General features: G+C 38.1%; 3 protein-coding genes across 3 annotated transcripts; 2 read left to right on the plus strand and 1 right to left on the minus strand.

Moving 5' to 3' along the window:
• Positions 1 to 2,777: 2,777 nt before the first annotated feature.
• Positions 2,778 to 109,246, plus strand: LOC140139163 (NLR family CARD domain-containing protein 4-like). The gene is made up of 8 exons (XM_072160946.1): positions 2,778 to 2,971; positions 4,287 to 4,435; positions 4,922 to 5,200; positions 6,475 to 6,822; positions 7,098 to 7,150; positions 8,348 to 8,381; positions 106,090 to 107,529; positions 107,622 to 109,246. Exons 2-8 carry the CDS (start codon positions 4,384 to 4,386, stop codon positions 108,638 to 108,640), a joined length of 3,225 nt encoding a protein of 1,074 aa, XP_072017047.1. The 5' UTR covers positions 2,778 to 2,971; positions 4,287 to 4,383; the 3' UTR covers positions 108,641 to 109,246.
• Positions 11,872 to 27,019, minus strand: LOC140145998 (uncharacterized). Its single transcript, XM_072167734.1, has 4 exons — positions 26,936 to 27,019; positions 22,075 to 22,340; positions 19,546 to 19,692; positions 11,872 to 13,913 (listed from the first exon to the last, which is right to left on the minus strand). Exons 1-4 carry the CDS (start codon positions 26,976 to 26,978, stop codon positions 13,056 to 13,058), a joined length of 1,314 nt encoding a protein of 437 aa, XP_072023835.1. The 5' UTR covers positions 26,979 to 27,019; the 3' UTR covers positions 11,872 to 13,055.
• Positions 109,247 to 118,589: 9,343 nt separating the features above from the next.
• Positions 118,590 to 120,419, plus strand: LOC140139171 (uncharacterized). The gene has a single exon (XM_072160952.1). The coding sequence runs from the start codon at positions 118,590 to 118,592 to the stop codon at positions 120,417 to 120,419; it is 1,830 nt and encodes a 609-aa protein (XP_072017053.1).
• Positions 120,420 to 122,690: the final 2,271 nt, after the last annotated feature.

The following is a 122,690-nucleotide window of genomic DNA, read 5'->3' on the forward strand; positions in this document are numbered from 1 at the left end:
TTTTACTCCATCTTGTCTGTTATTGATATGAAGGAGGAAGAGGTGAGGCCCCAAAACCGTGCCTTGTTGAGTTTCGCTGAGAACAGGTACCCGCTCGGAGGATTTTCCATTTACGACGAACCTTTAAAATCTTTTTGTGAGGAAGGAGGAAACCAGTTCTTGGTCGTAGAGCGAACAGTAAAAGTCTAATTTGATGAGCAGTCTATGATGGGGAATGACGTCAAAAGCTTTGGAAAAGTCGAGGATACCCATGGCTGTAGTAAGTTCGTCGTCTAGGTGCTTGGTAAGGTCGTTAGTTGTCGTCAAGATAAGTTGAGACTCGCATGATCTCGTCTTACGAAAGGCATGCTGTTTGTCGGATGTTGTCAGATGTTCCACATGGAAAGATGTCTCATCAGGTTACTGTCGACGATGTGTTCCAGCAATTTGCAACAGGTATATAGATGTGAGCGAAACTGGTATGTAGTTTGCCGGGTCTGTGGTGGCGCCTTTCTTGTAGATTGGCGTAATAATATTTGCTTTTCTCCAGTCTAACGGTAAGTCCCCTGTGTCTAGTGACTGCTGAAACAAGTGCTGAAGTACTGGTGCCAGTTCAACTACTGCCATTTTCAGAGCCTATCGTTATCATCCAATCAGATCGCCAGTGTGAGAGGAACATGCGAATTAAGGCAAAGTGTTTAAGCACATTAGACAGTATAACATTAATTTTTTGTACATGAGAAGCGACAAATGATCGTGTGGCATCAATTTCAGATGATTCAAAGGCTAAGACACCGATGCTAATGTGTCGTGACCATTGAGATATCCGTGTTTTTAACAGTCCAGAAGGATATTAAACAAATTTGGCTTGTGCTGTCCTCTTCAAAATTTTGGGCATTTTTGCGAGGGGTCAATCAAGGTCAAACAGGGGTCATTATTGTATCATTTATTGATCCTTGGTGAGTTTTGTGTCCTCGTCCGTTGGATTCACCATTACCCACTTTTTCGCGTAACGTTAGTTTGATAATTATGATTCAAGTGTGCCAATTGGTTATAACGGTGACGTCACACATTCACGTACCACGTCCACTTGCAAAAATCTAATCCATCCTGACTATTTCTTCTGAGAGGTTTGCATGTAGTAGCATAGGGGTGCACAACATGTTACTTCAAACCGACCGTTCACCCTTCTGTTCTTTTGGTTATTTTAAGTTGATCCAAATTCTGGGTCCAAATCAACCAATGGTGTGTTGGGGTGTGTTTGGAAGACGATACCAAAACGATATGAAGAACAGTTATTTTGATACAGCCTGTAATAATGATAATATAAGTGTAACATTAGGTTTAGCCGAATGTACACTTTTTTACAAAACTGATTTAAAACGAGTTGTTTCTATGATCAAATTTAACGTAGAACACGCATCCGTCAACATTTTTGACCTCCGCTAGTTTTAAGGTAAAGTGTCAAAATAATGTATGTCCACACAATCATAAGCCTATTGGAATTGTAATCTCTGATGCAATTTCGGACTTCCGTGAATAAACAACTCACAAACGCTGACGCATCATACTCATATCTTACAAGAATCAAGAGAATCAACTTTACGTTTTGGCGTTTGGAATATGGATGAATTTAGGAGAATAAATTTCTCGCAAACAAAATAATTATTTTAGCATGTATAAAATCATTTTCTTTTAATTTATTTTATGGTGTTACTGACTTGACATTTAGTATGGAATATTTCTTCACGAAGTGCCAAGACTTGAAACCTGAAAGGGTCTGCATATAAACCGTACGGATTAAATATATTTAACGGGGTGTGTCAGGAGAGAGTGTCAAATAGTTTTGGATAGAAAATGAACTTTTCATGAGTCTTCATTATAGCGCCCATAATGTAGTGAATTAGCCTAAAACGGGGGATTTAAGGAGACTGAATTTGAGTTGTTGTTTTTTTTTTTGGGGGGGGGGGGATATCTGAATTTCGGAACATTGTTATGATATTATCAAATTGATTGAAATTGGGGTGATATGTACTGAACCTAAATACCAATAAGTGTTGATCAGAATTGAAATGCACCCTGAAATGTACCAGTTTTGAATGTGGGAGGAGCTTTTGAAAAAGAAAAAAAAGCTCTTCAAAGTGGTACATACTCAGAAAGTTTGATTCAAATTTACAGACTTATGACACACGGTATATTTTATAAAAAACATTAATGGAAACTAAATTTTAACCTTATGAATAAACTCACCATAAAAAAACACAATTCTAAATTTGATATATTTTATGTTGTTGTTGAGTATGGCCCGAAGCGCAGACTACGCTAACAATGACGATGTCAATTGTAGTAAAGCAGTGAACTTGAAAAACAAATTCTGCCTAGTTTTAGACTTGCTTGGATTTAACGCCCTATAGTGCCACCGTGAAAGCAAACTACTAACCTCTTAAAACATATTATCACGCGGCATTATATATCGTATCTATATCTTAACTATGCTAGATATTTCATTATACATTCGTGTTAAAAGCATTTATAAAAAAATTTCAAGCCATAATTCTTCTTCTTTAATACTCATTTTCAAGCAACTGTTGGTGCTTAACGGCCTTTATAAACCACTTTCCACAACGCGGAAACGGGACCAGTTGACTGGTTTGCTCGTCACATGTGTCAAAATAAATTGTCGCGTTTTGGTTCGAGGCTTTGACGGTGTAAATTCTGGCAACACTAGTTCTGCAATTATTGCATGTGGTGGACTGTACGAGGCAGTACACATTTTGTAAAGCATATTGTACAGCAATTCACAGCAATTATATGAAAATATTTTCAGTATTAACCCAACAGAGTGTGGTCCAACAATCCAGTGCTTATTCCGGAGAGTACATTAAGTACTTACTTTGGTACTCATTAAATGACGATTATTTCATTCATTGTATCTACGTCCTGTTTAATAGCCATGTAGTGTATGCCGTGTAGATAGGAAGTTCAATATCAGGTGAGTAAAGGTTAAATAAATATAGTACACAACATAATCCAAGATTATATTCAATAATATCAATTAGATAAAGAGCCTCACCACAGTAGACTTAAAGGAAGTGGCCGTTTTTGGTTTTAATAAGTTATGAATATTTTGATATTGACATTTATTAGTTTTATTTAGGAAAAATTGGAAACTTAACAAAGACAAACTGCATCTCAAAAGCCTTAACCCGTATTGATGAATTTCTCGTGACCCCATATTCTGAATTATTCGTGTAACATTTCGTGTCTTTAACTCTTCAAAACAGGTGAATAAGATTGCATTTAATGCTGGACTATATATCCTGTTCTATTTGCAATGTATAGCTATGATAATCTTTTATCCAGTTACACCTTAATAAGTATTAACATTCTCGATATGATTTTAATACTATGACACCATAATTTGTTTTCGGGGTGACAATATCTGAGAGGCAGTATTCTTGATTGTTGCATAAAGTTTGTAAACTTTTGCCATGAAGTGGAATTTGTTGTTGTTGTTTTGACGGAGGAAGGGCAAATGGCCAAACCTTTATTGTGCCGCATCATTTGAGACCAATAATAATGTATTAATTATATTATGTTCCTATTTCACCCAAAAGGCGAGTCAAAGAAACTTTACTCTTTTCGAAACCTCCGAAATTCAATACTTGCCTGTTGCTGGGATAACCTTTTCATCGATGTGTTCATGTTTCATTCATCTGCTTCTAACCTTGATTATAATTACAATTGGTATAGAGTTACATGAAAAAAACATACACAAGACACAAGGTTAGTTCACAAACACTTTACACGAACTGGAGAAAAACAAAAGGCATCATCTGTTGATGCAAAAAATTTCTTCGCAAAGCCTTTTCGGGCCCCCCTTTTGAGATCTCAAAAAATTTCCCCTTCCCCCCCCCCCCCTATAGAAAACCATATAAACTCAATTTTGCCAGGCAAATTTGTGGTCATTTTTTCAGGGCCCCCCTTAGGAGAGTCAACAATTTTCAGGGCCCCTTTCTGCATCAGCCCCCCCCCCCCCATAACAAGTGTTTGTGAACGGTCCCTTACACACCCGAAGTGTTTCATATGGCCATCAAGGTACCTAACACACCATTTTCATGTAAATGGTTTACGATTTGTTACCCCTTCTGTTATACCAAATCTTATCTTTTGAAAAATTAATCAACAAAATTACATTTCGTCTATTTTGGCTTAAATAGCGTCTCACGTTATTTTCATGATATATGCATAATTATGGGACAAACAATTACATGTATGTTTATATCCAGTGCGTATCTTTTGTTTAGGACATCTCTTGACTAAACGTGAAGTAACATTTCTATTCGTGACGCTAGACCAAACCTTAGAGCTCTTCTTTCGGCATCACAGGGGATAAAGTCTACCATGGCATCCGCGCAAGCCTCACAAGACAACAAGGAGCAGCAAACAATGCCTGGTAATTATTTGGGATTTATATTAACTGATATATTAGAATGAATTATGTCTGATGAGATTCCCCCGGGTCAGATTCATGTCCAGTGGCGGCACTACGTGGGAAGGGTGACAATTGTCTTGCCCCAAGTAAGAACTGTTTGCAGCAATTTTGAGCAAAATATGTTGATATTGCCACCTGAAATTTACTCCCACCCTAAATTCCTCACGTCACCACTGTTCATGCATAGATTCATCATTATAATACATTTATAATATATTGCAATGGACTTGACAGTATCTGATAACCTCATCTTAATATTTCGTGAGTTCTGACAAATATATTATTTTTAATAATAATTGTTTAGAGTAATGGTTCATTTCAACACATTCGCTGCTAAAAAGCTGAATTGATGTGTAATTTATGTTTAACCAAATCATACTATACGACATATAACCTATCACGGCAAATGACCACGAATTAACTAAGACTTTAAAATGCTTTAAACAGGTGAACATGAACTGGAACACCAGATTGAAGTCAACGAACAAGAAGTGTTGAATGCTACGGCATCTGCCAACAATGACAGTGTCATGCAACAGAAGGCTGATGTCAGAGAACAGAGATCAATGGATGGAGAAAGCGTATGTACCCCATCATCCGTCCATGGCAACAACGTCAATGTGGTAGAACAGCAGACTAACGTCAACGAACAGCATTTAGTAAGAGGAGACAGCTATCAAGCGCAGACTATGGTGTTTAACATCGGTGAACAGAGAAAAGATAAAGGTATGCGTACATTTGACTAACGTTCTTCTTTCTCTCATATCCGTGTCTCTTTCAGGCATTGGCGCAGAAGTATAGGTACTATATTCTGGGTGGGGAACCAAATAGCATGGCTATCACGGATGAATAGATATCATATTCCATTTACATACAATGTCACATTTTTTTTTGTATTATCATTTATTCACCCTGGGAACGGCATTGGTAGTTTTCCTTTCTTATCTGTATTTTATAAAACATATCAATAAACGTCCTTCTCAGTTCTGATATTTTATAATTTTTTACTCTTTTGTGTTACATCGCAATTGTGAGTTATACTATGCAGGAGGGAAAGAAGGGATAATTGTAAATCGAGCCTGGAGTATATATCCATTGGCAGACTCAATTCTTTTAAGTTTTTCAATCGCTAAATACATATTTTCATAATCAGATTGGTCTACTGAATCTTTTTCCTTGCAATCCCAGCAAACACAAAACGTTTTCGACGTCATTCGCAAAAGGTTATAAAAGGTTGTCAGAAAACGTTTAAATGTCGGGTTATATAAAGGGTATATTAAGAGTATAAAACGTTTTCATAATCTTAAAAAATATTTTTGATAATCTACTGCTCAGCAAACAAAAATGTTTGACAGAAAACGTTTAAATGTCGGGTTATATAAAGGGTATAAAAACGTTTTAATAACATTCTAAAAACATTCTCGAAAACTTGATACAAAACATTCTAAACAGAATGTTATTTTGTGGTTGAAAAAATATTTTGCGAAAAATGTTTGCCCAAAATATTTTCAATAACGTTTTAAAAACGTTTTCATTACCTTTATATAACCCGACATTTAAATGTTATTAAAAGGTTTTAAAAAAACATTTTAAGAACATTTCTGTGTTTGCTGGGTTCAAATATTTTCACATAATGTTATTTAAGTATTGACACAATATTTGGCAAAAATGTTTGCAAAAATAGTTTACAATAACATTTTTTGAAAACATTTGAATATATTGTTGTAGTGTGTTTTCATACAAAACGTTTTAAAACGTTATCATGACCTTTATATAACCCGATATTTTAATGTTATTAAAACGTTTTTACCTAAACCAAAAGCCAAAATATAACTTATTTAAAACGTTTTTAAAACGTTTTTGTGTTTGCTGGGATGTTATACTTGCAATGAAATTTGTATTGAATTTGTATTGAATTGTTAGAAACTAAAGTTGTATTGGCAACAACGTGGGCTTAGTATTCACATTGTGAAAATGTTCAACACAACTAACTTCTACAGGTAAATCTGAAACGGCACACCTCCCGGCATTTACACAATTAGGCAACAGCCTAGTCGTAGCGGAACAGCAGTCTGATGTCACCAGACAAACAGAAAGGAATAGAGACGACCATACTTTGACAGCATCTATCGATGAGAACAACGTTAGTGTTATCCAACAGAAGTCTGACCTCAGAGAAAAGAGATTAATGGGTGGAGACCGCTTATATGCCCCGTCATCTATCCGTGGTAACAAAGTCAGTGTGGTAGAACAACAGACTCAAATCAACGAACAGCAAGTAGTGGGAGGAGACAACTATCAGGCGCAGACTATAGTTTTTAACATCGGTAACCAGAGAAATAATGAAGGTATGCGTATATTTTGACTGATTTCCTTGTTGCTCTATTATTCATTTAAAATTACCTTTCTCTTCTTTATTTATAATAAATAATGTCATAATATGTTGAAAATTCTTCTGACGCTACGAACAGTTCGCCAATATTAGCTCAACTATTCCTCAATAAAGTAGTTGCCTTAAAACTCTGACTTACCCTCTCTGAGGTGTACTAGACAGGCCAGTGAATCTCTTTTATGTATTGCATTATATTTATCTTGTGACTTTTATTTCTTCTTCAATTTTCAGAAGTAATTGGAGCTGCGATTTCAGGAGCTGCTGGACCATACATACAACAGGAGGTAGGTGGAGTTAAGTTTTGTTGTCCTAATCAACTTCATGGTATATGTAATACATTATTTCCACTCCCTTTGCTAGTTTATCGCACAAGTATATTTTGCTTTTGCCTTATCGAAATTATTTGAGCGACTTTCCCGATCTCGTAATCCGATTGAACGCCAGTTGGATCAATTCAAATTCACTCTGCTGTGACTGATTATTAATTGATTAAAGAGAACAGTCGAGTAGATGCCTTTTGTTCTTCTCCAGTTCGTGTAAAGTTGAGTATGAATAACATTTTCTTGTTCAAGTTGATGCCAAATATGCTGAGAGGTCAAAAATTACAGGTGTGTTACCTTGAGTAAAAAAGAGCCAGGTCACAAGAATTCAGAAAAAAATATATAGTTTAACCTACCTATGACAAATCAGTCTGGAGTTAATAGCAAAAAGGTCAAAGGTTAAAATGTGGGCTCCATAAGGGTCAAGCACGTCTCAATGTGCTTTTTTGTTATAATAATGCAGCTAAAGAATAGTTTTCACTACGTACGACATTTCGTTACCTAGGTAACGCGGCAAAATTCGTCAACATCAATTGGACTCAACGGGCAGTAACACCTTTTGGTGTATTACAATGGTAACGAAACATCTTAGTTAGTGCAAACTATTTCTTTGCTGAATGATCATAACAATACAAACATGTTGAGAACATTTTCATCAAAGTTTGGTAACCTTTCTTTGTTAGACCTATGGAGTCTAAATTTCAACCTTATACCTTTTCGCCAATAACTCCAGACTGATTGGCTGCAGGTAGGGCCACCTTATTATGTTCTAAATCAGTGTAATATTGGGTATATTTTGCAATATAGGTTCTATCAAAATCCACTTGTTTGAGTTTTTGACCCTTGTGTAAACGTTGACCCTGAATTTCTCAGAATGTTCAAAGGAACCTACTGGGCACCTATTTCACCCATTATATACATTATTCAATAAGTATACATCAGATGCCAATATTAAAACAAATCACGTTAGTCCTACTCAACTTTACGCTAATAAGCGTGTTCTCTCTGACTAAAATTATTAGCGTACGAAAATAGCATTCTCTCAAGTATTGTAAGTACGGCCAAATCTAGACCAAATATTCCAGAATAATGTTGCAAACAAATAAACAAGAATATGAACATGTTATTATGATAAGTTTTTTATTCTATTGTTCTTTCCAGTTGCATCATTATCACCATAATTGTAGAATACGTGGTAAGTTGTTGCTTCTATTATTTGTAATCTTGTTACTTCTGTATTTGTAATCTTGAACAAAATAACAATGCTAAAAAAATGAAGTGACATCTTAATTTGTACGTATTTGTATTTTCTCTGCGGTATTAGGGGGGCGAGTTAGCGCAGCGGTAATTCCCTCGCTTTGCACCACTGAGGTCCCGGGTTCAAGCCCCGGCGCGACCCAAGGACTTGTGTGCACTTGGTTTATCCCGATTCCATGCTCGCTCTCGCAGGTTTTCTCCGGGATCTCCGGTTTCCTCCTGTATCGCAAAAATCGGTGATTAGTTGTTTGGTTATCAAAAACTTCCTTCACCCAATGGAATTTGGGGAGATGCACAGATAATTGGTGGATGTTACAATCTAAATGTGGATATGTGTGTGCCGTTCGGCAGCAACCTAGTTGATGCGATCTGATTGTAATGATTTACCATTGCAGCGAAATTACAGCCCTTTGAGTCCTCTAAGATCTGGAGAAAGGCGCTTTATAAATCCAAATTTAATTAATTAATAATTAGGTTAGGATACTGCCACCAGCGAAATGCGAACTTGCTTTACAACAATATTCGAGGTGAAAAGAGAATAGCACAAATTCCTTTTAATGCAAATTCATTATCAAAATGCACAATATATTGTCAACTTAGATTAAAATATTCTGGGTCACTCACATAACAAACTTATAACAATTTAAATGTATAACGAAAACTTGAATTATACATTTATTGTACAGCTTGCTTCGTACATCATATAGTCACATATGCTGTGAGCTGTTGTTAAGCCTAATAATAATATTAAACATAGGTCAAATTGTGGGTTTTTTTTTTTTATTAAATAGACTTCAATCTTCAGCAATTCAAGCAGCAACTGATTGATCTATATGAACGTGAAACAGGACGCATACTGCTTCTTCCTTGGAATGAAGAATTCCATGACGCGAGGTGTGTTGATGACATCTATGTGGATCTAGAATTGGAAGAAGGGGAAGAATGAAAAGAAATCTACAAAGAAATGAAGAACTTGTAGAACTTAAGACACCGAAAGATAAGTTAGCAAAACGTATTGTAATAAAAGGTTTGCCTGGTAGTGGTAAAAGTTGTCTTATTTCAAAACTTGCTCACGATTGGTCAAAACAAGAGAGTGAGTCATCCCTCAATAGATTTGAGCTTGTATTTCTCTTAAGGTTGAGTGATTTTCAAAAGGGACACACCTTACTCGATATGATATGTAAACAATTTCTTGGTCCAGTGCCGTTGGGATTGAAAAGTTACATCCTCAACAATCAAGATAAAGTCCTCATTTGTCTAGACGGGTGGGACGAAACAGATTTAAAACTTGATTCAAGACAAGTAAAAACAGAAACAACAGACATACTGATAGAGCAGATTCTTGTTAACCAAGCATTGAGTAATACTTGCGTTATTGTAACTACTCGACCACACAAACCGTTAGGGCCTGTACAGTCACTCCATTACCTAACAGTTGATGTAAAAGGGTTTTCACCAGGCAAAATTGTCATGTATGTCAACAAATTCTTCTCTGGTCATCCAAATGTAGATGACTTAATACAAGGCTTGATACGAGAGTTGATGAAGGCGTCTAATCTCAGAGCCTTGTCTAAAATACCAATAGTTCTCATGTTAATCTGTACACTGTGGGAAGATCAAAAACATTTCCCCGACACTCTCTCGCTTCTGTACAAAGAGTTTATTGATACAATCTGGATTAGGTTTTGCCATAAATATCACACCGATCAGATCCAACATTCGGAGTATCTCAACTTATTGTACAACTTAGGAAGGGTAGCTTTAGATGGCCTTATGTCAAGTAAGAGCAAAGACCAAGATACGCTTGAATTTCCAGAGGAAGCTTTCGGTAGCATATGCAAATTGGGATTAAAGGTAGGCCTCATTTCAAGACAGAGGTGGAAATTTAGGGCGACAGAGAAGATTTCTGTTTCGTTTTTACACAAATCTATACAAGAATTCTGTGCAGGGGAATATCTCAGTGCGTTATTTAAAGAAGACCCACAGGCTTTTTATGCGATACTGAATCAATTTGATAGTTGGGAACTTATACGGGAAAAATTTGAGATCCTTAGATTCTGCTGTGGTGTTTCTCAACAATCCAATGAATCGCCCACTGCGATTGCGGTAGTCAGACATGCAATTGACATTTATAACATGAAAAGTGATCAATCGATTCGTATCTATGTTGGTACCAACAGAGATACAGATATATGCCTTTTACTTACATTACTTTATGAGGGTCAATTTGAGTCAGACGCGGGTGCTTTTACCTTATTCGACAAAACTATTTTCTCACGTATTTCATGCAAACGAATATTAGTATCTTGTATTCACCTACAAGCACTACGTGAATTTAACTTTTTCATTCAATCTGTAGTAGGGCGATCACGAGGTGATAATATCACGGACATCAGATTTTCTCGCGTTAATATTGACTCCTTGGATCTGATGTCAGAAACACTCAAATATATGCCAAACATAGAGCTCCTTGGCATATTTGGTAGGTCTAGTTCTGATTATGTGCACGGCTGTGAGGAGAGCCAAACCAATCTAGGCAAAAGATTAGGCAAGCTAACCAAGCTGACAGAATTCTGATAAAATGATGATGATTTGGGTGGAGTTCTCTTGTATGTTTCCAAATGTTTAGCAAAGGTTTTGAAAATAAGGTTCACAACAAAGAAAGTACCCGGGGGGGGGGTCACTCGACTTTGGAAGTCACGTGCGGACACAGGTTTGAAACTAGGGGTCTTTCGTTGAAAGCCTAGACACCAAAAACGGGGGGTCTTTCCATGGGCGTAGCCAGCTTTCTTGGGGGGGGGGGGCAAAAAATATTTCAGGGGCACAGCTGAAAAAACATTGCAGTTGTATAAAGGGTATAAAAACGTTTTAATAACATTCCAAAAACATTTGTGAAAACTTGGTACAAATCATTCTAAACAGAATGTTATTTTGGGGTTGAAAAAATTTTTGCAAAAAATGTTTGCCCAAAATATTTTAAATTACGTTTTATAATGTTTTCACGACCTTTATATAATCCGACATTTAAATGTTATTAAAACGTTTTGTAAAAAACATTTTAAGAATATTTCTGTGTTTGCTAGGTGCAAATATTTTAACATAATGTTATTTTTAGTGTTGACAAAATATCAAAACTGCTAGTGCTGGGTACCAAACTTTTTGATACAGCTTGTATAGTAATTTGTTCTAATTTCCATGCAAAAGGAGCCAGTTGTTTCATCCTTAAAACAAATACACCATAATTTTCAATTACGTGCAGATAGATAAGACCTTGGTAAGATAAGCATGTTAATTGTATGTCACTATCACTATCTTGATAAGATGCATACCATGCTGCAGCGTATAAACAAGGACAACTTTACAACATACATTTGTACATTCATTGAATGACTTTGAAACTTTGGGTACAAAAACAAATACTCTGCAAGTTAGGTCAAATTTTGCACTATGATTGTTTATTTGAGGTTATTGGACTATGCAATTGAGATTAGGCTATTGTAGTTCATAGTGTTGGTCACCGTCTACCGGGTTCTAAGAGGCGGTAAACTGGTCCATTAATTTTGTATTTTAAACAAAGAATATAGGCCTACGCACAAGATTTTATCCCGTGCATATCAGAAAACAGTAATAAAATCAAATCCAAGCAAATTGTGGTTTTATTTTTAAACTGGGCATACTTTTAGCAAAACAATTGCGAAGTAAATCTAGCAAGAGAGCTCAATAGTGAAATTACGCTAGTTGTGTGTTGCGTAATGCATGACTGGTGCACGCTTATGTGACTTTACAGAAAATTTATCAGGGGTGTAGTACCACCTTAAGTTTCTCCTTTATTATCTTAATTACTAATTAATTACTTTATTTTCGTCTTTGGAACTTGGCACAATTTAAGACAATATTCAGTATTCAAAACCTATGTACCAAATATAACCAAAAATCATAATACATCACTATGTGATGAGCCCTACCATTTTACAAGATACACATTTACAATGTACATAAAAACATAATGAAGGCTTAATAGCAAGCCCAGTTGAATGAATTAACATATAGTGCACAAAAAATAAAAATGATCCAAGCCACGAGGAAAATAAATGACAAGAACTGAAATACCCCTTTTCTACGGTAGACAATTTTCTTTAATTTGACACCTTTATTGTGTAAGACCAGTATAAAAGTGATGACAAAGTTATCAGCTGAGAATCAATCATAAAATAAGAGTCCCAAAGTTGAGGGTCTCAAGTGAAAGAAAATTGCCTATTTTAGATTTTTGACTTGTACTGTAATTTTCACAACAGAGTCTCTCAAATGATGTGGATCCTTTTTATTTTGGTGCACTGTATAATGAGACCAATCCTCACTAAATGTGAGTAAGTCACTAAACTTATTTCTCAATTATGACCATATTTTTTTGTTCAGAATGTAAGTTTTGACATGCTAGGGTTTATTTAGTAAGGCTAAGACCCTGGTATTTTTATGGGTAAATCGTTTGTTTTCTATTGAATTCTGACATGTTCAATAATAAGGTAAATCCGGGGGTAAATATCTCATTCTTGCCTTGCAACTTCATCATGTTTTTTTCTAGTCTCATATGCCAACATGCTTGAGTAGGCAACTACAATATATTGCTTATTATATGGAACATTTCATGCATTCCAACTGCATTGTTCCATAGTATGAGATCTGATTCAGATATCTCATATGAGAAGTTGCCTTGATTTTGCCTTTTTTCAATTTTGATCAGTTTAAAGCCATCTACAACAACAACAAGGCCCAGTATGAGATCCTGGTTATAGCCCAATGACGACAAACAGGACTGAATACACTGTTCTGCGTTTTTTCTCAAGTATGTTGTAAGAGCGCATGGGCCAAATTTCCGGGTTGTGGATAACTCGCACACAAGTTTGACATGTGATTCCTCTCTTAACGGTTGAGGAACTGGATCTAGATCCTGGACATCTTGGGTCTGAACCACCATTAAGTCTGGCCTGTGGGACTCAAAGTAATGGTGATGTTTATCGCTCTTCACAATATAATCACCAGGATTATCAATCACAGAACGGTCATTATTTGGCAGATTTCCATTTATACCTACCATATCTTCATAAAGAGGGTCAACAGCTGTATTTTCACGAACTGGTGATCTAGATTTAGATCTAGACCTATGAGCGCAATCAGCCTTTCTTAGCGCTACCCTATATGCAAGTGGTGTCCTTACTCTAGCTCTTCCCTCCGTATCGACTGCTCTTCGTGGTATCCATACACTAAACTGTGCACAACCCCCTCCGATCGATACATTTATGGAGGTGTTTGATGGGGAAGGAACAACAGTTTGTACTGCTCCAGGCGTTGTCACTTTGATGTTGGGGAAGAGAAATTCAAGCAAACTTTCAACAGCACCTGGACCGATTGAAGTAAAATCATCACAGACAGCTTCTATCCACTTGTGAATTGCAGGATGAATATTTTGAAGCTGCAATGAAAATAATAATAAGAGAAATGGGGGTTGAAAGAATATACCATGTGTCCAAGAAAGAAGTAGTCAACAGAAGATTCATGGTTTGTATTACTTCAAAACAAGGATGGATATCAAGTGAAACATACGTTTGAACATCACTTGAGGGCCGTATTCTTAAACATGTAACACTAATCACTAATTTAATTGCACTTTAAACGCCCGCTAAAATAAACGCAATTCTCAAAGCATGGTCAACTATAAATGTTGTTTACATTTTACTGCACATCGCTAAACGGGCCTAAAATGCCGCTCAAGTTAGACTAGGTCTGGGGGCAGTTTAAATCGTGTTTAACTTCACATTTTCATTGAGTGCATGATGGAATTTTGGGAAAAAATATAAGCATAAAGAAGCTCCACACTTTTTGCTGAACCGTGAAATGGTATCAGCCTATATGAGTGACGTTACTAGCTTACTAACTCACTAACCATTTGGTCTGAAATGGACATATCTCTAAATGCCACAAAGGTATGACCCCATGATTGGTGTCATATGAAAGAGGAAAACATAAAGAAAATGATAAAAATATTTCCAAACGTCAGAGGTCATCCAGGGGTCAAAACAGGTCATTTTAACCAAAAATGCTCCGATTGAGCTTAAATTTAAATGCAATTATCCTTATGACATTCTAAACATGTTTAAAACATTTCAAAATTTATTTAAGGTCATTAAGGGGTCATAAAGGGGCCAAAGGTCAAGGTTTTCAAAATGCGCCAATTGAGCTGAAATTTAAATACAATGATCCTTAATATGACATTCTAAACATTTAAAAAATATTTAAAATTCATTTAAGGTCACTAAGGGGTCAAAGGTCAAGTTTTTCAAAATGCTCCAATTGAGCTGAAATTTATATGCAATGATCCTTATGGGGGCACTGAACAGTAGCCTACCGCGACCAGAAGTGTAACGTCTGTATAGTAGGGGAAGGTGGGGCATAACGGACCCCCGGGACAAAACGGAACCACAGGGCAAAATAGACCTTGGCAATACTGCCGTCAATGCAAATTATATTGAGGAACAGAAGTATGGCCACGCGAATTTACAATAAAAATTTGATATGAAACAATCCACTGACATCCGAGCAAGATCGAGTCAAAAAATTTACTACCCGTCTGATGTAAGATATGTAGATGTTTTTAAAATGTGCTGAAATTTTACTTCATTAATATCAGATTCCCAAATAATTGTGTATATTTTAAATACGAAGGTACTAGCTTTGAGCTGTATGTACTGTATGGCCTATATGCTACAATGTATTATGCATTCAACATATTTCTAAAAAATCGGGTATGGGGCATAACGGAACCCCTAGGTGTGTGGCATAACGGAACAGGGTTCTGTTTTGCCCCGGGCGTTTTGCCCCACAGATGGGTTCCATTTTCCCCAATTGGACATAACACGTCTTCACTAACAAGGAAATGTATGACATCATTGTAGGGTGTTATGTTAAAGCTGAGATGTTCTTGTTGCCCATGGATGTGAAAAAAATCACTTGAATTTTGTTTCGTGATGTGTAAGATATCCCACAATGCAATGCGTCAAGAACCTGATTTTGAGAGGTGAAATGCTTACAAAATACGGGTTGAGTCCTTTGTGTTGGCGTTGCCCGGAGGATTTAAACCATAGCGAGGTCTGGGCGACCAATCACAAGCCAGATCCATTAAAAGATGCATTACATCATGACCAATTTTAGTTAGGCCAGAAATTGGCCTAACTCTCCATAGAGTCCCGTGTTTAAAATGTTAACCGCAAGTCAAAGTCAGTAGTCCACTTGGGAAGCTAACAAACAGAGGGAGTACGGTGACTGAAAAGATCAGTTGTGAAAATCTATCAATTGTGCACACATTAATTAAATCAGAGTTTTAAGCTTAAAGACAATATACAGAATATGCACAATGGGCAAGTGGACTACGGAGTAGTCTACATGCTAACTTGGAAGTTACATTGTGAAAGACTATGCTCAACAGTTTACAGGTCATATCAGGGAGGGCTTCCCTGGTCATATCAACAGTCTCAACCTGCACATTAAGTTCAATGATCCTAAAAAAGAGGGTACTCTACAATTCTTGGACACTTCAGTAAAGCGGAAAGTGGACAGTAGTCTTAATATTAGTGTGTACAGGAAACCTACAGTACACACCCCGACTAACACCCTAGCATTTGACTCTCACCACCCTCGAACACAAACTTAGTATGATTCAAACCCTGTTCCAATGTGTGAAATCCCTTTCTTTCATGATAGGCGGTCTGTGTTGACTTTGAAAGAATATGCCCCTTTTCCGCATTTTTTTATTTTATTTTTGAAAACGCATAGTTACCAGCGCTTGTGCAGAGTGAGGGGGATGAGTTATCCTTTTACCATTTACTTTAGGTCATGCACCGTGAATAGAGGTATAGGAAAGGGTGGAGGCGTTACATATTTTCCAATCTTTTAATACATTTTTTGCTGTAATAATAGAATGGAGAAAGGCATTGAGCTGATTTATATCTCATTGTCTAGCTAAATCTGAGGAAAGTTTGACATACTAATTGTACTTTTCTAGATATTGTAATTTGAATGATGCAATGTCGGGGATGGAGGCTCCTACGTCAGCGCAAGCATGTGTTAAAGTATAGGGAATATTGATTTTTAGTGCCTCTTGAATATATTTTTTTCTGTATCTTCATATTATAACCCAGCAAGGTATTGAGATGGATTATGTACCATTTTGTTGGTATGTTTATGTCTAGCTTAAAATGTGACCAGAATATAGTTAAAGCTGGGTTGATTTGTTGCAAGTGTGCTGCGTTTTGTGTCCTACCTTTGATGGTTTCCCTATACGTTAATATACTAAGCGTGCATTTATACTCTGAAATGTTCTGAATATCATGTCTTTTGAGGGAATGACCCTACTTCTGTCAAGTTTACAATAAAAAGGAAATTGGAATTCAAATATGCCATTGGTTTTTGTGTAGGGGATGGAGGAAAAATTTTTTGATTGATTTAAAAGTCCTAAAAAATATTAAAATTATGTAAAATTTTTGAACACCCTGTATCTCAGTTAGGCAACGTAACTCGTTAAATTGCAAGTTTGCTTTTTTTTAAAGCCATTAATGTTCTTAGCACACCTAAAAAGGTATTAAAAGAAAGTTTTCATGGTAGTAAATAAAAGAAGAACAACATTTTGTACGTTTTGAACCAAAATTTAAATTTCCCACCCTACATGTATATATATGAAATTTGCAGCACCCTGTATATCAACTTACAAGTTGTAAAATTTGTCTTCCTTACATTTTCAGCTTTACAATGATATAACGTGTGCAATAAGTTTGTTCCACCCCTCCCAAAAAGCATTAATAATGTGTTTAAAATGAAACTCACACAATGCATTTCAAGGCTATTTGTTATGTTGTTACATTAGTAGAAATGTAAAAGGGGTACTACACCCCTGTGGTAAATTTGTGACTATTTTTGCATTTTTCTCAAAAATAATACCACACTGGTAACAAAAGTTATATATGTGCCCATCCACCACAAACTGGTAAAGTCGGCATTTACCATTTTGAGATACAATCAAAAACAATATATGGATTTCTTTGTAAAATAAATACGAAATTTGACCTTTGATGAACCATAACTTCACTTCCAGATGTCAGATGAAGCTGGTTGAGGTGTCATTCTAAAGCTGAAAGTACATTGTTACAAAATCTGCAATAAACAGAAAATGGTCTAGAGCCGACTTTACTATCACTTTGTGGTGGATGATCACATATATTATTACTACACTAAAATTTCAGTGACTCAAGACAAGCGGTTCAGTATATAATGATCGTAAATGAGGTACATCCTAGCGGTACCTTATTTCATATATCATAAATAACGAACCGCATGTCTTGGGTCACTGAAATTCATAGTAATTGGTTTCCTTGCCACTATGATATGTATGTGTTACCTCTGTGTTATTAGTTTTTGAGAAAAATGCCAAAATAAACACAAATTTATCGAGGGGTGTAGTACCCCCTTAAACAAATTTATTTGTAGTCATAGTATCCTTGATGGTCAATCACCATGATCACCTCCAAACCATGCTTGCCCCAGTTACTGTCCACTAATAAATGGCACAAGAAGTTCCTCATTCTTGTCTAGACTTTGCCATAGGCCCTACACTCTGGACTCTATCTCTAAGTTGTGTTATTATTTTGCAATAAGGAGTTTCAAAAACATTTCTTTTAGAATAGGCCACAATATTTCTCTATTGGGTTAAGACCTTTCTTCCCCCATTCTATAGCAATGTCCGATTTCTTTGGACGCCATCTTGAAATTCTCTAAGGTTTGTGGTTCTTTAAATTCCTCAAGACACACGTCTGTCCACACTTCAAGCAATATTATAACATTTTCAAACAAAATAGATTAGCATTTCTTTGCCATAAAATGTTAGCTTTTACTGTCAGATATATCCCTTTTATTTTTGAGCCGAACAACTACGGCAAAGCAAAGAAAATTGGAATTTACTACCAGCGCACATGTCGCCAATACGTACCACTCCTTCGGTCATGTTGTGGTACGACCCTTTGTTGTGTATATCACCGTCCCGCACGCCGTGACGTACTGTGTGTTATGAACATAGTGTATGCGTTCGACTAATAATTCCATCGTAATAATAAAGCGCTGAATCAGCCTTTAATTCAAAATCACGGATTTTGACAAAACTACAACACTTAGAGTCTTGATTTTTGCAGGGTATATTGGTTTAATAAAGTACAATTTAATCGTGTAAAAAAGGAATTTTAAAAATTCAGTGAGGGCGTCTTCCTCAGCAAATGTTATAATATGGCTTTAAGAAAATTAAAATGGCTGGAGAAATTTTACAGCGTGTATGCCTTATTCATATAGCAAGTAATCTTGAGGGCAAAAGCTGATGGCACTCTAACTATAGTGATAATATCATTATATGCTTTGGGCAAACCGGACATAAGGGTGGAACGAACTTTTTGCACACCGTATATATGATTTTGTAGGTTTCTGACAAACCTTAGGTGACTTGCAACCATTTTTGTTTGAAACCATGATTATATTTTTAATTTTAAGCATGTAACGTGTTTTGCCCTCAATTCATAGCACATGACCTTTAGACAAATCATCCTAGATCCTTACGGATTGCGTGTACAAATAGTTGTATAATTAAAGACAGAGATAAAAACAATTTATCGCGTCTGATGTCGCTGTCAATTACGATCCTTGATTGGTTTACACAGGTTAATTAGCGCGTAAAGGAAGACCGATCTATCTGGTGCTGATCGGAGAAAAGGAATAGCAGCAAATGGCGAAAAAGTCCATACTTTTACAAGGCAAAAAGCAGCTTTTCTAGGCATTGTGGACATGGTGCCTTCACCAAAGAAAGTTTCCTACTATAAATACCTAACTTTTGAGATGGTTTGCATGTCAAAAGGTGCAAAATTAACAATAAGACGCCCGCTTATAAATCCGCGTTCAGCAAGTCATCATCACGACACTTGTAAACAAACCGTGCTCGAGTTTGATTGACATGTGATGTGACGTCAGACGCGATAAATTGTCTTTAAATCTTTGTCTTTCATTTATAGGCCTACCATTATATCAGCTATGACCTGATCTGCCTTATAAATTGCTGTTTTACGGCGGGTATTCCATCTGCCACACTGATAAGCTTCATGCAAGGTATTAAAACCCACATTTCCAGGATTGTTAGGTTGAGGTTGAGGTTGAGGAGGAATCATCTGGAAATTTAAAAACAAAATTTGCATAAATTAAGACTTCAGTCAGTGGTTCAGAGAGCAAACAAATTACTAATGCATGACACTGCTAGGGAGGTCTTCTGCAAAGGGGATAGATTTATGTCATAGAAGTGAGAGAACAATAGAAGGAGAAGTACAAAAGACAAGCACATAATTTGCATTAAAAGAGGAATATGTTTGCATGATAAAAGTGCATTGCGATAGAAACTCAAAACAAGAAAAATATTCACCAATGGTTGAACATGTTTGCTATACAGCTATCTTTATAGTAAATGTCAGGAGTGTTACACAGAATTAATTAATTGGCAATAATTAAAATTTCTGAAGAACTACCAGTCTGTTGGTGTTCTTTTAGCCCTTTAAAAAATATATTCCTGAAGCCAAACTGCTGCATTCATGATGTAAAGACCTTCATATTCACCCACCAAGTTTCATGCCCATATGACCGTTTTTAGTAATTTGACCTCAGATGACCCCGGATGACCCCAAAATGACCTTCCAAAATTTGGCTCTAAATGTTGACTGTAGGCTACCCACCAAGTTCCATCCATGCCCATAGGACAGTTTTTAGTAATTTGACCTCAGATTACCCCCGGGTGACCCCGAAATGACCTTCCGAAAATTTGACTAGGTACGATCAGTACGAAAAGTCCAAAGCGATTTTCAATGTATTTTCTAAAATTAAAAGAACCACTTTCTAGCGGGAATTTTCGTAATAAGTTACAGAGCTGAAGTTATAAAAGGGTTGGAAGACTACAATATTATGACATAAACAAGAATATGTTCTTTTGAACTTTTTTCTACAGCTTGTTCCTTTAAGTACCAACATGTGCAGACTACATGTACATGGTGCGAAAAATAAAATATGTTCCAAAAATCACTTGTCGCCAGCTCATTGCAAGGTTAAGATGACAGTAACAATCTATTTCTGTCTGTTTTAGTAAAATTAACATTTGGGCCAAACTTGGAAAAAATGAAACTTGCATGATATCAAAACTGTTTTTTCTTTATACAGCGGGTTGAAAAGAGAAATCCTGTCTCGTCAGGAGTGATACATCAGAATTCAACTTGATACATCATACACCAACGTGGCAATATTCATAGATTACTTTTTATTTTATAAATGTGCATTGCGATAGAAACTCAGCTATTATAGTAAATGTCACGAGTGTTACACAGAATTAATTAATTGGCAATAATTAAAATTTCTGAAGAACTACCAGTCTGTTGGTGTTCTTTTAGCCCTTAAAATATATTCCTGAAGCCAAACTGCCGCATTCATGATGTAAAGAAATATTATATGTACATAAAAACATGGTTTTCAAGATTTTTACAAAATGTTACACTCCTGACGATCAATTGTAAGTATTTTAGGCTCAACAATAAAATTGGAACTTATGTAGTTCAATTTTTTGGGCACCTCTGTTTGAGATAGCCAGACTAAGTAGATAGTGTCACCAAAAAAATACAAAAACTTCTGTAGAAAATGTGATTTGCAAATTTATATATTTGAGGCTATACAGTTACAGTACTGGACGTAGCAAAGTGTAAGGAGTGTAACAAAAACATGCAAGCTAGGCTCAAAAAATAAAATTGAATGTAAGTCACTAAATTCTGTGCCTTTTTGAGAGGGCCATAGATGTTGTCAACAAAAAATACAAAGAATGTTTTAGAAAATGTAGTTTATAAAATATTTGGGGCCATGTACTATACAGTGTCAGGAGTGTTACACAATAGCATTACTTTGATGGATCCTTACATGTACATCAATCGTGGGAATTTAAGGGGTCCAAATGCAAGTGCTCTTTGAGGGGCATTTTCTTCTTAATTTAATCAGTTGTGACCCTCATTGGTGAATGTTATCACTCACTAGCTGTGTCTGAAATGCTATGCCTAACAAGATAGATTTCTGAATTTCGTTGGGATTTCAGGGAGTGGGTTAAAATCAGCACTTCGTACTGTTCAATCTAATTATTTTTGACTTTGAAGGACCCATTATAATGTCACAGTGCACTTATAGGTCCTAAATATTCAGAATGGATTAACTATGTGCTAATGTCTATGAGCAACTCAAAAGAGAAATTGCAGCAATGCTAGACCACAGGCAGAATTTCAGGGCCTCCTAAAGTGGTTCAGCCACATATATGGCACTTAAAATCAGCAATTTTAGACCCCTGATAACAACAGGTATGAATTTCTAGTCTTTTGTATCTGAAAGAATGTGGTCTAAATAAAGGGGGGGGGCCTGGCATTTGCAATCAAAAGGGTCACTTGCATATCATGTGCTCAGATCTGTTCTTACATTTTTTAATTAATCTATTTTTTGGCTCTGACCTATTGGAAAAATGTTATGAGGTTACTCACACGTGCCAGAATGGCTCTTTTAACATCAGTTGTAATATTGGTGAACTCTACCCAGCTTTGAGGTACTGCAAAATTCTGGAGACCTTGACCATCAAGAGGTATCATCCTGTGGAGAGTCTGGATTTGGAATTGGCCTGCAGGGTCATCAGGCTCAGGTGGATCATTTGTTGGACGGTCTTCCCAGTCAACAGGTATAAATTGGTCGGTAGGTAGAAGTGCATTGACAACGCCATAGTCCACTTTTTGGAAGGCCACGCAAGATATCTCTGCAAATAGATTGACCATCAATAAATGTATGATTTTTGGTTTTTTAAATCAATAAGGTGGAACTGTGCCCACCCAGAACCTTCAAACTTGGTATTCTGGGTTACTTTTTGCTGCAGATTTCAAATATTTAACTGGAAAAAGTATAGCTTGCTCCATTTTAAAGTTATAGTGGCCAAAAATGGCTCTACATTCCATCTGGACCACTTTTTGTGAGGCCGTATAAGTCAAAAAGTAAAAATAATTTTATTATAATATTAGTGGTGGGTTAAAGAATGATGATGCTTCAAATTTCTTAGTTAACCAGCTTATTTGATGCAGTATGATCTCCTGAGCATTTTTTTTTTTTTTTTTGGCCAAAAAATTAAGTGGTTAAGTGGTCTAATCTAGGACTAGTGTGTCTCGTACAGGCCTAAAGCATTGCTATCTAAATGATAATATTCATCTTTCAGTAGCTTGATTACCTAAAAATCACTAAATAACACTTCTTCAGATTGTTTGTCCTTGTCTTCTTTACTGATGCAGTCAATCATAAGAAATTTATAAATACCCCTGTTTGGAAAACAATCCACGTAAGAATCAAATATGCAAACCTATATTCTGAATAAAATAATTCTGCTGCAACAATTACCCCCCCCCATCATAAACTATTTCCTAACAAATGGTAGCCTGATGCTGTCAATCATAAGAAATAAAAGCTGTTTTACAACAATCCTTAAGGATAAAATATTATGTAAACCTATATTCTGAATAAAATAATTTTGCTCCACATGATCTAACATTTCCTAACAATAGTATTAGTAACTGAAATGGTAACCTGAGCTTTATTCCTTTTTATTTGAAACCTATCCTCTTACATCCCATGCAAACGATTTTACACCTTTCTTTAATTGCTATCTATGCTAATATTACATTATTGTTTTAAAGAAAAAAAGTATCCAAACGGTTACATTGCAGCACATTACATGAAAGCTCCATTGGGCACCCCATTCCTTTTTTAAAGGAATTTTTATTTAAAACTCACTTGGTGTCCCTTTTCCCTCCACTCCTTCAAAGTTGTACTTTCCTTACCAAAACCAGTGCTGTCTCTATTATTGACCCCGAAGTCGGGGGTCAATAGAGACACCAAAATTTTATTTAAAAAATATATACCCCATACATATATTCAATTTTTTATTTGGTGGGTTAAAGGCATATATGGGTGGACATAATATGCCCTCAAAAGTTTGGCTCATGCGGCTACAGGGAACAAGAGCACCACTGGTGCTGTAGCTCATTTGTTATGGGTTATGGTCAGGAATACCATGCATAGCTATGTATAGCCATGCATCTCTATGTATAGCCATGCATAGCTATGTATAGCCATGCATAGCTATGTATAGCCATGCATAGTTAAGTATCTAGCCATGCATAGCTATGTATAGCCATGGATAGCTATGTATAGCCATGGATAGCTATGTATGGCCATGTATAGCCATATGTAAAAATGTCATAGCCATGTATAGCCATGTATAGCTATGTATACAGGGCTGCCAACTTTGAAAAACACATTTCAGTATTCTCAAACCTCAAAATCACCATAGTGCTGTGATCAAGCAGAAATCAGCATTTTGAAAATATACTTACGGTTCTCAAGATATTTCTTTATTCAAGGTATTTATTTATTTGTACCTTTTGCTTGTCGAGTATCCTTTGATTTTATTTTGTTTAATACAGTTTTGTTTGTATATTTAATGTCTTGGATGCACCATCGGATAGATGAGTGCCACTGATGTAAAAAGCAATTTCCAAATAAAAACTTGAAACTTAAAACTACAACAATTTCATGGTAAATGCCATGCATAGCCATGCATAGTTATGTATAGCCATGCATAGCTATGTATGGCCATGCATACTATGTATAGCTATGCATAGCTATGTATAGCCATGGATAGCTATGTATGGCCATACATGTATAGCCATACATAGCTATGTATAGCCATAATGTAACCATGTCATAGCCATGTATAGCCATGTATAGCTATGTATAGGCCCCCTACAGGGCTGCCAACTTTGAAAAACACATTTCAGTATTCCCAAACCTCAAAATCACCATAGTGCTGTGATCAAGCACAAATCAGCATTTTGAAAATATACTTAGGCCTACGGTTCTCAAGATATTTATTTATTCAAGGCATTTATTTGCACGTGTACCTTTTACTTGTCAAGTATCCTTTGATTTTATTTTGTTTAATACAGTTTCGTTTGTATATATTTTAAAATGTCTTGGATGCACCATCGGATACCCAATGACCCCCTTTTTTAAATGATGCTTTGTACCTGATAGGCCCCTACTTCGCGACGCCGGTAGGCACATACCCGTCACTTCTAAAGTGTGTCCCTCACCCCCCCCGGGACTATATGATAATAGATAGTGGCCAGCACATTTATAAAGGACTGATTACTCACAATCTTCACTCTTAAACTGTGTTTTTCTGAATGTGCTGATCATGTTGATTGCTAGTCGGAAACTCCTGCGAAGCTAGCTATGGACATGGCATCTTACCTACTCCATTCTATAACAGTCTGCCTAGTGCCTTGTGTGTTTTCTCTTCAATCATTTTGTTGAATGTAATTTTATGAATCAAATAAAAAAGATAGAAAGTGACTTCACATAAGTTATGTGTCATTTTATTTATAATAAAGAAGTTATTAAATTAATAAAGTAAGACAATTTATTTATCTATACATTGTAAGTGCATGTCAAATGGGGTACATTGTTCAATACTATAGGCCTACATGAATAAATTATGCCCATATTATAGCTAGGCCCTAAAAACTTTATTTTGTATCGGATTTTTCCTGTTGAAAAGACAAAACTGATGTTTATGATAGCAACCATTTCATCAATAACATTTTGAGTCATTTTTATCCATAAAACGACACAGGATATGACAGATAACTACTTTCACATCAATAGGGTCCATATGATCACAGGTTGTTGAGAATCTGTGATATGATGAAGATTTTGATCCTATAGCTCTGTTATCAACATGATATCACGCTGTTCAGTGGTCAAGGAGTAAGGACCCCGGTCAAGGACACTGATATGACATCATAGGTGATGTAATTTTCTTCTGCTGACCATATGATGCTGTATATTAACTATTATATAGTCTATTATTGTTACATTTAGGCCTATACCTAGAACTTTTAAAGTCATAATTAGTTCAAACATAACTTTGGTAATACTCGCTCGTTTTCATTCGTTGAAACGGCAAAACATACTTACTTTTCCTTACAAATCGAATAACAATAATTTTAAAACATTCCACCTCAGAGAGGGGTTGTCACCCATATCCTGATATACCAGGCACTGAAAAAGTGCTACTCACCTTGAGTAAATGTTTACATAACTAATTGGGTTTAGTGACTGGGTAGATGTGTGATAAATGAGTGAGATGTTTGTTCTTAGTCATTAGTCAGGGTTGTTAACCAACAATTTGGTAGCCCAAATTGGGAGAATTTCAGAAGTAAGGGCCTACACAGCACGAGCCCAATTGGTGCTTTATCTATTGACTTGCAGAATGTAAGGCACAGCAACACTGAAAAGCAAACATTGTAGCCGCACTGAAACAGTAAAGTTCAACATCTCTTTTACAAATTCGCACGATCAAGGAGTTTGTACAGTGTTTGTAATATGAAAAGCACCACAAACAGTCTGCATAGGAGCTATTCCCTGAAATTTGGTCAAACTTTTCGTAAGAAAATGCTCCAAAAATGATACTTTCTGTCCGAATTTTCTTAGCTAAATAAGTAACAATCATGAACGATCATGCAAAGATCACCGCCTCAAATTACCAGATCCATTGCTCAAACGATGTAGCAAGAGAAAGAAAAAAACATACAGAAAAATGGATCATGCCTAGAGTTCATTGCGTTACGCAATGAGCTAAAAAACTACAATCTAGAGAGTGCCAAAACTGTCCCTATTCACCTCATTCTACGGTACATATTGGTGACGTTTATGTCATTTTTCAGTGTGTAATATTTTTTTGTACCTAGTTCATGACATACGAGCTGTTACGCATCCCCCTGCTGAAATTTCATCATTTCTTATTATCAAATCTTTAGAAGTTACTGATAAATAACAACATCTCAACTCTCAAGCTTAAATTTCACTTGTGCATAGTACCCAGTTGAAAATATGTAGAGATGCTTCCATTGAATTACATGTCGTCAGCCTGCTACGCTAATTGCCTTTAGAAGTCATTTTTACATGTTTCTCATTTGCAATTTAGATTTGCTGAGTACCGGTAATAAATAATAATTAATCAAATTTACAGCCGCATTCTTCATAAAACGTGTAGAATACCGTACATCAAAAGATTATTCATAATCATAATCATATTTACTTATTTTACCATTTTTACCGGTAATTTACCGTAATCTACCGGTAATTTTAAACCGCCATTTTTAATTTACCAGTAAATTAACAACACTGGGTTTGAAGTTCTTCAAGTGCACTTAACTAGCAAGAACCAGACTCCAATAGCCCTTCTCCTTCTTTCCTAAAACTAGGTAAAATAGTTGTAATTGTAGTACCGGGTACACTTACCACCATACGAGATATGTCGTAATTCATTTGGCATACAATCCATAGGTCCAACTCCAAAGCATGCAATCCTGCCATCAGGCCTGTCAAAAATCATACAAACAAAATAATAAGCTACATATAGGTACAGGTTTATACAGCGGTTTGGCACTTAATTTAAGAATAGCACTCATCAACAAAACTATGAAATTATAATAGTTGATAGTTTGAAAAGTTTTGACTCAATTTTTTTTTCGCCCCTTCCGGAACGTTAAAAAATTGTCTTAAAATGTATCGGGACGGAATTTTACATCACATCTAGAGTAATACTAATAGACTGTGTGTGCATCAGATCTGGGACTTTAGTGCATAGAGCCGTGTTTGCTAGACAATACATGCAGGGTTGGACTTTTGACTGGTCAAAACCTGTTTTGTCCACGAAGCGGTTAAAACCAGGTTTAAACCGGTCAAAACCGGACCAAACTGGTCAAAAGTTGATGTATCATAACATAAAGGCGGTTACCCGTAGACCTATTTGGCGGTTCTCGGCTGGGCGCGATTACCTGGCTGATGGTAACTGTACCCACCAAGTTTCATGCCCATATGACAGTATTTACTAATTTGACTTCAGCTGACCCCTGGATGACCTTGGACGACCCTGAAATGACCTTCCAAAAATTTGGCTCTTTATGTTGACTGTACCCGCCAAGTTTCATGCCCATATGAGTTTTTAGTAATTTGACCTCGGATGACCCTGGGTGACCCTGGATGACCCCAAAATGACCTTCAAAAATGTGGCTCTAAATGTTGACTGTACCCACCAAGTTTCATGCCCATATGACAGTTTTAGTAATTTGACCTCGGATGACCCCAAAATGTCCTTCAAAAAATTTGACTCTGAATGTTGACTGTACCCACCAAGTTTCATGCCCATACGATAGTTCCTTAAGTTATTTGCCCTCAGACGACCCCTGGGTGACCCTGGATGACCCCAAAATGACCTTCAAAAATTTGGCTCTAAATGTTGACTGTACCCACCAAGTTTCATGCCCAATTGTCCGTTTTTAATAATTTGACCTCGGATGACCCCAAAATGACCTTCAAAAAATGTGGCTCTAAATGTTGACTGTAGGCCTACCCACCAAGTTTTATACCTGTACGACCGTTTTTGCTAATTTGACCTCAGATGACCCCAATTCCCAAAGTCACCCAGGTGTCAGCTGAGGTCAAATTACTACTGTCCTGGGCATGAAACTTCACTGGAACTCACTTCCCTACTCAGTAACCACCATAGAAGACACCAAGCAATTTAAAACAGCCGTCATAAGCCACCTCAACCAACAAGACTAGTAAATTTCATGCGCACACCTCATCCTGCGTGTATGACTCCACCAGGAGTGTTATGCAGTATACATTTTAACTAACAAATGCAGGGCGCATGCGCGAGCCGGGAAGTTCAAGCTTGCTGTAGGCTCGGTCCCTACATTATGTACACACATACTCACCGTATATGACACGTTTGCAACGCCCCGACTCAGGTGTCAATTTGTGGATTAAATTAAATAAAATTAAATATCTTTTTTTCTATATGTCCGTTTCTCCGTCTCCCGGGGAATTGACTTGAAAACACTATGAGGATTACTCAGTTAATTTTGAGGACAAAATCGTGAAATTGGTGGTGTGCGGGAATTTTGTTTATATGGCCAAGTTTTAGGCCAAAAAATATGATTTTTTCTAAATTTTTTTTTGACCGAAAATTCGACCCTTTCTCGCTTATCTAATGAATTTTCAACTTCTTTTTTGACATATGTGGTAGATACGACTTTGGTGTTTATATTCCCTGAAGTAATTGTTGTAATTTTGCTTAGTTTTATAAAAAGAAGTGATTTTCTGCATGGAGTTGTTTTTTAAATATTCGGCTTTGTTTACGTTTCAAAACCAAAACTGAATTTCCCGGCTCGCGCATGCGCCGTGCGTTTGTTACTAGTTAAAGTTAGTTCACCACGTAAACTTATGGCTCAAAATTCGGACCGCTCGCCAATAAGTTTACTGCTTTCTGTGTTTTGAAATTTGTTGACGTTTTAACGATCCCCGATTCCCGGTCGCTTATTTTAGCTGTGTCACGTCACATGCATGACGCTGGTGGGTACCAACCAAACTTCAGGAAAGAAAAAAACTCGATCCCCGATAACGATGTGATATGGGACTTACATTGGATTACACAGAGATATTTCTTGCCAAAATTTGACCATTTCTAGGCAAGTTGGCCCTACTTTGTCTGCGTTATATGAAAAAGGACAGTCTTAAGTAAGCATAAGTGCAACGGAGCCAGAGCCAAAATTCCCGTTTGTGGCGGGACGGAATTTTGATAGACCTTTTAAATTGTAGTTCTGTGACTGTTTATTTTATGGATTCTTCATGTTCTTAATATAAACAAGTAAGTTACAGACTACATTCACACGCAAGAAAAATAGTCCAAAGAATCAACATGTTGCCACGGTAACACAAATTCATCGATGTGGCGGGACGGAATGATAAACTTCATGTATTTGTGAACACAGTACATTTGTTGAATTTTTATCAAAAGTACTGGGATAAAACATTTGTTTCTAACATTGGTATTAACTTCAACTATCCTTCTTTTGTTATGGAAGGAATTATAAAATTCACCCCCCTCTTTATAGTACACTCATTCATTTTTAAGAGCCAGTCTCCCTTATTATGTACATGAATAAGGGGGTTGTGATACAAAAAAAAATAGAATTGTCTCTAAAAAATAATTTTGGTACATATAAGCACCAACAACTCACATGTAAAATATGAGCGTGCACAGCGCCCTCGTTCAGCTTTAAAAAATTCTTGAAATTTCAGCCTCTCTAAGCCTTACTTGCAAATGGTAAACTTTGGAGGTGCATAACATTGTGCGCCATCATCATCCCAACCTGCATTTTGCATTTTTTTTAAGTACCAAATGGTTACATTACAAAAACCAAGAAAAAAAATTGGGATCTTGATGGCGCACAAAATCAGCAAATCCAGTGATTTGATGAAAAGCGCCCTCGTGCAAACTTTAAAGCATTATAATGGGCTGCGCCATCAAGATCCCAAGTCCGAACAAGTTTGAAATTAAAGACCTCCATGGCAAGTTTCATTTTTCAGCAAAAATTTTTTGGGATTTCGTTGGCGCACCGAGTTAACAGAGGTCAAAGGTCAAAATGTCCTATTTTCGCACATATTTGCATGCCTGTATTATCGCGCGCCAACGTCACCTGAGTCTCCGAATAGCATTTCATCAAAGAAGAGGTAATTCTCTGCAAGAACTGAAAAAATTAGCTTGGGATCTCTTGATCTTCATATTTTTCTGATTTTTTGAAAATGGACTTAGCCTCATTTTGGAGGTCAATTTGACCTCTTTCCCACTCGAACAATGACGCGCAGCACAATGTGGGCTTTTTACTGCATCGCAAAAAGATGCGCCAACTTACGAAAAAATCAGGATTTTTGACCAAAAATGAGCATTTTTTTACATTTTTTTCAGAAAAAAGTAATAAATCGATATTTGTGAGTAAGGATGTGTGCTTGATTAATTTTGCAAGTGGTCAAATGTCACAAAAAACAACAACTTGCCCATATACAGCGAAGATCAATTTTTTTGATTTTTTTTCCTTCATGGAATGTAATACCCCAAATGCGGGGTAACTTTGGTTAGGCCATTTTAACCCCTACAAAATTATTAAAAATCTTTTTCAACTTCAAGGTGTAGAAGGAATCCTAATGTCATAAAAAGAGATAATTAGAAATACAATTGGTTTTGTTTGGAAGCAATGGTTTAAAAACTCTGAAAAGTACCCAAAGTTACCCCATTTTACGGTACTCATTTCTTTAAGGCCCCCTATTTATTTGTTTATTTATTTATTTATTTGTTTGTTTATTTGTTTGTTTATATATTTATTTAACAATTGATTGTATAAATGTATTTATTTATCAATTAATGATTTTTTATCTATTGATTTCTTTATTTAATCGTTTTCATTTAATAAGTTACGGTAATTGATAACGGCTGCTTGCTTGCTTTTTTATTTATTTATTTATTTATTTATTTTAATATTTATTTATTTATTTATTTATTTATTTATTTATCAATTAATGAATTTTTTTATCTATTTATTTATTTCTTCATTTGTTTCATTCTTTCTTCTTATTTATTTACTTAATTTATAGGGCCTAGGCCTATATTTATGTATATATTTATTCATTTGTTTCTTATTTATTTATTTATTTATTTATTTATTTATTTATTTATTTATTTATTTATCAATTAATCATTTATTTATTTATCAATTAATGAATTATTTTATTATTAATTTATTTCTATATTTATTTATTTGATTAGATAAGTTTGTTGATTTGTTTATAACTTTATTGTTAATAGGCCTATGTTTGTTTGTTTATCTTTTCGTTAATTATATTATTTATTTGTTTGTTTATAAGGTTGTTTATTTGTTTGTTTACTTGTTTGTTTACTTGTTTGTTTACTTGTTTATTTATTTGTTTGTTTACTTGTTTGTTTGTTTTTGTTTGTTTGTTTGTTTACTTGTTTGTTTGTTTACTTGTTTTGTTTGTTTGTTTGTTTACTTGTTTGTTTACTTGTGTTTGTTTACTTGTGTTTGTTTACTTGTCAGAACTCTTGCCCCCCAGTAAAAACCAAAATTATGAACATTTCCACTTTTTGCGCGGCAATTTTGCACAAAATTTGTTTATTTTGCCCCCCCCCCCCCTGAAATTAACTTTGCCATCTCAATGCCCCCCCCGAAAAAATAATGCCTGGAAAAAGGAGGAGGCCTTTTTTATTTGTTTTCCTGAGAGGTAGGCCTACCGGTACCGGTAAGACCCCTCTAATTATCACAAAACCTTCCAAAAATGTTTCTTGTAGGCCTATATTAGCTAGGCTATAGAAAGCATCTCAACTTCCTAGACATAGGCCTATGTTTTGAAAAGTTAGCCTATAACTGAATAAAAAAAAAAATAAAAATATAGGCCTAGTATAAATTGAAGAAACCTCAAAAAAGAAAGCCAGAGGAGACGTAAAACATGTTTATTTATTTACTTATTTTTTAAATTTATTTAGCCTAATAATTCCCACGTCCAAAATTGAGAATTGCAAATTATTTAATTAGGCCTATTTGATCTTTATTTGACATTTTCTCAAAATGACATAGGCCTATTAATTTGCTACTCTTTTTTTTACTTCTTAACTGTGATACTGAAACCCCTGCATTTTAAATATCAATGTATATAAAGATCAACCATAAATCGCAATAATTATAGGCCCTATCTGCAGTGCCAAAATGTAGGCCTACCGTTGATATTGGGATGTGACCACTCGTTTCAAAAAAAGAAAATAATAAGTAATTAATTAATAATTATAGGCCTAGGGGCCTACCTAATTGAGTCACATCATCGTGCCTTTTTAAAAAATCTTACAGGGCCCAAGCTAGGCATATGCATACATGTATAACCAACTCACGGCCAGGTCTGCTCACGGCATTATGATAGTTGATTTACATAAAGCATTAATATTTCTATGGATAGGGGCCCATCATAAAGTAACAGTTTATTTTTCATGCTTTTAGCACACTTGTAGGCTACATACCGAGTTAGACAAGTGATCTCAAGCACGGCAAATATACGTTCTCGCCTGGTCAATACATCATGAATACACGCAAAGTCTTGAACACAGACTATAGTACTCGCACATGCGCAAAGCGTGTGAGGATTTAGGGGAGTAGGTCGAGATTCAGTTTATTGCTCTGTCAACGCAAAAGTTCTCAGTAAAAATTAGCGTTGGGCGATAATCAATACTCGATTAAATGTAATTCCAATGCATTGTCTATGGGATACACACTAAGGGGCTGTCCAATAATTATGAGCCCTGGGGGAGGGTAAAATTGAGGGGGGAAGCAATTTTTGGCAAGCCGAGAGGGGGGGCAAGCAATTTTGGGCACACATTCTTGGGGCGCCTTTAAAATAAAACGCTCTGCAAAGGCTTAGGAAAACCGTACGGAAATGCTTAAATTTATGCAAATTTTCCTCCTCGCTGCGCTCGCAACATGTAGGCTAGGCCTATTATAGGCCGGGCCTATAGGCCTATAGACCATTTAAAGTTTGCAAATTGGGATCCAAAAAAATTGGCATGTGCAAGAGGGGGCAAAGTTGGCGGGCTCAGAGGGGGGAGGCGATTTTGACAGGCCGAGGGGGGGGCAATCGATTTTTGGCGAGCCGAGCCGTTTGCAAATTTACCCCGGGGCTCATAATTATTGCACAGCGGGTGACAGCCCCTTAGCGGCGCACCGTACACACATGACAAAACAAAATTTTGTCAAACAACAGCACGTATGGTTCTAAAATTTTAAGTGTGTATTTGTTATAGTGTATTCATTACAATTAGGTCAAAATCTCAATTTTGAAAATGTTACTTTGAATAACAAATAACAGTGACCAATCAATCACATTCAAAGCGTTTTACAAACTATTTGCCTAGGGATTTGAATTTTTTTGTAACTTCACAACCTATCGTAGGCCTATAGGATGTTTCAGACATCCGAGCTTTTCAGGTGTCCTTAAGTGGTAATTTTCGATCCCAATCAAAGAAATTACAAATATTTTACAAAATATTTTACAAAAACCATTATATTATGCATTACGAAAGATTTGAAACTACATGTAGGCTAGTCAATAATGTATTGATTTTGTTTATTAATTTCAACACAAAAATTGTGTTAAGAGTGTTTTAAACTTAAACTGACAACAGACAGAGTCAGCTGATCATTAATTTTTATTTGTTTTAATATCTTCTGTTAAGCAGTGTGGAAACAAAGGAACGAAAAGATATGCGAAGTTTTAAATTGACAACTTTGTTTACTGACTAAAGCGAAAGCTGTAAACTTGTTACAAAGTAACATCCCCGGGGTCAATAGGCCTACATCTTGTTGATTAAAGTGATATTTTCTACTGGTTTTATTATCACCTGTGTTGTTTGTGTTAAGATTCGTAATCCCATGCAGAGTAAGTATAAGTTTGTTAATGTGGCACAGCCATACGTACCCCCACCACCACCACACCCTCCTTCACCCATGGATAATAATTAGGCCTATTGTGGATCATTGTTTCATTGGTAGTTTTGAACATCGGCAATCGATACAAAAGCTGGTATCGCCCATCCCTATTTTAAATACTACACACAGACGAGTGTCACGTGACTGTTCTGTTTGGCCAAGGAAGATCGACGGTTACGCACGAAGTGCTGGTTTGGCTAGTAGATGACTAGTGGCAAATGGTGGTCATACATAGACCACAAACCCCCGGCACAAACCTATAGCTGGGGCACAGATTTGACCAATATAACCTAATTTTAGAGGCAAAGTCCCCATTGCCACACACACAAAATGGTCATTTTAAAACTGCAGCCAACGAGCTAATAGTTGAGACTTAGGACTGATATTTGATTTTCTTACAGGAAACATTCATATTGTCCCACTGCATTAATTTTATTCCTAAGTCTCGATGTTTTCAATGTTAAATAGGCCCTAATACATGTAGGATGAAAACATCAGATATTTGCACACAATCCCAATGCAAAGTATGGTCAATTTGCCACATGTGTACAAAAACCAGACATAGGCCTACCAAGGTCAGAAACCCCATTGGGCCATGGGAATGTCTTTAAACATCCTCTGGCTGGGGCACGTCAAGTGTTTTGGAGGTATCTAACCCCTGCAAAATCTATAATAAATTACTGAGTTGCAAAACTTTTCGTGATAAAAACTCGAACGGTGGTGATGCAACTGCAAATTTCACTTTTGCAAACCTAATCATATCATTCACCGAGTTACGCTGCATAGGCCTATTCACCTCATTTTTTTTCAATCTTAGTAGGCCTAAGTCTAAAAATGAGAAAAAATAGCTTTAAAAAATATCCAGGGACCTCAAAATAGTGAGCGTCAACTCAGTTACTATGTCCACCTAACAACTACATCGCGTCAAACAAAAAATCTTGCGTCTTCGCGTATCAACACGCCGCGTCAAACAAAAAAACGCAACTAGGCTATCATTTAGTTCGCGTCATACTAGGGACAGATAAGAGGCAGAGCGGATAAGGGGAAGAGGGATGTGAGCTAAAGGGGGAACAGTGAAAGAACGGGAGGATAGGGGACAACGGGGGGGTAACAAAGAAGAAGTTGATATGATGAATTAAATGAAACGACTGATTAATCGGTAAAAATTGTTTTCAATAAATAGCCCATTCCCTAAAATATATGAGTTATTATTTTATAAAGTTATCATCGAAGAATGTTTCGTGATCCTAGCATCCTCTTTTTACATGTTTTATGACATTTTTCAGTACATATCCACGAAAAAAGCATATTCCCAAAATTTCAGTTGATTCTTTTTGCGTTTGCGAGTTATGCATGATTATGTGTATTACACTGCTCCATAGACAATACGTTGTAATTTCGTTCTGGTGCACCAGAACGAAATTCAAATTTCACGATATCTTTGCTAAACGAATTAATCTACAAGAAATATTTTGTACATAAACATTATGTAGCCAGAGTATTCCAGTCATCCAGTGATATAAAAATCTCAACTTTTTTTGAGAAAAGTGGGGGGATGAGGCTGTGGATCACGAAATGCCCTTTTAATGCATGGTCCGGGTGCATGGCATATTGTAGACTACCCCGTAGTCCACTTGCGCATTCTGCATACTCTGGATATTGTATTTAAGCTTAAAACTCTGATTTAATTAATGTGTGCACAATTGATAGATTTTCACATCTGATCTTTTCAGTCACCCTACACCCTCTGTTTGTTAGCTCCCCAAGTTTAACCTGGAATTTCGCGATTAAGGGCCGGGGTTTGAACGTTTGGACAGTATTTATTGTGGGACATTAGAGCACCTCAGACATATCGAATTGCATTCTGAATACGAAGAATGTCATTCTGATATCAAATAATTTTGATTTTTTGAAATTCGCAATTTAATACACATTTTATGGCAAATCATTAATTTATTTTAACAGTAGGCTACTTGAAGTAAACTTTATAAATCTGATGATTTATACTTAAAGTGTATGTAGGTGGGATAAAAAGCCGACGATCAATACATGAGTCTGCCCCCCCGCCCGAAAAAAAACAATGAAAAAACAACAACACACACACCCCCACACCCCGCATCAAATTTCGCTCCCTCATGAAAGTTGCTTTTCCTCCCTCCCCCTAACTCTGAAAAAGTGCCACTGCCAGGGACGCGGGCGTAGCAAGGGGGGGGCAGGCAAAGTGGAAGAAGTCCATGGGCCCCGAGGGTTCGGGAGCCCCGAGCACAAAAGGGAAAATAAGTAAGTGCATAGCTAGAGGCCGAGGAGATAAAGTTAATTTAAGTGTGTTTTAGTAGGATTTAAATTATGTTCTATTCGTTAGTGTTAATGACCTCGTATGGATCAGGTCCATTTATGCACAGGCCCTATAAAATATGTCCACAGTATCATTTGTCCTCATAAAACAACCGCTAGACCGAAAATAACGAGCACAGCAAATCGTGTTTTGCAGTGGCGGGTCCAGAGCAGTCAGAGAGGGGGGGGGGGCCCAATTTTCAAAATCAAATGTAAGTAATGGCCATCCCGGAGCGCTTACACGACGCAGGGGGGTGTCTTAGGGGGATGTTCCCCCTCAGAAGTTTGGAAATTTTTCAAAATGACCGTCCAATTGAAACCGTTATTTGGTGCAACAATTTTTATACTATCTATCATTCCTTTTTAAAACAAAAAAGGGGCCCGATCTCAATTTGTAACATGTATAGGCCTAAGACTTGAGATTCGCAAAGCATGCATGGATCGATGTTGAATTGAAGTCAGCACGGAGTCCTTCTTAAGCTCTCTTAATAGGCCTACTGACTTTGGTGACAAAATGTGACGGGCCGTACATATCGGCGGGCCCGCCGTATTTTTCATACGTTTTTGGGCAGAGGACCCGCCTTCAAGCAAAACTTAATCACAGACCTAGGACCTATATAGATTGACCCGACTGCGATTTAGGCATGGGCCTACTATACGTGCAATTTAACCCTTTTCCTTCTCATTTTCTCCCTTTCTCTTCTTTTTTCCCCTTTCTTCCTCTTTCTCTTCTTTTCTCTCCTTTCCTTTTTTTTTTTTTTGGGAGAAGGGGCCGCCCCCCTGAATCCGCGCCTGGTGTTTTGCACTACTTAGTACTTAGACTTATCATGCTTATAATACGGTCATTCCGTTGGTTAAAATAGCAAACTATCCAATACTCTTCCGTCATTATCAGATTATGCTATCTTCAGTAGATAGCATTATCAGATTATGCTATCTTCAGTAGATAGCACAATGGGATCATGCTATCTTTAATAGATAGCACAATGGGATTATGCTTTCTTCAACAGATAGCACAATTGGATTATGCTATATTCAGTAGATAGCGTGATCACAGTATGCTATCTTCAGTATATATAGATATCATGATCAGATTATGATATTTGAAAGGTTAAATGTTAGGCCCTACTTTTCCTTCAGTGTATAGGCTATGTAAAGTTGAAATTGGTATTGGGTTACTCCGCAAACGTGGTATAAAAAAATAATAAAAGATCCAGATGCTAGGTTAAAACTCACACAATATCGTTTTATCTTGAGCGCATATCAACAGTTACGCGTAACAACTTGTTTGTAGAATATTTTAAAAATATCAGCAAGTGCGTACGCTATTCAATTATAAAAGGCAAAAAAGCAAATCGTCCGAACATATTTTGTCCATTATTGTAGCTCCAACACCAATGGACCAGCCCTGCCAGTTGTTGGAATTTCTAGTGCACAGCTAGAGTCCGAGGAGATAGAGTTAATTTAAGTGTGAGTAGGATTTAAATTATGTTCTATTCGTTAGTGTTAATGACCTCGTATGGATCAGGTCCATTTATGCACAGGCCCTATAAAATATGTCCACAGTATCATTTGTCCTCATACATGTCATAAAACAACCGCTAGACCGAAAATAACGAGCACAGCAAATCGTGTTTTGCAGTGGCGGATCCAGAGCAGTCAGAAGGGGGGGGGCAATTTTCAAAAACAAAGGAAAGGCCATCCCGTAATGGCCCCCCCGGAGCACTTGCACGACGCAGGGGGTATGTTAGGGGGATGTTCCCCCTCAGAAGTTTGAAAATTTTTCAAAATGACCGTCCAATTGAAACCGTTATTTGGTGCAACATTTATCATTGCTTTTTAAAACAAAAGGGGCCCGATCTCAATTTGTAACATGAATAGGCCTAAGACTTGAGATTCGCAAAGCATGCATGGATCGATGTTGAATTGAAGTCAGCACGGAGTCCTTCTTAAGCTATCTTAATAGGCCTACTGACTTTGGTGACAAAATGTGACGGGCCGTACATATCGGCGGACCCGCCGTATTTTTCATATGTTTTTGGGCAGAGGACCCGCCTTCAAGCAAAACTTAATCACAGACCTAGGGCCTATATAGATTGACCCGACTGCGATTTAGGCATGGGCCTACTATACGTGCAATTTAACCCTTTCCCTTCTCATTTTCTCCCTTTCTCTTCTTTTTTCCCCTTTTTTCCTTTCTCTTCTTTTTTCTTTTTTCCCCTTTCTTCTTTTCTCTCCTTTCCTTTTTTTTTTGGGAGAAGGGGCCGCCCCCCTGAATCCGCGCTTGGTGTTTTGCACTACTTAGACTTATCATGCTTATAATACGGTCATTCCGTTGGTTAAAATAGCAAACTATCCAATACTCTTCGGTCATTATCAGATTATGCTATCTTCAGTAGATAGCATTATCAGATTATGCTATCTTCAGTAGATAGCACAATGGGATCATGCTATCTTTAATAGATAGCACATTGGGATTATGCTTTCTTCAACAGATAGCACAATTGGACTATGCTATATTCAGTAGATAGCGTGATCACAGTATGCTATCTTCAGTATAGATATCATGATCGGATTATGATATTTTCAAAGGTTAAATGTTAGGCCCTACTTTTCCTTCAGTGTATAGGCTATGTAAAGTTGAAATTGATATTGGGTTACTCCGCAAACGTGGAATAAAAAAAAAAAAAAGATCCAGATGCTAGGTTAACACTCACACAATATCGTTTTATCTTGAGCGCGTATAGTTACGCGTAATAACTTGTTTGTAGAATATTTTAAAAATATCAGCAAGTGCGTACGCTATTCAATTATAAAAGGCAAAAAGCAAATCGTCCGAACATATTGTGTCCATTATTGTAGCTCCAACACCAATGGACCAGCCCTGCCAGTTGTTGGAATTTCTAGTGCAAAGCTAGAGTCCGAGGATATAGAGTTAATTTAAGTGTGATTTAGTAGGATTTAAATTATGTTCTATTCGTTAGTGTTAATGACCTCGTATGGATCAGGTCCATTTATGCACAGGCCCTATAAAATATGTCCACAGTATAATTTGTCCTCATAAAACAACCGCTAGACCGAAAATAACGAGCACCGCAAATCGTGTTTTGCAGTGGCGGATCCAGAGCAGTCAGAAGGGGGGGCGGCAATTTTCAAAATCAAATGTAAGTAATGGTCATCCCGGAGCGCTTGCACGACGCAGGGGGGTGTCTTAGGGGACGGACACTTGTTTGTATGTACGCAGGGAGTGTATTAAGGGATGTTCCCCTCAGAAGTTTGGAAATTCTTCAAAATGACAGTCCAATTGAAACCGTTATTTGGTGCAACATTTGTATACTATATATCATTACTTTTAAAACAAAAAGGGCCCGATCTCAATTTGTAACATTTATAGGCCTAAGACTTGAGATTCGCAAAGCATGCATGGATCGATGTTGAATTGAAGTCAGCACGGAGTCCTTCTTAAGCTGTCTTAATAGGCCTACTGACTTTGGTGACAAAATGTGACGGGTTGTACATATCGGCGGGACCCGCCGTATTTTTCATATGTTTTTGGGCAGAGGAACCGCCTTCAAGCAAAACTTAATCACAAACCTAGGGCCTATATAGATTGACCCGAATGCGATTTAGGCATGGGCCTGCTATACGTGCAATTTAACCATTTCCCTTCTCATTTTCTCCCTTTCTCTTCTTTTTTCCCCTTTTTTCCTCTTTTCTCTTCTTTTCTCTCCTTTTCTCTTTTTTTTTTGGGAGAAGGGGCCGCCCCCCTGAATCCGCGCCTGGTGTTTTGCACTACTTAGACTTATCATGCTTATAATACGGTCATTCCGTTGGTTAAAATAGCAAACTATCCAATACTCTTCCGTCATTATCAGATTATGCTATCTTCAGTAGATAGCATTATCAGATTATGCTATCTTCAGTAGATAGCACAATGGGATCATGCTATCTTTAATAGATAGCACATTGGGATTATGCTTTCTTCAACAGATAGCACAATTGGATTATGCTATATTCAGTAGATAGCGTGATCACAGTATGCTATCTTCAGTATAGATATCATGATCAGATTATGATATTTTCAAAGGTAAAATGTTAGGCCCTACTTTTCCTGCAGTGTATAGGTTATGTAAAGTTGAAATTGGTATTGGGTTACTGAAACGTGGTATAAAAAAATAATAAAAGATCCAGATGCTAGGTTAACACTCACACAATATCGTTGTATCTTGAACGCGTATCAACAGTTACGCATAACAACTTGTTTGTAGAATATTTTAAAAATATCAGCAAGTGCGTACGCTATTCAATTATAAAAGGCAAAAAAGCAAATCGTCCGAACATATCTTGTCCATTATTGTAGCTCCAACACCAATGGACCAGCCCTGCCAGTTGTTGGAATTTCTAGTGCAAAGCTAGAGTCCGAGGATATAGAGTTAATTTAAGTGTGATTTAGTAGGATTTAAATTATGTTCTATTCGTTAGTGTTAATGACCTCGTATGGATCAGGTCCATTTATGCACAGGCCCTATAAAATATGTCCACAGTATCATTTGTCCTCATAAAACAACCGCTAGACCGAAAATAACGAGCACAGCAAATCGTGTTTTGCAGTGGCGGATTCAGAGCAGTCATAAGGGGGGGGGGGGGGCAATTTTCAAAATCAAATGTAAGTAATGGCCATCCCGGAGCGCTTGCACGACGCAGGGGGTGTCTTAGGGGGACGGACACTTGTTTGTATGTACGTAGGGGGTGTATTAGGGGGATGTTCCCCCTCAGAAGTTTGAAAAATTTTCAAAATGACCGTCCAATTGAAACCGTTATTTGGTGCAACATTTTTATACTATATATCATTGCTTTTTAAAACAAAAAAGGGCCCGATCTCAATTTGTAACATTTATAGGCCTAAGACTTGAGATTCGCAAAGCATGCATGGATCGATGTTGAATTGAAGTCAGCACGGAGTCCTTCTTAAGCTATCTTAATAGGCCTACTGACTTTGGTGACAAAATGTGACGGGCCGTACATATCGGCGGACCCGCCGTATTTTTCATATGTTGTTGGGCAGAGAACCCGCCTTCAAGCAAAACTTAATCACAGACCTAGGGCCTATATAGATTGACCCGACTGCGATTTAGGCATGGGCCTGCTATACGTGCAATTTAACCCTTTCCCTTCTCATTTTCTCCCTTTCTCTTCTTTTTTCCCCTTTTTCCCTCTTCTTTTCTCTCCTTTCCTTCTTTTTTTTTTTTTTTTTTGGGAGAAGGGCCGCCCCCTGAATCCGCGCCTGGTGTTTTGCACTACTTAGACTTATCATGCTTATAATACGGTCATTCCGTTGGTTAAAATAGCAAACTATCCAATACTCTTCCGTCATTATCAGATTATGCTATCTTCAGTAGATAGCATTATCAGATTATTCTATCTTCAGTAGATAGCACAATGGGATCATGCTATCTTTAATAGATAGTACAATGGGATTATGCTTTCTTCAACAGATAGCACAATTGGATTATGCTATATTCAGTAGATAGCGTGATCACAGTATGCTATCTTCAGTATAGATATCATGATCAGATTATGATATTTTCAAAGGTAAAATGTTAGGCCCTACTTTTCCTGCAGTGTATAGGCTATGTAAAGTTGAAATTGGTATTGGATTACTCCGTAAACGTGGTATAAAAATAATAATAAAAGATCCAGATGCTAGGTTAACACTCACACAATATCGTTGTATCTTGAGCGAGTATCAACAGTTACGCATATCAACTTGTTTGTAGAATATTTTAAAATATCAGCAAGTGCGTACGCTATTCAATTATAAAAGGCAAAAAAGCAAATCGTCCGAACATATTTTGTCCATTATTGTAGCTCCAACACCAATGGACCAGCCCTGCCAGTTGTTGGAATTTCTAGTGCAAAGCTAGAGTCCGAGGATATAGAGTTAATTTAAGTGTGATTTAGTAGGATTTAAATTATGTTCTATTCGTTAGTAAGTAAGTAAGTAAGTAACACGGCATTTATAATGCGCCTAATGCCAGAGGATACAAAGCGCAGAAAAACACAGAAAACAAAACAAAACAAACAAAAGCAACATCATGAGAAAAGGTATGTTTTCAGAAGGGATTTGAACCCTGTGACAGTTTGGGCACTGCGGATATTTAGGGGGATTGAATTCCATTTGTAAGGAGCAACCACTGAAAAGGCCCTGTTAGTGTTAATGACCTCGTATGGATCAGGTCCATTTATGCACAGGCCCTATAAAATATGTCCACAGTATCATTTGTCCTCATAAAACAACCGCTAGACCGAAAATAACGAGCACAGCAAATCGTGTTTTGCAGTGGCGGATCCAGAGCAGTCAGAAGGGGGGGGGGCAATTTTCAAAATCAAATGTAAGTAATGGCCATCCCGGAGCGCTTGCACGACGCAGGGGGTGTCTTAGGGGGACGGACACTTGTTTGTATGTACGCAGGGGGTGTATTAGGGGGATGTTCCCCCTCAGAAGTTTGAATTTTTTTCAAAATGACAGTCCAATTGAAACCGTTATTTGGTGCAACATTTTTATACTATCTATCATTCCTTTTTAAAACAAAAAAGGGCCCGATCTCAATTTGTAACATTTATAGGCCTAAGACTTGAGATTCGCAAAGCATGCATGGATCGATGTTGAATTGAAGTCAGCACGGAGTCCTTCTTAAGCTGTCTTAATAGGCCTACTGACTTTGGTGACAAAATGTGACGGGCCGTACATATCGGCGGGCCCGCCGTATTTTTCATATGTTTTTGGGCAGAGGACCCGCCTTCAAGCATAACTTAATCACAAACCTAGGGCCTATATAGATTGACCCGAATGCGATTTAGGCATGGGCCTGCTATACGTGCAATTTAGCCCCTTCCCTTCTCATTTTCTCCCTTTCTCTTCTTTTTTCCCATTTCTTCCTCTTTCTCTTTTTTTCTCTCCTTTCCTTTTTTTTTTTTTTGGGAGAAGGGCCGCCCCCTGAATCCGCGCCTGGTGTTTTGCACTACTTATACTTATCATGCTTATAATACGGTCATTCCGTTGGTTAAAATAGCAAACTATCCAATACTCTTCCGTCATTATCAGATTATGCTATCTTCAGTAGATAGCATTATCAGATTATTCTATCTTCAGTAGATAGCACAATGGGATCATGCTATCTTTAATAGATAGCACAATGGGATTATGCTTTCTTCAACAGATAGCACAATTGGATTTTGCTATATTCAGTAGATAGCGTGATCACAGTATGATATCTTCAGTATAGATATCATGATCAGATTATGATATTTTCAAAGGTAAAATGTTAGGCCCTACTTTTCCTGCAGTGTATAGGCTATGTAAAGTTGAAATTGGTATTGGGTTACTCCGTAAACGTGGTATAAAAAAATAATAAAAGATCCAGATGCTAGGTTAACAATCACACAATATCGTTGTATCTTGAGCGCGTATCAACAGTTACGCATATCAACTTGTTTGTAGAATATTTTAAAAATATCAGCAAGTGCGTACGCTATTCAATTATAAAAGGCAAAAAAGCAAATCGTCCGAACATATTTTGTCCATTGTTGTAGCTCCAACACCAATGGACCAGCCCTGCCAGTTGTTGGAATTTCTAGTGCAAAGCTAGAGTCCGAGGATATAGAGTTAATTTAAGTGTGATTTAGTAGGATTTAAATTATGTTCTATTCGTTAGTGTTAATGACCTCGTATGGATCAGGTCCATTTATGCACAGGCCCTATAAAATATGTCCACAGTATCATTTGTCCTCATAAAACAACCGCTAGACCGAAAATAACGAGCACAGCAAATCGTGTTTTGCAGTGGCGGATCCAGAGCAGTCAGAAGGGGGGGGGGGCAATTTTCGAAATCAAATGTAAGTAATGGCCATCCCGGAGCGCTTGCACGACGCAGGGGGTGTCTTAAGGGGACGGACACTTGTGTGTATGTACGCAGGGGGTGTATTAGGGGGATGTTCCCCCTCAGAAGTTTGAAAAAATTTCAAAATGACCGCCAATTGAAACCGTTATTTGGTGCAACATTTTTATACTATATATCATTACTTTTTAAAACAAAAAAGGGCCCGATCTCAATTTGTAACATTTATAGGCCTAAGACTTGAGATTCGCAAAGCATGCATGGATCGATGTTGAATTGAAGTCAGCACGGAGTCCTTCTTAAGCTGTCTTAATAGGCCTACTGACTTTGGTGACAAAATGTGACGGGCCGTACATATCGGCGGGCCCGCCGTATTTTTCATATGTTTTTGGGCAGAGGACCCGCCTTCAAGCAAAACATAATCACAGACCTAGGGCCTATATAGATTGACCTGACTGCGATTTAGGCATGAGCCTACTTAACGTGCAATTTAACCCTTTCCCTTCTCATTTTCTCCCTTTCTCTTCTTTTTTCCCCCTTTTTCCTCTTTCTCTTCTTTTCTCTCCTTTCCTTTTTTTTTGGGAGAAGGGGCCGCCCCCCCCCCCTGAATCCGCGCCTGGTGTTTTGCACTACTTAGACTTATCATGCTTATAATACGGTCATTCCGTTGGTTAAAATAGGAAACTATCCAATACTCTTCCGTCATTATCAGATTATGCTATCTTCAGTAGATAGCATTATCAGATTATTCTATCTTCAGTAGATAGCACAATGGGATCATGCTATCTTTAATAGATAGCACAATGGGATTATGCTTTCTTCAACAGATAGCACAATTGGATTATGCTATATTCAGTAGATAGCGTGATCACAGTATGCTATCTTCAGTATAGATATCATGATCAGATTATGATATTTTCAAAGGTAAAATGTTAGGCCCTACTTTTCCTGCAGTGTATAGGCTATGTAAAGTTGAAATTGGTATTGGATTACTCCGTAAACGTGGTATAAAAAAATAATAATAAAAGATCCAGATGCTAGGTTAACACTCACACAATATCGTTGTATCTTGAGCGCGTATCAACAGTTACGCATATCAACTTGTTTGTAGAATATTTTAAAAATATCAGCAAGTGCGTACGCTATTCAATTATAAAAGTCAAAAAAGCAAATCGTCCGAACATATTTTGTCCATTATTGTACCTCCAACACCAATGGACCAGCCCTGCCAGTTGTTGGAATTTCTAGTGCATAGCTAGAGTCCGAGGAGATAGAGTTAATTTAAGTGTGAGTAGGATTTAAATTATGTTCTATTGTTGACCTCGTATGGATCAGGTCCATTTATGCACAGGCCCTATAAAATATGTCCATAAAACAACCGCTAGACCGAAAATAACGAGCACAGCCAATCGTGTTTTGCAGTGGCGGATCCAGAGCAGTCAGAAGGGGGGGGGGCAATTTTCAAAATCAAATGTAAGTAATGGCCATCCCGGAGCGCTTGCACGACGCAGCTGGGGGTGTCTTAGGGGGACGGACACTTGTTTGTATGTACGCAGGGGGTGTATTAGGGGATGTTCCGCCTCAGAAGTTTGAAAATATTTCAAAATGTTATTTGGTGCAACATTTTTTATACTATATATCATTGCTTTTTAAAACAAAAAAGGGCGCGATCTCAATTTGTAACATTTATAGGCCTAAGACTTGAGATTCGCAAAGCATGCATGGCTATGTAAAGTTGAAATTGATATTGGGTTACTCCGCAAACGTGGTACAAAAAAATAATAAAAGATCCAGATGCTAGGTTAAAACTCACACAATATCGTTTTATCTTGAGCGCGTATAACAGTTACGCGTAATAACTTGTTTGTAGAATATTTTAAAATATCAGCAAGTGCGTACGCTATTCAATTATAAAAGGCAAAAAAGCAAATCGTCCGAACATATTTTGTCCATTATTGTAGCTCCAACACCAATGGACCAGCCCTGCCAGTTGTTGGAATTTCTAGTGCATAGCTAGAGTCCGAGGAGATAGAGTTAATTTAAGTGTGATTTAGTAGGATTTAAATTATGTTCTATTCGTTAGTGTTAATGACCTCGTATGGATCAGGTCCATTTATGCACAGGCCCTATAAAATATGTCCACAGTATCATTTGTCCTCATAAAACAACCGCTAGACCGAAAATAACGAGCACAGCAAATCGTGTTTTGCAGTGGCGGATCCAGAGCAGTCAGAAGGGGGGGCAATTTTCAAAATCAAATGTAAGTAATGGCCATCCCGGAGCGCTTGCACGACGCAGGGGTGTCTTAGGGGACGGACACTTGTTTGTATGTACGCAGGGGGTGTATTAGGGGATGTTCCCCTCAGAAGTTTGAAATTTTTCAAAATGACCGTCCAATTGAAACCGTTATTTGGTGCAACATTTGTATACTATATATCATTGATTTTTAAAACAAAAAAGGGCCCGATCTCAATTTGTAACATTTATAGGCCTAAGACTTGAGATTCGCAAAGCATGCATGGATCGATGTTGAATTGAAGTCAGCACGGAGTCCTTCTTAAGCTGTCTTAATAGGCGTACTGACTTTGATGACAAAATGTGACGGGCCGTACATATCGGCGGACCCGCGGTATTTTTCATATGTTTTTGGGCAGAGGACCCGCCTTCAAGCAAAACTTAATCACAGACCTAGGGCCTATATAGATTGACCCGACTGCGATTGAGGCATGGGCCTACTATACGTGCAATTTAACCCTTTCCCTTCTCATTTTCTCCCCATTCTCTTCTTTTTCCCCTTTTTCCTCTTTCTCTTCTCTTCTCTCCTTTCCTCTTTTTTTTGGGAGAAGGGGCCGCCCCCCCTGAATCCGCGCATGGTGTTTTGCACTACTTAGACTTATCATGCTTATAATACGGTCATTCCGTTGGTTAAGATAGCAAACTATCCAATACTCTTCCGTCATTATCAGATTATGCTATCTTCAGTAGATAGCATTATCAGATTATGCTATCTTCAGTAGATAGCACAATGGGATCATGCTATCTTTAATAGATAGCACAATGGGATTATGCTTTCTTCAACAGATAGCACAATAACTTGGATTATGCTATATTCAGTAGATAGCGTGATCACAGTATGCTATGATCACGCTATCTTCAGTATAGATATCAGATCAGATTATGATATTTTCAAAGGTAAAATGTTAGGCCCTACTTTTCCTTCAGTGTATAGGCTATGTAAAGTTGAAATTGGTATTGGGTTACTCCGTAAACGTGTTATAAAAAAATAATAAAAGATCCAGATGCTAGGTTAAAACTCACACAATATCGTTGTATCTTGAGCGCGTATCAACAGTTACGCGTAACAACTTGTTTGTAGAATATTTTAAAAATATCAGCAAGTGCGTACGCTATTCAATTATAAAAGGCAAAAAAGCAAATCGTCCGAACATATTTTGTCCATTATTGTAGCTCCAACACCAATGGACCAGCCCCGCCAGTTGTTGGAATTTCTAGTGCATCGCTAGAGTCCGAAGAGATTGAGTTAATTTAAGTGTGATTTAGTAGGATTTAAATTATGTTCTATTCGTTAGTGTTAATGACCTCGTATGGATCAGGTCCATTTATGGACAGGCCCTATAAAATATGTCCACAGTATCATTTGTCCTCATAAAACAACCGCTAGACCGAAAATAACGAGCACCGCAAATCGTGTTTTGCAGTGGCGGATCCAGAGCAGTCAGAAGGGGGGGGGGGCAATTTTCAAAATCAAATGTAAGTAATGGCCATCCCGGAGCGCTTGCACGACGCAGCTGGGCGGCCCTGATTTGGTAAAACGATCTAACTTGAAATTTGGACATTTTGAGATAAATCCATATCTTGGGTAATGTGAGGGTGCTCTTTCCATTGGTGACATCCTAAAATCACCACCATGCTTCATTTTGAAGATAGCAGAACCTATCTTGACACTTTTTTGTCACTTTCCGTGTATTTAATATGGTAAAATGACCTATCTCAAAGTTAGATCATTTTACCGCATTAGCTAAGACCCTAGGGAGCGCCAGACAAAGCCTAACACATTAATGATAACACGGCAAAACAACCTATCTCAAGATAGATCATTTTACCAAATAAATGAGTCTCGCTATGTTTATTTTTGTTACGAGGTAAAACAATGTAAAAGAATCTAACTCCCTAAAAATGGTTGTTATTTCAAAATTACTCAACCAAATTAGCCAAATGTTTGCAAATAAAAAGATTTTTATATTTTCTAAGATATTAGATGTATTTGATAATTTATTTTATTCAAAAAGAAAAACGTCAAGTGTTCAAACTTAAAAGCTCTTTTTCTCAAAACAGCGATTTTCAAGTTAGGTCATTTTACCAAATCAGGGCCGTGGGGGTGTAGTGGGACGGACACTTGTTTGTATGTACGCAGGGTGTGTATTAGGGGGATGTTCCCCCTCAGAAGTTTGAAAATATTTCAAAATGACCGTCCAATTGAAACCGTTATTTGGTGCAACATTTTTATACTATATATCATTGCTTTTTAGAACAAAAAAGGGCGCGATCTCAATTTGTAACATTTATAGGCCTAAGACTTGAGATTCGCAAAGCATGCATGGATCGATGTTGAATTGAAGTCAGCACGGAGTCCTTCTTAAGCTATCTTAATAGGCCTACTGACTTTGGTGACAAAATGTGACGGGCCGTACATATCGGCGGGTCCGCCGTATTTTTCATATGTTTTTGGGCAGAGGACCCGCCTTCAAGCAAAACTTAATCACAGACCTAGGGCCTATATAGATTGACCCGACTGCGATTTAGGCATGAGCCTACTATACGCGCAATTTAACCCTTTCCCTGCTTACTTTCTCCCTTTCTCTTCTTTTTTCCCCTTTTTTCCTTTCTCTTCTTTTTTCCCCTTACCTCTTTTCTCTCCTTTCCTTTTTTGGGAGAAGGGGCCGCCCCCCCTGAATCCGCGGCTGATGTTTTGCACTACTTAGACTGATCATGCTTATAATACGGTCATTCCGTTGGTTAAAATAGCAAACTATCCAATACTCTTCCGCCATTATCAGATTATGCTATCTTCAGTAGATAGCATTATCTTCAGTAGATAGCATTATCAGATTATGCTATCTTCAGTAGATAGCATTATCAGATTATGCTATCTTCAGTAGATAGCACAATGGGATCATGCTATCTTTAATATATAGCACATTGGGATTATGCTTTCTTCAACAGATAGCACAATTGGATTATGGTATATTCAGTAGATAGCGTGATCACAGTATGCTATCTTCAGTATAGATATCATGATCAGATTATGATATTTTCAAAGGTTAATTGTTAGGCCCTACTTTTCCTTCAGTGTATAGTCTATGTAAAGTTGAAATTGATATTGGGTTACTCCGCAAACGTGGTATAAAAAAATAATAAAAGATCCAGATGCTAGGTTAAAACTCACACAATATCGTTGTATCTTGAGCGCGTATCAACAGTTACGCGTAACAACTTGTTTGTAGAATATTTTAAAAATATCAGCAAGTGCGTACGCTATTCAATTTTAAAAGGCAAAAAAGCAAATCGTCCGAACATATTTTGTCCATTATTGTAGCTCCAACACCAATGGACCAGCCCTGCCAGGTGTTGGAATTTCTAGTGCATAGCTAGAGTCCGAGGAGATAGAGTTAATTTAAGTGCGATTTAGTAGGATTTAAATTATGTTCTATTCGTTAGTGTTAATGACCTCGTATGGATCAGGTCCATTTATGGACAGGCCCTATAAAATATGTCCACAGTATCATTTGTCCTCATAAAACAACCGCTAGACCGAAAATAACGAGCACCGCAAATCGTGTTTTGCAGTGGCGGATCCAGAGCAGTCAGAAGGGGGGGCAATTTTCAAAATCAAATGTAAGTAATGGCCATCCCGGAGCGCTTGCACGACGCAGCTGGGGGTGTAGTGGGACGGACACTTGTTTGTATGTACGCAGGGTGTGTATTAGGGGGATGTTCTCCCTCAGAAGTTTGAAAATATTTCAAAATGACCGTCCAATTGAAACCGTTATTTGGTGCAACATTTTTTATACTATATATCATTGCTTTTTAAAACAAAAAAGGGCGCGATCTCAATTTGTAACATTTATAGGCCTAAGACTTGAGATTCGCAAAGCATGCATGGATCGATGTTGAATTGAAGTCAGCACGGAGTCCTTCTTAAGCTATCTTAATAGGCCTACTGACTTTGGTGACAAAATGTGACGGGCCGTACATATCGGCGGGCCCGCCGTATTTTTCATATGTTTTTGGGCAGAGGACCCGCCTTCAAGCAAAACTTAATCACAGACCTAGGGCCTATATAGATTGACCCGACTGCGATTTAGGCATGAGCCTACTATACGCGCAATTTAACCCTTTCCCTTCTTACTTTCTCCCTTTCTCTTCTTTTTCCCCTTTTTCCTTTCTCTTCTTTTTTCCCTTACCTCTTTTCTCTCCTTTCCTTTTTGGGGAGAAGGGCCGCCCCCCTGAATCCGCGCCTGATGTTTTGCACTACTTAGACTGATCATGCTTATAATACGGTCATTCCGTTGGTTAAAATAGCAAACTATCCAATACTCTTCCGCCATTATCAGATTATGCTATCTTCAGTAGATAGCATTATCTTCAGTAGATAGCATTATCAGATTATGCTATCTTCAGTAGATAGCATTATCAGATTATGCTATCTTCAGTAGATAGCACAATGGGATCATGCTATCTTTAATATATAGCACATTGGGATTATGCTTTCTTCAACAGATAGCACAATTGGATTATGGTATATTCAGTAGATAGCGTGATCACAGTATGCTATCTTCAGTATAGATATCATGATCAGATTATGATATTTTCAAAGGTTAAATGTTAGGCCCTACTTTTCCTTCAGTGTATAGTCTATGTAAAGTTGAAATTGATATTGGGTTACTCCGCAAACGTGGTATAAAAAAATAATAAAAGATCCAGATGCTAGGTTAAACTCACACAATATCGTTTTATCTTGAGCGCGTATATCAGTTACGCGGAATAACTGGTTTGTAGAATATTTTTAAAATATCAGCAAGTGCGTACGCTATTCAATTATAAAAGGCAAAAAAGCAAATCGTCCGAACATATTTTGTCCATTATTGTAGCTCCAACACCAATGGACCAGCCCCGCCAGTTGTTGGAATTTCTAGTGCATCGCTAGAGTCCGAAGAGATTGAGTTAATTTAAGTGTGATTTAAATTATGTTCTATTCGTTAGTGTTAATGACCTCATATGGATCAGGTCCATTTATGCACAGGCCCTATAAAATATGTCCACAGTATCATTTGTCCTCATAAAACAACCGCTAGACCGAAAATAACGAGCACAGCAAATCGTGTTTTGCAGTGGCGGATCCAGAGCAGTCAGAAGGGGGGGCAATTTTCAAAATCAAATGTAAGTAATGGCCATCCCGGAGCGCTTGCACGACGCAGGGGTGTCTTAGGGGACGGACACTTGTTTGTATGTACGCAGGGAGTGTATTAGGGGGATGTTCCCCCTCAGAAGTTTGAAAATTTTTCAAAATGACCGTCCAATTGAAACCGTTATTTGGTGCAACATTTTTATACTATATATCATTGCTTTTTAAAAAAAAAAAAAGGGCCCGATCTCAATTTGTAACATTTATAGGCCTAAGACTTGAGATTCGCAAAGCATGCATGGATCGATGTTGAATTGAAGTCAGCACGGAGTCCTTCTTAAGCTGTCTTAATAGGCCTACTGGCTTTGGTGACAAAATGTGACGGGCCGTACATATCGGCGGTACCGCCGTCTTTTTCATATGTTTTTGGGCAGAGGACCCGCCTTCAAGCAAAACTTAATCACCGACCTAGGGCCTATATAGATTGACCCGACTGCGATTTAGGCATGGGCCTGCTATACGTGCAAATTAACCCTTTCCTTCTCATTTTCTCCCTTTCTCTTTTTTTTTTCCTTTTTCCTCTTTCTTCTTTTTCTCCTTTCCTTTTTTTTTTGGGAGAAGGCCGCCCCCCCTGAATCCGCGCCTGGTGTTTTGCACTACTTAGACTTATCATGCTTATAATACGGTCATTCCATTGGTTAAAATAGCAAACTATCCAATACTCTTCCGTCATTATCAGATTATGCTATCTTCAGTAGATAGCATTATCAGATTATTCTATCTTCAGTAGATAGCACAATGGGATCATGCTATCTTTAATAGATAGCACAATGGGATTATGCTTTCTTCAACAGATAGCACAATTGGATTATGCTATATTCAGTAGATAGCGTGATCACAGTATGCTATCTTCAGTATAGATATCATGATCAGATTATGATATTTTCAAAGGTAAAATGTTAGGCCCTACTTTTCCTGCAGTGTATAGGCTATGTAAAGTTGAAATTGGTATTGGATTACTCCGTAAACGTGGTATAAAAAAAAATAATAATAAAAGATCCAGATGCTAGGTTAACACTCACACAATATCGTTGTATCTTGAGCGCGTATCAACAGTTACGCATATCAACTTGTTTGTAGAATATTTTAAAAATATCAGCAAGTGCGTACGCTATTCAATTATAAAAGACAAAAAAGCAAATCGTCCGAACATATTTTGTCCATTATTGTAGCTCCAACACCAATGGACCAGCCCTGCCAGTTGTTGGAATTTCTAGTGCAAAGCTATAGTCCGAGGATATAGAGTTAATTTAACGCGGCTGTGTACTCTAGCCATTGTTTCTTTCTCAAAATTGAGTTTTTATGATATGTTTGTACCTTGTTATGTTTTTTATAAATACAAGGAATGAAAATCCAGATTTGTAAACTCCAACTGCAATATTTTAAGGATTTTATTTCACTATTCCACTCGTGTTTGAAATTGAAAAGGAAAGAAAATCTTTGTTGTACCAGCAAGGTACACGCGCGCAACAACTCATCGCGTTGCGTATCGCGCAATTTGTTAACGCACAAATACGCGACGCATACGCGACGCTTATCTGCATGCGCGGCGCATCTTATGGAAACACCACGGAAGCACTGATTTCACAAAAACCTAGTGGTCAAATGGCTTCGTTTTAGCTGATAAAATGTGGGTTTTTTCAAGTTCTTTCCCCCGATTTAGATATCAAGTTATGAATGGATTTCGCTCAAACTTCTCAAGGGGCTGTGGATTTACCCGATGTTCACGTAATATAAGTTTCAAAACGAAAACTGTCGCATTCTCCTGTGAGATTCGATGAAAGTGCAAAATGTGACCACTTTAAACTTCAACGGCCATTATTTCAATGTTCATTTTCTCGGTAAAATGACGATTTAGGTACACGATAACTCAGTAAATACAGCATCTATAGGTAAGCAAATATGATCATCGTAAAAAGCATGATCGACTCAAGAAACGGTTTTCTCATTTTTTTATATTTTGGTCTATTTCCGATTTTGGGCATCATTTTGTGCAAATAGGCGTTTTTGAATTTTAAAAAGTTCATTTTGATGCCTTATATGGTCAATATCTCAAAAAATACGGCCAATAACAAAAAAAAAAAAAAACCGTTTTTGGAATGGAGCCTCAAGATTGAGCTAAAACAAAATAAAATATTTTGGAAAGAGTGTTTTTTGTTATGATGTACCTAACAAATATTGCCAAAAACTCACTTTTTGTGATTTTCTTCAAAATTGTTGTTTTTACCCCAAATCTGTATTTATATTAAGATTTATTGATGTCTTGCCTTCATAAAATGTATACTTTTATATGTTTTGCGCGAATAATTACAAAGTTATTGCACTTTTACTACATGCATGTCTGAGAGTACACAGCCACCTTAAGTGTGATTTAGTAGGATTTAAATTATGTTCTATTCGTTAGTGTTAATGACCTCGTATGGATCAGGTCCATTTATGCACAGGCCCTATAAAATATGTCCACAGTATCATTTGTCCTCATAAAACAACCGCTAGACCGAAAATAACGAGCACAGCAAATCGTGTTTTGCAGTGGCGGATCCAGAGCAGTCAGAAGGGGGGGGCAATTTTCAAAATCAAATGTAAGTAATGGCCATCCCGGAGCGCTTGCACGACGCAGGGGGTGTCTTAGGGGGACGGACACTTGTTTGTATGTACGCAGGGGTGTATTAGGGGGATGTTCCCCCTCAGAAGTTTGAAAATTTTTCAAAATGACCGTCCAATTGAAACCGTTATTTGGTGCAACATTTTTATACTATATATCATTGCTTTTTAAAACAAAAAAGGGCCCGATCTCAATTTGTAACATTTATAGGCCTAAGACTTGAGATTCGCAAAGCATGCATGGATCGATGTTGAATTGAAGTCAGCACGGAGTCCTTCTTAAGCTGTCTTAATAGGCCTACTGACGTTGGTGACAAAATGTGACGGGCCGTACATATCGGCGGGCCCGCCGTATTTTTCATATGTTTTTGGGCAGAGGACCCGCCTTCAAGCAAAACTTAATCACATACCTAGGGCCTATATAGATTGACCTGACTGCGATTTAGGCATGGGCCTGCTATACGTGCAAATTAACCCTTTCCTTCTCATTTTCTCCTTTCTCTTCTTTTTTCCCCTTTCTTCTTTTCTCTCCTTTCCTTTTTTTGGGAGAAGGGCCGCCCCCCTGAATCCGCGCCTGGTGTTTTGCACTACTTAGACTTATCATGCTTATAATACGGTCATTCCGTTGGTTAAAATAGCAAACTATCCAATACTCTTCCGTCATTATCAGATTATGCTATCTTCAGTAGATAGCATTATCAGATTATTCTATCTTCAGTAGATAGCACAATGGGATCATGCTATCTTTAATAGATAGCACAATGGGATTATGCTTTCTTCAACAGATAGCACAATTGGATTATGCTATATTCAGTAGATAGCGTGATCACAGTATGCTATCTTCAGTATAGATATCATGATCAGATTATGATATTTTCAAAGGTAAAATGTTAGGCCCTACTTTTCCTGCAGTGTATAGGCTATGTAAAGTTGAAATTGGTATTGGATTACTCCGTAAACGTGGTATAAAAAATAATAATAAAAGATCCAGATGCTAGGTTAACACTCACACAATATCGTTGTATCTTGAGCGCGTATCAACAGTTACGCATATCAACTTGTTTGTAGAATATTTTAAAAATATCAGCAAGTGCGTACGCTATTCAATTATAAAAGGCAAAAAAGCAAATCGTCCGAACATATTTTGTCCATTATTGTAGCTCCAACACCAATGGACCAGCCCTGCCAGTTGTTGGAATTTCTAGTGCAAAGCTATAGTCCGAGGATATAGAGTTAATTTAAGTGTGATTTAGTAGGATTTAAATTATGTTCTATTCGTTAGTGTTAATGACCTCGTATGGATCAGGTCCATTTATGCACAGGCCCTATAAAATATGTCCACAGTATCATTTGTCCTCATAAAACAACCGCTAGACCGAAAATAACGAGCACAGCAAATCGTGTTTTGCAGTGGCGGATCCAGAGCAGTCAGAAGGGGGGGCAATTTTCAAAATCAAATGTAAGTAATGGCCATCCCGGAGCGCTTGCACGACGCAGGGGGTGTCTTAGGGGGACGGACACTTGTTTGTATGTACGCAGGGGGTGTATTAGGGGGATGTTCCCCCTCAGAAGTTTGAAATTTTTCAAAATGACCGTCCAATTGAAACCGTTATTTGGTGCAACATTTTTATACTATATATCATTGCTTTTTAAAACAAAAAAGGGCCCGATCTCAATTTGTAACATTTATAGGCCTAAGACTTGAGATTCGCAAAGCATGCATGGATCGATGTTGAATTGAAGTCAGCACGGAGTCCTTCTTAAGCTGTCTTAATAGGCCTACTGACTTTGGTGACAAAATGTGACGGGCCGTACATATCGGCGGGCCCGCCGTATTTTTTCATATGTTTTTGGGCAGAGGACCCGCCTTCAAGCAAAACATAATCACAGACCTAGGGCCTATATAGATTGACCCGACTGCGATTTAGGCATGAGCCTACTATACGTGCAATTTAACCCTTTCCCTTCTCATTTTCTCCCTTTCTCTTCTTTTTTCCCCTTTTTTCCTCTTTCTCTTCTTTACTCTCCTTTCCTTTTTTTGGGAGAAGGGCCCCCCCCCCTGAATCCGCGCCTGGTGTTTTGCACTACTTAGACTTATCATGCTTATAATACGGTCATTCCGTTGGTTAAAATAGCAAACTATCCAATACTCTTCCGTCATTATCAGATTATGCTATCTTCAGTAGATAGCATTATCAGATCATTCTATCTTCAGTAGATAGCACAATGGGATCATGCTATCTTTAATAGATAGCACAATGGGATTATGCTTTCTTCAACAGATAGCACAATTGGATTATGCTATATTCAGTTGATAGCGTGATCACAGTATGCTATCTTCAGTATAGATATCATGATCAGATTATGATATTTTCAAAGGTAAAATGTTAGGCCCTACTTTTCCTGCAGTGTATAGGCTATGTAAAGTTGAAATTGGTATTGGATTACTACGTAAACGTGGTATAAAAAAATAATAATAAAAGATCCAGATGCTAGGTTAACACTCACACAATATCGTTGTATCTTGAGCGCGTATCAACAGTTACGCATATCAACTTGTTTGTAGAATATTTTAAAAATATCAGCAAGTGCGTACGCTATTCAATTATAAAAGGCAAAAAAGCAAATCGTCCGAACATATTTTGTCCATTATTGTAGCTCCAACACCAATGGACCAGCCCTGCCAGTTGTTGGAATTTCTAGTGCAAAGCTATAGTCCGAGGATATAGAGTTAATTTAAGTGTGATTTAGTAGGATTTAAATTATGTTCTATTCGTTAGTGTTAATGACCTCGTATGGATCAGGTCCATTTATGCACAGGCCCTATAAAATATGTCCACAGTATCATTGTCCTCATAAAACAACCGCTAGACCGAAAATAACGAGCACAGCAAATCGTGTTTTGCAGTGGCGGATCCAGAGCAGTCAGAAGGGGGGGGGGGGGGCAATTTTCAAAACCAAATGTAAGTAATGGCCATCACGGAGCGCTTGCACGACGCAGGGGGTGTCTTAGGGGGACGGACACTTGTTTGTATGTACGCAGGGGGGTGTATTAGGGGATGTTCCCCTCAGAAGTTTGAAATTTTTGCAAAATGACCGTCCAATTGAAACCGTTATTTGGTGCAACATTTGTATACTATATATCATTGCTTTTTAAAACAAAAAAGGGCCCGATCTCAATTTGTAACATTTATAGGCCTAAGACTCGAGATTCGCAAAGCATGCATGGATCGATGTTGAATTGAAGTCAGCACGGAGTCCTTCTTAAGCTGTCTTAATAGGCCTACTGACTTTGGTGACAAAATGTGACGGGCCGTACATATCGGCGGGCCCGCCGTATTTTTTCATATGTTTTTGGGCAAAGGAACCGCTTTCAAGCAAAACTTAATCACAGACCTAGGGCCTATATAGATTGACCCGAATGCGATTTAGGCCTGGGCCTGCTATACGTGCAATTTAACCATTTCCTTCTCATTTTCTCCTTTCTCTTCTTGTTTCCCCTTTTTTTTCCTCTTTCTTCTTCTTTTCTCTCCTTTCCTTTTTTTTTGGGAGAAGGGGCCGCGCCCCTGAATCCGCGCCTGGTGTTTTGCACTACTTAGACTTATCATGCTTATAATACGGTCATTCCGTTGGTTAAAATAGCAAACTATCCAATACTCTTCCGTCATTATCAGATTATGCTATCTTCAGTAGATAGCATTATCAGATTATTCTATCTTCAGTAGATAGCACAATGGGATCATGCTATCTTTAATAGATAGCACAATGGGATTATGCTTTCTTCAACAGATAGCAAAATTGGATTATGCTATATTCAGTAGATAGCGTGATCACAGTATGCTATCTTCAGTATAGATATCATGATCAGATTATGATATTTTCAAAGGTAAAATGTTAGGCCCTACTTTTCCTGCAGTGTATAGGCTATGTAAAGTTGAAATTGGTATTGGGTTACTCCGTAAACGTGGTATAAAATAATAATAAAAGATCCAGATGCTAGGTTAACAATCACACAATATCGTTGTATCTTGAGGCGTATCAACAGTTACGCATATCAACTTGTTTGTAGAATATTTTAAAAATATCAGCAAGTGCGTACGCTATTCAATTATAAAAGGCAAAAAAGCAAATCGTCCGAACATATTTTGTCCATTGTTGTAGCTCCAACACCAATGGACCAGCCCTGCCAGTTGTTGGAATTTCTAGTGCAAAGCTAGAGTCCGAGGATATAGAGTTAATTTAAGTGTGATTTAGTAGGATTTAAATTATGTTCTATTCGTTAGTGTTAATGACATCGTATGGATCAGGTCCATTTATGCACAGGCCCTATAAAATATGTCCACAGTATCATTTGTCCTCATAAAACAACCGCTAGACCGAAAATAACGAGCACAGCAAATCGTGTTTTGCAGTGGCGGATCCAGAGCAGTCAGAAGGGGGGCAATTTTCAAAATCAAATGTAAGTAATGGCCATCACGGAGCGCTTGCACGACGCAGCTGGGGGTGTCTTAGGGGGACGGACACTAACTGTTTGTATGTACGCAGGGTGTGTATTAGGGGGATGTGCCCCCTCAGAAGTTTGAAAATATTTCAAAATGAAACCGTTATTTGGTGCATCATTTTTATACTATATATCATTGCTTTTTTAAAACAAAAAAGGGCCCGATCTCAATTTGTAACATTTATAGGCCTAAGACTTGAGATTCGCAAAGCATGCATGGATCGATGTTGAATTGAAGTCAGCACGGAGTCCTTCTTAAGCTGTCTTAATAGGCCTACTGACTTTGGTGACAAAATGTGACGGGCCGTACATATCGGCGGGCCCGCCGTATTTTTCATATGTTTTTGGGCAGAGGACCCGCCTTCAAGCAAAACTTAATCATAGACCTAGGGCCTATATTGATTGACCCGACTGCGATTTAGGCATGGGCCTACTTAACGTGCAATTTAACCCTTTCCCTTCTCATTTTCTCCCTTCTCTTCTTTTTTTCCCCTTTTTTCCTCTTTCTCTTCTCTTCTCTCCTTTCCTCTTTTTTTTTTGGGAGAAGGGGCCGCCCCCCTGAATCCGCGCATGGTGTTTTGCACTACTTAGACTTATCATGCTTATAATACGGTCATTCCGTTGGTTAAGATAGCAAACTATCCAATACTCTTCCGTCATTATCAGATTATGCTATCTTCAGTAGATAGCATTATCAGATTATGCTATCTTCAGTAGATAGCACAATGGGATCATGCCATCTTTAATAGATAGCACAATGGGATTATGCTTTCTTCAACAGATAGCACAATTGGATTATGCTATATTCAGTAGATAGCGTGATCACAGTATGCTATCTTCAGTATAGATATCAGGATCAGATTATGATATTTTCAAAGGTTAAATGTTAGGCCCTACTTTTCCTTCAGTGTATAGGCTATGTAAAGTTGAAATTGGTATTGGGTTACTCCGTAAACGTGTTATAAAAAAATAATAAAAGATCCAGATGCTAGGTTAAAACTCACACAATATCGTTGTATCTTGAGCGCGTATCAACAGTTACGCGTAACAACTTGTTTGTAGAATATTTTAAAAATATCAGCAAGTGCGTACGCTATTCAATTATAAAAGGCAAAAAAGCAAATCGTCCGAACATATTTTGTCCATTATTGTAGCTCCAACACCAATGGACCAGCCCCGTCAGTTGTTGGAATTTCTAGTGCATCGCTAGAGTCCGAAGAGATAGAGTTAATTTTATCAGATTATGCTATCTTCAGTAGATAGCACAATGGGATCATGCTATCTTTAATAGATAGCACATTGGGATTATGCTTTCTTCAACAGATAGCACAATTGGATTATGCTAAATTCAGTAGATAGCGTGATCACAGTATGCTATCTTCAGTATAGATATCATGATCAGATTATGATATTTTCAAAGGTTAAATATTAGGCCCTATTTTTCCTTCAGTGTATAGGCTATGTAAAGTTGAAATTGATATTGGGTTACTCCGCAAACGTGGTATAAAAAAATAATAAAAGATCCAGATGCTAGGTTAAAACTCACACAATATCTTTTTATCTTGAGCGCGTATATCAGTTACGCGTAATAACTTGTTTGTAGAATATTTTTAAAATATCAGCAAGTGCGTACGCTATTCAATTATAAAGGGCAAAAAAGCAAATCGTCCGAACATATTTTGTCCATTATTGTAGCTCCAACACCAATGGACCAGCCCCGCCAGTTGTTGGAATTTCTAGTGCATCGCTAGAGTCCGAAGAGATTGAGTTAATTTAAGTGTGATTTAGTAGGATTTAAATTATGTTCTATTCGTTAGTGTTAATGACCTCATATGGATCAGGTCCATTTATGCACAGGCCCTATAAAATATGTCCACAGTATCATTTGTCCTCATAAAACAACCGCTAGACCGAAAATAACGAGCACAGCAAATCGTGTATTGCAGTGGCGGATTCAGAGCAGTCAGAAGGGGGGGCAATTTTCAAAATCAAATGTAAGTAATGGCCATCCCGGAGCGCTTGCACGACGCAGGGGGTGTCTTAGGGGGACGGACACTTGTTTGTATGTACGCAGGGAGTGTATTAGGGGATGTTCCCCCTCAGAAGTTTGAAAAATTTCAAAATGACAGTCCAATTGAAACCGTTATTTGGTGCAACATTTTTATACTATATATCATTGCTTTTTAAAACAAAAAAGGGCCCGATCTCAATTTGTAACATGTATAGGCCTTAGACTTGAGATTCGCAAAGCATGCATGGATCGATGTTGAATTGAAGTCAGCACGGAGTCCTTCTTAAGCTGTCTTAATAGGCCTACTGACTTTGGTGACAAAATGTGACGGGCGGTACTTATCGGCGGGCCCGCCGTATTTTTCATATGTTTTTGGGCAGAGGACCCGTCTTCAAGCAAAACTTAATCACAGACCTAGGGCCTATATAGATTGACCCGAATGCGATTTAGGCATGGGCCTGCTATACGTGCAATTTAACCATTTCCCTTCTCATTTTCTCCCTTTCTCTTCTTTTTTCCCCTTTTTTCCTCTTTCTCTTCTTTTCTCTACTTTCCTTTTTTTTTGGAGAAGGGGCCGCCCCCCTGAATCCACGCCTGGTGTTTTGCACTACTTAGACTTATCATGCTTATAATACGGTCATTCCGTTGGTTAAAATAGCAAACTATCCAATACTCTTCCGTCATTATCAGATTATGCTATCTTCAGTAGATAGCATTATCAGATTATGCTATCTTCAGTAGATAGCACAATGGGATCATGCTATCTTTAATAGATAGCACAATGGGATTATGCTTTCTTCAACAGATAGCACAATCGGATTATGCTATATTCAGTAGATAGCGTGATCACAGTATGCTATCTTCAGTATAGATATCATGATCAGATTATGATATTTTCAAAGGTAAAATGTTAAGCCCTACTTTTCCTGCAGTGTATAGGCTATGTAAAGTTGAACTTGGTATTGGGTTACTCCGTAAACGTGGTATAAAAAAATAATAAAAGATCCAGATGCTAGGTTAACACTCACACAATATCGTTGTATCTTGAGCGCGTATAACAGTTACGCGTAACAACTTGTTTGTAGAATATTTTAAAAATATCAGCAAGTGCGTACGCTATTCAATTATAAAAGGCAAAAAAGCAAATCGTCCGAACATATTTTGTCCATTATTGTAGCTCCAACACCAATGGACCAGCCCTGCCAGTTGTTGGAATTTCTAGTGCAAAGCTAGAGTACGAGGATATAGAGTTAATTTAAGTGTGATTTAGTAGTAGGATTTAATTTATGTTCTATTCGTTAGTGTTAATGACCTCGTATGGATCAGGTCCATTTATGCACAGGCCCTATAAAATATGTCCACAGTATCATTATGTTGTCCTCATAAAACAACCGCTAGACCGAAAATAACGAGCACAGCAAATCGTGTTTTGCAGTGGCGGATCCAGAGCAGTCAGAAGGGGGGGGGGGGCAATTTTCAAAATCAAATGTAAGTAATGGCCATCCCGGAGCGCTTGCACGACGCAGGGGGTGTCTTAGGGGGACGGACACTTGTTTGTATGTACGCAGGGGGTGTATTAGGGGATGTTCCCCTCAGAAGTTTGAACATTTTTCAAAATGACCGTCCAATTGAAACCGTTATTTGGTGCAACATTTTTATACTATATATCATTGCTTTTTAAAACAAAAAAGGGCCCGATCTCAATTTTTAACATTTATATGCCTATGACTAGAGATTCGCAAAGCATGCATGGATCGATGTTGAATTGAAGTCAGCACGGAGTCCTTCTTAAGCTGTCTTAATTGGCCTATGACTTTGGTGACAAAATGTGACGGGCCGTACATATCGGCGGGCCCGCCGTATTTTTCATATCTTTTTGGGCAGAGGACCCGCTCAAGCAAACCTTAATCACAGACCTAGGGCCTATATAGATTGACCCGACTGCGATTTAGGCATGGGCCTACTATACGTGCAATTTAACCCTTTCCTTCTCATTTCCTCCTTTCTCTTCTTTTTTCCCTTTTTCCTTTCTCTTCTTTTTCCCCTTTCTTCTTTTCTCTCCTTTCCTTTTTTGGGAGAAGGGCCGCCCCTGAATCCGCGCCTGGTGTTTTGCACTACTTAGACTTATCATGCTTATAATACGGTCATTCCGTTGGTTAAAATAGCAAACTATCCAATACTCTTCCGTCATTATCAGATTATGCTATCTTGAGTAGATAGCATTATCAGATTATGCTATCTTCAGTAGATAGCACAATGGGATCATGCTATCTTTAATAGATAGCACATTGGGATTATGCTTTCTTCAACAGATAGCACAATTGGATTATGCTATATTCAGTAGATAGCGTGATCACAGTATGCTATCTTCAGTATAGATGATCAGATTATGATATTTTCAAAGGTTAAATGTTAGGCCCTACTTTTCCTTCAGTGTATAGGCTATGTAAAGTTGAAATTGATATTGGGTTACTCCGCAAACGTGGTATAAAAAATAATAAAAGATCCAGATGCTAGGTTAAAACTCACACAATATCGTTTTATCTTGAGCGCGTATAACAGTTACGCGTAATAACTTGTTTGTAGAATATTTTTAAAATATCAGCAAGTGCATACACTATTCAATTATAAAAGGCAAAAAAGCAAATCGTCCGAACATATTTTGTCCATTATTGAAGCTCCAACACCAATGGACCAGCCCTGCCAGTTGTTGGAATTTCTAGTGCATAGCTAGAGTCCGAGGAGATAGAGTTAATTTAAGTGTGATTTAGTAGGATTTAAATTATGTTCTATTCGTTAGTGTTAATGACCTCGTATGGATCAGTCCATTTATGCACAGGCCCTATAAAATATGCCCACAGTATCATTAATTTTGTCCTCATAAAACAACCGCTAGACCGAAAATAACGAGCACAGCAAATCGTGTTTTGCAGTGGCGTATCCAGAGCAGTCAGAAAGGGGGGGCGATTTTCAAAATCAAATGTAAGTAATGGCCATCCCGGAGCGCTTGCGCGACGCAGGGGTGTCTTAGGGGGACGGACACTTGTTTGTATGTACGCAGGGGATGTCTTAGGGAGATGTTCCCCATCAGAAGTTTGGAAATTTTTCAAAATGACCGTCCAATTGAAACCGTTATTTGGTGCATCATTTTTATACTATATATCATTGCTTTTTTAAAACAAAAAAGGGCCCGATCTCAATTTGTAACCTTTTAGTCCTAAGACTTGAGATTCGCAAAGCATGCATGGATCGATGTTGAATTGAAGTCAGCACGGAGTCCTTCTTAAGCTGTCTTAATAGGCCTACTGACTTTGGTGACAAAATGTGACGGGCCGTACATATCGGCGGTCCCGCCGTATTTTTCATATGTTTTTGGGCAGAGGACCCGCCTTCAAGCAAAACTTAATCATAGACCTAGGGCCTATATAGATTGACCCGACTGCGATTTAGGCATGGGCCTGCTATACGTGCTATTTAACCCTTTCCCTTCTCATTTTCTCCCCTTCTCTTCTTTTTTCCCCTTTTTTCCTCTTTCTCTTCTTTTCTCTCCTTTCCTTTTTTTTTTTTTTGGGAGAAGGGCCGCCCCCTAAATCCGCGCATGGTGTTTTGCACTACTTAGACTTATCATGCTTATAATACGGTCATTCCGTTGGTTAAGATAGCAAACTATCCAATACTCTTCCGTCATTATCAGATTATGCTATCTTCGGTAGATAGCATTATCAGATTATGCTATCTTCAGTAGATAGCACAATGGGATCATGCTATCTTTAATAGATAGCACAATGGGATTATGCTTTCTTCAACATATAGCACAATTGGATTATGCTATATTCAGTAGATAGCGTGATCACAGTATGCTATCTTCAGTATATATATCATGATCAGATTATGATATTTTCAAAGGTAAAATGTTAGGCCCTACTTTTCCTTCAGTGTATAGGCTATGTAAAGTTGAAATTGGTATTGGGTTACTCCGTAAACGTGGTATAAAAAAATAATAAAAGATCCAGATGCTAGGTTAAAACTCACACAATATCGTTGTATCTTGAGCGCGTATCAACAGTTACGGGTAACAACTTGTTTGGTAGAATATTTTAAAAATATCAGCAAGTGCGTACGCTATTCAATTATAAAAGGCAAAAAAGCAAATCGTCCGAACATATTTTGTCCATTATTGTAGCTCCAACACCAATGGACCAGCCCTGCCAGGTGTTGGAATTTCTAGTGCATAGCTAGAGTCCGAGGAGATAGAGTTAATTTAAGTGCGATTTAGTAGGATTTAAATTATGTTCTATTAGTTAGTGTTAATGACCTCGTATGGATCAGGTCCATTTATGGACAGGCCCTATAAAATATGTCCACAGTATCATTTGTCCTCATAAAACAACCGCTAGTCCGAAAATAACGAGCACAGCAAATCGTGTTTTGCAGTGGCGGATCCAGAGCAGTCGGGGGGGCAATTTTCAAAATCAAATGTAAGTAATGGCCATCCCGGAGCGCTTGCGCGACGCAGGGGGTGTCTTAGGGGGGTACGGACACTTGTTTGTATGTACGCAGGGGTGTATTAGGGGGATGTTCCCCCTCAGAAGTTTGGAAATTCTTCAAAATGACAGTCCAATTGAAACCGTTATTTGGTGCATCATTTTTACACTATTATCATTGCTTTTTAAAACAAAAAAGGGCCCGATCTCAATTTGTAACCTTTATAGGCCTAAGACTTGAGATTCGCAAAGCATGCATGGATCGATGTTGAATTGAAGTCAGCACGGAGTCCTTCTTAAGCTGTCTTAATTGGCCTATGACTTTGGTGACAAAATGTGACGGGCCTTACATATCGGCGGGCCCGCCGTATTTTTCATATGTTTTTGGGCAGAGGACCTGCCTTCAAGCAAACCTTAATCACAGACCTAGGGCCTATATAGATTGACCCGACTGCGATTTAGGCATGAGCCTACTATACGTGCAATTTAACCCTTTCCTTCTCATTTTCTCCCTTTCTCTTTTTTTCCCCTTTTCCTCTTTCTCTTCTTTCTCTCCTTTCCTTTTTTTTTTTTTTTGGGAGAGGGGCCGCCCCCCCTGAATCCGCGCCTGGTGTTTTGCACTACCTAAACTTATCATGCTTATAATACGGTCGTTCCGTTGGTTAAAATAGCAAACTATCCAATACTCTTCCGTCATTATCAGATTATGCTATCTTCAGTAGATAGCATTATCAGATTATGCTATCTTCAGTAGATAGCACAATGGGATCATGCTATCTTTAATAGATAGCACAATGGGATTATGCTTTCTTCAACAGATAGCACAATTGGATTATGCTATATTCAGTAGATAGCGTGATCACAGTATGCTATCTTCAGTATATATATCATGATCAGATTATGATATTTTCAAAGGTAAAATGTTAGGCCCTACTTTTCCTTCAGTGTATAGGCTATGTAAAGTTGAAATTGGTATTGGGTTACTCCGTAAACGTGGTATAAAAAAATAATAAAAGATCCAGATGCTAGGTTAAAACTCACACAATATCGTTGTATCTTGAGCGCGTATCAACAGTTACGGGTAACAACTTGTTTGTAGAATATTTTTTAAAATATCAGCAAGTGCGTACGCTATTCAATTATAAAAGGCAAAAAAGCAAATCGTCCGAACATATTTTGTCCATTATTGTAGCTCCAACACCAATGGACCAGCCCTGCCAGGTGTTGGAATTTCTAGTGCATAGCTAGAGTCCGAGGAGATAGAGTTAATTTAAGTGCGATTTAGTAGGATTTAAATTATGTTCTATTAGTTAGTGTTAATGACCTCGTATGGATCAGGTCCATTTATGGACAGGCCCTATAAAATATGTCCACAGTATCATTTGTCCTCATAAAACAACCGCTAGTCCGAAAATAACGAGCACAGCAAATCGTGTTTTGCAGTGGCGGATCCAGAGCAGTCGGGGGGGGGGGCAATTTTGAGCGGGAAGCGGCCATCCCGGAGCGCTTGCGCGACGCAGGGGTGTCTTAGGGGGTACGGACACTTGTTTGTATGTACGCAGGGGTGTATTAGGGGGATGTTCCCCCTCAGAAGTTTGGAAATTCTTCAAAATGACAGTCCAATTGAAACCGTTATTTGGTGCAACATTTTTATACTATATATCATTACTTTTTAAAACAAAAAAGGGCCCGATCTCAATTTGTAACATGTATAGGCCTAAGACTTGAGATTCGCAAAGCATGCATGGATCGATGTTGAATTGAAGTCAGCACGGAGTCCTTCTTATGCTGTCTTAATAGGCCTACTGACTTTGATGACAAAATGTGACGGGCCGTACATATCGGCGGGCCCGCCGTATTTTTCATATGTTTTTGGGCAGAGGACCCGCTTTCAAGCAAACCTTAATCACAGACCTAGGGCCTATATAGATTGACCCGACTGCGATTTAGGCATGGGCCTACTATACGTGCAATTTAACCCTTTCCCTTCTCATTTTCTCCCTTTCTCTTCTTTTTTCCCCTTTTTTCCTCTTTCTCTTCTTTTCTCTCCTTTCCTTTTTTTTGGGAGAAGGGGCCGCCCCCCCCCCTGAATCCGCGCCTGGTGTTTTGCACTACTTAGACTTATCATGCTTATAATACGGTCATTCCGTTGGTTAAAATAGCAAACTATCCAATACTCTTCCGTCATTATCAGATTATGCTATCTTCAGTAGATAGCATTATCAGATTATGCTATCTTCAGTAGATAGCACAATGGGATCATGCTATCTTTAATAGATAGCACAATGGGATTATGCTTTCTTCAACAGATAGCACAATTGGATTATGCTATATTCAGTAGATAGCGTGATCACAGTATGCTATCTTCAGTATAGATATCATGATCAGATTATGATATTTTCAAAGGTAAAATGTTAGGCCCTACTTTTCCTGCAGTGTTAGTGTTAATGACCTCGTATGGATCAGTCCATTTATGCACAGGCCCTATAAAATATGCCCACAGTATCATTTGTCCTCATAAAACAACCGCTAGACCGAAAATAACGAGCACAGCAAATCGTGTTTTGCAGTGGCGGATCCAGAGCAGTCAGAAAGGGGGGGGGGGTCAATTTTCAAAATCAAATGTAAGTAATGGCCATCCCGGAACGCTTGCGCGACGCAGGGGGTGTCTTAGGGGGGACGGACACTTGTTTGTATGTACGCAGGGGATGTCTTAGGGGGGTGTTCCCCCTCAGAAGTTTGGAAATTTTTCAAAATGACCGTCCAATTGAAACCGTTATTTGGTGCATCATTTTTATACTATATTCCTCAGCATCATCATCAAGAATCAAGACCAACAGAAATTGGAATATTCCGCAGATACAAATTTATATCCAGCAGCATCTTCAACGCCAACAGATTGGAATATCCCACAAACACAAATTTATCAATTTTAAACCATTTTGGGTAAAATGGCATCTGAAATAGAACAGAGCACATTGGAGCTAAGGGCTTAAATTATTTTTTTTTGTAAAAATGATGTATTGGTGATAAAGTGGTGTAATATTTTAAATTGAATTGTATTATTTAGATCGTTAACATGTACAACTTAAAATTTGCTTTTTATTTTCATGGGTAACATTCAAGTGCGTAGGCCTACATGTCTGTTCCGAATGTGACATAATATGTTAAAGGAGTATTTCACAATCCTAGCATCCACTTTTTATGACATTTGTCAGTAGATATCCAGGAGCAAAAGCTTAAATCTCACAACTTCAGTTGATCAGATTGTTTGTGTGCAAGAATAAAATAAGCATGTACGCCTATCAATCAACATCAAAATTGATGAGTACTGGTATCATTTTGATACAGCCTCTATGTGTATTTATATGCCCCATATGCCACTTGCTGTGTTGTAATTTGGCGAACAAGTTTGACGATATGCTTGCTATAAACGAATTAATCGGCAGGAATTATTTTATACAGAAACAGTTCTGCCAGAGTTTTCCAGTGGTATAAAAATGATAAAAATCTGAATATTTCTGTACAAAGTGTGGATCACGGAATTGTGTTGAATTGATGTCCAAATTAGTGCACATCATTGAAATTCCATACATGTTTGTAAGTTACTTTAGTATAACTTTGGGTTTACTTTTCATTACCATTTGTATATTACATGTACATTGCACAAGTGTTTAAAAAAATCCAATATGGGGTGGGGCCTACATATACACAAAATAGACCTACGTACACCATCGAAACCTGTTTCTTACTTCATGTATGTTGTGTTATACTCTGATCAGCTCATAATAGGCGGGACTCATAACATTGTGGATTGATATACATGTAGAATGGCGTACACATACAGCTGGGCGCAGCACCTACGCGAACTGCGCTTTGCATATTGCGTGAATGACACATGCTTTTGTGAATTTACTCGCGGCGTAATTTGGAACTTTATTGACTTGCGCAGAACAAAAAACGAATAATTTCCCGCCTATTAAGAGCTGATCATAGTATAAATATATGAAATAACATTAAAGCTATGGTACACTAGGACTACATTTTTTATAACAAGAAGTTTATTAGTAGGCCTACATGAATTACCACCGACCTACATTGCACAACCATGTTTTCCAATTATGGCTGAGTACTCCTTTTTAAAGGGTTTTTTTTTATTTCTGCTTCTCCTTCCGCCTCCGACTCTTTCCTGTCAACATTGCTATAGACGACTTGACCTCAATGTTTATCAACAAAAGGGACTGATGGTAGGCTATATTGATATGCTTGAATGAACACCGTGCAACCACTACACTGTTCAATAGACGAATCCAACGAGCCAAGTCATGGTCAGGATTAGGTCGGCCATCTTTGGCTACCCGCCACCACTAACCTGGTGTTTTGAGCGTCCAATTGTGCAAATAAAAGCCGTCTAACACCTAGAGAAGATGCAAGGACAAGGAGGGTTAATAGAATAATATATACAATAGACATGATAGAGGTAATTCCGCATGTAATCCCGTCGCATATATTCATACATAGTCCTTTTGTTCGCAAGTACATCAATGCATAGACACCGCGTGTAGTTAATCCGATTTATTATGTCACTTCAACAGCGAACAGACCATGTAGAAGCTGTGTGATTTGCAGAAGGGAACTGTATTGTGTTGTAAACTTTAATCATTCTTTTGAATCTTTCGAATCATTTCACATTTTGGGTGCATTGTAGCCAAGGGGTACCCAACTAAAGGCTGCTAGTTAGGTGTAGGAATGCGTGAATTTAGAATCGTCTATAGCCTTATTGTGATGTGGCGGGAGGTTTAAAAACACGAGCCATGAACAAAATATGATGTGCGTACTGCCAGTCAAACAACAATGAAAATTATGATGATGCGTGCGCATTGACGTCAGAAGTCAACTCATCTATAGATCAGGCATGCTTTGACCGAAATGGAGCAAACTTAGTCCATTGACCATGACGGTACATGGCACATGACCCTGAGTGGGGTGCGGGTCACGGAGGGGTCACTAGTACTAGAATCATCAGCTTTTGTACTAAACCAAACCCTGCATCCAACATTATCTCATCTATAATGATCAGCCAGGACTTGAACCTGGGTCTTGGTTTACAAGTAAACCAATGCTCTACCAATTAAGCTACTGATCAGCAGTGATAAGAATAATAAATAGTACACAGGGATTTGGATATATGATACTATTAATACACAATGTTAAAATCAAAACTGAAAAAAGTAACAAAAATTAATAAATAAATATATAAATATAATATAAATTATAAACAAAATATGCATCAAAATAATATTACTAAAAACCTCTAAATCTAAAGGCTCAAGAATGTGACCCAGTGATTGTAATGGGTACTTTTCTTTCTTTCATTATTTTTCCTTTTTTTTTTTTTTTTAAATAAATAAGTACATAATAGTGGCAAATGGTGGTCATAGACCACAAACCTAGCTGGAGCGTATTGGTGTTGTGTGGAGGGATCTGACCCCTGCAAACTGTTCCAAAATGTTCCCCTGGTTATGAGGTTTGTTGTCACCGAGTTTGAGTCCCGTACTCCTTACAGATGTCCAGAAAATGCAATTTTAAGATTTGACCCCAGATGACCATGATGACCTTTGACCTGACCCCTGAAAAATGTTCTCAAGTTTATTGTCACCGTTGACCTGACCCCTGAAAATGTTACCCTGGACATGAGATTTGTTGTCACTGAGTTGGAGCCAAAAAACCCTTATAGCTCGACTTATAAATATGGGCTCAATCGATCCAATTTTATATCAAAATTAAAAAAATAATGGTATTTTACAGGGGGGGGGGCGGCCAAGAGACTGAATTTTGACGTCGTCATTGGTTTTACACGTAAACACAAAAATGTCTCAAATTATTACAAAACTGTAGGCATGTTATTAAGTACTATTTTATCAGTCTAAATCCGTTGAGGTTCGACAGTGAACCTCATTGTAAGTACTGTTTTTTGAATGTTTTGTATGAATAACGCACGGTATGTTTATGATATATACTTAAAATTTCCTCCAATGTGTATCACGGTTAGCGTGGTGTGATGGTAAAGTTTTCGCCTGCCACACATAGGGTCCCGAGATCGAGTCCCACTCACTCCCGGCTACAATTTTTTTTTCACATTCATTTTGAATCACAAAATATTTATTTTCATGCGAAAAAGTATACATTCACCGAGAAATATATTTTGTGCATTTTTTTTCTGTAACAGGGCCAATAGAGCTAAAAACACAACTCGGCACGGGGCGTCCAATGTCCAGGCAGTGTTGCCGTCATATTGTCTGTTTTGTTTACGATATTGGCTGTTGCCACATGAATAATGTCGTCCACCATCGTCTGGTATTTTACAAGTGGACCTCAAATGATATTTGACCTCACTTTTTCACCTTGAACTCCACTAATAGCTGAGGGTTGCCATAGTGCAGCTATGACCTTGTTTGGTTGCATTAGGATTTAAACTGTTCGTATAAGACCTAATTTTGACCAAAATCTTAAATTTAACAGTATTTTGCAAGCTGACCACAAATGACCTTTGACCTCAAAAATGTAGTCAAAAATGAGCAAGTTAAAAGTGAGTTTTGGTCAAAAAATGGTAGAAAACAAAATTTTAGGGGAAAGAGTGAGCCTATCCAACACAGTCCAAGTTCTGAGTCCAAGTGTTGATTATATTGGACTCTTCAACTCTGTACAAAGTATAGGAAGGAAGATTCTGAGAACATAATAATGGTTTCATTTGGATTTTTGCTCCTGAGGATACAGCAATTTTTTTCCCAACCCTACATGAAGTGTAGATATCTTAACTATTATTTTTTTTGCCATTGTGCTGCATTTTAAGGTCTATACAATGCACAATACTTTCTATTCTGAAAATGCACTGTATCAGTCCCGGTTACCAGTACTACTTTCCACAGAGATGGCAATTGAAGACACCATATTTAGGGGTTGTGCAATAATTGATGTGTACTCTTGCTAAAGGTCTCCATGGCTGTGTTATATTATAGTGTCTCTAAGGAAATTCCATCTCTCCACAGTGGGTGTTTCAGGACAGTCCTGCAGGGATCGTTCGATAGATTTAGTAAAGTGCTCACACAAGGCAGGGATTGTTGTTCCTGTGGTGTTGATACGTGGACGCCTCTTCTGCTGACCAATGAGTGGTCTGTATTGCAGTCGGCACTATGGTAGCTGCGGGCGATGTTCACTGTTCAGAGATGATCTCCTGGTGATGATGAGGTCCAGCGGATGCCAATGGTGAGATCTGGGATGTCTCCACAGACGGACAACATCGTTCTTTTCCTTTTGTCGGGTAAAAGCTAGTGTGGGTGCCAGCTTGTGTTGTGTCTGCCTTGTGAGCGCCTCGGGAGAGGCAAAGGCTTGGGAGTAAACCTTACACAAATCCAGAGTGGAGCCCCTAAGGCGGTCTGGTGAACTTCAACACCTTCCGGCAGCTCCTGCATCCAAGTTGATGCCAAATGTATTGCTTCGCTCTCCTTTGGACTACATCAACGAGGCCAAGAGGGGGACTCTGATTACTGGGCAGCTCAGGGTCTCCATAAAAAAATGCCCAGGCACGTGCCCTGGAGAGGTCACTTCAGTTCCGCTGCATGCAGTGGCAGAAACAACAAGGGATGCAGCAGGTACGAGTGATAAGCCCACACCAATTGGCGTAGGTAACGGGTGCTACGGGCTGCATTCGACGGTGGGAGGGATCATCGTGTCCCACTGGTCAGCTACCGCCCACCTAAAGCTGGGTAGTCCCCAGTTAGTAAAGGTGCTAACCCGTCACGGTCTGCCTACTTCACATGGTGCTTGGAGCTTAGAGTATCAACTTAGCAAGCAGACCGAAAACAGTACACCTGGAATGCAACAAAGAAACAAGAAATTTCCAGTCTTGCGTTTAGCTAGCTGGAACGTCAGGACCATGTGTCCTGGCATCACAGATGATCTCCGTCTGATTGACGATGCAAGGAAGATAGCCATCATTAATCGCGAGCTCAAAAGACTGAATATTGACATTGCTGGTCTGTTAAGTCTCCTCTTTGATGGAAGTCTAAGAGAACAGGATTACACCTTTGGCAAGGAAAAGAACAAGGCCAACCACGCCAGCATGGAGTCGGGTTTGCAGTGAGAAATACCTTACTCTCTTCAATTGAACCACCTACTGGAGGTACAGAACGTTTCCTCTCGCTTCGCCTTTCGACATTTTCAGGCCCGATGAACATAATGAACGTTTACGCTCCTACCCTTTGCTCCTCTACTGAGACAAAGGATCAGTTTTATGAGGAACTGGACTCAGCCATCAGATGTATAGCCACTTTGACTCCTAAACTTTGACTTTTGGGATCATAAATATTTTTAACATGTTTCAAATATCGTAAGAATCAGTCCTGTTGAATTTGAGCTTGATTAGACCAATTCTAAAATTTGACCTTTGATCCCTATAACTTGACCCTGGGTCACAAATGTCATGAAATGCATTTTCTTGTGGTTGGAGTGTCACAATGGTTATTACTATCGAGTTTGAGCCCAATCCAAGAATGTCAGTGATGTAACCTTTGACCTCTATAAAGTGACCCGTGGGTCATGGATGGGATTAACTGTACTTGTTTTGTGTTTAGGATTTGTGTCACAAGGATTATTCCTAGTGAATTTCAGCTCAATCGGAGCTTGTTTGTAGATTTTGATATTTGACCTTGAACTTAAACCTATGGGGGTCAAGACTATCATAGACCTCCCCTACCATTAATTTGCATCACAGTAGCAATAACCGGCCCTATCCGTATTCCATAGGCTGAGATACAGCCAATTTGGCTAAATTTTAAGCATTTTATCGAGTGGCAGAATCTGCAGAAATTACCTTAGATGACCTTTGACCCTAAATCTGTGACCCCCTAGTAAACATCAGTCAATGGCCATGTATGTGTGCATGTGACATCACCTAGCTATTTCACACATAGCAGATATGAATTTCTGAAGAGCGAAATCACATTTTTGACCATTGTAGCTAGATCAAAGGTCACAAGGTTGAAATCCAATGGAAGATTTTACCTGGCCTATAGTGGTCATTTGGGTCACGTATGGTTGAAATATGTTAATCCCTGGCAAAGCTAGGGCATTGGTTGCCAGAAGAAAGAAGAATTGGCGGAAACAGAACAAGCCGACTTTGTCGTCGGCTTGTAATGAATGAAAATGAACAAAGACTGCTTGAGCTATGCTCGTATTCAGGGCCGGATTTAACAGTTTGGAGGCCCTGGGCCAGGAAAAATTCGGAGGCCCCCAAACTCGCCGTGAAGAAGGCATGTGCACAGCACTCAATTGACCAAGTTTTGGTTTACAAATAGGGGCCCCACTATCGATTTTACTATTAGGACATTCAATTTCAGATGATTTTAGCCCAAAATGAAGGTGGATTTTGCTGTGCAAATGGCCAGGGTGCAATTTTAGCATATCTTGGTACAAAACATTGTGTTTTCGGGCTAAAAAGAAACACGCACATGGCCACATTGGGGCCCCCAATCATTGACAAGATTACTTATCAAATTATCTCTAACCCTAAAATAAGCTTTTAAATCTTTGAGTCTACATTTAGCTTTATTAAATGATCCAGAAGGCGTAAAAATAATCCCAAGATAACAATACTCATCAGTACCCTTAAGTATATTATCACCAGTATTAAAAAAATTATAGGCCCTACTTCTTTAAAACATGACCAGACTTATTAAATATCATCACATTTGAATGGTTTTCCCCATGGATTAGCATGTGTCCCTCACGGACCAACCTGGGTAAACAAACAAACAAATGTTTACAAGAAGTTTTCATTTTTGACAATTACCCTTAAGTTAATCTAAAAGGCACATTGAAGCCCGTTATTTTGTATATGAATGGGTCCTTTTTTCAAAATTTTCTCAATTTTTTCGGAAAACAGCCCAATTTTCCCATAATCTAGCCAAAATATTCACAAAATTTTGGGAAAATTTTTAAAAACTAAGATAATTTTGGTTAAATTTTGACTTTTGGTATATCAATGGGTTCAAATTTCTTGAAAAATTTGTATATTTTGGGTCCACTTCCAAAATCTCAGCGGCACGTCCCTACCAAAACCAAACTTGAGTACCCCCCGGGCATTGAAGACCATGGGCACTTTCGAAAAGAATAATTAAATCATCTGCATACATACGGCAACTGAGGGGAGAGTTGTTGAGTTGAACAGGGTCATAACTTTATCAAAATTGTTGGCAGATCACTAAGATAAATATTGAAGAACATTGGGCTTGATATAACCCTGCTTTGCTCCAACAGAAGTATTAACATTATCAGTTATTTTATCCTCACACTTTGGAGTAAAAAGAGACAGAGGCATACTTTAATAATATGCAAAAATTTAACTCCAATGCCAATTTTGGATAATTTAAATAAAAGAGCATTGTAACGCCAAACCGTATGAAATGGGGAAGAAAAATCAACTAAACAAACATAACAAGAACTAGCTCTGTGAATATACTTATCATAGTCTTAAAAGCACTACAATCAATCAATCAATCAATTTATTGACATTAAACCCAACATACAGGTACATGTATTAGTCAAGAACAATACAACAATAATCTAGTTCTACAAAATACTAATTAATACTGTCTTACATGTATATGACAAGAGATACCAAGCTAACAGGGAAAACAGATATATCAATTATCTACATTTCCACGATGTTCAAAAGCTGATTTAACAAAATTGATAACAGGCTTAGGGGGTACTACACAACTGTGGTAAATTTGTGACTATTTTTGCATTTTTATCAAAAAAACAATAACACACTGGTAACAAAATTTATGTATATTATTGGGGCAAGGAATCCAATTACTTCACTGAAATTTCAGTGATTCAAGACAAGCGGTTCAGTAAATATGATAGGATATGAGGTACATCCTTGCTGTACCTCTTTTCTTGTCATAAATAACGAATCGCTTGTCTTGGGTCACTGAAATTCTAGTGTAGTAATTGGATTCCTTGCCCCTATAATACAGATAACTTTGGTTACCACTGTGTCATTAGTTTTTGAGAAAAATGCAAAAATAGACAACAATTTATTGAGGGGTGTAGTACCCCCTTAATAATATCATATTCATTTGCACTCATAATCAGCTTGAAAATTTCTGAATCAGAAGATGAGTCTATATCGCCAAATTCCTTCAATGACTTAAATAAGTTATTACGAAGAGTGCTATAAAATGAGCATTTCATAACAAAATGAAATTCATCTTCAACTTCGTTTCTATCACAAAGCTTACAAAGTCATTCTTCAGGGATTACCTTGGGAGATAAATATCGTCCCTTCTCTATCATCAGCATATGTGCACTAACTCTGAGTTTACAAAATGGAGTTTGTGATGAACGGCTAAACATTAAAACGTAATTTTCCATTTGGAATGACTTCTTAAAAATACAGTAAGTTCTAAGTTTAGACTGAAATGTATTAATTTGAGTGATCCAAAGTGAACTGTAAACATTCTGTAAACTAGAATCAATAATATCCTTAAAATTACTACACATAATAATATTAGGTTTATCCCAAATATCAAGTCAATGTTAATCATGTTAATCAGTGCTAAAATGTTTCTGATACCAGTTGACCATGAGAAGATATTACTTGATATTAATCTTCTATTATCAGTGAGTGCTGAAATAACAAAAGATTGATCACCTTTCATACACTTAATATTAAGTTTCCACCAATATCTAACAGAAAGACAAAGCATGACAATTAGAATAGGAAAACTACCTAATTCACCTCGGACGGCATTGTTGGTTGCTTTTTTATGTACACCCAAAGTAATTTTACAAACTTTGACATGTAAAGTTTCACCAGGTAGTTTATCACACTTAGTGAGAAAATTTGAATCATTTAATTTATTTAACAAATATTGGGCCCAGACTTCGCAACCATAGGTAAGACTAGGCAAAACAAGTTTTCCCGTAATTTAAAATAAGCTTTCAAAGCTTTATTTTTAAGTCTACTCATAGATTTTGTAAAAGAACCAGACGGAACAAACTCTATACCCAAATAACAATATTCATTTGTGATATCTAAATCATGATTGTCATATTTAAAATTATGAGAGTTGAGCAGTTTGCCCCCTGAATTAAAATTCATTACTTTTGATTTATCAATATTAACAATTAATTTCCACTTTTGACAGTAAGCATGTAGTGCATCAAGTGCGTGTTGAAGACCTGATGCACTTTGAGATAAAATAACAAGATCATCAGCATACATTAAGGGCGTACTACACCCATATATTGGTTTGATTGGTCTAAAAAAATATTTTTTCATTTATAGCGAGGCGATATATGCACGGATCATGTGAAAAAAAAAATAAATAAAAAAAAGGTGCTTTTAAACCATTGTATAGTAAGTCATTTTAGCCCTATATATTTTTGTTTATACTGTATCCTAGTAACTCAGATGCGTGTTTCATAACAAACCATAATTTATTCTTTTCAACATGTTCAAGTAGGGTACATGAATAGAATACATTAAATCCTTTGTTATACTCTCTATAGAAAATCTAGTGGTGGATGCAAAATATATAACACTGAATAAATTAAATAAACACTTACACAATGGATGCATAGTCATTAGTCAATTTAATACAATAATGTGTTGTTAGGAGAAGAAAAGGCTATTAGGTCACCGTATGTCAGGTTATAGGTCAATTGGTTCAGGTCAAATTTAAGCATCAATTTTGAATACACATGTGAGAGTCTGTGATATCAAAATGAGGAATAATTTTGATATTCTGTCTTTAACTGGATATATATCGAGAAGTGCAAGGTGGATATACTAATATACCTTGGGATGTAAATGGTGAGTACAATTTAGAATGCCTAGTTGAGATGGATTTCACAAATAAATATAAAACAGTTACCAAAATCACAAAAAGTTAAGCTTACGGAAAACTACCCAATATGGTGGTATAGGTGACAAGAAATACAATTTTTTTCAACATTGCTGTAGTATGGTTGTGGTAACCTGTTACCTGTGGCTTAATTAAGTTTCAGTGAAATAATGTCGCAAGTTAAAAATACAAAATATAGCTCAACATTGAAAATAGAAGCATTTTAACCAGTTCCTTTTTTGATAGTTGTGGAGCACCAAGTTCATGAAGTCATAAAAGAAATCAGGAACCACTTATTCCCATTTTACATATCAACTTTATTTCCCTAACGTGTTAGCAACATATATCCAAAATTTTAACGAAATCCGTTGATAGTAAGCTTTCCAAAATGAAGTGAATTTAAATCATCAGTGATGTACCACCTTTTGGCTTCTACTTTTAAAAGCATGTAAACTACGTTGATACCGATGCCACCAATAAGACGAGAAGATTTGCCCCTTCATTTTGCATACCACTTTGTCCAATTTTTTTTTGTAATTTCTTCACAAAATGCAAAAAAATGCAAAAAAAAAATCAATGGGTGTAGTACCCCCTTAAACAACTGAGTGGAGAATTATTTAAATGCACAGGGTCACAAGAACTGTCAAAAATTTGTGGAAGATCAGAGAGATAAATATTAAAGAATATCGGACTGAGAATATACAACCCTGTTTAACACCAACAGATGTTTCAAATGTTTCAGTTAATTTATCATTACATTTAATTGTAAAAGAAACAGAAGCATAGGCCTACATATTCATAATTATGTTGAAAAATCGGCCACTGATACCGATCTGAGTGAATTTGTACAACAAAGCATTTCGCCAAATAGTATCAAATGATGCTGAAAAGTCCACAAAACAAATATAACTAGTGGCAAATGGTGGTCATAGACCACAAACCTAGCTGGGCGTGTTGGTGTTGTGGAGGTATCTGACCCTACAAAATGTTCCAAAAATGTTCCCCTGGTCATGAGGTCTGTTGTCACTGTGTTTGAGTCCCGTACTCCTTACAGACGTCCAGAAAATGCAATTTTACGATTTGATCCCAGATGACCTTTGACCTGACCCCTGCAAAATGTTCCAAATATGTTCCCCTGTCATCAACTTTGTTGTCACAGAGTTTGAGCCCTGTACTCTTTATAGATGTCCAGAAAATATGTTTCTGAGATTTGACCTCTGCATGACCTTTGCCATGCCTCCCTGCAAAATGTTCCTCTGGTCATGAGATTTATTGTCACTGAGTTTGAGCCTCATACCCCTTACAGATATTCAGAAAATGTAATTATAAGATTTGACCCCAGATAACCTTTGACCTGACCCTGCAAAGTGTTCCAAAAATGTTGCCCTGGTTATCAAGTTTGTTGTCACCAAGTTTGAGCCCCGTACCCCTTACAGGTGTCTGGAAATTGCACTTCTAAAATTTGACCTCTGTATGACCTTTGACCTGACCCCTGCAAAATGTTCCCTGGTCATGAGATCTGTTTTCACCGAGTTTGAGCGCCATACCCATTACATATGTCCAGATAATGCAATTGTAAGATTTCACCCCTTAATGACCTTTGACCCCAATTCCGTATACAAGTTATAGGCGTGTGGTATAGCCGATGCATATATGCAAATGACATCATTGTACTATATAATATGTGACAGAAGAAGCATTTTGAAGATATTTGGTTAAATACCAGAAATGCCCCTTTAATGACCTTTGACCCCAATTCTGTTTAGACACTATGGGCATTGGATATAGCCGATACATATATGCAAGTTACGTAATTTTAGGGTGGAACATGTAGGAGGAGAAGCATTTTAAAGTTTGTTGCCAGAAGAAGAAAGAAAGAAACTAGAGCAACTGTGCCCTTTGCAAGGGCACGAGGTAAGTTAGGCGTATGACTGTGATGACATCATCACGCAGCAATACTGTGCAACGTTAAATTTGACCCGACCTTTGTCTTCGGTTCAATTGAAGCATTTTGAAAACTTGACCTTTGACCCCTTTATTGCCCCCTTAATGACCTTAAATGAATTTTAAAATATTTTCAACATGTTTAGAATGTCATAAGGATCATTGCATTCAAATTTCAGCTCAATTGGAGCATTTTGGAACACTTGACCTTTGACCCCTTTATGACCCCTTAATGACCTTAAATGAATTTTAAAATGTTTTGAAAATGTTAAGAATGTCATAAGGACCATTGCATTGAAATTTCAGCTCAATTGGAGCATTTTTATAAACTTGACCTTTGACCCCTTTATGACCCCTTAATGACCTAAATGAATTTTAAAATATTTTTTAAATGTTTCAAATGTCATAAGGATCATTGCATTTAAATTTCAGCTCAATTGGAGCATTTTGATAAACTTGACCTTTGACCCCTTTATGGGCCCCTTAATGATATTAAATAAATTTTAAAATATTTGAAACATGTTTAGAATGTCATAAGGATCATTGCATTTAAATTTCAGCTCAATCGGAGCATTTTCGGTTAAAATGACCTTTTTTGACCCCTGTGACCCCCCTTGGATGACCTCTGACGTTAAACAACACATAACTTTTGTAGCCAGCTACCCAATACTGCTTGTGACCGAGTTTGGTCGAAACCGATCAAGGATGTGGCAGAAGAAGCAAATTGTGAGAAAGAAGAAAGAAAGAAAGAAAGAAAGCACAAGAAAGAAATAAGTTAGGCTGCACGCCTAACTTAAGAAAGAACTAGTGGCAAATGGTGGTCATAGACCACAAACCTAGCTGGGGCGTGTTGGGGTTGTGGCGGTATCTGACCCCTGCAAAATGGTCCAAAAATGTTTCCCTGGTCATAAGGTTTGTTGTTACCGAGTTTGAGTCCCACATTCCTTACAGATGTCCAGCCAGAAAATGCAATTTTAAGATTTAACCCCAGATGACCTTTGACCTGACCCCTGCAAAATGTTCCAAAAATGTCCCCCTGGTCATTAAGTTTGTTGTCACCAAGTTTGAGCCCCGTATCCCTTACAGATGTACAATTCTAAGATTTGACCTCTGCATGACCTTTGACCTGACCCCTGCAAAATGTTCCCCTGGTCATGAGATTTGTTGTCACAGAGTTTGAACCCCATACCCCTTACAGATATCCCAAAAATGAAATTAGAAGATTTGACCCCAGATAACCTTTGACCTGGCCCCTGCAAAGTGTTCCAAAATGTTCCCCTGATCATTAAGTTTGTTGTCACCAAGTCTGAGCCCCATACCCCTTACAGATGTCCAGGAAATTCATTTCTAAAATTTGACCTCTACATGACCTTTGACCTGACCCGTGTAAAATGTTCCCCTGGTCATGAGATTTGTTGTCACCGAGTTTGAGCCCCATACCCCTTACAGATGTCCAGATAATGCAATTGTAAGATTTTACCCCTTAATGACCTTTGACCCCAATTCTGTATGCAAGTTATAGGCGTGTGGTATAGCCGATGCATATATGCAAATGACATCATTGTACTATATAATATGTGGCAGAAGATGCATTTTGAAGATATTTGCTTAAATACCGGAAATGCCCCTTTAATGACCTTTGCCCCCAATTCTGTTTAGACACTATGGGCACTAGATATAGCCAATACATATGTGCAAGTTACGTAATTGTAGGGTGTAACATGTAGGAGTAGAAGCATTTTGAAATTTATTGCCAGAAAGAAGAAGAAAGAAAGAAAGAACTAGTGGCAAATGGTGGTCATAGACCACAAACCTAGCTGGGCGTGTTGGTGTTGTGGAGGTATCTGACCCCTCCAAAATGTTCCAAAAATGTTCCCCTGGTCATGAGGTTTGTTGTCACTGAGTTTGAGTCTCGTATTCCTTACAGATGTCCAGAAAATGCAATTTTGATATTTGACCCCAGATGACCTTTGACCTGACCCCTGCAAAATGTTCCAAATATGTTCCCCTGGTCATCAAGTTTGTTGTCACCAAGTTTGAGCCCCGTACCCCTTACAGATGTCCAGAAAATACATTTATCAGATTTGACCTCTGCATGACCTTTGACCTGACCCCTGCAAAATGTTCCCCTGATCATGAGATATGTTGTCACAGAGTTTGGGCCCCATAACCCTTACAGATATCCAGAAAATGAAATTATAAAATTTGACCCCAGATAACCTTTGACCTGACTCCTGCAAAGTGTTCCAAAATGTCCCCCTGATCATTAAGTTTGTTGTCACCAAGTCTGAGCCCCATACTCCTTACAGATGTCCAGGAAATTCATTTCTAAAATTTGACCTCTGCATGACCTTTGACCTGACCCGTGCAAATTGTTCCCCTGGTCATTAGATTTGTTGTCACCGAGTTTGAGCCCCATACCCCTTACAGATGTCCAGATAATGCGATTGTAAGATTTTTCCCCTTTAATGACCTTTGACCCCAATTCTCCCCTACAAAATGTTCCAAAAATGCTCCCCTGGTCATGGGGTTTGTTTTCACCGAGTTTGAGTCCCGTACTCCTAACAGATGTCCAAAAAAAGATTTGACCCCAGATGACCTTTGACCTGACCTATGCATGATGTTCCATAATGTTCCCCTGGTCTTGAGGTTTGTTGTCACCATGTTTGAGCCCCTGTACCTCTTACAGATATCCAGAAAATGAAATTCTACGATTTGACCCCAGATGACCTTTGACATGACCCTTGCACAGTGTTCCAAAATGTTCCCCAGGTCAGTAAGTTTGTTGTTGTGGAGTTTGAGCCCCGTACCCCTAACAGATGTCCAGAAAATGCATTTAGAAAATTTGACCTCTACATGACCTTTGACCTGACCCCTGCAAAATGTTCCCCTGGTCATGAGATTTGTTGTCACTGAGTTTGAGCCCCATACCCCTTGCAGATATCCAGAAAATGAAGTTATAAAGATTTGACCCCAGATAACCTTTGACCTGACCCCTGCAAAGTGTTCCAACATGTTCCCCTGATCATTAAGTTTGTTGTCACCAAGTTTGAGCCCCTGTATCCCTTACAGATGTCCAGGAAATGCATTTCTAAAATTTGACCTCTGCATGACCTTTGACCTGACCCCCGCAAAATGTTCCCCTGGTCATGAGATTTATTGTATCGAGTTTGAGCCCCATACTCCTTACAGATGTCCAGATAATGCAATTGTAAGATTTTACCCCTTAATGACCTTTGACCCCAATTCTGTGTGCAAGGTATGGGCACTGGGTAAAGCCGATGCACATGTGTAAGTGACGTCATTGTGCTATGTAATATGTGGCAGAAGAAGCATTTTGAAGATATTTGGTTATATACCGAAAATGCCCCTTTAATGACCATTTGATCCCAATTCTGTTTGCACCATATGGGCACTGGATATAGGCGGTACATATGTGCAAGTTACGTAATTGTAGGGTGTAACATGTAGGAGGAGAAGCAATTTGAAGTTATTGCCAGAAAGAAGGAGAAAGATCCGATAGCAAAACAGTACCTAGCTCGGGGGGTTGAAAACCCCCCAGCTAGGTAAAGATCGGATAGCAAAACAGTACCTAGCTCGGGTGGTTGAAAACCCCCCAGCTAGGTAACTAGTGGCAAATGGTGGTCATAGACCACAAACCTAGCTGGGGCATGTTGGTGTTGTGGAGGTATCTGACCCCTACAAAATGTTCCAAAAATGCTCCCCTGGTCATGGGGTTTGTTTTCACCGAGTTTGAGTCCCGTACTCCTAACAGATGTCCAAAAAATTCAATTCTAAGATTTGACCCCAGATGACCTTTGACATAACCTATGCATGATGTTCCATAATGTTACCCTGGTCTTGAGGTTTGTTGTCACCATGTTTGAGCCCCGTACCTCTTACAGATATCCAGAAAATGAAATTCTACGATTTGACCCCAGATGACTTTTGACATGACCCTTGCACAGTGTTCCAAAATGTTCCCCAGGTCAGTAAGTTTGTTGTTGTGGAGTTTGAGCCCCGTACCCCTAACAGATGTCCAGAAAATGCATTTAGAAAATTTGACCTCTACATGACCTTTGACCTGACCCTTGCAAAATGTTCCCCTGGTCATGAGATTTGTTGTCACTGAGTTTGAGCCCCATACCCCTTGCAGATATCCAGAAAATGAAGTTATAAAGATTTGACCCCAGATAACCTTTGACCTGACCCCTGCAAAGCGTTCCAACATGTTCCCCTGAGCATTAAGTTTGTTGTCACCAAGTTTGAGCCCCGTACCCCTTACAGATGTCCAGGAAATGCGTTTCTAAAATTTGACCACTGCATGACCTTTGACCTGACCCCCGCAAAATGTTCCCCTGGTCATGAGATTTATTGTATCGAGTTTGAGCCCCATACTCCTTACAGATGTCCAGATAATGCTCTTGTAGATTTTACCCCCTTAATAACCTTTGACCCCAATTCTGTGTGCAAGGTATGGGCACTGGGTAAAGCCGATGCACATGTGTAAGTGACGTCATTGTGCTATGTAATATGTGCCAGAAGAAGCATTTTGAAGATATTTGGTTATATACCGAAAATGCCCCTTTAATGACCTTTGATCCCAATTCTGTTTGCACCATATGGGCACTGGATATAGGCGGTACATATGTGCAAGTTACGTAATTGTAGGGTGTAACATGTAGGAGGAGAAGCATTTCGAAGTTTGTTGCCAGAAGAAGAAGAAGAAAGAAAGAACTAGTGGCAAATGGTGGTCATAGACCACAAACCTAGCTGGGGCATGTTGGTGTTGTGGAGGTATCTGACCCCTACAAAATGTTCCAAAAATGCTCCCCTGGTCATGGGGTTTGTTTTCACCAAGTTTGAGTCCCGTACTCCTAACAGATGTCCAAAAAATTCAATTCTAAGATTTGACCCCAGATGACCTTTGACCTGACCTATGCATGATGTTCCATAATGTTCCCCTGGTCTTGAGGTTTGTTGTCACCATGTTTAAGCCCCGTACCTCTTACAGATATCCAGAAAATGAAATTCTACGATTTGACCCCAGATGACCTTTGACATGACCCTTGCACAGTGTTCCAAAATGTTCCCCAGGTCAGTAAGTTTGTTGTTGTGGAGTTTGAGCCCCGTACCCCTAACAGATGTCCAGAAAATGCATTTAGAAAATTTGACCTCTACATGACCTTTGACCTGACCCCTGCAAAATGTTCCCCTGGTCATGAGATTTGTTGTCACTGAGTTTGAGCCCCATACCCCTTGCAGATATCCAGAAAATGAAGTTATAAAGATTTTACCCCAGATAACCTTTGACCTGACCCCTGCAAAGTGTTCCAACATGTTCCCCTGATCATTAAGTTTGTTGTCACCAAGTTTGAGCCCTGTACCCCTTACAGATGTCCAGGAAATGCGTTTCTAAAATTTGACCTCTGCATGACCTTTGACCTGACCCCCGCAAAATGTTCCCTTGGTCATGAGATTTATTGTATTGAGTTTGAGCCCCATACCCCTTACAGATGTCCAGATAATGCAATTGTAAGATTTTACCCCTTAATGACCTTTTGACCCCAATTCTGTGTGCAAGGTATGGGCACTGGTAAAGCCGATGCACATGTGTAAGTGACGACATTGTGCTATGTAATATGTGGCAGAAGAAGCATTTTGAAGATATTTGGTTATATACCGAAAATGCCCTTTAATGACATTTGATCCCAATTCTGTTTGCACCCTATGGGCACTGGATATAGCCGATACATGTGTGCAAGTTACGTAATTGTAGGGTGTAATATGTAGGAGGAGAAGCATTTTGAAGTTTTGTTGCCAGAAGAAGAAGAAAGAAGAATCGGAGAGCATTACAGTACCTAGCTGGGGGTGTAAACCCCCCAGCTAGGTAACTAGTGGCAAATGGTGGTCATAGACCACAAACCTAGCTGGGGCATGTTGGTGTTGTGGAGGTATCTGACCCCTACAAAATGTTCCAAAAATGCTCCCCTGGTCATGGGGTTTGTTTTCACCGAGTTTGAGTCCCGTACTCCTAACAGATGTCCAAAAATTTAATTCTAAGATTTGACCCCAGATGACCTTTGACCTGACCTATGCATGATGTTCCATAATGTTCCCCTGGTCTTGAGGTTTGTTGTCACCATGTTTGAGCCCCGTACCTCTTACAGATGTACAGAAAATGAAATTCTACGATTTGACCCCAGATGACCTTTGACATGACCCTTGCACAGTGTTCCAAAATGTTCCCCAGGTCAGTAAGTTTGTTGTTGTGGAGTTTGAGCCCCGTACCCCTAACAGATGTCCAGAAAATGCATTTAGAAAATTTGACCTCTACATGACCTTTGACCTGACCCCTGCAAAATGTTCCCCTGGTCATGAGATTTGTTGTCACTGAGTTTGAGCCCCATATCCCTTGCAGATATCCAGAAAATGAAGTTATAAAGATTTGACCCCAGATAACCTTTGACCTGACCCCTGCAAAGTGTTCCAACATGTTCCCCTGATCATTAAGTTTGTTGTCACCAAGTTTGAGCCCTGTACCCCTTACAGATGTCCAGGAAATGCGTTTCTAAAATTTGACCTCTGCATGACCTTTGACCTGACCCCTGCAAAATGTTCCCCTGGTCATGAGATTTATTGTATCGAGTTTGAGCCCCATACTCCTTACAGATGTCCAGATAATGCAATTGTAAGATTTTACCCCTTAATGACCTTTGACCCCAATTCTGTGTGCAAGGTATGGGCACTGGGTAAAGCCGATGCACATGTGTAAGTGACGTCATTGTGCTATGTAATATGTGGCAGAAGAAGCATTTTGAAGATATTTGGTTATATACCGAAAATGCCCCTTTAATGACCTTTGATCCCAATTCTGTTTGCACCATATGGGCACTGGATATAGGCGGTACATATGTGCAAGTTACGTAATTACCTAGCTGGGGGGTTTACACCCCCCAGCTAGGTATTGTAATCGGTCGGGTCTTCCGCTGGCAACAAACCACTGTAATCTTCCCGTTTTCTTCCGCTGGCAACAAAGTTAGTACGAGGAACCCATACCGTAGTAGCTCTGCACAATAGGTAGATAGATAGGGCAGCACCAATACGAAAATGTCATACCGATAAATGATGTGTCTGTTTTGCCTGTTATTTTAAGTTTGTGTTGCGAACTACAACAAAGTGAAATTGCACATGTTCTTTTGCTCATCTATCAGGGCACAGTTCTTGAACCCCAATATATTTGTATATTCATTGAATAACCTTCGACAATAATGGGTACAAAAAACTCATACCCTGTTCTTAAAATGCAATTATCATCTGTTCGTCATCCAAGCCCAGGGAATGTGTGTATGAGAGGATTGATGGCTAATATGATTTTGGAAGGGCTCAGTGGGAATTGAAAGGTTATTGCAAAAAACTTGAATAATAGTGACAGTGATTGGAGTACACTCTAAATTAGAAAGACAGAAGCAGTAATGGCAATATATAGGGTTTTTTAATAGAAATTTGATTTTTGATATGAACCATGCAGGTGTGTTAAAGGCACTCCTTAACAGTAATTGTAGTATAAATTTATGGGTTTAATATTATGTTTACTATTAAAAGTACTAGTATTAGGCTCTGGCTTATCTTTTGATTTTGATTTTGCACCCATATTTTACAGACTTTGGTGGTATGTTTGGAAACAGGGGATTAATGAGCCAGGCTTTAAAATGTTTAGCATTTATTTCTATAATATGTCCGACCTCTTTCTTTGTATTAATGAAAGTGTTCTCTGGCCTCTTTCTTTGTAATGAATGTGTTTTTGGCTTGATTAGTAATTCCAATGTTAGTACCGGTATATATATAAAACTATCAGATGTGTTTCCTTTGCAGTAGGAACTTTAATTCTTTCAGTGCCATTATCATGGCAGTTAATATCAAACTCTAACTAGCATTTGTTTACAGGCTCTATGTTTTGTTTAAGTAAATGATTGTTGAGGGATTTTCTTGTCTTCTGATGTTAGGGTTTTTTGTTTTATACTTATATCTTAGAGTATGTATCTTATTTTGTTTGATTAAAACATCTTGCATTAAGTTTTATATTTGAATCCCAGTTCCTAATTTGTGTGGTTTAAAACATTAACAATTGGTGTTCTTGTATTTTACAGGGAAATTAAACATGGTTTAAGATTATGCGCAACACAAAAATAGCTTGCAAATGGAATAGGCCTACATGAATGCGGGACATGAATTCATGTGTTTTCCCTACCTTTTTTTTGTTTGTTTATGAAGTTCGGGAAAATAGTATAAAAGCCTTTAAAAGTCTATAGTAATTGGAAACTGTAAAAGAAGTGCAAGAACCTGTTCATGATACCTCCGAGTCCACTGGTATACTGTGCGTGCGGATAGCACTAATGTGGTGCCACATTACATTTGATGTAGTATATATGTCATGGACTGTAACATTTGAGCTGTTTAACCCCCTAAATGCTCTGCATGCTAGCCATAGGCTTCAACATAAAAAGTTCTAGTTTTGAGATATTTTTTCAAAATATCAAGTCCTATCTTAAGAACCACTGAACCAATACCAGGCTTGTTTGTACTCATTTTAATGCATATTTAATGCTGCTTCCAAATATGGTAATGAAAATAAACAATTATGAAATTTTTGAAAAAAAAATGAAACTTGTCGTCTGCAGTCGACACCCGCGTGGAGAGAGTTAAGGGGTCAATTGGTCAGGGTATACAAGTAATATTGTAAATCATTTCTATTGCACAACCTTATGCCCTACAACAAGTTAAAACTGCATTTCCAAAAGGTTTCAGTGTTAGATGAATTGGTCAGTGCATCGTGGTATGATAAATGTTTATAAATGTGTACAGTTAATGAGTACATTTTATTGTTATCATGGTTATCACCCATTTGCTGTTTTCTGTAATCATGGTGATCTTGAATGAGAAATACTAGCTAGTACTAACAAGGTAAGACTGATCATAGTTTAATTAATTTAATTCTATTTAGTGATAGTTACAGGACTATTCATGGGTATTGGAATAATTCTGGTAGACCCTGCGCACAAGTATAACCCTAACCCTCAGCAACCCCAATTATAACCCTAACCCTAATCCTCACCGTTTATAAACCTAAACCTAACCCTAATCCTAACCCTAATTTAAATTTAAATTATAAGGGGGCTGTCATTTTCTTTGGAAGGGGGGGTCATGAATATACTGGGAGTGGGGGTCATAGAATTTTTAGACCAATTATAGGGGGTTATAATTTTTCAACACCCAAAATAGGGGGTATAGAATTATTAAGTGCTGGTGACTCAAACTTTTCGCGCGCTGTGCATGTGTTCTTGCACACAATCTTTCATTATATAATGCAAATATTTTGCGCATATAGCGCGCCTTCTTTACACACACAATTAAATTTTAACTCACTCCACACACTTTCTTTGCTCTAAAGTTTTGATGCGCTCCTCGCCTTTGTTCCGGCAATGAATAATTTGTCTTGAGTCTGTGTAGGTGGAAGTGGGTGGGTGGGGGAGGGGGTCATAAAATGTTTCGACCCAAGATAGGGGGGTCTAAAAAAATTGTGCCCGCGATAGGAGGGTCATAAAAATTTTTACTCCGGTCACCGACCCCCACCCGACGAAGAAAATGACATCCCCTAACCAAACCCTAAAACACAGGGTGCACAGGGTAAACCAGAATTATACCTGGGTAATAATAATAATTCCTATTCATGTTTTAGTCCAAGACACAATGTTTATCATCACCGTTCAACATCTTTATTAACCACCCCCGTTTACTAACTGCTCCTGTTTACTCTACTAGCTCCCTGCTAGTTTTGAATAAAATAAACACACTATCTGTGGTCATCTTGTGACTCCCTACATTTTGGTCATCAAAATTATTCTGCCCCCCCGTATTTTTCTTTCCGAAAATTTATGACCCCCCTGTATATTTGGGATCCTCCTTCCAACGAAAATGATAGCCCCTAAGGGGTATTTATGGGGCTCAAACTCAGTGACAACAAACCTCACAACCAGGGGAACATTTTGCAGGGGTTATTTCAAATCTTAGAATTGCTGCATTTTCTGGCAATATGTAGGGGTACGGAGCTCAAACTCAGTGACAATGAACTTGATGAGAAGAGTAACATTTTGGAATATTTTGCATGGATCAGGTCAAAGGTCAGCTGGGGTCAAATCTTCGAATTTCAATATCTGGACATCTGTAAGGGTACGGGCTCAATCTCGGCGACAACATCATGACCAGGGGAACATGTTGGAACATTTGCAGGGAGCAGGTCAAAGGTCAGCTGGGGTCAAATCTTCGAATTTCAATATCTGGACATCTGTAAGGTGTACGGGGCTCAATCTCGGTGACAACCTCCTGACCTGGGGAACATATTGGAACATTTTGCACGGGTCAGCTCAAAAGACATCATTCTGGGGCCAAATCTTAGAATTGCGTTATCTGGACATCTGTAAGAGGTACAGGGCTCAAACTCGGTGACAACTCATGACCAGGGGTGAATTATGGAACATCTTGCAGGTCATCTGGGTCAAATCTTAGAATTGCATTTTCTGGACATCTGTGAGGAGTACAGGACTCAAAACTCGGTGACAACAAACCTCATGACAGGGGGACATTTTTGGAACATTTTGCAGGGGTCAGATACCTCCACAACACCAACATGCCCCAGCTAGGTTTGTGGTCTATGACCACCATTTGCCTCTAGTTGTAGGGTGTAACATGTAGGAGGAGAAGCATTTCGAAGTTTGTTGCCAGAAGAAAGAAAGAACTAGTGGCAAATGGTGGTCATAGACCACAAACCTAGCTGGGGCATGTTGGTGTTTTGGAGGTATCTGACCCCTGCAAAATGTTCCAAAAATGTTCCCTGGTCATGAGGTTTGTTGTCACCGAGTTTGAGTCCTATACGACTTACAGATGCCCAGAAAGTTAAATTTTACGATTTGACCCAGATGACCTTTGACCTGAGCCCTGTACAGCATTCCAAAGTGTTCCCCTGGTCAGTAAATTTGTTATCACAGAGTTTGAGCCCTGTACCCCTTACAGATGTCCAGAAAATGCATTTCTAAAATTTGACCTCTGCATGACCTTTGACCTGACCCCTTCAAACTGTTCCCATGTTCATGAGATTAGTTGTCACTGAGTTTGAGCCCCATAACCCATACAGATATCCAGAAAATGAAATTATATGATTTGACCCCAGTTAACCTTGGACATGACCCCTGCAAAGTGTTCCAAAATATTCCCCTGGTCATTAAGTTTGTTGTCACAGAGTTTGAGCACTGTACACCTTACAGATGTCCAGAAAATGCATTTCTAAAATTTGACCTCTGCATGACCTTTGACCTGACCCCTGTAAAATGTTCCCTGGTCATGAGATTTGTTGTCACTGAGTGTGAGCCCCACACCCCTTACAGATATCGAGATAAGGCAAAATAGATTTTACCCCCTTAATGACCTTTGACCCCAATTCTGTGTGCAAGGTATGGGCACTGGGTAAAGCCAATGCACATGTGTAAGTGATGTCATTGTGCTATGTAATATGTGGCAGAAGAAGCATTTTGTAGGTATTTGATTATATACCGGTAATGCCCCCTTAATGACCTTTGACCCCAATTCTGTTTGCACCCTATGGGCATTGGATATAGCCGATACATATGTGCAAGTTACGTAATTGTAGGGTGTAACATGTAGGAGGAGAAGCATTTTGAAATTAATTGCCAGAAAGAAAGAAAGAAAGAAGAACTAGTGGCAAATGGTGGTCATAGACCACAAACCTAGCTGGGGCGTGTTGGTGTTGTGGAGGTATTTGACCCCTGCAAAATGTTCCAAAAATGTTCCCCTGGTCATGAGGTTTGTTGTCACCGGGTTTGAGTCCTGTATTCCTTACAGATGTCCAAAAATACATTTATAAGATTTGACCTCTGCATGACCTTTGACCTGACCCCTGCAACATATTCCCCTGATCATGAGATTTGTTATGACGGAGTTTGGGCCCCATACCCCTTACAGATATCCAGAAAATGAAATTATAAGATTTGACCCCAGATAACCTTTGACCTGACCCCTGCAAAGTATTCCAAAATGTCCCCCTGATCACTAAGTTTGTTGTCACCAAGTCTGAGCCCCGTACCCCTTACAGATGTCCAGGAAATTCATTTCTAAAATTTGACCTCTGCATGACCTTTGACCTGACCTGTGCAAATTGTTCCCCTGGTTATGAAATTTGTTGTCACCGAGTTTGAGCCCCATACCCCTTACAGATGTCCAGATAATGCAATTGTAAGATTTTGCCCCTTTAATGACCTTTGACCCTAATTTTGTATGCAAGTTCTAGGCGTGGGGTATAGTCGATGCATTTATGCAAATGACATCATTGTACTATATAATATGTGGCAGAAGAAGCATTTTGAAGGTATTTGGTTAAATTCAGGAAATGCCCCCTTAATGACCATTTACCCCAATTCTGTTTAGACCCTATGGGCACTGGATATAGCCGATACATATGTGCAAGTTACGTAACTGTAGGGTGTAACATGTAGGAGGAGAAGCATTTTGAAATTTATTGCCAGAAAGAAGAAAGATCGGATAGCATTACAGTACCTAGCTGGGGGTGTAAACCCCCCCAGCTAGGTAAAGATCCGATAGCAAAACAGTACCTAGCTCGGGGGGTTGAAAACCCCCCCAGCTAGGTAAAGAAAGAAGAATCGGAGAGCATTACAGTACCTAGCTGGGGGTGTAAACCCCCCAGCTAGGTAAAGAAGAATCGGAGAGCATTACAGTACCTAGCTCGGGGGGGGTTGAAAACCCCCAGCTAGGTAAATAAGATTTACCAGCACGCTTAATATACTTATTAATGAGTGTTTTAAGTACTAATACATGATCACTAGTACGTGAACCTTTACGAAAACCAATTTGGTTAGAAGGAATTACATCATTTGTATCGGTAAAAACACTAAGACGATTATATAAAACTAAACAAAATAATTTACAAAGATTACTAGACACAGCAATACCTCTATAATTTTTGGGTACATTTTTAGCACCTTTTTTATGTATAACTGTAAGAGTACTAAGCCTCCAAAAATCTGGAAATATGCCCTGCTGGAGGATTTTGTTAAAAAGACATGTTAACGATGGAGCAAGAACTGATATGCCCTCTTTTAACATCTCATTTCTAATACCATCTATCTGGTGCTTTCCCTTTCTTTAAAGAGTGTGCAGCCTTAATGACCTCAGATGTAGTAATTACAGAATCAAGCTGATCAATACAACTACCACTGACATTTGAAACAACATTATCTATGAAATGTTCTGTCATTGTGAGGAAGGTTCCTATTCATAAGAACCTGAAAATGATCCAGCCATTGTTTTGGGGAAATTGGATTTTGACCAAGTGATTTCTGAGAACCACACAGCTCATTATAAAGACTCCAAAATGCTTGAGGATCAGTACTTTCCATTTTCTCAAGCTTCTGGAAAATATTATCTCTGATAAAAATGCCCTTTAAAAGGGAAAGCCAGCTTCAATGCAGAAGAGGCCTTGTAATTAGTTTGGGTGGTGGCATTTTTAGGATAACTCTTTTTTATGATCCATCATGTTTCATGACAGTCCACCAAACCATCAATGATGAGAACATGCACACAGAAACAGCAAACCAAACATTAACTCCTATAACTTCCTGTCAATTAATTACTCCAAATTGTTCTGTCTTTTTACCTAGCTGGGGGGTTTACACCCCCCAACTCTAATGCTATCCAATTCCGCTTCTTTCTTCTTTCTGGCAACAAAACTTCAAAATGCTTCTTCTCCTACATGTTACGCCCTACAATTACGTAACTTGCACACATGTATCGGCTATATCCAGTACCCTTAGGGTGTAAACGAAATTGGGGTCAAAGGTCATTAAAGGGGCATTTCTGGTATATAACCAAATACCTTCAAAATGCTTCTTCTGCCACATATTATATAGTACAATGATGTCACTTGCAGATGTGCATCGGCTTTACCCAGTGCCTCTAACTTGTACACAGATTTGGGGTCAAAGGTCATTAAGGGGGTAAATTCTTACAATTGCATTATCGGGACATCTGTAAGGGGTATGGGGCTCAAATTCAGTGACAACAAATCTCATGACCAGAGGAACATTTTGAAGGGGTCAGGCCAAAGGTCATGCAGAGGTCAAAATTTAGAAATGCATTTCCTGGACAACTGTAAGGGGTACAGGGATCAAACTTGGTGACAACAAACTAGATGATCAGAAGAACATTTTGGAACACTTTGCAGGGTACAGGTCAAAGGTTAACAGGGTCAAATCTTATAATTTCATTTTATGGATATCTGTAAGGGGTATGGGGCTCAAGCTCAGTGACAACAAATCTCATGACCAGGGGAACATTTTGCAGGGGTCAGGTCAAAGGTCATGCAAAGGTCAAATTTTTGAAATGCATTTTGTGGGCATCTGTAAGGGGTACGGGCTCAAACTCTGTGACAACAAACTTACTGACCAGGGGAACACATTGGAACACTGTGCAGGGGTCAGGTCAAAGGTTATCTGGGGTCAAATCTTAGAATTTCATTTTCGGAACATCTGTAAGGAAAACATGACTCAAACTCGGTGACAATAAACCTCATGACCAGGGGAACATTTTGCAGGGGTCAGATACCTCCAAAACACCAACATGCCCCAGCTAGGTTTGTGGTCTATGACCACCATTTGCCACTAGTTGTCTTTTCTGCCCTTTTTTAGGCTACCCTTAGCTCATTATTAATATAAAGAAATGCAGTTTTTAGTAAATTGGCTAAAAACTGCCATCCTACTTGCCTTATACATGCACATTAATTTTATATTAATTCGCAATTTATACTTAATATAGCACATTATAAAATGTAAAGACTGATATTGTTCAATTATAATAGGCCTACATATAAATTATAGTATACCATAACTGGGCCTGAAATTGCATCGAATTTTTCCCGTTGAAAAGACAAAACTGATGTTTAAGATATAAATTATTTCATAAATGACATTTTGAGTCATTTTTATCCATAAAACGATACAGAATATAGGATATTTTTACTTTGACTTTTACGTCCATAAAGGTTTTAATCATGTTATCAATACACTCACATCTCATGCTGTGCTGATTTCCAGGAGGTCTGCAAATGTAAATCTAAGAACGCCTGATAACAAGGATTCTATAATTTTCTTTCGTTGATATGCTGTGGAAACTGTTATAGGCCTGGCATATAACTTTTAATGTCATATTTCCTTCAAACCATAACTTTTGAAATTCTCACTCGTTTTCATTCGTTGAAACGGCAAAACATACTTTCTTTTTCTTACAAATCCAATAACAGGTCTATTATATATTTTCACCATAAAAAGTTCAGCTAAGTAATTCAAACCAATGCTAGTACCCCGTAATCTCTTTAGCAAACAAAGACGATCTCCGAATTAGATCATAGCCAGCTAACGCTGGCGATAACGCTGGCGAAAACAGCCTTTTTAACATTAAGAAGTTTTTTATATTTTTTACGGAGAGACCGGTATTTATGCAACAAGTATACATTTGAAGGCTGGTTTTTGATATTACGAGAAAGTGTCTTGATTTGACTATATAAAACTACAATACATACTGTATTATATAGCCGCTGACCGAGCTGTGACTCCTTGTTACCATGGAAGCATATAACCTCTCTACCCTCTGTCTACATTCCTGGAGCAAAAAAGTAGGCCTATAGCGTTCTGAGCAGCTATGGCAGCTAATTAATGTACATAGTACTAAATTTATATCAGTGGTAGACTGTTTATTCAGGCGAAGCAAATCTACACCATTTTAAAATTTAATATATATTCTAGTTCCTATTTTTTACCACAAAAATATTCGCTTATTTATTTATTTATTTATTTATTTATTTATTTATTTATTTATTTAATTGTCTTCTGTTCTCGACAGCAAGACAAATGTTTGAATCTAAAGCCTTTATAATCTCTTTTGGCAACTCCCATGTTTATAATAACAAAAGGACTAATGCGGTGTTATACTGACAAACAAAGGACATTGTGACGTACAGGACCAGGGAAAAATTGAACTTTTTGTCACAAATTTTGAAACCACATTTTATTGTTTAACCCATGTTTATTATATTCGTACTTTTTTGGTGGTATATATATAATAGTTATTATAAGTTATATAGGGTAGGTGCAGGTAATATGGGACAGCAGGTAATATGGGACACCTGTTTTCATTTTAACAAAAAGTAGCTTAGAGAAGGTACACACTTTAAGTTGATTTGTTAAGTGTTTAGAGACATCAATTGTGCTTCTAGAAATGCAGTTTTGGAGTCTGTGTATCAAACTCTTGGAAATCAGTGCCAAAAAGAGAGAAATTGCCCAAAAATTTACGTCGTTTTTTTGGCCTGATATAAAATCAATGACGCCACATTTTATGATTGTGTATCCAAATACTCTGGTACTGAGGGTGCATTTGTCACTTTTATGATCTTTAGGTGATGGGTTAAGCTTATCAGCAGGTAAAATTCCACTGAAAAGTGGCACTTTCCTTTATAAATGATTATTTTCTCTGATTTTCAACTGAATGAGTGCAGGTAATATGGGACACATAGGAAATTGTGTGCATTGTCAATGCGAAAAGCAAATCTATTTAGAAAATTGAATTTTCTTGTTGAAATTTGCATTTAACATTCAAAATCATGTAACAAAAATGTTTTTAGAACAAAAGAGTGATTTTCTGAACATTTTGATTTTCACCATAGAGATAACATAGTGTCCCATATTACCTGCACATGCAGGTAATATGGGACACTTGACAATGACGTCATTTTGACGTCATAGCGTCCAAACAAACATAAAAACAAGATAACATTGCCTGTTTTATTAACTAATTAATGTATTTTGCCCTCATCGAATGCCAAAAATCATGCTATCACCATTGCAATGAACCCATATCTTTTTATAATTTGCTCTCACCGGATGTCCCTATTGCATAGCCCTACACCATGCAATTATTTCATACTGAAGTGCCACTCCGGAGGGGGGTGTCACTCCCATTGTGGCCTCACCATCCGCGATAATCAACTTTTGAAAAGCACCCTAAACAGGGATTTTATGCCTTGCATCAAATTTTATACCCTAAATTTCATTTCTGCGTATTAGCAATTGCAATTTTGCTACCCTTTTTTCTAACTTTTCATGTTTTTGACACCCTAAACACGATACGCGCGTATCGTGTCTACCCACGAAAAACTACCCTTTTACGCGTTTTCATTATCGCGGATGGTGTACAGGCCACAATGGGAGTGACCCCCGGGCTGAAATGTAACCGTTTGGATACATTTTTTTCTTTAAAACAATAATGTAACATTAGCATATATAAGTAAAGAAAGATTAGGAAATGTAAAGCATAGGCCTATACATTGGATTATTCCCACTTGGTCCAATCCCATTTGGTCCAATATCCCACTTGGTCCAATCCCATTTGGTCCAATCCCACTTTGTCCATTCCCACTTGGTCCAGTTCCAGTCTATCAAATCTTGTAGTTCAGTACCATCTTTCAAATCCAACTCTAAAAAATTCCTCATCAGCACATATGTACAACACTGCACCTGCAGTTGTTGTTTTGGGATTTTTTTTTCTCTTCTCATTTGTCAGGATCTACTTTCATAAAATGAATTCAGTATATAATGTTCCACATCAAATCGGACCGGTTTGTCTGTCTGTTTGTATTGTTCCAGTCTTTAGTTATTATTATTATTATTTTGTTATATTAAAAATATGCTATTTGATAAATTTTGTCAGCTCGCTTGGCCTTGTATGCAGACTATCACTTTTGCATTTCATTGTTCTTGCTCTGCAGAACTATACACCAATTACCATGTTAATTTATCATTGCATTGAATATCTTGGTGTAGATTTAATTTACAAAATATTGCATTAAAAAGTTACCTGCTATGTAAGTTATAACTTAGCTCATTATATAGACTCGTTGCAAGTGCACGTGCAATCATGTGCTTATGCTTTCACCCGGGCTAAATACATTTTTGTTATTATTGAAACGTAATCATGGTAATAATTATGCCATGCCTGGACTATTTTACTGTGTAGGTTTGGTTGTTATTTTCACCATCATTACTCATTGATTTATAATTGAAAGCTTAGCTCTTGTGATAATAAGTTTATACAATATACCTAACCCACAAGGCATATATCTTGGTATTGTATTTATTATTATTCTAAAATTTTGTTTATCATAATTATTTAAAGGACTATTTCGTGATCCTAGCATCCTCTATTTATGTCATTTTTCATTAAATATCCACGAAAAAAAACCCTATTCCCAAAATTTCAGTTGATTCCGATTTTGCGTTCACGAGTTATGCATGATTATGTGTATTACACTGCTCCATAGACAATACGTTCCCAGCAAACACAAAAACGTTTTAAAAACGTTTTATATAAGTTATATTTTGGCTTTTGGTTTAGGTAAAAACGTTTTAATAACATTAAAATGTCGGGTTATATAAAGGTCATGATAACGTTTTAAAACGTTTTGTATAAAAACACACTACAACAATATTTTTAAATGTTTTCAAAAAATGTTATTGTAAACTATTTTTGCAAACATTTTTGCCAACTATTGTGTCAATACTTAAATAACATTATGTTAAAATGTTTGAACCCAGCAAACACAGAAATGTTCTTAAAATGTTTTTTCAAAACCTTTTAATAACATTTAAATGTCGGGTTATATAAAGGTCATGAAAACGTTCTTAAAACGTTATTGCAAATATTTTGGGCAAACATTTTTCACAAAATATTTTTTCAACCCCAAAATAACATTTTGTTTAGAATGTTTTGTATCAAGTTTTCAAGAATGTTTTTGGAATGTTATTAAAACGTTTTATACCCTTTATATAACCCGACATTTAAACGTTTTCGGTAAAACATTTTTGTTTGCTGAGCACTAGATTATCAAAAATGTTTTTAAGGTTATGAAAACGTTTTATACTCTTAATATACCCTTTATATAACCCGACATTTAAACGTTTTCTGACAACCTTTTATAACCATTTGCGAATGATGTCGAAAACGTTTTGTGTTTGCTGGGTTGTAATTTCGTTCTGGTGCACCAGAACGAAATTCAAATTTCACGGTATCTTTGCTAAACGAATTAATCTGCAAGAAATATTTGGTACATAAACATTATGTAGCCAGAGGTTTCCAGTGATGTAAAAATCTCTTTTTGAGAAAAGTGGGGGGATGAGGCTGTGGATCACGAAATGCCCTTTTAATACTAACTTTTGTAAAGGGTGCCACAACAACACGCTCTGCGTTCAGTGGCATCCTCATCATTTTCACCATATTATACGATGTTTGTAAAAGCTTTTTTATATTGTAATTATTTCATGGATGGAATTTGATGAAATAAAACTGAACTGAACTGAACAATTTAGAAATCTTTTAAGTCTCGACCTTGAATACAACACCTTAAAAAAAAAAAAAATTGGCATGGTCATGGGATCCACTCTCAGTGCAACTTTATCCAATCTTACATTATATACCAACTTTAACATTCTCAACTGCTGGAGAAACTTAGACGACTGTGATCCTATACAAAAGTACCAAAGAACAGAAGAAGAACTAAAGACAGACATTGAATATCTTTCCGTTCACAAACACTAATTGTTAGGGGATAAAATTATTTTCAGGGGCCCCTTTTGGCAGGGGCGTAGCCAGCTTTTTTGGTCAGAGGGGCAAAATAAAATTTCAGGGGCACAGATGAAAAAAATTACAGTTGCATTATATCTGTGATCATTCAATACATAGAGACTGTATGTGTTCAAGTTTCCAAAAAAGGCTTTATTGTGACGATGTGCGCGTGTAGCGTGCAAAAATTTGGTATTTTGCACTATTCTGGCCCATAAACGGGCTGAATTTTGATATTTTCCTTTGCCCTCCTAATCTTCACTTTTTTCACTTTCTGTCAGGGGGGTGCACTCTGCCCCCACCTGCCCCACCGCTGGCTACGCTACTGCTGGCCATGAAAAATGTATGTTAACCCCATAGAAAATACAGGGTAAACTCATGTTCAAAATATTTTGGTGATTTTTTAATGAGCCTTTATAGACGGATCAAAATGAAATATTTAGGACCCACTTTTTGCATCAGCCATGAAACCCCCCACCCCGCACAGTGTCATCGCCCTGATATCTTCATGGCAGAAAATGCCATGGTAGGTTGAAACCACAGCCACGCATGGGCATTGTGTTCCCACCTGTTTAATAGTTTTTAAATGCATACTGGCTGAAGGACATCCGACTAATGACATTAGCCTGTGACTGACCTCTGTACGGTCAGCGAGCATACATACGCCGTTTTCATCTGCTTTGACTGCCCTCTACGATAGTCTCCTACACAGCCAGTTTGTGTCAGTCGGTCTGACACTCGTCGATCCTGTATGTTCGTGATAGCATACAGTCTGGCCCGAGACTACCTCCACGAGGGTCTACGCTGCACTATTTAAAATATGAATTTTGGTCACTTTTTCAGCTCAAGACGCACGCTAGTTTCTCAGTACGCAAACTAACGACGATAATATCTGTTGAACATATATGTTCAAGTGCAAGGAACCAGATCTGGTTTCTTTATACGAAATCATTTACGGAAGATATTCATCATTTTCTACACCGGTATCCAAAGATTTATCGTCTGAATATCAATCGTGCATAGCACATTTACGTGTATCGATCCCGTGTATTCATTTCAGTTTCTCTGGTTGTATTATTAACCGGGCGATGTCGGTGTGCCCCGTTACAACTATAGACCTTACTATGAAAACTAAAACAATTAAGTACTGAAAATGACCAAACACAAATATTATAAACATAGTGGGACATGGCCCTAGTGGGATATGGACCAAGTGGGACATGGCCCTAGTGGGACATGGTCCAAGTGGGACATGGCCTAAGTGGGGCATGACCTAAGTGGGACATGGCCCTAGTGGGAATGACCTAATGGGACATGGCTAAGTGGGACATGGACTAAGTGAGATTTGACTAACTGGGTCTGGACAACGTGGGATTTGGACCAAATGGGATTGGACTAAGTGGGATTGGACCAAATGGGATGGGACCAAGTGGGAATTGCCCAATATTTTAAACATGTTTAGAGTGTCATAAGGATCATTGCATTTAAATTTCAGCTCAATTGGGGCATTTTGAAAACTTGACCTTTGACCCCTTTATTACCCCTTAATGACCTTAAATGAATTTTAAAATATTTAAAATATGTTTAGAATGTCATAAGGATCATAAGGTAAAATAAATCGGAGGAATCTGGATCAATAAAAGTCCCTAGGATTAGTGCTGGTGATTGCAATGTATTAACCCTTTAAACAAAGAAAGAAATAGCCAATGAAAATAAAATGAAAATATATATGAATGAATCCCTAAATGATAATAACAGTCAATGTCTGTGCTGACGAAACTAAGTTGGATATGGAGAACTAGGTATACCACACTACCACAGCTCCATGGTTCAGCTATGGTGCGTCAACCGTTCGAGTTTTAAAGACTCTCAAAATTGTTATACTTAAAGGGCAGGTCTATAGCAAAAACAACATCATATCATTGGCAAGCTAATATTATGAGGCTGAACTTTACCCACACAATTTCTCCTTTTTCAGGGGAAATACGCACAAAAAAATTGCAACAAGTGTCAACTTGTAATGTAATAATTAGGGCATATTCTCTTCGAATAAAAATAAACTTGTTTTTGCTATAGACCTGCCCTTTAATGTAAACATCTTTCTATGTCTGACCGGTAGGCGGTACCATGTCCAGTTTGTCCACACATCCGTGTCTCATGAGGTTCCCAGTATAAAACCTCATCTACAAGCAAGCATGTAGCCTATAGTGTGTTTTTGATGAAAGTAATACGAGGCAGCCGTATATGTCAATACAATAGATTGAATTGAATTTTAGGGGCATGAGCTTTCGATCCTAGCAGGATCTTTATCAAAGACAGAGTGACAAGACAACACACAAACATGCATATATATAGTGACATGGACATAAAGGAAAAGGAAATAAGTAAGACAATAGAAATCATAAGTGTTTCCTGGGAAATATCAATTGGGGCAGGAAGTGGGATGTCATGAATGGAGATGAGAAATTTAAGGAAATGAATGAAGACAATGGGCTGAATAAAAAAATGAAAATGAATGGTAAAAATAAAAAATAAAATAACAAAGTGGGGGAAAATATTTATAAAAAATTTTTATACAAAAATTAGAAGAAATGTTTTTTTTTTTTTTGGGGGGATATTATGATAATGAAAAACAAGTTAGTCGTGTCCCTCTTGGATGTTGAGACCGTGTTGCTGGGTAGTACGTAGGCGCTTCGTCCAGAATTTCTCCCTGCTGGTACGGACAGTGTCAGGACGGTTATGACTCAATGCCCCGAAGGATCATGGCGGAGATAGAGCACTTGGGAGGTTAAAGTGATTACCAAGAGGGGTGTCAAGCTTCTTGGTGTTGACAGTGGACCTGTGTCCATAAAACAGCCTCTTACGGGGGTACTACACCACTGGCCAATTTTTTGCCTATTTTTGCATTTTTCTCAAAAATTATAGCACATTGGTGACAAGTAAGACATGTATATTATAGGGGCAAGAACTACTACTGTACTGTAAATTCAGCAACTCAAAGCAAGTAGTTATTGATTTATTGATCAAATATTGGTTTTCCCTCATTTTTGACTGTAACTCCACAACTGTTGTCTGTGCTGAAATATAATTTCCAGTGCAGTAGTTGTAGTCCTTGCCCCTATAATATGCATATCTTACTTGTCCCCAATGTGCTATAATTTTTGAGAAAAAATGCAAAAATAGGCACAAAATTGGGCAGGGGTGTAGTACCCCCTTAAGTGCAGTCTTAGTTTCTCCCACACACTGTATACCACAAACTCTACAAGAAATGAGATACACTATACATTAGATGAGGTGCAGGTGATGTTGCCCCTGATCCTGTGGGAAGAATTGTTGGAATTACTGGTGACAGAATCCCCTTCTTGGATATGGTCCTTGCAAACAACACATCTGTTGGAATCACATGTGACAGTACCCTGTTGTGTAGAAGGAATAATATCAGAAAGAGGGGGACTTCAGCTCTCACAAGAAGATCTCTAAGATTGCGGGGATGTCTGTAGGCCAGGATGGGGTTATCGGGAACCGCTCGTTGTAGCCGATCTGAGGTTTGAAGTATATGGTTTGTTTATTTATTTGTTTAAACGGCCGCTCCGTGTGGAGAAACGCTTGGGTCCTGATGGGACCAGGCTCAAACAAAGTCAAAGTGCTTAAGCCAGGCTATATGGAAAGAGAAGTGAGAAACAGTTTTGAAGACAAAGAACAAGGAAAAGAAGGCCACTCCCAACAATCGATCAAGTAAACAATTTTACTGTCAGCCTTTGGGTCAAGAGAAAGGAAACTCCTTAATCCAATCTCAACTGCCACTGAGGCTTGATCTCAACTGCCACTGAGGCTTGATGGTGATTGTCATTGGTGATGCTGCGGAGAGGAGGGAGGTTAGGATGAAAAGTGACTACAAGAGGGACTCTGGTATATTGTAAAGTTCCTCTTGAGGTCCCTAGCATGCTGTGAAAAGTCAGAATCATTAGTACAAATGCGGCGGAGGCGGAGAGCTTGGCTGTATGCTATACCACTTTTACAATGTTGGGGATGACAACTGGAAGAGTGTAGATCTCGGTGGACTGCCGTGGGCTTGGTGTAGAGATCTGTATCCCTCTGTGACAAGGGAGTCATTTTCCTTTCTGATGGCGACATCCAAGATGGGCATTGTCAGTTAATTCATCACGAGCATGCATGTCATCCAGGGTAGTATCAGAGAAAGAGTCAGCAGAATCAACAAGAGCATAGTTAGTAGTTAGTACGATTGTTGGGGTGTTTCATGGTCTCATCGATGTACTTTTGGCGATCCATGACAACCACAACAGATCCTTTGTCAGCAGACTTGATGATGATATCAGTCCTGGTTCTCAGTACCTGGCGTTCCTGACGGGGTAAGTTGTCATGTGTCCTGTGGGAAGAATTAGCAGAATTGTTAACTTGGGAACTAACAACCTGCAGTATGTCTCCATGGCTGGAACCCTGTTTTTGGGAGGGACCCAACTGCTTTTCTTGCGAAAAGGCCCAGGTTCATGCTGGCTCATCAAGGTAAAACTCCCGTTGATGTATATGCGACGATAGTATTGATTGAGATCCTGACTGTAATTAATTAGCTCGATACTCCATAATATAAGTTTTTCGATGGATGGCGTCTGGATTAATATTAGTTTTCATCAAAACCACTCACATATATGTATGCTTGTAGACGAGGTTTAACGGTATCACATATTGTCATTTGACATGTAATTAAACGGGAGTAACACGATCATCTTGTTTTGAGTGTTGCTAAATTAAATGTAAGCTTACCTTTATTAGAAGTCATATTCAAAGACACGGCAGCTGACTATATTGCATTGGAAGCAGCCACACATATAGCTTTGCGATCAAGAACGTATTATTAGCATGTACCGAGCATGTTCCACGAATTACACGTTCTATCATTGAAGCCACAATAGAGTTCTGTATACAATCACATCAGGCTTGGGCTGGTCCAATGTTACATTTGTAGACATTTATTTAATTGACTATGAAATCCACTAAACTCAATATCTTGCTTCTAAAGTTCCCAATTTCCTGAATGTGATCCCAGCTGGGACTACTAAGTAATATTTCAACTAGTTTGGTGATGATCCATGGACGTAGAAGAAAGATGGGTGGATCAGCTCGGAAGTTGACACTGCAAGGGCACAAACCACTATATCTAAATAATTTTCTCCTACACACCGTGATTAGTATAAATGATAAACTTTCATACTAGTATTTTGTTGTATTTAAATAAATAACAGTATGTCATAAATGTCATAGTCTACTTTTCTCCTGGCCTTTTGCGGGCACCGCCCGCGATTTTTTTTTTCGGACATCATATTTGTAACGCATAGTGTAAAATCAGTTGATTTTTCAGAAAATATTTTGTTTTTCAGTGAGCTCTGCTTTATTCCGTGTTTGATTATGAAAAACGGAGAAAATCAAAATTTACAAATGCACCGGCATACCGTAGGGTATTTTGTTGCTGTTGTTGTTGTTGTTGTTGTTAATCAATTTTTTGGACTTCTTTAGCCATGGCTACCTGCATGTAGTATTAATTAAAAACTATGGAACAACAATCCCAGGTCGGTGTGACAACTTTCCTGATTTGACGTGTCACATTTAGGATATTAATGTGGTGTAATGCGCCCTGAAAGTATTGCTAAGAAGGCGGAAGAAGCCGGCAGGGTAGCGCCGCCACTTATTGTAAACATGACAAATGCATTTAAATAATTTCCTTAGGCCATAAAACAAAATGGAGGCCAGATGATATCTTAAATGCAGAGTGTCTTTTGAAATGCTTTAGCGAGCTTATGTGGACAGCGGTTTCAGGGGACAAATACCTGAACCAGTGCCCAGTAGAAATCAAGCAAAAAGCAACAGTTTGAGACGCACTTGTTTTATGAGGACTTTCGTGTGTCCTCATAGAACAGTTGCGTCCTTATAGCACGGGGACATATCAATAATTGTCCACATAGAACAAGTTTTATAAAAGCATATATTCATATATTCATATATTCATATATTCATATAGTCATATAGTCACATATGCTGTGAGCTGTTGTTAAGCCTAATAAATTAAATTAAATTAAATTAAACATAGCTCAAATTGTTTTGTTTTTTATTAAATAGACTTCAATCTTCAACAATTCAAGCAGCAACTGGTTGATCTATACGAACGTGAAACAGGACACATACTGCTTCTTCCTTGGAATGAAGAATTCCATGACGCGAGGTGTGTTGATGACATCTACGTGGATCTAGAATTGGAAGAAGATGGTAGGACGAAGAAGCCTCTTCAGAGAAATGAAGAACTTGTAGAACTTAAGACATGTAAAGATAAGTTAGCAAAACGTATTATAATAAAGGGTTTGCCTGGTAGTGGTAAAAGCTGTCTTCTCTCAAAACTTGCACACGATTGGTCAAAACAAGAGAGTTATTCATCCCTCAATAGATTTGAGCTTGTATTTCTCTTAAGGTTGTGTGATTTACAAAGAGGAGAAAGCTTAGTCGATATGATATGTAAACAAATCATTGGCTCTGTGCCGTTGGGATTGAAAAGTTACATCCTCAACAATCAAGATAAAGTCCTCATTTGTCTAGACGGGTGGGACGAAACAGATTTAAAACTTGATTCAAGACAAGTAAAAACAGAAAAAACAGACATACAGATAGAGCAGATTCTTGTTAACCAAGCATTGAGTAATACTTGCGTTATTGTAACTACTCGACCACACAAACCGTTAGGGTCTGTACAGTCACTCCATTACCTAACAGTTGATGTCAAAGGGTTTTCACCAGGCAAAATTGTCATGTATGTCAACAAATTCTTCTCTGGTCATCCAAATGTAGATGACTTAATACAAGGCTTGATACGAGAGTTGATGAAGGCGTCTAATCTCAGAGCCTTGTCTAAAATACCAATAGTTCTCATGTTAATCTGTACACTGTGGGAAGATCAAAAACATTTCCCCGACACTCTCTCGCTTCTGTACAAAGAGTTTATTGATACAATCTGGATTAGGTTTTGCCATAAATATCACACCGATCAGATCCAACATTCTGAATATCTCAACTTATTGTACAACTTAGGAAGGGTAGCTTTAGATGGCCTTATGTCAAGTAAGAGCAAAGACCAAGATACACTTGAATTTCCAGAGGAAGCTTTCGGTAGCATATGCAAATTGGGATTAAAGGTAGGCCTCATTTCAAGACAGAGGTGGAAATTTAGGGCGACAGAGAAGATTTCTGTTTCGTTTTTACACAAATCTATACAAGAACTCTGTGCAGGGGAATATCTCAGTGCGTTATTTAAAGAAGACCCACAGGCTTTTTATGCGATACTGAATCAATTTGATAGTTGGGAACTTATACGGGAAAAATTTGAGATCCTTAGATTCTGCTGTGGTGTTTCTCAACAATCCAATGAATCGCCCACTGCGATTGCGGTAGTCAGACATGCAATTGACATTTATAACATGAAAAGTGATCAATCGATTCGTATCTATGTTGGTACCAACAGAGATACAGATATATGCCTTTACTTACATTACTTTATGAGGGTCAATTTGAGTCAGACGCGGGTGCTTTTACCTTATTCGACAAAACTATTTTCTCACGTATTTCATGCAAACAAATATTAGTATCTTGTATTCACCTACAAGCACTACGTGAATTTAACTTTTTCATTCAATCTGTAGTAGGGCGATCACGAGGTGATAATATCACGGACATCAGATTTTCTCGCGTTAATATTGACTCCTTGGATCTGATGTCAGAAACACTCAAATATATGCCAAACATAGAGCTCCTTGGCATATTTGGTAGGTCTAGTTCTGATTATGTGCACGGCTGTGAGGAGAGCCAAACCAATCTAGGCAAAAGATTAGGCAAGCTAACCAAGCTGACAGAATTGTGGATATGTTACTATGATATGACTATTATATTACCTCACATGTCAAATCACAGTAGGCCACTGAGAGTCATTGAAATCAATGAAGCTCGTATAGCTGATGCAATTGTTCACATTGGTGCTCTTATAACACATCACCTTACGAATCTAACACTACGTGAAACCGCGTTAGAGGAGAGACACATTGAGACACTGAGTAGTTTCCTGTCCAATTCTCCCAACTTGTTGGAATTAAATTTATGTCATAATACAGTAAGAAAGAGTATTGTATCACTGACCCATCACTTGCAACAGTGCCGCAAATTGCAAATATTGGACGTTTCTTGTACTAAGCTGACAAATGCAGGAGTGATTGTATTAGCAGAAAGCTTCCATCACTGGCCTCATTTAAAACAACTCTACTTTAGCTATAACCCTGATATATGTAATGACGGTCTTGAAGCTGTTTTGAGACATCTCCATCATATACCGAAACTGACGTCTTTCTGGATTTCAGCATTCATAGACAGCCAATGTAGTGAGTTAGTACAGAATTGCCTTCATGCATTAGGAATAGAGATTCATGAAGAAGAGGAAGACGCTGATATCGCATTAGCATTTCCAGACCAGGCTCGAGACATGTTCCAAAATAGGAATACTTGCAAAAGGTGTCCTGATGGACGAATCAGACTAGAAATTGGCGCTCAAGATGATGAAATTCGGTCAATTCAAGAAACAGCAGCAATTGGTCCTAGTTGCGAATCACATATACAGCTACCAAACCCGGACTAACATTTAAAAACATAAAGGATTACGAACACAAAAATGAAAATTCAAAAAGTTACTCCGAAGCCATCTGGATGGTGTTTAGACTTCTATGTAGTCCACCACAGCAGACGAACACATCTTCCATCATGTTTTGCGAAAATTCTTCCAGTTGCATTGTAGCCACGATGGCGAACAGACCTCAGCACGGCTACAATGACCAACGCTGTAGGTCTATGCACGGTATACGGTACCAATTATGTCCCCCGTCCTTCCTGCGACCATCATCACCCATAGTCGGCACTGAGTTTTGGTGATCACAGATTCAAAATTTTATGAATTGAATAGACTGTAATATGAATTATCTGTGTTAATTTCAGCATAGACATTTAGTTGTTTTTGATGTGTTAATAGGGCAAGGATTTTGAAATAAATGAGGGGCAATTTTGATACGGTGACCTGCTTTATATTATATAATTCATGTAGTTAATATTTGTGTGTGGGTAGGTACGTACGTGTAAACCGGCAGTGATATCGACTTTAGATAAACAAGATACACACGATATGTAATGAAACATGTTGGTGCAATTCTTCCTCTGTATGGTGTTTCACATGACGAATTTCAAAGAAAATCCCAGTAAATTGATTGAGATTTACTGTATTGGCTGTTTCAATTTCACATTGATATTACTGTGATATGCTGTGATACATGTATATATATTATGTATGTTATTCCAGCCAAACTTCCACAGCTAGCTGTCCAGCGTCGATGCCATAATAACATATTTAATTGCACATCCCATGTGCTTCGTAATTCCATCTCTTCTACTGCTGGCTTGATTCCGCTCACACCGCACAAACCACAGTGAGCAGATCAAACTGACTGCGGAAGAGACTGACATTGGAAAACCCCGTTATAATATTTAGCTGGTATCCGTGGACTTTTTTTGGTCTAATAATGCTTTAATATGGTGCCCTCTTACATTGAAAAGCGTTATGGTACCCAGTTTAATATGAGGATCAATAATGTGAAGAAAAAACTAAGTGAGCATGTTACAGTACGAAGTACGCAGCCTCTAAAATATGGGCAACTCGTGTAGGTCTTCAATGGCAGGTTCCATGCGGGATCTACGCACATAGGCTGCATGGGAAGGTACGTTTTTCTGCTGTGGTAGTCCACTTACTCATCGTGCATACGCTAGCTATTAAATTTATACATAAAACTCCGATTTGTATTTAGGGTAAATACGCCGATTCTCGGTCACTTAAGAAACAACCCGCTCTATTTCTTGCGTAAATGATTATAAAAGTTAGCTATATGGGAACGTGTATTCCCCACAACATCCGGTTTAACATACCCTGCATGACATCTTCCATTGAACTTGTATTGGAAGTACAAGGTCAAAAGGTCAAAGTTGACGACAACGCCTATTCTCGGTCACTAAACTCCTATTCTCGGTCACCGTATAGTTTTTCTATACCTATTCTCGGTCATTCTCTTTGGAAGCCTGGTTGATCGGTATGACGCGGTTTTGATAACTTAAACGCATAATAAAAATACGCGTGCAGTATTCTCAGATATATTGACAAGGAGCGATCCTTTCAAAACGGTTTTTTGGCAAAAATTTTCGTACCATCCGATCGGGGTCCGAGGTGGTCCTATTTTGTGGGAGCGCACAGCGGAATGCGGCGGCACGCCCGACTAGTCCAGGAGCAAGATCACACAGGGCCCTAAATAAGGAGTTCGTTCACCCCCACTACATACAAGGTTTGACACCATAGGTAGTTAGTATGGACCCTCTAGATCACTGCTAGGTAGGCAGTGGTCTCAAATTGTGGTAACACTTTTTACAGGTCCTTTTATATATGGACGTATAATCACATAAAATCACAAAAAATAGGGCAAAATTAAGGGGTAGGGGAGATATAAATCCCCATAACTCAACTTTTACTTATAATAATGAATTTATTTTGGTATGACTATGTAGCTAATTGATTGTTCTAACTTTCTAGTATTATTTGAAAGCAAACCTAGGTTTCATTAGATCATGATTGGAAGCGGCCAGTCCATACACTAGTGGAAAATCAGATTTTTCACAACAATGCTTAGGGTGGGTGTTTTTATGGCACTGGGTTCAAATTTTCCTATTGTGCCAATTTCTATTTTCAAAATTAATTAAGCTCCATTTTTTAATTTTGTTTTTAATATCAAGCATATCTAGCATGTCTAGGCAAACAGTGATGTTCTGGTTCAAATATTTATATAAGTGCATGTTTGCGTGCATGTTGGTTTGTGTTGTGTAGGTTTGGGGTAGGTGGGGTGTGGGGGTGGGGTGGGTGTGTATAGGGTTCGGGGTTGGGGTGTTTTACGTGTCTTTTAAGACACGTAAAACACCCCAACATATTAAAATATGTCACTCAGCTGAACTATATAAGTTCCATTAACAAAATTTATTTGGTAAGTTACCATTCATATAATATTTTGAATATTTATATGTGCGGGGTGAGATCAACCACTGCTTGTCAGGAAAATAGACTGAAAATGTAAAAAATAGTTACTTTTCCACATGTAGCAGCGTGTGTAACAATATTAAGGGATAGGGGAAATATAAACAATCATAACTCAACTTCAACTCATGATAATGAATTCATTTTGGAATTAATATGTAGCTAATTGATTGTTCAAATGTTTTAGTATTATTTTAAAGCAAAACAAACATTATTTGTCAGGTAGATAGACATAAAATGTGAGAAAAGGTTAATTTTTCATGTATAACCATGTCAAATATGGTATTATTAAAGGTTAGGGGAAATAAAAACCACCATAACTCAACCTTTACTCATAATAATGAATTCATTTTGGTATCAACATGTAGCTAATTGATTGTTTTAACTTTCCAGTATTATTTTTAACAGAAAAACCATCAGGTCTACATAAAGTGTGAAAAATTTTAATTTTCCAATGTGTAACAGTGTAAAATATGACAATATTAAGGGGTAGGGACATACAATCCAACATAACTCGATGTTTATTCATTATAATTTATTCATTTTGGCATCAATACATAGCTATTTGGTTCTTGTAATCTTTTAAACCAAAATGACCATTAGTTGTTAGCTGTATAGACTTAAAAATTAAAAAAAAAATCAATTTTTCAAGTGTAGAAGCGTAAAATATGACAATATTAAGGTGTAGGGGGACATACAAATCACCAAAACACAGGTCTTACTGATGAAAATGAATTCATTTTGGTAACAATATGTAGCTAATAGATAGTTCCAACTTTCTATTATTATTTTAAAAGCAATTAAACCATTAGTTGTCAGCTAGATAGACATAAAATATACGAAAATGTTAATATTACATGTCTAACAGCGTACCTTAGGGGCGCCAAATTGACCAATTTAGCATCCAAGCGATGAAAGTCAAAATTTTTGCGCTACGGCCGACACTTTTGCCCCCTTACCCGTTCCGGCCTTGATCTTATTCCGACAGCCTGTCACTAATTCACAATCGATTTGAAACATTTATTGAATAGATTTTTTAATGTTGAGGTCCTACTCTGTTGTTCCCATAAAAACAAGCACAAAATTGCGCTAATAGCACGTGTAGGCCCGAGGAGATAGTGTATGTAATCTGCGCAAGTCAGTTATAGCGCCTTTCTCGGTCCAGGGCAGGAACCATTTTTGCCGCCAGAAATGTGACATTGTTGACCCAATTTTTCCGACCGAAAAAGCTCGAAAATACGACAGGTTAGGGGATGGGGTAAGGGGTAGAGGAGGGAGGGGCGGGCGGTCACAAATAATTTCTCCTCGCTCATTTGTATTCGACAAATGGCTATAGGCCTAATTTAAGCCTGCAGAGCAAAATGCAACACTTCTCATGTGCTCATGCATGATCATTTGTAGGACACATGGCAACAACAATGTCAACATAGCTCATACTTGGGAACACTGACCGAGAATAGGAATGCCAACGGAATTCGTATGCCTATTCTCGGACACCCCTGTTTCTATGGGAATTTACATAAACACAACACCAATCATTTGCTATGGTGTTATTTACGATGCAGGTGGATCAACTTGTTAAAATTACAGCTTTAAAATGCATGTACAATTTCGCATGACTGATTATATTACAATATCCCCTCTTAAATGACGTCATTATTTTTTTTAAATGCCGATATTTCAGGTCACCATACAATCTCAAAATCTATCATTTGAGGTGAACTGTGCTGCCGTGATATTAAAAAGTCACCAAAACCTGCAGCACCGGTACGGCTAAATGATTCGCTCGGAAGACACGGCTGAAATTAAAGCAACGATCGTCAGCGGTTGTTCAAATCGCTAACTGACCGAGAATAGGCGTGTGACCGAGAATAGGCGTATTGACCCTATTTGTTCAAAATTGGTAGATTTGCGGTTAAAAATGCTTAACAAGGATGTCTATGGAAAACCATTCAGAAACCGGACTACTTAAATTAACCATGATGTTATGCATCCAGCATCTTTATATGGATCTGACTTGTGATTGGTCGACCGAATTGCGTGATGAGTTAAATCCTCCTACATGTTATTTAATTACACTAACTACAGCGCACAGTGTCAGCAGCCCGATAGATTCCAAAGTCAGAATTGTTCAATAAGTGAGCCCTCATTATATGCCAATGTAATATACGTATTCTTTACTTTTTCTAAAGCATGGTCCGTGGGCGTCACTCCTGGGTGGACAGGGGGACGTGCCCCCACCTTTTGCCAAATGACCTATGTTTTGCTTTTTAGCCACTTTTTGACAATTCAGGCCGAATGCCCCCCCGTCAATAAGACAATGGCCGAAAATCGGCTTGTGCCCCCCCATCAGACCCGGTGCCCCAATCATGGTCGGTGCCCCCCCCCCCAATATGATGACCCACGCTACGCCACTGCCATTTGCACTGTACATGTTAAATATCATTGAAAATATAATGCTAACAGCAAGATTATCAGTGATTGAAATGCTTTCTATTCTAAGCATCCAATTTTAATGGTATATTTGGTAGTCTTGTGGAGCATGCGAATCTGCTTGAGGACCATCTGTATGAAATGACTTTTAAGTTCTGTCTTTGTCACACGCTAGATACATGTGATACCCTAAGTTATATTCATAAAAGGGCTGCTATGTGCATTAGCTGAGATACGGTATGATGGTAGAACTTTTTGAATGAGCTTCGTATTACTAATTGGGTTTGCTTTTGAAAGTTATATTTTTTTTATTTTTTTTTTTTAATTTTTGCATTAGCTGTGTGTGTCTGATGTAAACTTACCATGGGATGTTATTATCCTTACGATGCGTTACGCACTGTAAATGAGATAAGAGACTTATGAAAAGAACATACACTTGAAATGATTGTAATAAGGGTATAGTTGTATTCTCAAAAGTAGAAATATAACAAGATATGATCCATTGAGGCCAAATGCGGAAATTGGCCTATTACCATCACTAACTTTAAAGTTTCATCACTATTAACTAACTATAAGCTTCCTAAAGGTCCGTTCATACTACACCGCAATTGCTGTGCGATGCGGTGCGTTGCCGATATATCAATTACTTTTTACCGCAACTCAACGCAACTCATCGCATTTCCAAGTTAAAATGCATTAAACTTTATTGCGATATCGCAATACAGTAGTTTGCAATACGATGCAGTGCGGCAACGTACCGCATCGCATCGCAATTGCAGCATAGTATGAACGGAACTTTTCTTATGTATTTTAATGTTTTTCTCATTATTTTTGCTCTGATCTCAATTTCATTAATGCTGACTTGGTCTAATTCGATGAGATCGTGTCACAAACCTTGTTTTAGGATAAAGAGATATTGAACGAAATATGCCTGTTGATACGTTTCGTTTTTGTTGATGTCTTTGATTTGTAAATAAATTTTATACAAAGTTTATGACTATCGAGAGTGTTTCAACCCAATTATAGTAGTAGTACACTATACAGCCTGAAAAAGGTGATGTTTCAAAAATATTCGGGTACCAAGTGATTTGAATCAGTTCATCTTCCTGAGCATTTTCACTCATTTTTCGCCAGGCCATAGGGCTGGTATCTAATTCTGAGATGGGATTTGTGTACACTAAAGATTAGCTAAGATTATAGCCTTCTTTTATTGGTATGAATTTTTTTTTTTACTTCTTGTGGTGGAAATGTTTTTGATGTCTGCTAATTCGATTTGCAAGGAAAAGAAAGTATGTTTTGCAGTTTCAACGAAAGAAAACGATTGAGTAATGCCAAAGTTATGTTTGAATTAATTATGACTTTAAAAGTTATCATAGGTTAGGCCTACACATATAAACATAAACTTGTTCAGCAATCAGCATCAACAATTAGTAATTAGTGGGGAATGATCACTGGAACAAGGTCATATCAGTGGACTACTGAGCATAGCATGATGTTTGGTTGCCTGTGAGTGCATAATTGATATGTTGATAACAGATCTAATAATGTTGTAGAATCAAAATCTTCATTATATGGACCACGTTGAAGTCAAAGTAATTATCTATCCTATCCTGTATCGTTTTATGGATAAAATTGACTCAAAATGTTATTGATGATATTATTGCTATCTTTAACATCAGTTTTGTCTTTTCAACGGGAAAAATCCGATGGAAAATAAAGTTTTTAGGGGCTAGCTATAATATTGAACAATATATCCCATATTTTGACATGCACTTATAGAAAATGAATAAATTATTGTCTTACTTTATAAATTATAAATACTGTAAAATGACACATAACTAAAGTGAGGCCACTTTCTATCTTTTTTATTTGATTCATAAAATTACATTCAACAAAATGATTGAAGACTGAGAAAACACATAGTGCAGACTATTACAGAATGGAGTAGGTAAGATGCCATGTCCATAGCTTTGCAGGAGTTTCGGACTAACAATCAACACATTCAAAAAATACAGTTTAAAAGTGATGATTGTAGTGAATGATCAGTCCTTTATCATGTGCTTGCCACTATCTACTTTATAGTAAACTATACATTGCGAAATAATATAAAATCATTTTAAAATAAAATGTGCATGTAAGTTGAGTTTACATAGCGAATTAACTAACAACTGCAGTGAATTTTTTGATTTTAATAATAAGCATGGTTAAAAAGCAGTAAAAACAAAAATACAGAACAATTTGGAGTAATGAATTAAAGAGTTGACAGGAGTTATAGGAGTTAATGTTTTTTGCTGTTTCAGTGTGCATGTTCTCACCATTGATGGTTTGGTGAACTGTCATGTAACATGGATGTAAGCGTGATCCTAAAAATGCCTTTCACGGTGACCCAAACTATTTACAAGACCTCTTCTGCATTGAGGCTGGCCTTCCCTTTTAAAGGGAATTTTTATTAAAAATATCGGTTGAAAAATAAGACAGAGACGGCGACAAAAATACGCATACTTGTACCCCCCCCCCCCTTTTTTTAATGTTTTATTTGACATTTTGGGTATTTTCTGTTGTTTGTTGGGATTTTAATGATAATTTACATTTTTTGGCAATTTCTGGATAATTATATTTGTGCAAATTTACAAGAATTGTAAGTTTTGACACGAGTTTAAGGGCTAATGTGATTAACTTAAAAAAACCAAAAAGTTAAAACACCCTCGCATCCTAATGTCACCTAAAACAGCAAATTATAAGGACACCAAAAACTTTCATTTGACACAAAGTGCATAAATGGTCTTCCTAGAAACCAAAGTTGATGCCAAAATTGCAATACATAATCCTTAATGTGATAAAATCCCTTAAAGACTAGAAAATAAAGGTAAAACCGCCCTCCCCCTTTATGTCGTTACTTGGCAGACACTGTTGAATTGTTGGCTGCTTTCAATATATTTGGCGTCAAATTATTCGGAATAGCAAGCTGCATTAAATAAGCTGTTATCCTAAGCTGTCTGAAATATCATCATTTTATAGCCTACCACAAATATAAGACCCGTTCCAAGTTGAATGGAATACACAATATGGTCATCGTCACCTTAGTGTTCTCCCAAGCACTGGTAAGGAAAGGGTAGGATTGTTTCGAAGAGGAACATTGGGGCAACTCTGTTATTCTTTCAGTGACTCAAGAAGTGATGTAAAAAGAACATGCGAGTTAAGGTAAGAGTTTGACCTCATTGATTGAATATTTTTATATTGTGACCGTCCCCACAAATGAGCTGTAATGTCGGCATTTATACTTTTTGAGATATTGGACAAGCAAATATTCCTCAAAATATGCTTTAGAATGATCACATATCCCTATTGCTTTTTTAAAGCAGTGATATTCAACACATGGGTTAGGTACCATTTTAACACGTGGACGCGGTACATGATCGCGTGATTTGATATGAATTAAGTGCGCCACTTGGTTTTACATCGGTGACGTCATACATTAGCATACCACATCCAATTGCGAACATGTAATCGATTCTGACTAGTTCCTCTGCGAGTGTGCCTGTAGTAGGATATGGATTCACATCATAAGGCCAGCAGGTCCATTCGAACCGATCGTTCACCTATATGTGAAAAAGGCTTTTAACATTCATTTTTTTTTTATCTTTCCACAGATAATACAGCTGCTAAGCTGAATCATTGTGCCCTTCGTGATAAAAGCATGAGAATGTCCACACCAGGGATGCAAATTGTGCGGGAGCGGGTAGCATCGCTCCTAGGAAATGAGAGTCAAAATTGAGGAAATAATGCCATGAGAAGAAAAAAGAAAGAGAGGGAAAAGGAGGGGGAGAGAAGAAAAGAAAAAAGAAAAAAGAAGAGGAAGAGGGAAAAGAGGAAAGAAAAAGAAGAAGAGTGAGGTACAAGATAATAGGGGAGGACTGGGGGGCAGTAAAGCTACTGAATTGAAGAGAGGAAATCTTTTAAGACACTGGTTGTGCAAAGTTTGGAGTAATTCACATTATTGTTCAAGAAATAAGAGCAAAAAAGAGGAAGGTGTTGGCGTTATGGAAATGGGATATGAGGAAATTTACAATTCATCACCATAGGAGGTATTCAATGTAATTTTAAACAGGAAAAAAGGAAGTTGGGTGAAGACATGTGGAAACAGGGCTCATATCTGAGGAAGTTTAGAGAGCCGGCAATCATATCTGAGGAAATTTATAGAGAGGCAGCAATGAGGATTTTATGGGAATAAAAGTGAGAATCAAAGGAATTCAGTGTATCAATACTAATGCCACTGAGAAGAGGACAAACTGGAAAATATTGAGGAAATTTAAAAAGAAGAACCATAAAGCACTAAACAAGTTGTGCTCCTCTGACAAAAATGAAAGAGGAATGGGGTAAAGGAAAACTAGTATAATATACCAAATTTTTGTCATCATTGTACATTGCACATTGTCATCATAAAGCCTTTTTTTGGAAGCTTGAAAATCTAATATACAATCGCTCTAAAAATATACGCTATGTTAACATTCTCATCTTTTGAAGTGCAGAATAAAGCTATTTTATGCATGGTATGAGGAAATCTTGAGCCTAAAAACCTTGCTCCTGAGGAAGAAATCACAATTTGCACCCCTGTCCAGGCGAAACTGTAAGGGATCTCGGAGCAGCTTTGGGCCCCAGAGATGCGGCGTGCAGGCCCACCGGCGTGTGGACATGCCCTGGCGCCCATCAACCAAGCCCCAGCTATGGGTCAAATAGCTGAGGTAGTTCACTACCTCAGGCGGTTCTGAGATGCAATCTCTTGTCTCCGGCAGAAGGGCGTTTCATAATAGTTAATACTCTATGGATACGGTCAGTGAACACAAGCAGGGAGTCCTGAGTCCTGTACAACTTACCACATCTGGTTGGAGACGGAAGTGGTAAGAGTGAAGGGCGTTGATAAAATGATTTCTCATTATTATACAGCGGCCACAAGACAACTGTGAGAAGGCAAACTCCTATGTTAAACCATTCTGTAGGAGTTGCGACCGCAGAATTAAGCAGCAAAAGAAAAACTATGACAGCAAACCTAAACTACACTAGGGTTAGAGTCCCTACAAAAACACCAACTCCTGGAGCTGACACGGATTCTGAGAAATCAAATGATGGCTTGTCCTCAAAGCCGCAAGGAAGGGACAAGGCTGACATATGTGGAAGCAAAAGGAGTAACCTTATGAACTGCAAGATAATTGTCACAATCTCCACCATGAATGTGAGGACCATCAGAGAGCAAAGATGCAGCGAGGAACTAGTGTGCAGCTTAATGGCATACAACATAGACATCCTGGGGATACAGGAACATCGTATAGTCCACAAGGAACCAGTCAGATATGAGAACATCCTTGGCCAGACGCTAATTACAACTTCAGCTGTCAGAAATAGAGCAGGTGCAGCAACTGGCGGAGTTGGCATCGTTCTCAGTTCTAGTACAAAAAGCTCACTAGCTAGCGTGACACATCACACAGACCGTATCTTGGCTGCCAACTTCCAGGGTAACCCAGCAACAACAGTAATTGTTACCTATTGTCCAACTAACGTGGACAATGAAGACAACATTGAAGCACACTATGACAACTTAAGAAGAGCCATTGATTCCATCCCAGCTCACAATGTCCTTGTTATAGTAGGAGACTTCAATGGTAGAGTTGGAACTGGAGATGCAAATTATACCTATCATGACACAACCAACAGAAATGGAAAGTATATGGTAGATTTGGCAATCGAGAAAAACCTCATAATTGCTAATACCTACTTCAGAAAGAGGAATGGAAAGCTGTGGACGTACATGAGCCCAACGGGAAGCAAATATCAACTGGACTATGTTCTGATTCGGAAAAAGTGGAAGAACAGCTTGCTGAACGCTGAAGCTTATAGCACCTTTTCCAGCGTAGGATCTGATCATAGGATAGTATCAGCAAGGATCAGACTAAGTCTAAGAAAGAGCAAGGCTTTGTCAAGAAAGAAACACTACGACTGGAAGGTACTGTGTAACAACAAGTTACAGCAGCAATACACAATTGAGGTACGTAACAGATTCCAGCCTCTAGAAGACATCAATGAAAATGCAACCGAGCGATATGAGAGATTCATAAGCGCCACTGCAGAAGCAACAGAGAAGATCATCCCTGTTAGAAAGAAAATCAGGAAGGCGTGCTTCTCAAGTGATCACAGAGTAACAACAGCAAGACAGAAAATCAAGAAGACTTATGAGACATATCAAGAATGCACAACCGAAGACAACAGGCTCAGTAATAATCAGGCAAAGTCTGAACTAGCAGGAGCCTATAATCAGGCAATAGAGGATGATCTGAACATCAAGCTGAGAGAAGTTGAAATGGCTCATGACAACTGTAAGCACAGTCAGAGTTGGAGACTGATCAATGACATTACAGGAAGAAAATCGTCAATGAAGGGCCAGCTGAAAGGAGACACTCAGATGGAAAGGGTTAACAACTGGTATCATCATTTCAAAGATCTACTAGGAAGTTCCCCAGATATAGAGGGAGAAGATGATACGATAGAGCCCATCACAGATGATCTCTTGATTGAGGTTGGTCCTTTTAGCCATGAAGAATACACAAAGGCAAAGACAGCAATAGCAGAGGGAAAGAGTAGTGGAGAAGACGGCATCCCACCAGAAGTCTTAAAGAGATGTGACCTGGATGACCTGGTGCTAGGATTTTGCAACGATGCATTGCTGGAAGAAAGAATGCCTGATCAGTGGTCTATTCTTAACATAATCCCAATACCAAAGTCAGGAGACCTAAGTCAAGGTGGTAACTACCGTGGCATCAGCCTATCCTCACTAGTAGCCAATGATACTCAACAGGATAAGACCCAAAGTTGATGGACTTCTGAGAAACAACCAGAATGGCTTCAGAGTGGGAAGAACTACTGTCAGCCACATACTGGCTCTTAGAAGGATAATAGAAGGAGTGAAGGCCAAAAATCTACCAGCCATTATCACATTCATTGACTTCCGAAAAGCCTTCGACACTATTCACCGAGGCAAGATGTTACAAATCCTCAGAGCTTATGGGATACCAAAACAACTTGTGGATGCCATTGGAAGAACATACAAGAAAACGAAAGCCAAAGTGATCTCCCCGGATGGTGAAACTGAGCTGTCTGACATCGTAGCCGGCGTTCTACAAGGAGATACACTTGCCCTGTATCTGTTTGTGATAGTGCTTGACTATGCCTTGAGAGTGGCTATAGATGGCAAGGAAGAAGCACTAGGATTCCAGCTTGAAAGGAGAAAGAGCAGACGAGTTGGGCCAGAAGTGGTAACCGACCTGGACTTCGCTGATGACATCGCCCTACTGTCAGAAGAAATAAATCAAGCTCAGGAACTGCTGCAAAGGGTAGAAACATCAGTTGGAAGAGTCGGATTAAAGATGAATGCCACCAAGACAAAGTTCATGTCCTTTAACCAAGATCAGCAGGTTAACATCAGCACGAATAATGGTACAAAGCTAGACGAGGTGAAAGACTTCAAATACCTCGGAGCATGGATGGCAAGCACAGAGCATGATGTCAAAACACGCAAGGCAGCAGCGTGGAGAGCATGCAACAGCCTAAGTAAGATCTGGAAGTCTGCTCTACCAAAGAATTTCAAAATGAGGGTCTTCAGTGCAACAGTGGAGTCTGTGTTAACGTACGGATGTGAAGCCTGGACCATAACTCCCAAACTATCTAAAGAGCTGGACGGCTGTTACACCCGTATGCTTAGGGCAGTGTACAACATCCATTGGAAACAGCACATAAGCAACAAAGAGTTGTATGGAGACCTCCCAAGGCTCTCCGAGAAGATCAGAGAAAGGAGAACACGCTTCGCTGGCCACTGCTTCAGAAGCAAGTGTGAACCTGTCGCCAACCTGATAAACTGGGCACCCAAACATGGAACAAGAAACCCTGGTAGACCACCCCTTACATATGTAGATGTACTCAAGCAAGACACCGGACTGGAAGCATCTGACCTGGGAACGGCGATGCAGGACAGGAGGATATGGAGAGCTGTCGTGGTTCGGGAAAACCACCCGAAATAAGCAAGAAGTAAGCCACACATTAAGTACATGGTCCAAAGTTTATTTTAAGATGAAGAGGCATTTTGGATTTGACCCCTATTGACCGCTAGAGGTCACAAAAGCTCGCACAGAGGTAAAAATGTGAAAATGCTCCAATCTTGTCAACAGATATACCAAATTTTGTGTCTGATCACAAGGATTTCAAAAATGTATAGTTTTTGCTACCTACGACCTATTGACAGAGTTATTCTACAAAAGTCTCATTTTGGGGTAAAAATGGTACATTTTGGGGTAAAAATGGCACATTTTGGTTGTACAGGGGTAAAAATTTCAACTTGATCCGATTTTGACAAAATGGTGCCAAATTGTCCGTTTAACTGACACAAATCATAAAAAGAATAGTTTTGCATATCTACTGTGTTTACCTACTGAGATAGAGGTTAAAAATGTCAAATGCCATTGGCTGGCCATAGGGCCCTGTTGACCGTTGACTTCCATTGCAAATAACAAGTAAAGAGTACATTTTAGATGGTAAGTACTATACTCTTTCTTGATTGCTATGTCAAGATAAATAATTTGCCACCAAGTTTGGCAAAATCGGAGCAAGTTGAATTTTTCACACCTGTACAACCAAAACTGTGCCGTTTTTACCCCCCAAAATAAAGTTTTTTGTAGAATAACTATACATTTGTGAGATCATTGTGATCAGACGAAAATTTTGGCATATCTGTTGACAAGATTTTTACCCCTGTGTGACCTTTCGTGACCTCTAACAGTTACTAAGGGTCAAATTCAAAAATGCCTCCACATCTTAACCCTATATTTGAGTGGAGGTATCATATTAACCACTGCGTTGAAGTGTTATCGGTTGGATAAAAGTGGCACTTTTAAGTTTTTAGAAAAACAAGTTTAATGATTAACTATGTAAATTTTATGCAAATTAGCTCATGAATATTTAATGAGCTCATAGCCAAATATGATGAAAAACATACATGCAGTTTTAAATGCACATCCGAGTAATTTTGGACTACATTCAAAAGGTTTATGGTAATTTTTGGGCTATTTTAGGGCAAAGTTTGGCCTTAAAATGG

Source organism: Amphiura filiformis, chromosome 2 (genome assembly GCF_039555335.1).
Source record: "Amphiura filiformis chromosome 2, Afil_fr2py, whole genome shotgun sequence".
Lineage (NCBI taxonomy): Eukaryota > Metazoa > Echinodermata > Ophiuroidea > Amphilepidida > Amphiuridae > Amphiura > Amphiura filiformis.

Coding starts and splice junctions, on each gene's coding strand:
- LOC140139171 (XM_072160952.1), top strand. CDS start 118,590: ATGACAGCAAACCTAAACTACACTAGGGTTAGAGTCCCTACAAAAACA.
- LOC140145998 (XM_072167734.1), bottom strand. CDS start 26,978: ATGGATTGTATGCCAAATGAATTACGACATATCTCGTATGGTG. Junction 22,341..26,935: donor ACGACATATCTCGTATGGTG/GTAAGTGTACCC, acceptor ATCTATTTGCAG/AGATATCTTGCGTGGCCTTC. Junction 19,693..22,074: donor AAAGAGCCATTCTGGCACGT/GTGAGTAACCTC, acceptor TTAAATTTCCAG/ATGATTCCTCCTCAACCTCA.
- LOC140139163 (XM_072160946.1), top strand. CDS start 4,384: ATGGCATCCGCGCAAGCCTCACAAGACAACAAGGAGCAGCAAACAATG. Junction 5,201..6,474: donor TGAACAGAGAAAAGATAAAG/GTATGCGTACAT, acceptor TAACTTCTACAG/GTAAATCTGAAACGGCACAC. Junction 6,823..7,097: donor TAACCAGAGAAATAATGAAG/GTATGCGTATAT, acceptor TTCAATTTTCAG/AAGTAATTGGAGCTGCGATT.